The sequence below is a fragment of the Zosterops lateralis genome (assembly GCF_965231275.1).
Source record: "Zosterops lateralis genome assembly, chromosome: Z".
NCBI lineage: Eukaryota > Metazoa > Chordata > Aves > Passeriformes > Zosteropidae > Zosterops > Zosterops lateralis.
In genome coordinates, this window is record NC_139800.1 from 48,900,155 (window position 1) to 49,044,333 (window position 144,179).

Sequence of the window (144,179 nt, forward strand, 5' to 3'; positions counted from 1 at the left end):
CAGAAAAATAAAAGGAATTGTAATAATGGGAAATTTTCTCTGATTTTCCATGAAGCTAATGGGCAGTATTGTTGTGCAACATCATTCTTATGTATACAATGGCTTCCACTCACAATGAGATTTTTTTGACTGCCACTAAAATTTTCCTTTTCTAGAGTCTTCATTCCTTAGGTTCCAATACTTACTCCAAAAGCAGCTGAACTAGTAAACTGCTGTATGATAAAAAGCACTCAATGTTAGGCATTGTTCTCCATGAAAATAACAAACCAAATGAGAGACTCCAGGGAATAAGAATAATTCCCAGAAGTACAGTAAATATGACTGTCTTGGGGTTTGTAACAAAAAAAAAAAAAAAAAAAAAAAAAAAAAAAAAAAAAAAAAAAAAAAAAAATTCTATTCCATCTGTTGAAACCCAGTTGGGGAGGTGTTTTGTTTTTATCTGTGGTAACTCCAGGAGGGAAAGGGTGACTGTCTTTCTGATGACAAGCCAGCTGTTAAAACTGGGTGGGGGGTTGTTCTTATCTCTGCTCACCCTCCCATTACCCCCATGGGAATGTCTTCTATTAATGGACCATTAAAGCTCACCAATTACATGACACATTACATCATCCCATTGTGAGATGCTCTACCCAGGGATGAGGAGCCAAACCATTTCCACCTACATTAAAAGGAGCCACAAGCGTCACCAGACATCCAGTGTTCCCATGGGACTCCCAAAGGAAGACTGGACTCATCTCTGGACCCCTTTTTCTCTACAGGACTATCTCTGCTTCCAACAGGACCCCATCTGCCACTCCAGGAGGGCTGACTTTGGACTGTTTCACTGTTTCCAACACTCTGACCAGCAGGGTGTCAGGTTGTATTCTGACTCTGTCAGTGGTCTTTTGTATTATCGCATTTATTTTATTTTACTTCTCTTTTTTTTTCCTCTTCTTATTAAATTGTATTTCTGACTTGGAGTGTCTCACTGGTTTTGCTTTCAAACCACTACAATGACCTAGAAGGAGAATTTCTTCTTCTTAATTTATTAAAAAAACTCCAATCTCCCCCACAAAAAAAAAAAAAAAAAAAGAAAAAAAAAAAAAAAAGAAAAAAAAAAAGAAAAAAAAAAAAGATAAGTTAGATAAGTTAACTGTTTATAATATGATTGTTTATAATTTACCCTAGACTAGAATAGAATAGGTTGTATTCGAATAGTTTGCTCTGGTGCCTATTTCATGACAAATAGCTATTTTCATTAAATTCTCTTTTGTTTGGTGAAATCTTAATTTTATATTAGACATAGCACTTAACAGGAATGCTTCCATAGGAAATTGTCTATAAACACTTCTTCATTAGCATGAAGCAGTGAGTATATGATGCTGTCAGAATGTGCTGTCAAAAAGCAATGGTGTCATGGGGTGATATTAGTGCTGTACTAGAAACCCCATTTGTTTTGAAATAATTGAATTCTCTTGTCCTGTGCTTCAAGTCCACTGCAGATAATTAGATACAAAGAACCATAATTTAAATAACTCCTTTAATTTATGTGCTGTGCCTGCTTTTTATTTGCTTGGTAACCTTACTATTAGAGCTTTAACTTTCTCTAGCAGTTTGATTTTTTTTAGACTTGAGATGTTAGATCGTTGTAATTAATATTCAATCATCTATATAGCAAAAACTTCAGGTAAAATGGGATTGAATCATAAGTCAAGTGATGAAATAAGGTTAATAGTTCTGAAGCACAAAGCAAGATCTGTGGGTTCACTTCTACTAAAGCAGTAAGAATGTGGGAGACAGAAATCACTTTATCTGTCAAAGGACAGAGATGATCTGACTGAGAGAAATGTTTATGAATGGGTAAAAAAACTATGCACTATTCAGGGCATTACTGACCTCAGGCACATGCACATTGCCTTGAATAAATGTTCTTCTTGATACATGTGGTGCAACTTGATATGTGAAGCAAAAATATTGTATTAAAATGTCTCATTAGGAGCAATAAAACATTTGCTATCATAAGGCATTTTCTAGACATTTTCAAACAACAAAGGCTGTTGACATCTGCTCTGACTTTGTCAGTCTCATTTCTAGAGAAAATCAGACCCATTTTTCTCTGTGTAAGGTTGCTCTTTTTCCTGAAAACTAAAAATTTACTCCTTTCATTAATGAGAATTTTCATAAAAGTTTTCCACCAATCTTTCTCTATCCATCTTTTTGCACTGCACTTCTATTTATTATTGGAGTGCAAATAGTTGTAATAACTTTTCTATAAGGCTTTTGATAATTTCTTCTGAGGTTCTGTTGATAGTAAAAATGTGAAACTTTGAAAAAAAAACCCACCACAGGATGCTTTTCTAATCTCCAGTCTTCATTCCCAGTATTTCAATCTGCTCTGGGCAGTTGTCTTCTACAATGTCAAACATAAACATCATAGCTGTAATCTGCTAGCTTAAATAAAGTACACTAAAAATGAAGTATTTTCTGTTTAATGTTCAAGACTATTTGTATTTCCTATATTTTTATTTTAAAAAGAGTTATTTTTTCCTTAATATGATTACTACCATTCAGTTTTCATACATACATGGCCTGTGGACATTTTACAAAAACTGTAACTTCATGCTGCATAGGCAAGTGAAGAGGATGTATTTGTTAAGATTAATGTGGATCAGATGAGACCAGATGCTGCTTAGAGAACACAAAGTTGTTGTGAGTCTTTGAAATTCTCATTGACTGGATTTAGAAAAAAACAGCTTTTTTTTTTTTTTTTTTTTTTTTTTTTTACAACAAGAGCAGCTGGATGCTGAAAAATCTGGTCTTTCATTTGTAGGCTTTAGGCCTTTTTCTAAACAGAGAATTTACTCTGGCTTTGTTAAAGTAACCTCAGGGCTTATCTACATGGGTATGTTTGTGAGACATAAGCTAGGATATGAATTTTTAAGTATCACAGCTGGTTCCCATAGAGGGGATACTTTGGGATGTAAGTGCGTTGCTGTAGTTAAGGTTCATCTACCAGGAGAACCAGTTCTCTCTGCTTTATGCAGCTATATGGTCAATTACTCCTCAAAAGTTCCTATTCTTAGAGATTACTAATTAATTAATTAATTAATTACTCGGCTATTGAAATTGGTTTATATCTCTCCTGACAAACTCTCTTTCATTATTGTCTAGAATATTTCAGGTGCAACTACATGCTAGGACAGGATTATACCAAGTTGATTTTGACTTCTGAGGCAGCTTGTGTGCTTCTGCATTTATGTGTTCTGTTAAAAAACCCAAGGATTTAAGTCTTATTTCTGCAAGATGTGATAAAGGGCTTACTAACTTGAATCTGAAGCTCTTTCAAATTTGATTTTTTGAACATATCCACTCGCTTTGTAGTAGCAAGAACCCTTGAATTAAAGAAAGTATCACTGAGGACACTGATTTCATGATTTCCATAAAAACTGTGACTTTTATAATTGTCGATGAGCTTCTAAGCTTCTTTAGCTGGGACATAGTCTTTTTTGGGTTTTTTTATATGGAAACAGATGTCAGCTTCCTGTATTTTCACTCTCAATTTGCTAATTGGAGAGAGATGAAGGTGTAGTAAGTAATTTATGGAAATTTTATCAGTATGTTAACTATTTGTTTTTGTTATTCCCCTCATCTCTTTATTCTAGAAATAAGCAACCTCTCAATATTTCTCTCCTGATTCAGTGGGTAGGTTTGCAAACCATAAAAAAAAATACTAGACTTGCTCCATAATAAAAATATTTACTTTGTGTGACAGGGAGAACCCTTATTTTCATCATTTTCACAACTTTATAAGATTTTTTGACTCCCTGTGTGAACTTTTACATATAGTTCTGCAGATGCACGGTTTTTGGATAATGCGAGGGAGAAGACAGAAGTTCTCCATGTGGTCTTAGATCACTGGGATTGGGAGAAAACTGTACTTCTGTGGCAGCATGATGACAACTCCAGCTAAAAAAAAGCATCAGACTTGGTTGGTATAAAGGTCCTCTTTTGATTTATTGGTTTTGCTTTATTTGCCATCATACCTTCAAGTGATGGAAACAAAGCAAAACAATACTCTGTGCTAACAAGGAAAAAAAACCAAAAAGAAAGGACAGGTGCTTACTTGATCAAAAAGAGAAGTATTTAAAACCAAATACCCATCTGCACTTAGAACCTGTAAAGTGGTCATTTATATATTTGCAAAGACTGTATTGGAAGACTGCCTTGCCTGCCCTTTATCCCCAGTCTCAAAACAAAGGTAGACTTTTTATGTCTATTCTGCCTTCACATTTAGGCTGTAATAACTGATATTATTCATAGTAATTTAGCTTAAGAGAAGTTCTATCATATGATAGATATGATAGGTAAAGGCTAGAGCTGACAGAGAAAAGGGGGGTTATGAGTGCTAAGGATATACTTTGAAGAATTACAGAAGCAAAATAAATTAATTTTTCACATAGTGAAAAAATTTGTGAAAGAATGAAGTAAATCAGTACTTTTTCCCTTCTTAGGAGGAAGCTGGAGGTGTATGTGGGAGGAGAATTCCTGTTCCTTAGAGGTTATCTGGACAAAGCCCCTTTTAAATGCAACAATGGATAATAAGAAGGAGGAAGAAGGAAAAAAAATATGTAGAGACACAGACAGGGGACATGTGTGCTTGCTTGTCAAGCAACCTGGCAATCTGCTATGGACCTGTGCTACCATTTGAGCCTACAACCAGTAAAACAGCAGCCCATGTCCCTGGGACACTGGGCTGGACTCCAACATCTGGTAAGGGAGCCCCCAGGTTGGAGCAGCTGAAGCAGCTGAAGCAGGTGGCCCAGCTCCTAACACACTAAAGCAGTATCTTGATAATTTCTCCTTCTTTTGAAATTGCATAACTACACAGAAATTGTATGTCATTCCCTTGTTTATTTGGAACAAAATTTTTTTACCAATGTGGCTTTAATTGCACTAGGAGCTGTGGTAAGCAGTTCAAAGCTGCTGTTATCCATGATGTGGTTTAATTCCAGCTGGCAATGGCACACCACACAGCCACTCACTTGTGCCCCACCAGCAGGACTGGAGGGAGACTTGAAAAGTAAAAGTGAAAAATCTCATGGGCTGAAATAAAGACAACTTAATAGGTAAACACCTCACACACAAGCAAAGCAAAGCAAAGAATTAATTTGCTGCTGCCAGTGGGCAGGCAGGTGTTCAACCTGCCTCAATCCCCAGAAGAGCATGGTTCCACCACACTTAATGGTGACTTGGGCAGACAAATGCCATCACTCCAAATGTCCAGCACTCCTTCTTATCCTCCCAGCTTTATATTCTGAGCATGATGCTGTACAGTGTGAGATGCCCCTTCGGTGAGCTCCAGCTTGGTCCCTGCCTGGCTCCTGGAGCAGCTCCAGCCTCTCCACTGGCAGGGCAGCAGGATAAACAGCAAAGGCCTTGATGGTGGGTATGTGAAGCTCAGCAGTAACATAAATATCTCTGTATTATCCACACCTTTCTCAGCACAACTGCAAACATAGCTCTATACTAGCTACTATAGGAGAAATTAAATGTACCCCAGCCCAAACCAGAAAAATGATAATACAAATATTTTTTCTGAAAGCTTACCTGAACAGGTGGCTGATGAAGAAAATTCCAATTCATGTTCCTTTGTGGTAAATTCATTATGATGGCTAATTCAAAGACTGATTCCCTCTGGTAGCTACCACCTATTTGAATTAGTTACTGCTAAATTACATCTGTTTTACAGTTACTCTAAAAAATGAAAAACTGAAAAACTATGCCCGAAGGATCTTTCGTGCTATTATGCACAGGGCAGGTTTTTCTCAGCTATTTTGTTAACTGAATACAATTAGGGCACTATTGGTTAAGGGGCATAGGTAAAAGTTTCAATGTTCAAGACTAGTACATTTTGTTTTCAGTTAGGGAAGATCAATCTGAAAAAGCACAACAAGCCCTACCCTTGTTGTGCCATGATGAAAGGGGGCTTTTGCAGTCTAAGTTTGTAATTCAGAAGATATTTTTTGTCAACTCAGATATTTGAACAATCAAAGAATTCATTATTTCCATTATTCAGTCCCTCAGTAGAGAGACATTACTCCCCTTTCATTCTCAGAGCTTAATTTGTTTAGAATTTCATCCTTGCTCTTTTCCACAAATATGGGAACAGTCAGCTCCTTTTGCTGTTTCATCTACCAAGCTGTAAGTATGCTTTCAGAGCTTAGCAAATAGTACACTTGTGCTGCTGCTTTTACTCTGCTGCATTTTTGGTTTTTACGACTGTGAATGTGCTGGGCACAGTAATGACAGCCTGGAGAGCTCCAGTCATTTATAGCAAGGCTGCTTCTTTTCAAGGCTTGTGAACACCCACAGAGACTCCTCCGTCTGCAGAAACAAGAGGCTGATCACATGTCTGCGAACCACACAGGTGCCAGAAAGCTCTGCTAGTGCTGGGCAACTGCTGAGGTAGATTTCTGCCAAGAAACAGAGTGAGACTTCCATTTTTTTTTATCACAGAGAGCTTTGATTGACTTGCTATCAGCAGTTACCCTTCTGGAATAGCTTTGGAGCAGCACTCAATGCACAAGAGATTATAATGGCTCTCTGGACAACTAAGCTTTTGCAATTCATCTCACCTTATTAGCTTTAAAAATGCATTCCCAATCACTAGATAGCACATGGCTAATTTTGCTAGCAAGCCCAAAGGTTTAATCAAAACTGAGCAATTCAACAACAGAAAAACAAACTGCAGTTTCTATGGCTTCACTCTGAAAGTGCTGCCTGTACTTCCTGTTGGAGAGACAAAAAAACCAAACCCAAACCAAATTTTCACTTATTTTAGACGCGAATGATGCATCATTTTGAATATGGTACACCTCTTAGGTTATGGGATAAAAGCTTTTTGCACACCTACAGTGGAGCATAACAGCTACCAGTAAGACAAAATATGAACTAAGAGGAAAGAAAAGACTTTCTGGGCATCAACCCCATTTCAGCCCCCAGTTTCAGCCCCATTATTCAGGCCTGAGGTCTTTTAAGACTAAGGTCAAGGGGTTGCTTACTCACAATATCTGAGTCCAGCTGCTGGGTGGATCCACTCATGTTTAGAAAGTATTAAAAAAGGCTTGAGGGTCATCTGTTTGAGGCCTTCCAGTACTTGAATGGAGCCTACAAGAAAGATGGAGAGAAGTTTTTTGAAAGGGCAGATAGTGACTGGACAAGCGAGAATGTCTCCAAACTGAAAGGCAGTAGGTTTAGATTAGATATTAGGAAGAATTTCTTTACTGTGAGGATGGTGAGGCCCTGTCACAGAGTGCCCAGAGAACTTGTGGATACCCCATCCCTGGAGGTTGGCCAGGTTGGATGGAGCTCTGAGGAACTTGATGTAGTAGAAGGTGTCTCTGCCCTTGGCAGGAAGGTTGGAGTTGGATGTTCTATAAGATCCCTTCAAATATGTAATTTTCTACAATTGTATAAGTCTGTGTTTATGGTCCCTTCCAAATCAAATCATTCTACAATTCTATGAACTTTCCTACAGTATCTCCATCACAATTTTCAAATTAAACTTCCTGGCACTTTACAGAAGGTTCACATGGCATATAGTCCCTGAAACATTTTTTGCCTTCCTTTTACTCCTTGCAAACTAACTTTCCCAAGGACAGTTTTGAAGAAGAGTTGACTTTTTTCACTGAAGACTGGTCCAAACTCTACACTGAGCTGCTAAGGGAAAACTACTTTGATGTGCTGGTGGGGTGATGAGGTGTAGAACTTTGAGGTTACAATGATTCCTTGACTGACTTTTGCTTTCTTAGGTTCTGACCTTTGCTCCCCAGGTCCTAAAGGGCACATTTTATCTTACATTAGCCCAATCTGTTGCCTCGAGGGTATTTAAAACAGGGTGAAATAGCCTAGACAGACATTACTATAACTGGAAACGTGGACCGCACACTTTAAAAGTCTTTCTCAAAGAAAATGCTTTTCAGATACAATTAATGCAAAACTGTGTTTCAGGCCTGCCCATGGCATTTTTTCCCACTTTTTCCCTTTGCTCCTTCCACTGAACCAAAATGCTCTCTACTCAAGTCTCTTCTTTCAGATCTTTACCTCTGGGATCTCTTGGGCACTGTCACCTCACACTTATATTTTCCTTTATGCGTTTATCACTAAGTTGTACTAGTCTAATTTACTATTTATAGTCAAATGATGCTATTTTAGGTAAATTAGGAAGATATTTCTCATATTTTTTCCTCTTCTATTAAAAAGACTCATAGTCTTAATAGAGCAATTCTGTAGTGCATGCAGAGCACGATCACACAACAGACACTGTGTATCTACAGGTGTGAAAATGCAAACTGCTGTCTAACTCTTTCAAACAAATGGATGAACTACTTGATCAATGAAGCATCACAGATTTCAAGCATTTATTATCATCTTCAGCTCCTCCACCATTTCTTGCTTAGTTTTGATGTATCATGTTACATTAAGAAGGGTTGTAATTTCTTCAAACCCAAATTCATTTTGCTTCTGTGCTTCTGTGATGTTGCATAATAGAAGCTTCAGTTGTTCCACTTACTGTCATTCAAATCATATTGACAAGATAAAAGCATCTGTGTCCAGGCATAAAATGTAGTTTTTAGTTCTTTATAAGGAAGCTAGATTTTGTGTTCTCTTGTGTAAGTAAGAGTTTGCACCATTTTGGTAAGACTAGTTTTAACTGGCTGGTCCAAGACTCAATGTAAACATGCAGTTTTAAAAATGCTGTTTCTACTTCAAGTCCTTTCCAAATCTGGAGAAAAAATATATATATTCAAGCTTTTATTTTTATACTATAGTGAAAGATAATTTCATCTAACACAATGGAACGCAAAGTAAAATATATTCACTGTACACTCCCATAACTGTCATTCTTTCCAGAACTGGAGAGATAAGCTGCAACTGAAATTTTTATAATCTCTTTTTTAATCTGTATCTTGTAATTCTACAAAGGTTATTAATTGGTAGCTTGTCATTCAGGGCTTGCCATGTAGAAAAAGAGAATTTGTTTAAAACAGAAACATTTTTTGTACAGAAAAGAGGAAAGACAAGAAACATAAAACTCGTACTTCTCTACAGTTCCTATGTGAACAGCGACCAAGACAGTTTCAGATGAATAGGTTTGGAAATCCAGATTGTCATCCAAATGGCACAGGAATGCCGCAGTAAAATTTGGTCCTAATGGTAATTGGTATTTACAATCCAATGGAAAATATGGGCATGGTTAGAAACCTAAATATTCTATACTGCTATTGTATCCTAAAAATTTTGACACAGAAATAGAGAGCAAGAATTTGTGAGTGAAATAAAATCTTTCCAACCCACAGAATGAAAAAAAAAAAAAAAAAAAATCTTTGTGAAAGAAGTTAAAATGAGACCTGAACTGGTAAGACATCTCTGAAGGAAGATCCGTTTTCCTTGCTGTCTGTTCTGTAAGATGGTTATGACTCTCTGTGAAAGAGACTTGGAAAATGAGCTCTTTTTGCAAAGAGCAGCTGCTGTGCTGGACACTGACCTGGAACCTAATATTCAAACCCACTCCTCAGACTGAACTTACCTTCTCCATTCAAGATTCAAATTCTCTACATCAATGCAATTGTGAAATAATTACATTAAAGTTGATAAAGTATTGGGATATTTTGGACACTGGGATGTATGTTACATGTGATAATTAGGAGACACAGTGCCCCCTTCTCAGTAAGCAGACAGGCTTTGACCTAACTATTGTAACCATGACTCTGTGAGAAACATGTAAATCATGTACAAGATACTGATGTAATTTTTCTCCACACCCTGTGGTCTGACAGATGAGAAATACTCCCATCACTCTAGTATAATACGCTTGCTGGCCCCAAATATCTCTCAGGTCAAGACAGAGGTCTCTAGGACTCAAGAAATTTGTTTGTTTTGCAGAGGTAATCTGTCTGTCAGAAGGAGACTTCATAGGTAGGGCAGAAAAAAGTGTTATACAGAAGGAAAAAAACACATTTTGCATACTTATGTTTACTTCTGGAGCTGTCCTCTGGCCAGCCTGCTCTTCAGATAACCATATAAATGAGTAATTTGTGGGTCCAAACCCCAGACAGAGACGTGATAGATGGCTGGAAGAAGGAGTGGACTCACACTTGGGGATCAAGAAGGTTTTATTCAGGCCCAAAGCCCAGGTGCAAGTGTGGATTCTGGGGCTTACATGCCCTTAAGGTACAGGGGGCATTACCTTTAGGAATGAAGGGAAGTGACTTAGGTACAGGGGGCATTGGCATGGCTGTTTGGGGGCAAAAGGGGAGTGTGGATACCTGAAGCCTGGCTGAGTCACCAGCTTTTACCAGAGCACTCAAACCTTACTTAGGGTGTGGCAATGGGTCTTATCAAGGAAGAATTACAAAGAACTGGGAGAGGCTATTGTAAGGGGAAACGACAGGGATTTGGGAAAGGGGGGTAGTAGGGATGAACCATTACAGAAACTTAATAACAAAAACATACAGATGCAAAATGCACAATGCAACACATACTGTAATTTTTACTTCATAGTAAAGTGTGAGCATGCCAATTGAGAGATCCTTTTTACACAGTCTCTGTGTTATTTGGCTTTGCTGTCACTGTCAGAAAATGATCCCCTCAAAGGAGACTCTGAAAATTATTGTTTTTCATGTGCTAGAGGACATGTGGGCTCAGCACTGATTCGGGGACACTGGGTCTTACTCAGCTGTGTAAGAAGACGGGACCAGTGATCTACAAGTGAGTTTAGGAGGCCAGGAAAGACTTACAAATGCTGATTTAGACACTGTGGGCTCAAAAGAAATCTTTCTATTCAAATATAGTGGTCTTGGCAGTCACTAAACCAAAGCTGTAACCAGTTTTCTCCAGACCAGAGAACTGTATTACTGACTGAATTTGTGGATGATTATTTTGACTGTGCGTTGATGGTTTTAGACAAGAAGTTTGTGTGCATATATATTTTTTTCCAGTTCTATATACTGAAAAGTCAAGGACTATCTAATATGTTTGACTTGTCTGAGGTTACTCAGGAAACTTGCAATACAGGGGAGAAAAAATCTTTGTATTAATTTTAACTGTAAATCTATGCTACGTCCCTATATGCTATGCATAGTCACACCCTGCAAAGTCTTTTCCAAACTACCACCATTCAGGAGTGACTATTGCTGATGATGGGGAATAGCCAAATTCGGGAACATCCTAACTTGTTCAGCTCACATTACTTTTCTGAGAGGCTAATACAGTGTGTTGAACTGGGGAATTTTGACTGTAACTCTGGTTTAAATTATGATACTTCTTAACCTGACAATAAGAAACGCAGCAGAAACAACTTGAAAGGCAAGTGTCTCGATCTCTATCGTGGTAGTATTTTTTATGTGTATGATCCTATTTGTGAGCCCCAGGAATTTAGATGGTAATTAAAAATGCATTCACATATAATGTGAGCTTCACTGTGAATGTAGAAACGCAGCAGATAAGCTCTTGTAGGTAAACCAGCTGTTGAAATGAGAAATGGTTTTGAGTTCCTGTTAAATACACACATTGTATGTCAGTTCTAACACATCCCTTTAAATCTCTGCCTCAGCTACTCCTTTCTCCCAACCCTCCAATATGTGCATTTACATCCCAGGTTCTTGAGGGGAAAGAACAAGACACCATTAAGAGCTGTCCTACTCTATTTTGAGTGGGATTTCTAGTGCTCACTGCATGGTGGAAGTAAAAAGCACCGTGATAAAAACAAAAACAACTGTTCTAGGCAAAACAACTATAAGTAAAAATGTTAAGTAGTGAATGCCGACAGGAAGCAGATTTTAGTGTGTGTTTGCATATCTGAGGCAGAAACCTGAGAGAGCGAGTGAGCTGAGCAACCAGGGTAAAAACTCTGAACTTGTTAGTTCTTAAGAAGCTCCAGTAGACAAATAGCCCAAGGATGCCCTTGAGGACATAAGTTTTGTAAGAAGGAGCAAGGAAAAGACTGAATTACTTTGTCATTGAATTTCTTTCTTTTTTGTCCACAGTTACCACCAAAACCAAGCCAAGACTGCTCCAACCTGACAGTTCCTGCCAGGTAGCAATGGGGTACAAGAGAAAACACAGGAAACCCAAACAGATATGGCATCAAGTCATATGGACTCAGGATAAGTGTATTGAAAAAGAAAAATAAGGATTGATTTACTATGGCTCTCAGGAAATAATCCATCTGAAATCCAAATTAGTCTGGCTGGATGCCTGTTAGATATTAGAGGTCTATGTTTATAGTATTTTGAAGACACTAGCTTGGCACAGTTTCAAGAGAAGCTAGTTAACTACATGGAAACAGAAGTTAGCAACACAAATTCTACTTTGTTGGAACATGTTATGGCTGATCCCCAGTGTTAAAAGTTTGCCAATAATTCAGAACTTACTGCAGGAAGTTAAGGTCACAAAGACATGGAGACTTCATAGTGGTGGCTTTCAGCCAGTTAAGCAGAGTTATTATTGGGCTACGTGACAAACTCTGTGGGCTTCTACTTTCCAAGGTAGCACATGTCTCCCACCCACTGCCACTTCAAATCTCATAAGGATATCATAAACAGCCACCAGAGTTCCTCCATTCAAATTAAATCTCTGAGCTGTATTTAATTTCCATGGAAAGACTGAATAGTCCTTCCTCTCCTAAAGCAATCTGTCTCAATGTTCATGTACATAATAGAGATGTCCATGGGAATGACTTAAAGACAATAAAAGTTGGTATTCTACTAGTTTTAACCATATTGTGTGTGCTTTCTTTCAAGTTTTTTGTGGTGTTGAATGTATTAAAGTATTTTATCATAACACTAAACTCCATGGCTGTACACATAAAATATGGATCATCAACACTGTTCCTAAATAGTGCCCACTATGCTATATTTGGTCCTTTGCAAAAACCAAAATTACCATGACTGACAGCTTCTCCAAGTACAATCCTTCTTCATGTCTCTAGTCAGAGAATCTGAATGCTGACTTAGAGAACTTTTTACAGATTTTCTGTGACTTTGCAAAATAGTTGTGTATGTCTGACAAATCAGACTAGATCTTGTTCAAGTAACCATGCTGGAGAATTTGGATGATGCTGTCACAAGCAGTCAAAAGCAGATCAGGGTAGCTGGAATTGCCAACCAACTGAGATGCCAGTTTGTGGGTTTTCGGAACTTCATCCTGAAGTGTGTGGCGCTTTATATGTGTATTCTGTAATAAGACTTTGGTGATAAATTTCTAAATCAGTAATACATATGTAGTTTTTCATATACTACCCTTTTTGCTTTAATAAGTTATTTAATAAAAAACAACAGGTGAACCATTACTTAAACTGTGAAAAGACAATAAAAATTGTAATATAAATTATTACATACATGCAAAGTAAATAAAAGGTTCTTAGGCCTAAATGGCCTTGTCTTAAATGCAATGAAATAATATCCAGGCTATGCCATCATGTTTGCTTATTTACTCTACAATATTCCACTGTCATTTATCAGATTGCACATCAAGAACTCCCCAACAGGTTTACAACAGCTGATTATTTGACCCTATCACACCATAGGTCAAATTTTATTAGGTATTGGAGATCAGAATGGCATTGTAATCTACTTTTAAAAAGCTGTCTCCCCAAAAACGCTTCAATCAGCTGGATTTCTACACCATGTCTGCTATATATTAGCAGCCAAAGGAAGTATTTCGCAAATTCATAATTCTTAGCAAAGTTATGTTTAATTGAATTTTAAAAATAAGATAATTTTGAGAGTCTGGAAATGCAAAACTAGCTGGAACAAATTATCCTTCCTGGAGGAGTTAGAACATGGTCACTGAGACACTTCATAAGCATAACAGTAAGGCTGCTTTGTGTCTGCAACAGGCTGAAAAAATACACTGGTCTGAAAAAAGCACAGCCAACGTGACTTGTTAATGCTCATGGTGGCATGAACACTCCCTGAGTCAGAGTAGAGACTCTCAGACAATTTTTAAAGCTCATTAAAGCAAATTACAGTGTCTAACAGGCTCCCCAATATTTGCAAGGTCCATTCTCTGTGCTGCAATTGTAATTATCTGTTGGTTGTGTGATGTGACAGGAGTAGAAATGCATTTATGCCAATGTCTGATATACATTATCATCAAGACATCAGTTCTGTACTGCAGACACTTTTCTATTTCTCTCAAAGGCTTCCAACCTCTATCTATACCAAATTAACCAATTTTCAACTTCCAGCTACAACTGTAGATCTAACTTACTTTTACATGGTCTGCCCATCACCCCTTCAGCAATGTGAACATCTACAGTTACACAACTTTTCTAGGGATTAGCAATAAATTCCGGTGCTCTGATGAGTAAACAAAATTTTAAATCATCTTACTAAAATAAAACATCACCAACAAGGATTAAGAACAGTTTCCAGATTCATAGGGGTGGGTAGTATTGCCATTAAAGTAAAATTTCTGGAGGCAATACGATTGTGGCAGGGAGGCAACTGATCCTTGTTAAACATATGTGACAATATCTCACACAACATTGGTATCTTAGGCTACCTTGGAAATATTTTACTGAAGAGGAAGGAAATAACAAAATGCACAGGAGAGAACGCTTTCATCATGTAAGTCCAGAATGGGAAGTAAAAGAAGAAGCAGAGCAATTTGAAAAGCTCTGCTTTTCAAATTATCCTTGAAGAGGATATATAAACTGTACCACCCTCGAGTGATGCTGAAAAGGAAGGTTGGTATTTGAAGTCAGAGTAGGCTTTTGAAGGATGAGAGTTTCACAAGGAGTGCCTGTTTTGTTTCTACCATCCCTTGTAAGCTGAGTTTACATATCTGTCTATGCAGTATCAGAATACTTTCTTTCACACAGTATTGATCTTCTTTCTAGGTCTATTTGTATGTATTGTCTAAGTGATGTGTTTATCCATACTGTGTGAAGTGCGAGCTTCTTGTGAACCTTCCCTGAAGATATTTGAAACCTGCCTGCTGTCCTGAAAAAGACTGTTTTACAATCGGTGATTTGTTAAAATTTTTTTCTGGCTTTAGTGTCAGTGGTGTCTGAGTTGATTATCATGGATCATATGACATAAAGTACAGGGATTAACCTCCTGAAAATCAAGGCACATCTGCCTGTTTTCCTTGGAAACAATGTCATCTTCTGGACAGATGTCTTCACCATGTGCAAAGAAGTCTTTCTTTCAAATGGACATTTCTCAAACTGAGATGTTAAAAAACCCCTCAGATAAGTAAATCCTGTCAACCGCAGTAGCCTCCCTCAGATACCTGCCCTGATCCCAGTCATCACACTTATGGAGAGTTATTTCGCCTTTCTCCGGTTTCAAAAGACAATGAAGAAAACGTAAGACTTCTATGAAGTCCACTTTCTTATAGCCCTAAACCTGTTGGGGTACTGTTGTCCAGGACTTAGTGACACACATATGCAAACTTGAGGTTAGATATTCCAGCACAACTAAGGGCAAAAAAGTCAAACAAGCACTACAGAGTGTTTTTTTTTTTTAATCAGAGAAGAAAAAACACAATTTAAAAAAATATTTGGAAGAGGATTTTATTAATGCTGTAAATTGCATTCATGCAAGTACTCAAGAGCTCTCTAAGCAAAATGGAAAACATTCTTTTTTTCTTTTCTGACAGATTACTTTTAATTTTTTATGATCAGGCCTTGAGATCAATATCAGCAAGCTTTATCTCCTTTGCTTTGCATGTGAAAAAACACAAATACAGGAGATAAACTGCTCCTCTGAAATTGCATTTATGTTGACAGTTTATTTTGTGGTTTTGTAATTTTATTAAAACCACTTATATGCATCCTACATGATTCCAAACACAGTCTGTATAATGAGGTATTTAAGCTGTAGTGGTTTGCTGTGTAAACATATTTATCAGGATTAAGTTGCTAGTCAGTGTGTCTGCTGTAGATGACCTGTTAGGAAAAAAAAGTACACACACACTTTCATATGGCATTTATCCGTATTTTAAAGAGCTTTTAAACTGGTATCATTGTTGAATCAAAAGCTCCACTGTCTTAGTGAAATCCTTGCAGTACCATTATCAAGATTAGGAACAAGCTGCTTTCCTTATACACCAGTTCATAGATGTATAGAAGTACAGACAACCACTGAAGACATCTTCAGGCAGTCACATAGGAGTCAAAGTTCAAAGAAGAAATACATCTAATCCAGAAGTTTTATGCCCTCCTTTTAATTTTCTGTGTTTGGAATTTAAAAAACAAAGCAAAGCAAAAAATCCTTTTACTTTCTGCAGTAAAACAGGATCAGCAGCCTGTAGCCCCTGCAGAGGCTCAGTTCTGGTGTGTAGTCTCCCCATCTAAAAAGGCACGTGGTCATTTCACTCAAATGAGAAGCATAATGATAGGGCAAAAACCAATTAACTCAGGTCATGACATGGGAATTTCCAATAAACTATAAGGAAAAAGCTTTTTTTTAGTGTGAGTCTGGCCAAACAGATAAATAGGTGTCTAGAGTGGCTGTGGAGTCTCCAACTGTAGTGACACTCAAAAATTAAGTCAGGAAGGCCCTGAAACATCTGATATGATAGTACTTGCCATAGCAATGGCTCAGACTAGGAGCCAAAGGTCCCATTTCATATAAATTAATCTCTGAGTCTTTGGTTCTATGATTCAAACTAGGAAACAACAAAGGAAAAAGAGGAAGAAGTGTTCTAGTTTTATATCTATGTATAAAACAAGTAATCTGGAAATTTCATACTGTCCTGTAGCAAAAATAAATTATCCTTTAATGTTGAAGCACCATATTGAGCTTCTATTTTATATCTATTTTGTATCATTCTACGTCATTTTTCAGACTTCTCAGTATATGGCTATTCCCAATCCAACTTTATCTCTTTCTACTTATGTTGTTCTGATTGCCTTTCAGATTTCCCTACAGATGGTGATACATCATCTTCTCCTGATGATTCTGTTTTGATGTCTGCATTCATATGTTTTGGAACAGGGTAATCATTCATGGTGCTCAGGTCAGCAGACTTTAATCTCTCTCTGAAGAATACTGCATTGAGTTGACAAATGTAAGCTAAGGACTCTTCTTTCAGTGAACATGTCTGAGTGTCAATATTTTTCTCTACCACTTAGAAGACTAGCAAGAGCTAGCAGCTCTTCCTTGTGAGGAATCCTCCCGTGCCCATATAGCCAGCTCTTTCTGGAAAGGCACTTAATTTGCAATCACTTTTTTTATGTTCTTGCCTTTCTATCAGAACATAAAACAATCACAGGATGGTAACAGCAGTTATGTTCCCTCAGATTCATCTTCTTCAGAAAACTGTTTTGATTGGGTTGTTTGTGGCATCAGCCTTATTCCAAGATGCTGATAAGTGCTAGGCCTCCAGTTTTCACATTCTTTTGTCCAGGAAAACTCTCCCAATTGTTGGTAAATCCTCTCTCCTCTTTCTTTGTTATTAGAGTCCAAAGAAACTAAGAAACGAAAAATAATGGAAGATTTCCAGTGCAGCGATTGAGACAGAAGAATACTGAGAGAGAAATAAAAAGCAGTAAATTTTTATCAAAGTTCACTAATTGCAGTTAAATACATGTAACATTGCAGATATTCCTCTACTTTTTTTTTTTTTAATAGTATAAATTGTTTTGAATAGTGCTGTAAAAGTGGTCCTAAAATAAGTAGCTTTAAAATTACACTTAGGCTGTTTTTATTCATTCCTTCTGTATCCTAGACCATATTACTCATCTATTATCTCCTACTGGCAAATTGTTGCCTTTCCTGTGTGTAGCCTACATATATCCTGCCTTAGAGGTCTGAATCTGTAGAGCATTTGGTCTGGAAGCGCATACAGCAAAAGTTCCAAAGATACTGGTTTGTTTCTCTCAGGCTCATTGTAAATGGCTCCCTCAAAGTTATTTCAAATGTCCTAACGTTCTTCATGTTCTTCCAATGCTGAAACGTTGGTTGGCGATTTGGTTTTCATTGCTAATTTTTTTTTTTTTTTTTTTTTGGTTGGTTGGTTGGTTGGTTGTTTTTTTCTTTGGTTTTTTAAAAGAAAACAAACCACCAAAAAAAGTAAGTGATGTCTGCATTATTCTAGCAACCTTTAGATTTTAGATAACTACACTCTAAGACACAAGACTGTGAATTTTAACCAAGCATAAACCTGCTTATGGTTTGCATATCAATAGATATCTACATTGGCATGAGTGTGTTTGTTTGTGTGGGTTTCTGTGTGTCTGCATTTTTCATTGCCTATAGGTAGACTCACTGTGCTATCTGGCTTCAGTTAAAAATTTCTTCTATCAGATGAGATCTTTGTTATAAATGAAATTCCAGAAGCAGAGAAGATTGCTTCAAAGCCAATGAGCTCATTAAAAATGAATGGTGTTCCAGCAATATATCAAAACTGCAAAGAAGTGGGGAGATTCTCAAGTGGGCTTTGAACAAACTTCCTGGTTGCAAACAGATAAAAGATTAATATAAGATTTTTCTTTTTTATTTTTAGCAAAGCGCCAGACACACTTTTCCTTTCAGCTTATAAACAGAAAATAGAATACTTTGTTTAGATTTGCAAAAGTTGTCACTGTAAGGGATTTTTAACAAAATTACTTTGTGCTGATCCAAACTAGCATGTTAAATTGGCTTAAAAACCCAAGTGAGTGCTTCTACATCTAGTCAAAAATGTCTAAATCCTTCTTCAGTACACACATCCTAGTCCTTAAAAACAGTATGAAGACTTTGGCTCAGCAAGATGACGACTCATCATTAGTATTTGTAGTGATTGAGCAAGTTTTCTTCTTCTTAGTCTCAATTCTTTCTCTGCATTCTGCAGAATAGGACCTTCTCTTTTAACTACTTTATTTAGAGAGGTATGACACTTGGTACATTTGTGTTTTGAACAATTTATTCACTAGCAGTGGTTTTTTTCATCCCCCTATCTGGGCAATATAAGAGGAGGTTTTCCACATTGCCTTTCAAATCCTTCCCTCTTCTTCTCTGCCATTGTAAGTCTGCTGCTCGTGCCTGCTCACTTCCCCCGCCATTCACCTCAAATTTGTGTGTATGCTCTTTGAAGGCCAGAGTATTTCCAATGCTGTCAGACTTTGGAAGGACTGTCAGACATGTTAAGTGTGGAGGATACAATTTTTTTTTTTTGTAAAAGTTTTTAATTAATCCTGTAGAGAGGGATAGAAGAAAACATAGTTTGTTTGAATATAGGAAACTAACTAATGTTTAATTTACAGCTGAGAATGTCAGGAGAAATATTTTATCATAGTTAATTGCATTGTGAACTTCCCAAACCTCGAGAACACAAAAGGTTATTCCCTACATTGGGGAATAGTTTCAAATTTATTTTCTCCTTTCTTGATATAAATGGGTTTGGTCAATATAATGTCAATTAAGATAGAGAAAAGAAAAAATTATGCATAGGCAGATAGTTATTGCAAAATACGGCTTTGCAACTGAGAATTCCCATGTGAGGATATGTTAAATAACATCTGCAAATAATATTTGTCATTCTAACATAGAAAGTACCTAATAGAAATAAATAATTTAAAAAATGTAGGAAAAGTAATGAAAATCAGTAGAGGGGAAAAATTGGAGCTTTTATTCCATGATGCTTTATAAAGAATAGTTTTATGTTGGACTGAAGTGAAAGGTCATATAAATGTGACCTCCATCAAATGAAATACTGGGAGTGAGAATTCTGTCATGATTTTCTTATTATGCTTGGCATGCCTTCTGGAGAGCTTCCAATTATTTCTCTGTTCATGCTAATATAGCCCATGCTGCCTTCTTGGAAAGACTCATCTGTTTTCATATGGGCATTTATATTTAGCTTTCTACCTTTTTAAAATAGAAAATATTTCTTATCTCTGAGTTTCTTGTACACCTTAAGCTCAAGGAAAGTGTGAACTACTTGGTCTACAAAGGTTTTAATTGTCAATTGTGGTGGTGCTTGAATTCAATTCCAATTGGGTTTTTACTGCTTCAGTTTGGTTTTATAATTTGTGTTTTATAATTTTGTAATTATTACTATTGTTTAAGATGGCCTCTCCTTCCCTCTCCTTCTCTCCTTCCCTCAGATTTTCCCGCCAAAACCTTGGTTGTCCTGGTAACCCTATCCCATAATAGTTGTTTACCAGTTTTCTGTTAAATGTCAATCTTTAAGTTATATAACTTCCCCACCCCCTCATCATGTATTCCTCCTCCCCAAGTTACTTATTATTGGTTCAAAAATTGTGCATTCCCTCATTATACGTTGGCAAAAGGTCATGATTGGTCCCACTCAATCCCACCCCTGTAACCCACTCAATAAAGAGCCGTGCCATCCCGAGGCCAGTGTCTCTCTCGGAGCACTGCCTTGGGGAACACGCATCCCCTTGGTTGCACATCCTGAGAGTCCCGCCTTTCTATTCTGCGCACTATCCGCACCGTGGTCGGGTTTGCTCACGCCTCTGGCAAAGTGGCCCCCTGGTTGTAGTGGCGGCAGGGCTGGCCGGAGCTGCACCCATTGGAAAAGCCGAACCACTGCAGTCAATGAACATATATTTCATCATATTTTGCTGATATTCCCCATGGCTTAAAATATTCTAGTTTTTTTTAGGACAACTGGAATTTATGTTCATTTTTGAAATACAAAACCTCATCACCTAGGAGTGCATAAACTGGCCTTTATGTACTTTTATTAAAGTTTCTCTTTCTTGAACTACATAAGTTGCACTATGAACAAGCAAATAAATTTAATTTCTTGGCAGGATTGTTATAATATCTCAGTGCATTTCTCTGGTGAAGAATACCTTGGTGCAAGAGATCCTAATCTTAATTGATTTTTCCAAGACCTCCTATACTGGAAATTCTAATGTCTCAGAACCAGTATCTTCAGTAAGCTAAGTCCTACTTTAGGAGAAAAGAAATTGACTCTGCATCCAGAAACTCATTAGTCATCTTAAAAGAAGCAGTTTAGAATTACTAAAAGATCAGATTCTTTCTAGGTATCTAATGCTCAAAAATCCAGTTTTGATATCCGTGAAGCAATCTTTGATGGCTTTGAATGGAAGGATGTTTGCACAGATTATTAAAAATTAGTGATTCACAAACTTTAGTTGGGTATCTACATAGTGCTTGAACTCATGTGGATGGCAACAAACAGATGACATCTGTGGAAGTTTATACTTGTGCACGTTTCTTCCAAAAGCAGGTATTGATATGCTTTAGAATGAAAGGTTTGATATGGCTGTATGCATGCAGCACAGCCTTTGGCCTTGGAGTCACTAAGCCTTTTTTCTACTGCAAAGAAATGAAGCTCATAATAGATGGGGTTTGAAATCCTGCAAACAAAAATAATCTTGAAGTCTTTAGTGAGATTTCCCACAGGAATTCTGAAATCTCCAGGAGTATTACAGGGGAAGAATCCTTCCTGTTCTGCTTCCCTCTGAATTCTAACTGAGCCTGACAACAATTGAAGTTTTACATTTGGTTTTAAAGCATCTCATCAAATACCCAGTTTTCCTCACCACTATTTTTAAGTGAGATGTAAATTAATTTGGTTAAGATTGCTTAAAATGAGTAAAACTTGAAAGTCCATATTTATCCAAGCACATGATTTCTCAAAGCTATTGGAAAAATATTTTATTGAATAGTTGAGTCACTTGTTTCCAAGTTTTGACAGACTTGATGCCAGTTCGGCAATTACATCAAGTTCCCTCATCTTCAGTCTAATAAAGGTTTCTTTATCTCCATTACTGTGTATCATTCTCACCTACGTCAGGAAAAAACCCTAGATTAACTGTAGCATTTCAAGTTTTCTTTTAGTATAAAAGCCACTCTCAATCACAGCACCTTTCATTTCACTACTTGTGGTTGGATTTATAGGTCCACTATAATAAAGCACTTGAAATCTTTTGTGAGTTGAGCGAATGAAAACCAGCTAGCAATAGCCTTGTTTAAATAATTACTGACTTGGGAGGAAATTTTAATAAAAAAAATAAACATATATTGATATCATGTCCTCTCACTTTGCTATTAGTATGCTAGTGTCCAATATCTGTGCAATTTTATCACGGTTGTTCATAATAAATGGCCATGAAAACATCATACTAGAGAGATTACTTCTGTGGGGATGCAGACATTTTATATTTATTTATTTTTAATGTGGTTTTTCTTCCAAGCGTATTTTCAAGAAAACCACAAATCACAGAAATGAAGTTTCAGGCAGCTAAGGCCTTGAGGTAGATGAATCACCTAAGGTGTGATAGATATGCTAAAACATCTGTGCTAGCAGATTGAGGTAAATGAGTCATCCCCTCAGCAAACAAACCATGTCCCTGATGAGCTCTGTCTCCTGACTCTAGCTCACCAATGAGCAGTGCTGTTGCACTGACATCAGTTTGGGTCTGTGTTTGCATGGACCTTGAATGGATCAAGGAAAATGGAAGAGGGACAATCCAAGAGCTTCTAGGAATTTCCCCAATCCCAGGTCACATTTCAGATACCTGCTGAAATCTTTATTCCAGTGGAAAAAACTCAAGTTAACCACTCACCAGCTTCAACTCAGAATCCCATCTTCTTGAAAAAAAAATGGCACTAGTGACTTTGACTTAGCACTTGGTGTTTTTTTTTTGATTTTTTTTTTTTTTTTTTTTTAGTTACTTGGACATCAACTAACTGGGCTTTAAGACTATTGTTTTTCCATGCTGAAGAACTGACCAGTGTGCTATTTGCTAAACAGAAGCTTACATCTTGGTGCTTGATAACCTCATTTTGCTGAAAGCTTGCCTGTGCAATAAAGTTCAAGTACACATCCTAACCTAGTCTAACCTAACCTAACCTAATCTAACCTAACCTAACCTAATGTAATTTAAAAAAATTTTCAGGCATAGACTGAAATGGTTTTCTACAGAGATACTTTTCCTAGTCCTTTACCAGGGTGTGGCAGGGCCTAGGGTCTTCTGAGGACTGGACGCATAAGGAGGTCACCATGGAATGGTAGGTGGGGACCTGGCAGCCAGGACTGTCCCACTGTTCCACAAGGTATCAGAGAACCTAAGGGGCCAGCTAGGGCAATCCCAGTCCCAGGAAACTGGTGTCTTCCTAAGGACAGGGACAGACTGAGCTCAGGCTAGGATGAGCCTGTGAGTGGTATTAAGATCAGGTTTAGTGAGGGGACCCAGGGTCGGATACAGCCCCAGGATGGAGTGAGGGAGGGAGGAAGGAAGGAGGGAAAAGAATTGCCCAGGAAAGAAAAAGGGTCCTATAAAACTCCACTGAAAACATGGAAATCTGAAAATCAACATGAAACTTGAACCTCAGAATTGGCAAGGTTGGCCTTAGCCTGAACTTCTGCTGTAATCACCAGCTCTGAAGTATTGCCCAGGAGCACTCAGCCTGTCTTTGATTTCAATTGAGGAGTAAGCTGTTGAAAGCAGAATGGGTTATGGAGACAGACTAGGGGAAGCAGTGACAGGCTTGGTCTGTCTTCTACAGAACTCTCTTGCCCCACTCATCCTTTGAGAGAGGTCCCTGTGCCTGAGGGAGAGGCTCTGTCAGCTAAAGCATCTGACTCAGAGGCAGAGGATCCTGGAGACCTCTCCTCTCAGCAGTGCCTTCTTTGGAGCTTTCAGTGGGAAAAATGGAGCTGTCTGCAATGCTCAGGACACACCTTTTGCTATGACTCGGCCTGAAGCACTGCTCTGATCTGGAGGTCATACACCAAGATGATCCTTAACCAGCATGCTGCCCTCCTCTTCCTCTACCTCTCACATTACAGAAAGAAACCATGCCTCTCCATTTCCAGAGCACTCTTTGCACAGAATTTGCACAGTAATTTGCAGAGCTGGGGCACACATGCACTGGAAATGGAGGGTTTTCTGCCACTCTTCCTGTAGAAAAAAATGGTGTTAGGAAGCAAAGATCAGGGTAGACCCTTACTCAAGTCTCACAATTCTCTCAATAGGCCCTGGGTTGCACATGAAATGTCCAGGACTGGTTTGTGACAGAGCTGCACTCTGAAGTTATTCCTGCCTCGTCATCCTCCAAGACTCTCTGGTTAACAGAGGCACAGAAAAACATTGCCACAGGGATGCTTTAGTGAGCCCTGGCTATGGAAGTGCTCTTAACTGTGCCTGCTTGCTAAATAAACTGCAGTTCAAAAGGCTATCCATTCTTCCCCTTCCCCTTCCCTCCCAAATCATTGTCATGGGATAACTCCAGTGCAAAAACTGGCTGCTGGGCTGCAGCCCCATGTCCCATGTGAAAAGGATCACGGCTCCCGTGTTCACCATTCACCACCCCCTAGAGGGTACCTCTCCCTTGCCTTTGGTGTTGCTGGAAACACAAGCTGGTGCATTTTTGAGAGCTGAGTGGTTTTGGTGTCATCAGCAGCAGGATTATTTGAAATTGAATTCTCTGGGGTGGTAAATGTCTGGCTCTGTCCCCTGCAGGGATGTGCACACATAAAAGTCAAGGAAAGGATGCATCTTCCTTGCTGACTGTATTGCGGCCCAGAAGGATTTTCATTGATGTTTCTGTACCTGATTTCTGAATTCTTTGTTGTGCCAATGGAAAGCCTCCCATGCAGCTACCTTTCTTTGCAACAATGAGTGCACAATATTGCATTTACTCAGAAACCTTGACTAATGTAAAGTCCATACCCCATCAGAGAAGAATCCGAAACATGCAGGTTAGTTTTGATTTGCATGTCCCATGCACAGGAAAATTGCACTGGTACTCACCTGATATGATGTGAACAGTATGCATAAAAATAGCCTTTTGTAGAAGTGAGACAATTTCTAGTAATACCTTAGAAAGATGACCTCCTGATTTCATTGCAGTAGCAAGTTTAAAAAACAAACCAGAAAGAATGGTGCAGCACTGGGCCTTATCCCCATAGCCTTTCATCAGAGAACAAGTGGGAGCAAAGAAGAAGGTGCAAAAGCAGGAACTCTTTGCCCTGTGGAGAGCATAGTGAAGGAGACTCTCTGTCTGTGGAGACTTCAGGGCTGTATCACACCTCACTTTCCCTGACCACTAGCACTGTACTTGGTCACAGAGCCTTAGCTTAGAGCACCTGTTAGAGTCAGTGCTACAAAGGATCTGTTAATTCTCTGAGGATGGCCATAAGCAGCACTTCATGCTGTGGCATGGGAGCCAGCGGATGGTATGGCAACAATCTCAAGTCCTTGCTCATGAGTTTGGACCAATTTATCCCTCTCAACCTATGGTTTCTCTGGGTCTTGGGCTGTGGAGGTTCATGGCTAGTCAATGGATGATAATTGTGATCCCTCTACATCAGAGTTATTACCAGGATCAAAAAGACCTGCACCTGGTATCACAGCGACCACCACAAGGAAGAAAAAATTAGTTATAGTATAGGTGATTCCCTTCTAAAAGGTACAAATGATTCAATATGCTGGACAGACCATCTTTTAAGGGAGGTTTTTTGCTTTTCTGGGGCCTGTATTACAGACAACACTAGGAAAATTCCTAGTCTGATATAGCCCATGGCTTACTCTCATTACTGCTCTTTCATGTGCATGACATTGAAGTCGCAATATGTAATTTAAGGATGATGAAAGAGTGTTTAGGACCTTGGGATAAATGTACTTGGTTATTGTCTTGTCTATCCTTCCTGTTCTGGGCAGTGACATTGGAAGAAACAGATGCTCCCAGTCAATTAAATTGGGGAGTTTTTGATAATGGGATGACCCATAGTCTTTCTGGCATCAGACTGGATTCACCTTTCCCAAGAGGGGAAGAGGATCATTATTCATGATCTGGTGACTTGTTGACCTTTAAATGTGCCTTTCAGTTCAAGCTATTCTAAGATTCTATGATTTAGTAGGTTTTCAGTCTATCAGCTGAAGAAGAGCCAGCACACAAGGACAACTTCATAGGAGGGAGAGCAAGCTTATCCTCCTATCTCCTTAAGAGCTGAGCAAGGTGACAGGAGGATGAAAAAAAACATGGGCTGTGGCAGAAAGTCTTAATGGGAGAAAGGGACAAGTGTCAAAACGGGCTTTAGCCTGTCTGAAGGACTCATTCATGTCACAGTCCTCCCCAGAGGTGCACTGAGGGGTAACAGAGAGAGGCAGACAAGTTACCAAGGATCTACCTCTGTCCACATCTGTGCTCTGACCTATTTTGAGGACTCAGAAACGCATTTTTACAGACTCACCTCAGTAACAAATTCAAGGGTATAGGTCATCAACTCTGCTTTAAGACAGTTCTGTTTGTCTGCTTGAAAGACATGAGAAAATCAAACAGTAAAAAAGAAGCTCCAGATGGATCCCAAGTTTAGACACAGCTCCAAGAGGAATTTGAGCTTTCCTTAGAAGAAAAGGATGAACTTACTAGTGTCTTGCAAACTCAAGTATCACTGCTGAATAGAGTTTACAGAATCATCATATAGGCACTCAAAAACTTGATCCAAATAACTTCAAACCACAAGATTGAATTCCAACAAAAGAGATCAGTTTCCACAGAAAATTCTGTGGAACCAGGTAGAAATGAGGATTAGTATAAGTTCCAGTATCTGAACACTGGAACAAGACATGAAACTCCACTACAGAGGTTCAACAGATGAGACAGCAAGGCATCTCTCAGCAGGAATGCTCTGATTGACCTGGAAGGATATAGCCAACATTCATCGTGTCTTGTCCTTGTGTTCACCAGCACTTCAAGTGAGAGCTACCTTTGACTAAACTCAGCATATTTGGCCCAATGCAGATGGCAAAATTGCCAGAATTCATCTGCTGGTTAATAAGTTTTGTCTGATATGGTGAAACAGAGAAAGTAATGGCTTGAGGAGTGAGAGATTTGCTCTAGGCAATTGTTAGCCATGTTATGGGAACACAAATGTAATATCTCTCACAAGTGCAATCAATGCAGTGGCTGCTATTTTTTTAATAGAATTTCCATTAACTCAGAGAAATGATACAACTACTAAAAAAAAAAAAAAAAAAAAAAAAAAAAAAAGAAGAAAACCACATGGCCTAGCAGAACATGCCATTCAAAAATCCCCACAGGCAACTCAGTAGGAAGTTAATTTTCAGATCTGACCAACAGGTCAGCTTTGTAGAAGGCCATATGAGTGAGTAGATCAACAACATTAATAAATTCTATAATGTTTCACTGGAGGGTTTCCTAAGGCACTTGAAAGCTTGAGGCTTTATTGTGCAGCTTCCAAAGTATTCTAAGACAGTTTTAAAGTCCCTAAGTCCCTGTTTTTTCAAATCTGAAGCATAGTGTTTCTCATTTCCATGGCTGATCTACAGCAGAATGACTCCATCCATTACGACACTGTAATCTCACGTCCCTTCTTATAAGAGTCATTTCATGAAGCTATCTTAAAGGCCTTGAAGAAGTGTCCTGAATGGAGAAATGCTTTACTATACCACCTTCCTTCAAAATTGAATTGTGCAGCTGCAAGAGCTAACTAATAGAAACAATGGTTTATAAATTAGGCTGTCAATTTGCAGGGGAACTCCAACACTCTAGCAGTCACTCTATAACACTAGAAAATATTGCAAAGCTTACTCTTTCCTAATTTTCCCTGCTTGCCTTCTTCAAAGCCAGCATTCTTTTTTAAAAGAGGACCACTGATAGAATTTTAGAGGGGATGCTTCAGAGGATGTCCTTTGTGAAACTGGGGGTTATGATTCCTCTGGAAATTCATCGGTCTGTCACAGCTTTTCAAACATGAAAGAATGTCTTCACAGATTCATCTGCCAGTTCCCTTGACCTAGATCTCAACAGCATTTGGGAGGCCCATTTACAGGTAGATGCTGCTGTGAACTAATTCTCTAGGTTTTCTTTGGTTCTCCTAGTTAATTCAAAAGTAGTCTTTTCCATCATTTAGGATGACTGAACTGATAGCAGGAAAGGCCTAATGGATGCTTAACTGTTGTCAGGTTTGCCAATGGAAACCACATATGAAGATTTTGATGACCAAAAGCTATCCCTTTGGTCAGGGAATGAAGGACAAAAAATGCACTCCTATACATCTGGCCCGTCTTGTTCCAACTGTCTACAACCAGACAAGCCTCCATCCATGAATCTGTCATCACTTGTGCCATGCTATTCACTCATTGCTTAGGCTTTTCATAAGGCAATTAAAAAGATAGTGTGGGCACATTTTAAAAACTCTTACATCCCTCCTCCTGATGGAGCCTGTCATACACCAGAGAGTACAGTGTGTGACGACCCTGAGATTGCAGGTTGCAAGACCTGGTGGACCCCTGCTCTCTGAGAACATCTTGTCTTGTGCTTGGAGAGGGACGAGGAGCCTGGTGCATGGCTTTATACTGGAGCAACCTGCCTCCACTCACACAGAACCCTGTGGTCCAACATCTTTGTCAGCCTTCTTGGTTTGACAAGAGGATTAGATTTTTATGGGGTTTGAATGGAGAAAAGTACAGAATGTGTTCAGAGACAACATCCAGCAACTCTTATCCAGCAAGTACAGGCTTTGATGACATACTGCAGAGCATAAGTCCCCAAGCAATTTGTGGAGAAGCTTTAGGCAAAAGAGGTAGATCATGCAGGGGACCCAGCAATGGCAGTTCAGCTCCTGGCTTGCTGGTCAGAACTGACCACATTCCAACCACAGTAGCAGTAAGGTCAAGGTTGCCCTAGGGCACGGGGACCATCCCGTCAGTTTGCCTTGGGTAGCATCTTTGGGTGGGTAGCATCTTTGGGTGGGTAGATGGGGAAAACAGGACAGAACTGAAGTGGGGCTGTGGTCTGCAAGGCCCCAACAGCCAATTCTAAAGTGGTCAGTGGAAAACCATTGCATATTCCAAACTGGAGACAGAGATGAGCCGTCAAAATTCATGAGGTAAATTAATTTTAATATATATGAGAAAGGAAGTGACAATATGCAAGCAGTCATGCTCTGCATGATGAATTTCAGTCCTCTCATATGCAGTGCTTGCAGTAATATCCATTTGCAGTGATATATCATATTCTTTATTATTTAATCTCATAGCTTTTAATTAGGACATTGAATTTTATGGTTGTTTCAAGGCTTGTGGGGACATGACTAGAAATTGTGTGTAAAATCCCTGCCCATGTGATGCAAGGAGCCTCAGTTCAGCAAGTTCAAAATTGAAATGCTCTCTGGCTTTACCTTGGATGAATGGTTGATGTCACATCTTACTCTTTAAATGTGTTTTTAAAAGACTTTCATAGAGGATGACTTTTCATTTTTTCATGTCAAATTGGCAGTGTTCTGTCTCCCTGAATGCAGAACAGTTTCCTCCTGACTTGCATTGATGAGAGCCTCAAACAGTCTTTAAGGAAACACCTCAAGAGGTTTTTTTACTGTGAGTATTTCTGAAAGAGGAAAAGATTGAAATACATTACAGGTAAGAGCATTTTTAGACACCAGTTTTGCCTCAAATCTTGCTTCTGAATTAAATGAATGTTATAACCCGAAGTTCCAATTATCAGTTGGGATCTCTAATCTCAGAGAATATGAAAACCATTACATTTAAACAGATCTGCTGATATGTTGGATGGCTTATCCTTTAATCAGCTCCACAGAGCACAGTGGTGTTTTCCAAGTTCTTTAATAATATTAAGATCACTTGTAAAATCAGATCAAAACAGATGAGATTATATGGACCAAAGGAGGTAGTTCATGATGTGATTAAAGAAAAAGGCAATCAATGTTCCAGGTGACATATTAGGATAATGAAAATGTGTACAAGAGTAAGGTAAAGACTATTAAAGATTATTAAAATATTCAGAGAAATAAAAAGATCAGAAAATATTGTATTATTATGAAAAGATTCAGTATTATAAAAAATGCAGTTTCAATAGTTAGATGGAGAACAATTGTAAAATGCAGAACTGCTGACTGAGTTTCTTGGAAAACAATTATGAGGGCAGAGCTGAAAAACTGGGATCTCTTTTCTTCCAGCTGGGAAAATATGTTGAAGCATAAAAGCTGCAGATCTGTTAGAATAAAGGTTGGCAGCAACCTACTTCAGTTGAATACCCTAAACTGTGAAGAATAGCTGAGAACACAGGAATTGCTTCAACAAAGATTTGAATTCTCTAAGGGCTGAGAAAGTGCTAGCAGGATGAAATGTGGCTGAGCATAATGATACTTCATTTTTAAGGCATACTTCCATAGCCCCATAGGAAAAGAGGGCTGCAAGCCTTTCCTCAGTTTTGAGGATAACATCTAATTCTTCAATTTCCTTACACACAATTGGAAATGCTGATGCTAAGTGAACATGAAGAGCTCTTGGAGCAGGACTTTTTACAGGCTCCTGTGGTTCTGCTGAGTATTGAGCAAGTGTGTTATCAGGACTCAAGGAGTTAACAAGAACACTGAAACAGTACTTAATTAAATCAGGGAGAGAAGATGGAATTATTGCATCAGAGATGAACAGGTTTCGTATCCCTTTTGGTACCTAATAATTTACAAACACAGCATCCCTATTTTCGGCTACCTACAGACTGGAGTACCTAATTCATTATGTCTTGTGTATCATGTTAATGAGTAATTTGACTTGAGCTTCCAGTACTTCCAGTACTTGAGTTGCAGAAAGAACTGAAGCAGCAAGTTTGAGATCAACTATCTATAAGAAAAATGAGCTAGCTTAAATTCCATGTCATATTATTAGTGGAGAAAAACAACATAGAGGCGACAAACAGTTTTTGTATATGCAGTTACTTTTACAGGTGCTAGAGCTTGTTTTGCAGACTGGAAATCTGATTCCTAAGTGAGGGAATGGAATCATGACTTTGGCAGACATGTAAAGTTTGATCCACTTGACACACCTGAAGGATGCCGTCCAGAGAGATCTAGACAGGCTTGAGAAGTGGGCCTACAAGAATCTTATACAGTTTAACAGAACTGTCACGGATAACCCAACATGCTATTGTATTTCACATCTCTCTGTGCCATAATTGTTTTTGTCTCCTTAAGGCTGAACTCTGTGGCTGGAAACAGGGCCATGGGCTGCCTGGGTTTTTTAAGAAATATGGAAACAGGTTGTGCATGGACTAGTGGTATTTTGATTCATGTGGAGTCTCTATCTCTCTTGTCTTTTGGTTTGCTTTCATGCCCCTTGCCTCATTTGCCTCTTTGCATTATTTGTATTTAAAGAGCTGATGCAGCTTTGGGAATGACTGTGTGCTGCCACACCACAGTCACTCCAGGCTGGCAACAAGGCCTGGATGAAGCGTGAAAAGCACCAAGTCTGAAATTCTTCAGCCAACTCTTCCTGTCACCTCCTGATGGGAGGAAGGCAAAGTCCCACTGCAAGTTCTAGCCCTTTGCCCCAGAAAATACCAGTCAGAGCTCCAGCTGCTGGGGAGATAAGACAGCAAAGGGGGTAAGGGGAAGGCTGAAACCACCTTCCCTTTGTCCTTTGAGCCATGCGCTCAGCTACAGAGTGCCACCTTGGAAGGGGACAGTATCCCACCATTCTAAGTGTTCAACAATTCCTGTGGTGTTACTGAGATTTAGCAATTTTGTACGCAACAGTTATTTATGATTATTTTGTTTACCTGTTGCTATTTATCTTGTATACCCTCACCTTTTCACTTATATCTTCTCATATTCATTTCTTATTGGTGAAAAGGCATTGGTTAAACCTATAGGGGGAAGCAGCTCATTCCATAATGTTTCTTCTTAAGGGTGTCTTAAACCAAGACACAAGATCAAATTCAAGGTGTTGCACCTGGGTCAGGACAATCCTGTGGGAGAATAGATTGTAAGAAATTAGAAATGGGGCCACTGGCTGGCTAAGCTTCATCCCTAATGGGGTGTAGCTGTGTAAAAAGGTGAATCATTCAAGGAAAAGGAGAACAGAATGTTGAAATGCATTGACCAATCCCAAGAGGGTAAAAGGGCACGCAGGTGTTATACATAAGGCAAAACAGTAACAAAAGGTCAATATGGAGACTAATAAAGTACTGATGCTTGAAACCATTCATGATATCAGTTGTGTGATATCAACATAGGTTGGAGGATGAAGAGATCAAGAGCAGCCCTGCTGAGATGAGAAGCTGGCCATGAGCACTCCCAGCCCAGAAAGCCAAACCTGTCCTGGGCTGCATCCAAAGCAGCATGGCCAGCAGGGGAGGGAGGGGATTCTGCCCTTCTGCTCTGCTCTGGTGAGGTCCCACCTGGAACCCTGCACCCAGCTCTGGGGTCCCAGCATAGGAAGGACATGGAACTGCTGGAGTGAGTCCAGAGGAGGGACACCAGGATGATCAGAGAGATGGAGCACCTCTCCTAAAGGGAAAAGCTGAGAAAATTGGAATTGCTCAGCCTGGAAACAAGAAGGCTTCAAGATGAACCAATTGTGGCCTTCCAGTACCGAAGGGAACTTATAGGAAAGATGAGGCACAATTATTTACCACAGCATGTAGTGACAGGAGTAGGGAGAATGTGCTCAAATGGAAAAAGAATAGGTTTAGATTTGGTATTAGAAAAAAATTCTTTGCTGTAGGGGCACTGAGACACTGGCACAGGATTCTGAGAGTCTGTGTACGTCTCACCCATGGAGGTGTTCAAGGCCAGTTTGGATAGGGCTCTGAGCAACCTTGTTTGATTGAAAGTTTTCCTGCTCTTGACAGGTAGGCTGGAACTAGGTGTTTTTCAGTGTTCTCTTTCAACTCCAAACTACTTTAAGATTCTATGATGATTCCGTGGTTAGGAAATATATTTTTAAAATTTGTATTTAGGTGGCAAAAAAAAGTTTGAATAAAATAAAAATATTATGATATTGGGTTAGGCAGAATAGAGTTTGTTGTTTTACTGTAGTAAAACAGTTTAGTTTGCTTAGGTGTTAAATTCCAGCTATTCCAGAGCTCTGTGAATGTTAACTTGATTTATTAGTCAAAAAAGTTCATTGTGGTTGGGGAAAAGATAGGGAACATCTTTTTTTTCCAGTCAGCCTTCCAGATGCCAGTGGAAGGCAAAGGAAGTTTGTTTTTTCTGAATTAGCTAATGTGTGGTATTTACTATACAGTTAAATCACATTGCAGAGAGAGATCGTTAACATACAGCATTCACAGCATGAAATAACACACTTTCACTGCTGAGCATCAGATGAAGGCATTGTAGCTGGTAATCAGAAAATTTGTTCTACTGTGCCTTAAAATATGACTTTCAGACTGGATTTCTTATTAATGCATTGATTAAAACATGGGAATTTTAAAATGAAGTGAGATGCTTTAACTCACCTTTTATGTTTCTAAATATAAAAAAGATGCATGAAGCTAATGCTTTTAATTTCCTTAATATGCTAGAGATGCTTAAATAATAGGGAGGATTGGAAAAGGTTATTTTGACAACTTCAATGGCAATGTCTACTTGATGAAATATGGAAAGGAGTCTATAAAAGGGCTCCTTATACCTATATTAATAATCTGCTATATGGACACTTCATCTCATGTTTATACACAAGGCAGAAATGGATTTGTGACTTTGACTCTGGATTTGAAATGAAAAAATGTGCTTGTGGGCAGATAATCCTGATTTTTTGACTCTCGAGAATCTACTTAAAGTAGTGATTTAAATTTAAATAGCCTTTCTGCAATTTTTTCTTATGATTTCTCAACATTCCAAATTCCTCATATATTTAAGGATAGCATCCTTCCAGCCTCATGATGTGTAACTGTGGCATTTGAATTCCTTCATGGTTGTGGTTTTTGTGGGGAACCTAATATGCAAATTCAGCTCTTCATTTCTGGGAAAGAAAGTAGTAGTCAAATAACATATAACCATTTTGTTTCATTCTACCTGGTGTGCAATCAACACAAGCAGAGGTTTTGACTTTTAGTATTTTACTTACTTCAGGAAAAAGAAGTAAACCAAAGAACCTTGATAATTCAAACAGATGTGCAGTGTGTTGTCACACAATTATATTCTCCATTGCGAAATTGCAGTCCAAGGATAGATAGGAGAGGAAGTCAATCAATATTAGGAAGGATAATAAACAAACTAAAAAGCATGTTTTAATGTTATATCTTTGCTGTTGTCTCTGAACATGGACTGAGCCTTGACAGCTTTTCTGTGAGTCAAGAATAAATCTATCATTTTTATCATTCCGCACAGGGCTAGTGCTAGTGAACATACTTTTTTTCCCTCAGTCAGTTAATATGGTCTTTAACAAGCTGTGGACAGAATTTTGATTTTACCAAAACAATTCCAGTGCTCCTGGAACAGCACTTACTGTATGGTTTAACATTTTTTGATTTAACACTTCTAAATGTCTGTGGCCTATGAAATATCCAGCATCATTCCTGGTTTTAGATTATGGATTTTTTTATGACAAACATTATAGTTTACAAAAATGAAGCAGTATTCAGCATCAAAACTAGAAAAAGAGTGCACCTTTAGGGTTGTAGTTTTCAGGAGCTAAATCTTGAGGTGGTTTTGTTTCATTCTTTTCCTGGACAATAAAATTGTCTCTTGTTCAGATACTTCTTCCTCTAGTGTCTGATTTTTTTTTTTTTTTCATATTCAGTTATTGAACTTTGAGTCATTGCTTCTACTGTATCACCAGTTAGCAGGTCACTGGCTTTTGTGGTACCCTTGACAAACCTGACCAAAATACTTTTGGTTGGGAATTTTAGAGACAGCTTAGGTTGGCTGCAAGTCAAAAAAACCCAGACAATGTTAATCTCCAAAGATGTGGATGAAAATAATTCAGATAACTAGAAATACCTATCTTGGAGACCTTACTGTCTCTTTTTTTCCCTCTGTGCAAGTGTCCGAGGTGTGTTTCTTTATTCCTTATTTAGGCTTACTGTTGCAAAGTATTGTGCAGACTTAACCAAGGTCATTCATTAAAATGTGGAACAGGAGATGCAGTGACAAGCAGTAGTGACAGCAGGTTCTTCTCCATGACAATGTGTTCTTGACAGTGTTGTATTTATATGAAGAATACATATAAGGAGGTGAAATACTTCTAGATATCCTTCAGTTGCAAGGGCTGAACATTCTCAAGTTCTGAAGACTTGTGTGTACCACAATTATATTGTCTGATTGCAGTAGGTTATCTCATAAGCAGAGAAATATCCTCACATTTCCTTTGTCTTAATAAGTCTTGTGTAGGCCTTTGTCAGGAGGTTAAGTTTTTTTGATTGAAATTGATTCTCAGTTAGCCAAATAGAAAAGAAGGAGCAGGAACAAAGAGAGCATAAATCATGTCTTGGAGTGAGGCAGTTTGTTTGCCTGAGTTTAGATCGATTTATCTGAATACTTCAATATTTTTCAGGTTCATATTGGCTGGAGTACAGTAAAAGAAGTATTTTTGTTTTCTTCTATCGAAAAATTTGAGAAACCTAGAGAAAACATCCTCAGTGTACATTTGTGTTTTTTCACTGTTCCCTGCTATCTGATTTTCTGTTTCCCAGCACTAAGTACAACGCTGACAAAGGTCAATCTCCTTGTCCTTTTGCAAAAAGGGGTACTTTGTCCTGTCATTATATGGAGAAGCCCATGCAAGATGCTTTGTGATTGTCAAGACATGGTTCTACATGTAAGGAATTCTTCAGATTAGGTTATATTGTAGGCCTGAGAAAGTGGCAGGAGGAAAAATGCTTGTTAATATGTAGTTTTGTCCCTTCAAGAGCAGAGACTTGCAGAAGGGCAAGGCTGTTCAAGTTGGGAGGGGAGTACAGAATCAACCTTATTAACAAGGAGGATAATCCTATTCTGGATCTACCCAGTGGTTTTACATGGCAAGATTTTGAGGCAGGGGGCTACAGGGGTGGCTTCCGTGCCAAGCTTCTAGAAGCTTCACTCTTGTCAGATGAAGCCAGTTCCAGCCAGCTCCAAGAAATTCCTCTGACCAAGGTACAGCCCATGTGTGAGAGAGACATCTCTGAGAGCAGTAGCATCTTCTGGGATAACCTATTGAAGAAGGGGGAAAACTGCTATGCAAAACAGCCTGCAGAGAAGTGCATATGAGACACCAAGGTCAGTCAAGAAGGAGAGAGAGGAGATGGTCCAGGCACTGGACCAGAGATTCCCCTGGAGAAGACCATTGTGAGGTAGAATGCTCCCCCTTAATCCATGAAGGTCCAAGGTGGAGTGGATATCCACCTCCAGCCCATGGAGGACCCCTTTGTGGAGTAAATTACATGAAGGAGGCTGTGACTGTGTGAGATCACACACTGGAGCAGGCTCCTGGCAGAACGTGTGGTTCTGTGGAGAGAGGAGCCTATGCTGGGGCAGTTTTTCTGGCAGGATTTGTGACCTCATGGGAAGTCCATGCTGGAGCAGGGAATTCCTGAGGGTTGAACCATGCTGCAAGGCACTCATGCTGGATCATCATAAAGAACTGCAGTGCCTGGTAAGGACCAACATATGAAAAGCTTGTGAAGGAAAAGCTTGTCCCTTCTCATGGGAGGGACCATGCACTTCATCTGGAAAAGAATGTGAGGGGTCCCACCTCCGAGGAGGATGGAGCATAAGAGAAAATATGTGATGAATTGACTATAGCCACCATTCCCCACAGCCCTGCACTCTGTGGAGAGAGAGAATCTGGAGGTGAAGTTTTTTCAGGAAAAAGAAAAGACAAGAGGATGTTTTAAGATTTGAGTTTATTTCCTATTATTCCACTGAAGTAGTTTCCCTGAGTTAAGTCTGTTTTGCATGTGACAGTGAGGATAATGGTAATTGGTAAGGGATCTCTCTCTGTCCTTAACTTGACCTCCTTTCCTTGTATTTTCTCTCCCCTGTGCAGCTGAGGAGGAGAAGAGTGATAGAGCAAGTTTGGTGGGCACTTAGGACCTCCCCAGGGTCAACATACCACGTTTTCCCTTACCATCACAGATGAGGGAAGATAATTTATTTTATTTTATTTATTTAAAAGAAATGTATAGGGCAAAGGACTAGGAACTGTCAAAGTTTGCAACGGCTTAAGGTCTGTCTGATTTCCTGGTAATTTCATAAATAAAACAGTGATTTCTTTTTCCTGCTGGAAACCTGATGTAATTGAAATATTTATTTGCTTTAAACACTGCCACTAAGGTTATTGTCATCTCTGATGTGAGCTATGTGTTACCAAGTAAAAAAAATCCATTTTTCCTCTGCCTTTCCTGCTCTTTCGAAGACACCATATCTGTCCTTTAATAAATACATAAATACCTACCTCTGGGTTCTCTTAGAGATGTAGCTGGAGCAGTTACCTATGGTTCTTGCACTTATTTTTCAAGAGGTTTTGTGGGGCCTTCCTCATCAGACCTAGCTAGCTCAGCTAGCCCAGAGCCATTCCTGCTATCTTCTGACCCAGTGGTGTCTAGCAGATTCAGAAACCCAGGAGGTATGAACAGAGAGATTTCTTGGGCCTTGGCCCTTTGAGTTTGTTTAATTTTACTGATAGCCAGTAGGATCCAGTGACTTGGAAAGCCTTCTTTCTTGATTTTTTCGTACATAGAAATTGCAGCATGATTGATCACCTCTCTTGCTCCTTGCTGCACCCCCTCTGCCCTCTAGGAAATCAGGGTTTGCTTGAATAAGCCCATGTGGAAGCAGCATCAAATTTTTCCTTTCTGCAGAGAAGCAAAAGCTCTGTACTTTATGCCTGTCTCCTAGCTGTAACTGTGTGAGATCAACAGTAGCAACAGTAATAGAAAATAAAATAAATAAATAAATAAATAAAAACTAATCTAATAGGGTTTAACTCTGCTTTTGGAGGAGGCATCTCTAGGTGGCAGCTCAGCATTGCTCCAGGGAAATAATTATCTGAATTTCATTTAGAGGAGGTCTAGAAAGAAAACTTGTGAATGAATGATTGCTTCCATTTCAGAATGTGACAGCAATCTTTTGACTGGATTCTGTGAAGACTCAAATTCTCCTTAATCCTGCAGAATATTAGACAGCAGAACATTCTTCAAACTTGACCCTTTTTAATAGCAGCTTTTCCTGTTTCTATAACTGCTTCTGCTGCATTGCCAAATCTTGCTTTGTACCCTCCATATTTGAAATATTCATCCATTTTGTCAGTTCTCAGGATCACATAAATGCAGGAGTGTTTGACAACTGAAAGAAGGTAACAAACAATCATTTTCAATGTATAGCAGTTTTTCCAAACTGTTGTCTTTTAAAGACGTCTCCTTAATGTTAATCTTTCTGAAATTGGCTGCTGATTTTCTAGAATGCAACAGTGCTTCCAATAAAGAGGATACATATTGCTACGGGAAACTGATGTTAATGCAATGAAACAGTTATGAGCATCTGTATATTCTTCAAGTTGCTGCTTTTTGGTATCAGGTAGCTAATGTCTGTCACAGGAAGGGAAAATGAGAGAGATTTTCTGAGAGGGTAAAAAAAGAAAATCAGGAAGGAGACAAAAGCATTCTCATTAAATATTCTCTCAACAAAACTTGACATGATTTTTTTGAGGTTTTTGTTTAGTATATATCTCCTACTTAGCGCAGTGTGCTCATGTTTGAGATTCCTGGATGCTGCCATAATATATGTGCCTGTAAATGTTTTGAAGGGTCCAGCAAGTGTGGCACCACTTTTTAGAAAATGAGACTTGGCACCTAGATTCCTACTTACACACTGGTTTTAATGCTGAGAGGTACTTCTGATTTTGGGGTGGAATGCATTGAGCATGATGAAACTCTGTTCCTCCTATTTTATGCTGATCCTTCATTCATGGTGGCATAGGATGCTATCCTGCTTAGCACCCACAGCCCAACAACCTCAGACCTACCTTTTTTCTATCGTTTTGTAGGCAGGTCCTGTCCAGTCAGGGGAAAAAGCTTGTTGTAAGACAGTAAGAAAAGGAATGGTGGGTTAAGCTTACAGAAGAAATTCGAGAGTGATATAAAAATTCCATGAAAGCCCTAAAATAGTAACAAGATGGAACAAGAAGCAAATGAAAATCATGAATTCATACTGATAACATAGTGCCCTCGTGCCTCGCCTCACCTCCCCTTCCCTTCTCCTCCCCCTTCTCAATTACACAGAGGAAACTAAATTATTGAGACTTAATTAGGCAGAGTGCTGCATGGGGACAGCAATGAAAGAGCTCCCATCCCCAAAATGCTGCTGAACTAGGAAATACAATTTATTTATAAGTGTTTCCATCTGTTCAGTAAAGCTAGGGAGGCTAGCAAAAGTTTCAGAATAAAGATTAATTTTTTTTCTGGAGTAGTGAAGGGGTGTGTGTAGAAATATTTTCGCTAAAGGACAGCAATGTTTGAAGAAAAAACGTATTGTGTGACATCATGTTTACCTGTGGATACCTAAGTGTCTTCTGAAAGAAGTAAAGTTAAAAAAAGGATGAGGAGGTCCAGAACTAAACACTGTACTTCTAACATGTTGCTGTGCAAATACCAAAGTCCAGAAATGGAATACTGAATCCAGTTAGTGGTGGATGTGCTCTGTTTCTATCATTCTGCTGACATCATCTCTGGAGCCAGGAATCAGGCAAGCACCAGCCAATACAATGTGCAAAGTTGGGCCCTGTAGGATTGTGATCCTAATTGGAGCACAAGCTAAGACCCAGTCAGCTGGAAAATCTCAGGATTGAGGAAACACTTACAATTTGTTCTGTCCAATGTACACACTGGAATTTCAGTTCTTTCCATCTGTTGCCTAACTTGTTAAGGTATTTACCTAGCAAATAAGCACTTTTTATTCTGCTCCCACTTTCAGGAATAAATCTGTATTCTTAATTCATAGAAAATACTATGAGGGTTTCATTGTGGCTGTAATGGCATATTTCATCAGAATTTTCAGCTTTAAGCTGAATATAGAATTGTGTCACATGATGAATAAATTAATGTGCTTTTCTCATAATTTTCATGTTTCATCAGAGGCTGAAAAATCAGACTGCTTCTGCATTTCACTGAATTAACCTTTTACATACCACAACACGATACATAGAGAAAAAAATTTCCCCTTTCATGTATGCATTACTATAGTAACACCAAGTTTAAATTGTCCTTGTTACGGCTTTTGGTAATTCTGCAGTGTATCTCTAGCACGTTCTACAGGAGCTAATTTAACAAAACTCCTATGCCCAAAGGATGGGAGACAAACCTCCCAACAGACTGTGATAGCAAGTGCTAGATGCATAAGGGTGATTAAAGTACATTATAACTGATGCATAACAAACCGTATAAGATTGATTTTCTGATACAGAAAACTCATTTAAGAGGTGTAAGTAAGAAACAGGTGAACTAAGCACAAACCTGTTCTGATTCAGAATGCGTTGAGCACAACTGATTCTGACATCAGTGTCTTTCTCTCATAGACTTTCAGAAATGGTTTGTCTTGGGGAGGAAACTGAAAGACATAACGTAAATGGCTTCAGAAAAAATATGAGACCAAATGACACACATAAACTCACTGCTGCTTTATGCCCATTTCTTTAAAAACATCTTGGCAAAACCAAACAAACAAATTACCCACCCACCCATCCCCTCCTTCAAAAAATCAACCAACCAACCAAACAAAAAAACACATCAAAAAACTTATACCTTGTACCAAATAATTTTACAGTAATAACTTTTCTTATGCGAAATACATTTTACAGTATAATTTCAGATTATTAGTTTAGGTTTCTGTGTAATACACAAAACAGATGTTTCCATCTTTACAGCATATATGAGCTAAAATGGTTTGTCATTTGAATAACCGGAATAAAAAGTTCCAAGTGTACCAATGAACCTTGCCTAAATAAGTGTATTTACTATTGACCTATTAATAAAATGTGTATTTTAAAATAAATTTATGGTATTTTCTATTTCATACCCCTGGGGAAGCTGTGAAAAATATTCCTCAACAAACCACAAATAAGGTATTGTTGAAAAGGAAACAAACTGATATTCATATGAGGATAGTGCTACCACTTCCTACTTTATGATTTAAAGTATGAACAAATTGCTTCACGTGTAGCTCATAAAGATTGATCTCCTAATGATCTCAATTCTTTATGTGTTCCGTACACCAGTTGCCTTCTTCCTGCTTTCAGCACTGATGTACTCCTTTTCTTCCTCTCTGATGCCAAAATAACCCTATCATTTTTGTGCAAGTGGCTCCAAACCATCTCTTATAGTCCCTTAAATTTCTTTTCCCCCCTTTGTTGCTGGCTGACTAGGAAAGTGTATGAATGGCCAAGCTGATTAGCTAACAGACGTATTAAACAGAATCGCGCTAGTATTAAAGTCATACTCTTCTCTGCTTCAATGTATAAATTAGGGCCTTCTTAGGTATGAATTTCTAGAAATTTCATACCTTTCAGACTTCAGCATCTATCAGATTTTCTTAAAAGATTTGAACAAGATATTCAAAACTTTTTGAGGATAAATGCAGTCAGTTTCAATCAATATTGTGGCTATGTAAACAAAGCTTATGGAAGGAAAGATGCAAATCTTTAATGTACTATGTGAAAAAAGTATTGATCAACAGATTTTGCTGTGTGTCATATAGCCATAGTCCAGATTAGTTGATGAACTTGTTTTGTCTGTTGGAGTCTTTTTGATCCAGTCTAAATCCAAGTCATTACCATCTATCGAAGTCTAAACTTTAATGTGATTTTCTTCCAAATAAAAATATTGTAGCTTATTCCAGCTTTGTAAAATGACTGTATATGTTACTTCATTTATGTTTTTTTGACTCTTAATTTTAGTATTGTTCAGGTATTACTTCCTTTCTAAAAAGTCATCAGTACAAAATTTTATTTAACTCTCGTGATCTGAGTGCAAGCCATTATTTTTATAGTTGTTGACATAACAATAAGGTACAAATAATATAATTCAAATGTTAATAATCTGTGGAATTCCTTTAAAAACTTTATCATTCTTTCAGTCAACACAAAACCCAATGCAGAGATCTGCAGTATGAAACTACAGAAGACAAAAACCAAGGCCTGAAATCTCTACATTATCATCTGCCAATCAAAACAACAGAATGTATTGCTTCATGAGAAAAAAATGTGCAGTCTTAGATTTCTTTTCAGACTCACAAGAATCTGATCAGTCTCTAACTGTAGTAAGAAATAGAGTCTGCGCAGGAATTGTTGTAACTGAGATAATGAGAAATCTCTACTCTTTTATGTCTAGAAGCCTTTTCTTCAAAATAAGTGAGTGTCTTTTTCTTACTTAAGAATTGTTACTTTCTTGCACATCTAACCAAGTTAGGAATAATTATAAACACCAGTAATTTAGGATTGAGTTTGTCAAGTGCAAGTTTATGCACTTGTAGTTTTACATGAATGCCCAATATTTCGTTTGCCATTGACTTTTTTCATCTCATACATTTTACCACATCAAAGAAGATTAAGTAAAATGCTCAGTAATTCCTTAGAAATAGTAAGGGCTTTTATAACTTTAACCTGTTTCTCTTATCGGAAGTGAAAAGTGGAATCTGAAAACAGATTTTGTTTAAGCTAAATCTTCTTTCTGAAGAAGTAGCGCAGGTCATGGGCACAAATTAGTGAAAATTAGAATGCATGTTTTGTAGTTTCATCAACTGGAAATCACGTTGTGCACTAAAATAGTTTAGCTTGAAGTGTATATTTTCTGCTGGACTAGAGTTAAGCAATTTCTCAATCTTCGCTATAGAACAGGCTCTGAATTCTTCATCTCCGCAAATGAACTAATGTCTTCAGTACTATTTCAGCTGGTGTTTGCCCTTTTTTCCCCCAAGGAGATATTTCAGTTTGGTAGCAGCAAAACATATGATTCATATGGAAATGATTAGAAGCATATATGTTTATTTGGAATTGTTTACTCTTCCCCTCTTTCACCTTTTGTGTGTATCTTTTTTTTTTTCCCCTGGGAAATAATGTTCTAAGAAATTGATCTACATTTCAGAAAAGCATCTGCTTCCTCTCAAATTCTGCAGTTCAGCAAATGCAGTAAAAAAATGCAGTAATATAAATAACCTGCCACTATGCAAAACTGAATAAGGTAAGAATTTGGGCAAGAGTCCATGAGTGTTTCTGTGATAATGCCTTCTTTCAGTCTAATACTTTCAGTTTCATTTAGTGATAACTGAATCCAATAATTTGAGTCAGTAGATCTCATTAACAGTCTTTTATAATCCTTTGATGGCGGACTTATAATGGCAGACTTATACTGGCAGTAATTAATACTGGTAACCTGAGTATTAACATTTGGTTTGCAATGATGGACAAATCATGTTCAGATACACTTAGAAGGTAAATGGTGACACTTCTGGGGAGTTTCCTAATATTCATGTGCTTATCAGAGCATTTTTCTGAAGAAGCTGCTTTTTTCAGCTCTGCAAAAATATTTAGAAATTTGGTACCAAACTTAGAAATATTTCCAGTATTTCTTATAGCTATGCAGTTCTTCAAATCTTCAGGACGAAGTAAATCTATGAATAAGGATGAAAATAATATCAGACAAATTCATAGGATTGGTTAAAAAAATGTATACATTTTTATTGACTTTTTATTAAGAATTTGAGGAAATCTTCCTAAGTTGGAAAATATTCTCAATTCTCTGAAAAAAGACATTGTTAAAGAAATTTGTTTTGTTGAGTTATAGAGCTGATTTCAGAACCTAACAGAGTAGCCTATTGCAAGGACAAGTATGATGGCATAAGAAGGATTGCATGAGCTACCAGTGTCAAACTGCACAGTGACTTTCTCTGCATAGGAAACTGGTCCCTTGAATCTTTTAATTTTCTTATCCTACTTTTCTACTCTGGTTACACCCACACTATTACCTCAGACCCCCCGAGGTGCTAAATATCTCCACAGTTTTCTAAGGACAGCAGGAGAAACAAATACTCCTTTGATAAACAATCCAGCTACAACAGCTACCTACAGCAATTGTGAAATATTTGTTTGGCTTCTCTCTGTCCTGGCTCGAGGGCAGACTAGCTCTTCTGTGATTTGCCTAAGAAGCCTGTCCAGCCTTATGGCGATAGAAGCAATGGATTTCTCTCAAATGGTATTACAGCTGGTGACTAGATTAATTTCCCCAAACTTTTAACCCTGACTGTTGGAGTCTAATATGCAAAGGACAGTCCTGAAGAAGTATATGTTTCACTGGGTTGTTTAGAGCTCTACCTGGAATATATGCTGGTGTATAATAAAACTTTATTTCTGTGATAATTCAGTCCCAGCAAAAAATAGCATGTGACAACTGACAATGTCCTTTCTTCTTGCCTACTAGTGACTGTATGTCAAGATAACGGAGCATGCAGTGTGTGTAGAGAACAGAATAAGCATTACTGGGAATCTGCTACAAATGGGCCATATAACAGTTCTGCTCTAAAATCCTTAATGCATTTCTCTCACCACATCAGTCTGCTCTTCTGGGTGTGCTTGAAAAATTTCGGCTTGTGATGCATTATGGATGATGTGTAAATGCATATCTGTCAAATTGCTGAGTAAGTGCTGGAGGTGGAGGGAGTGGAAAGAAAGCTTGCTTGCAACAAACACTGAGCTAAAAAATTGAGCCTTTATAATTTTTAATTAACTTCCTGATCATTGATCAGCCAACAGATGTATTAAACAGAATTGCACTGGTATTAAAATCATACTCTTCTCTGCTTCAATGTATAAATTAGGGCCTTCTTAGGTATGAATTTCTAGAAATTTCTAGAATACTTTTCAGACTTTAGGATTTATCAGATTTTCTTAAAAGATTTGAACAAGATGTGTTTATGATTCTGAGGGAATTTACCCTGTTTCAGAGGTGTTTATTCTTAATCTTCCCGTCATGTGAGAGGCTGTACTCAGAACTGTCAGAGAGTGTCCTCATGCCATACAAGTGTATGGATCACAGATGTACCTGAAGTCAGCTCAAAGAAAAAAAAAAAAAAAAAAGCTATTGTGGAGCTAATTTGCCTTGGAGAAAGGATGTGCTTGGAAGATAAGGTACAGCCCTGACCTGACACTGCATTGTACTTCAGAGGGCCTGGGCCAGCATTTCCATCAGCACAGTGCTGCACTGCTCCACGGGAGCACAAATTTGGAATACTGCTTGCCTTTTTCTGCCATACAAGATAGACCTGGTCCAAGTCATAGCTCATCCTGGCAAACCATTCCAGCCACCAGCATAGGCTGACTGCAGCCCTTTGTTAGTAAACCACTGGTCATTTCCTATGCAGAGAACATTGTTTCATGCTTTTTAAACTTCTTTTTCCTCACAGCCACCTACATTGGAGGGAAAGGGATACATTTACATAAGTTGAATATATGATATGTCAAATAAGGATAAAAGGTAAGAATTGTCAGCACTCATTGTTCAAAATGTACACCAAATGTCAGAGAGAGATGAATTTTTAACTCTACATTTTGTATTCTAGAAATGTCACTTTGTCTTCAGTCCATTTTGAAAGGCTGAAATACTGCTGAAGACACTGAAGTTGCTGCTAGTTGAAAAATGATGAAAGTAGAAACTGGTGTTTCATGTTTCCCAGAGGTAGAAAGGCATCTACTTTTTGTAAAATAAATGGTATTAAGAGTTTAACACAAACATTGTTCCATATTAATGGCAATCCATAGATGAGTGTGATGATTTTAGGCAGGAGATGTGGGAAGAAACACGAGAATGATTCTAGAGTAATACAGAATTCCACTTGCTGTCTTGTCTGCTGAGACTTTTTTGTTAAATACTTCCAACTATAATGGAAACATGAAAGTGTTAATCCTAACACCCAGTCTTGGAAAAGTATAGATTGCGATGGGTTTGTACTTCTGGTACATAATGCTTTGAAGGTTAGTTAGAAGTGAGGAGATGTGCTTCTCTCTTTTTAAGGATAATTTCTGTTCAACTGTACTGCATTTCTATTCACTTGATCTGGTTTTGTTCCTATTTAAATAGTAATGGTTGCAGAACACTGGGAAACTAACTGGTCTGATTTTACTGTCTATGTTTACTGAATGCAGTGATAAATGATTTGTATAAATAGTTAAAAGAGTATCCTAGGTGTTCTACACTTTTTAAACTTGATTTAATTACTTATGAATAGAATTTTTCAAGAGTATGGGATTTTGGAATTCTCACCTTTAAGGAGAACAACATAACTGATGAAAAAATGATTATTTAAATATTTATTAATTTAATTTCTCAAATTATTTTTCTTCTTCTTGGCAAAAGGCATTAATGAGAATAGTTCTGTCCATTTACAAGTGTAGACAACATGCCCTAGAGAAGCACCTATCTTGAATACCCATTTTTAGAAAAATTCAACAACCTTAGAGCAGCTCTCTTGAGGAAGATTGCTCAATGAAGAAGATGCTTGAAGAGTAGGCTTACAGTGTAAGACTCATTGATTCAGTGCAATTCTGCAGGGTTAAGAAGAAATTTGTTATCTCACAAGGGATCTGATAAAATTTCTCAATTATTTGCAGTTTCTGTTTGAAATCACTGTTTCTCGGTTGAAATATTGTCTTTGCTTTCTTGATCTGACTCTGTTCTTTCATACAAGAAACCATTAACTGTATTCATATAACTCCAGCTGAGTTAGATCCATTGGAAATAAACCAGTACAGATTTATTTTCCCCCAGCATTCATTTCACAGTATTCCAGAAGGCTGCCTAGTTTGTTCACTTCTTCTGGTGTGCTGCAGAAAATCTGTTTCATCTGTCCTTGGATGGTCACAGCTGGTAGATCATCACTTGAAGGGTTTTGAGCAGGTTGGTGAGGCTTCTCCTTGAAGATCAGGGCTTAACCTTCTTCATTTGAAGCCAAGTGAAGAACATCTTTCCATGCAAATGAAATACAGGTGTTGGTCCAAACCACATTTTATTTGCACATATTGACAGCTAATTTTCACTTTTTACTTTGAACTACAGAGGTGTAATCATAAGGAAAAAATGTAAACAATACAGCCTTGTAATAGGAGCAATGACTTTTTCCACTACTGAATCCAAATCTGAAAGGTGATTTGTGTGAGGAAAAATATGGTTCTTATAAAATGTGAGAGAAATGGGGTAAGAACTCAGGTTGTGTGGGGGGAAATCTATTGTTCCTTGCTGGAGTCAAAGGTAAATGTCTATGGAACTGTGGTAAGGTTATGATTTTCTCTTGTCCTCCCCTTCCAGTATTCTGTAATCAGAACAGCTATTGTCTTTCCACTTTATTTTCTACCATGTGACACGACAACTAAGTTCCTAAAAGGCAAATTATAAACATTGATATTAATTTATCCCTTTCAGTAGAGCTGGACTAATTTGTACTCTCTGGATGGATGATGTTTGGTACATGGATACATCACATCTTGCAAAATTTTTTCACTGGCTTTTTGGTTCCTGTAACAAATGAGCATCTTAGAAGTGACCTTTTTCATGAAGCAAAATTCCAAGTATCACCATCAGAATATCTCATTTTCTTTTGAAAATAATATATACAACAACATAACAAATCATGAAGTTATTAAATGTTAAAAACAAAAAAGGAAGAAAAAAGAAATTTCATATGACAAAACTGTTTAAAGGGAAACATAAGTTTATAAATATCTTCTACGTACATGCAGGTATTTTCATTGAAAGCACCTTCCCCCTTACTTCCAGTTCTCTAGAAAATCATAGTACATTTTCTGTATCCACACAAGAACAATGGATGTAATTTTTGTTTACCAATCTAAATTGCTTCAGTTCTTCACTGTGTAAAAACATGTATTATTTATATTTACTTGAGGTTATTATATGTAACTTCTCACTCAGCTATGTATACAGGAATCTAGACAAGTTAGAATGCACTCTGAACTAGTTTTTCCTAAAGGCATACCATAAACTTGACATGATATTAGTAAGCTTCTGATTCTGTATTTTAGGTATGTGGATTTTAAGAACACTTGTGTCTTTGAAAGGAGTATTTCAATGGATTTTCAATCTGGACCTAGAGGAGTTCAGGTGAGCTTCACAGGGTTCTTTTTTTTCTTCCCTTTTTTGCAAATCATTATGTACAAAATCCAGTTAAATTCAGTGGGGTTGAACACAGTAAGCGAGAAGGTGGTTTCACAGATCCTGATTTTATGCATATATAACAATGGCTATAAACTTCCTGTGCACCAATGGATAGTACAGGCTGTTACCTCAGATTTTTTGGAAATTCTGAATAGGATCAGAACCTTTTCTTCCAGTATCTTTCACTATTTTACCTTTTTCCTACTCATGCTTATTGCCAGGAAAGAAATCCCTTTTGAAGAATCATCAGATCATTAAGGTTGGAAGAGACCTCTAGGATCAGCAGATCAACAATTAACCGAGAGCTATCATAGAGAAGTGAATGATTCTGAAGTTAAAACAAAGTTAAAAGTTAAAACAAAATGCTATTACATTTATTGAAAAACATGAAATATTTGATTTCACCAATTTAGGTCACTTTATTTTATTATTTAAGGTGGAAGATTCATGTTTTGCTGTGTCTTAAAATACAAGACATTAACATTCAGGACAGGACTGGGGCACAACAGCTCTATACATTACTATGCAGCTAGAGCAAGGACTCCAAAAAAAAGCCATGAGTGATTAAATGGGGTTCTGAATCAACAAGACAGACTTAATTTAAAAATTCTGTTGTCTGTTAAAATTATAAAAATACCTGTACAGAAAAGGACCTCTATTACCCACTCTCCTGTCATCTGTCTAATAAGCTTTACCATAAGACCTGAGCACCCCATTATATTTCAAAAATTTTCATGGAAAAAGAAAAAAATAATCCATAGCTCTTCAAGCTTTGGTAAATTCATTCAGTTCTGGAGAATCTGTGTATTTTTTCAATTTATTTTTATGGGTTATGAATATTGTAAGGGCAAACAGTCACTTGCTAACATATCTATACAAATAAATAAGCATGTAGTTCTTTCCTTCTCTTTACTGGATTCCATATTTATAGTGCATTGTATTGCACAGAGCAAACTCTAACTACTTCCGTTGGGCAGATCTGAAGAGACTGGCTGGGAATTGAGAGAAATGCTCTCCACATCCCCAGGCATGCCTGGTCCTATCACTAGGCCCATGCAAAGAGGAAAGGTATTGAACCTTTTATCTACATTTTCACAGTCTGTATGCTCTGGGACTGAGATGACAAACAAATGTTTATCAGCAGCCTACTTCATGTTCTGTATGTGTGTGCGTAGTCTGTCTGTGCTGTTGCACTTTGCCTGTGTGCAAAGTGAAAAAAGTACATAAATCAGTGCAATGGGCCTGCATCAGTCCAGAGTATAAATCAGTGATCTCAGAACTATAGAATTGTTTTGATCAGAAAAGACCTGTAAGATCAGGAAGTCCAACTGTACACAACATTGATGTATTGTACAAGATTCAGCTTTAGCTGAGGGACAGTCATTAAAGATAATAGGGACTCTGAACTCACTTTTGGGCCAGGGAGGTTTCAGGACTGTTTATAATCTCATGTTGATGCCTTTGTGGTTTTGCTGAGCATCACATGGATGATAATTATGCAGATGGAAAGGGAATATAACCCTGGACTAGGCCCTAGTATCTTTTCTCGGTTTTTCCTCTATAATACTAGCTCCTTCAGAGGCAAAGACAAGAATGTAAAGGTGGGGTAAGTTGTCTCCAGATAAATTTGATATTTCTGAAATCTGGTGATTGAATTGGTGTGAAAGAATTATATATGCTGAAGCAATACACTTTTGCTATTCTTATAAGGTTTTTGTGACAATTTTCCTTCCTTGGAGTTACAGCTCGTTTTTAATAGACCTTCATTGCATGGTAAGATAATTTATTTTCTGATGTTTGGTTCTTCTGTTCTATCATGTATTTATTCAGAATTTTAAAACATGCATGCTGATTGACTTGATGGGTATCCAGATCCAAAAGAAGACACATTTAATTCTGAAGAAATTTCATGTCTGATGCTGTGGAAAGCCAAGAGTATGCTCTGCTGAACTGAGTTTATCAATGTCTGATTATGCCAGTTTAACTCAGCCAGTCTCCTGAGTTGTTTAATCATTAGAGCACCTCTACATCTTCTGGTCATTCAGAGTTTGTGAACACTTCCTTAATACTTCAGGATCTTTTGGTGTAGGAATAACTATGACCACAAGTAGCAGAATCAGATTCTGGGATTTATTGATATTCCTATTTTGTATGGAATGTGATTAAATAATGAGTAAGAGCTCTGATGATGGTTGCATTAGGTCTCTTCTAGTCTCAGTGTGTTATGTCTCATTATCTGAGTTTACATAACTCTGCTGTAAAGATGAAATAGAATCCAAGTTTCCTTCTCAGCAAAGAGACTGTTAATGGTCATAATTTCAGAATCATCAGAAGAAAATTCATCTAAATCTAATAGAAAAACAGCTGGTGTGAGTGTAGACTCTTAAACAGTTACAGCACCACTGATTTCTAATTATTGGGAACTGTACAGTTTTCTGTAATTTTAAAGGCAACATACTAACTGGTTTTAACATCTGTGTTATTAAAGAAAAATATGTATCTTAATGCAAACTGAGAGCATAGAAAGAGGTTCTTTATATTTCATGTGTTTCTCCAGTCTTTTACTTATTGGCAACAAACACTGAACATGAGGATCTTCAACATATATGAGTGGTCACGCCTGGGTCTCTGAACAGGAGCTAGATATGAGGTTGATGTCTTTAAGGAGGACAAGGGAGCATCCTGCTTCATTTTAAGATAACCTGGCAATAGACCAGCTACAAACAGCAAACAGTTTTAAGTTGGTTCATCTTCTCTTTAAAATGAAGATCAACTTTAACAACGAAAAAGAAAAGCTGTTAGCCATTGACAGTAAGTAGGGATTTTGGTTTTGGTTTTTTTTGGTTTTTTGTGTGTGTGAGGGGTTGAGGTAATTCTTGGTTATCAGATACTTTTCTTGTATTTCTGCAAATAATACCCAAACAAAATCTAATGCCAAGAAACTGCAAAAACAACAAAATACCAAGCCCTTAGTGTACTTATTGATTTAACTCCATTTAACAAAGACAGGTCTACATTATTTTGAGATTTATGTATCAACTTTCTTTAATTGCTCATACCAGAATAAGTAGTGAATGAACCATGAGCAGTCTTGTAGATAGGAAGTGGAAAGGGAAGGGAAGGAGAAGAGACTGTGGTAACAGGAAAAATGAACAGACTCCAATGCCTTCTCTAAGAAAGCCTTCCCTCTGCTATGACTCACATGGAGTAAGCTGTGACAAAGATGCCCCATTTTACCTCTCCTTGGTAATGAGAGATATTCAAAGTAAAAGACTTTCCTGGAAAAGCTTACTTCAGGTACTTTCATTTTCTCTAACATCAAGAAACATCAAATTTAAACGTGATCCCATTTGGCAGCAATGAAGTTGAAGGGCAAGCTTCTGTCAGGTAAAAGGAGGACATTCAGAGTGATATGTATCAGTCCTAAACCAGCTGTTTAATTTCTATCTGTAAGTGATAGACAGCCTTGATCTGAATTAGCTTTCTTGTCTGACTTTCTGTCTTTGCTGCTAGGTGGTACACTGGGATGCTGACACTTGGGTTAAGGGCTAATTTCCTTGAGTGTCTGGTCACATCACAGATATTCTCATGGTGTGCTGGCTTTGAGCACGGCTCCTGTAAATTAATATCACTTTATTTTCACTCTTCCCTTTGTCTTTTCTAATGGCGATCTCAAGTGGTTTCTGTCTAATTTCTTATAGAAGCATAAAAAGGTGGCCCTCTTATCTTTTTGGAGATTTTCTTTTTGCTTTGTTTTCTTTGTGGTAAAAATGTACATTTTGCTGTTGCACTGCTTCATAGTACTTTTGGCGGCTTACCACTTGTGATCCTATGAAACCTCCCTTTGCAATTCCAGAGCACGCTTTTTTACTATGTAGTCTTTAATCCACACACCCACAGGACTCTTGGCAATGATTTCAACCTGTTGTTCAGCTTATCTCTTCCCTGGACATTGCTCCTCTGAACCTTGCTGGCTCTTGTTTCTTGCAGATAGTGATTGCCACTAATGTTTAAATCATCCTACTCTTTCCCTGCCTTTTTATCTTTTTTCTTTCAAGATTGTAATTCATAATTTTACACTAAATTTTGTTTACCCTTTGCCTCATAGCTTTTAGTCTGTAAGTTCATATTAGAGAATATAGTGCCTAGTAGGTAGGAGATGGATCATGTCACCTTCCAGTAAATATTAGCTAATAGATGCCCAGCTTATTACATATAAGGTAGACAATATTTAATAATGCTAGTAGCAGCAGTAGTAGTATCATGAGCAGAAACTACCAGTTGGGGTGTTATGTTAATCTGAACGAAAACTGTAATTGTACTAGGAAGGAATCAATAAAGGTTAAATTTATTATTTTCCTCATTCTCACTACCACCTTTAATGGAGAGGGGAATGCTTTTCACAGGATCTCACTGCTAGTTTCTAGGTAGTGGGCCACTGTGTGGAAATCCTGCTTTTTCTGCGCCTTTTCTGTTCTGTTCTGTGTTTGTTTTCTGCTGTTTTCTATTCTGTTTTGGGTTTTTTAATTCCTGAGGTAACTTTGAAGCTGATGTGTGCACCCTCCTAATCTAGTATTTCATCCTGCCCTGTGACAGCTGGCACACCTGTGGAGAGTGGGAACTCACCTGCACAAGTTAATGCTCATTTAGTCAGTTCATTGCACTTACAAAGGCATCATATCAAATTAAAGAAAAAGGACTTTTTAATGTTTCTACTTGGAAAATAATTAAAATTATGTTTTGCTAATATTAAGTTAACACTTAGAAGTCTCAAGACTGCAAAATCTCTGCACACAAGATTCAGATTAAATAATCCTTCAAATTTAAAAATAAATCCTTCTTTGCAATTTTTGAGTTTGAAGTTATTGCAAATAATTGGCAAAGAAAATTGACAACTAAAATGTGCTTTACGCACAAAACATTTTGGACAGGTACACACCTGAAAAAGAAGTATGCAAAAGAACTGTAAAAGATATGCTTGGTTATATTTTTCATTTTGATGTTGAAAGGGTTTGAAGTGACATTAGATGAGGCCTCTGGCAGAAGGGTACTGCCAATTTTCACAGTAGCACTCGAGCACATAGTGACCACCAACAGCCATCTGGTAGGGTGGCAGAAATGAATTCATGCTACATCTTCATCTCCAGACATCAACACCCACAGGCAAGTGTTAGTCCATTCTGCTGGACTTTGGTCTGAATTAACACAGCAATGGAGGGGTAAGCTCAGAGGGTAAAAGGCAGAGCCCCAAAGGGACCTGCCTGCTCATGGGATTCTGCTGCAGCTGGAGACACTAGGGATAAAGACCAAAAAGTTGTGACAAAAGGACACTGGATTTAGAGGTCTGTCAGTTCCTCAATGTGAATTTGCTTTTCACTATTTGCCCTGAAAATATGATTTTAAAATCTCAACCAGTTTTGCACTCACTAGCAAGAAAGTGCTCTGGCAGATCTAATTTCATGTTTGCTGTGGGTGACTGTTAAGTTGGCTTTTTGTTATCTTAATTTTGTTTTCTGGTACAAATAATACAAATGCCTCTTACTGTCAATAAGAGATTTCATCTATTGATTTAAGGAGAAAACTCTGCTGTCCATAATAATTTTTCTCACCTTAAATTACTAGTTTAAATAAAATTGTTGACTTAAAAGAATCCAGTAATACAAGAAGAGAAAAAGAGTGCTACTCTCGCTATTACTATTACAAATTTATTGGTCAGGAATACAATAAGAGCCACTGTGGATTGCTTAAAATCATCCAAAGAGAGGTTAATGCATTAAAATATGAATATTTTATGCAGGTCATTAACCTTGATAATTTACCTTAAAATAACTTTGAACTGGCTTGATTTTGATTAGTTTCTAATGGAGCTTGAATCATCTAGATGTTAATTTTCCCTGTGTAGCTGCCAGGTTGTTGAGGTATTATCAGATGGATAATTATTCTTTCATCACTCTTATAAACTTGAGACATGCTTAAAGGAAGGAATAATTTTGCCCGTGCCACATTTTTTTTCTAGGGTTTTTAGCACTGCTTTTAAAAATATCAAGGACAGGCAAGACTATGATGTCCCCAGGCAACTGACCTTGGAGCTTACCCAACCCTGAGGGCACAGAAGTTTTCCAGATTTCTAATATATCAACTACAAAATTGAATTGAAAAATCTATATGGAAAACACACTGTTTTGGTCCTTTGCATTATTTTATTTTATTTTATTTTATTTTACATAGATTTTTAAGTTTTTTAATACTACGATTGATTTGGGTTTACTTTCCTAACTGTCCTCTGCTCTCTATGTTGAAATTGCTCCTCTCACAGGACAGTCTTTCTCACAAAATCGAGAATCAAAGCCAGTAATTTTAAAGTACTCATTTATGTTTTGGGAATAGAGAAACAGAGGACAGGGGGATTAGCCTTAGTAGACACTGGGAGAAAGGAAAATATGTTGGATGGGAGACTTGCAGTCCTGTACAGAAACATATATGCTCTAAGTTATCAGTTTTCGTTTTCTAGTAAAGAGAACACAGAAAATTCAATGCTCTTAAGGAAGTTTTAAACACATGGGTTGACTTGGGGATATTCTTACAGGGACACAATTCCAGTTTAAAGAAAAAAAAAGCCCTGAATTAGAAGAAACAAAAAAAAAGGTGGAAGAAGCCAGGAGAAAGGCACTGACAAGGTGAGGTCTGATTGACAAAACATCACCAGTCATCACAGATAATCTTGTGTTGGAGACCATTCAGCCTGTGAGGAAAGATTTGTGACATCTTCTGTCCCTGGAAGTGTTTCTTCCTACAGGACTGGAATGTTTAAAATATTAAATTAGGTATGAAGTAATAAAATATGCAATGTATTTGTTTACAAGAGGGAACAGTAAGTAGAGAATACTAGAAGATATAGAATTAGAAAATGGATTTGGATATCAAGTTTTCGGTTAGCAAGAACTCCACATATCTCTTCATGAAATGGTAAATTTTTATAACTAATATCAGAAAAATATATTCTGAATGAAACCCATGATTGCCTATATAACATGTTATGTAATTTTAAAGAATATGGGCAGATCCATTTTCCCACTAAGACTTCAGTTTCAAAGCAGGAAAAAAGGAAGGAGAAATACATTTTTTAAGCAGTTTCTTTTAAAGTACTTCCATTTGATTAGCATGAACTGGATTGATGCATTAGAAGGATTCATTTGATCTGTTGCACAGCTAGGCTGCTCTGGAACTGGAGAAAATTCAGCCTAGGGATTTCGGATCCCAAAAGAGTGAGTTAATTCTATCTCACTTTTAGCCTTCACGAAGTTTTGTCCTTCAGCATTATCTCACTATTGAAAGGTGAAGCAAAAGTTACATTTTCCTAGCAAAGTCCCCCAAAGCTACGTCTGTAGGCTACACTTCACAGTAGTAATTTCTTTTAATCAGCTTCAGTCTAGGAAGCTATTTTTGATTAATTTCTTGTATATTACTCCCTTTCGCAAAAGCCTCTCTTTCACCCCCAGGATGTCTTTTCACAACTCCACAATGTGCTTACCTTTTTTCCCACCATTTTGTTCAGTGAAGAACATTGTACCTTGCCAACACTAGGTGGTATTGGAGTTCTTCTATTCTCATTAGTGCTTTGAAATGTATTGCTATCATCATGTCTCATTCATGTATAACCAATTTAAGAATAGCCGTGTGACCTAAAATTATTTATCATTTCTCTTTGAAGAATACGGTTTTACTCAGTCTAAAGTAGTTTGCCAACTCTCTCACCATGCAACAGCCTCCTTGAAAACCCAACAAACAACTCTAAGACCCCGACAGTCATTTTGGATGTGTGAGCATTGTTAGGATAACAATGAAGACAGAGAAGAAAAGGATGGAAGATTAGATGGAGAGAATGCAAGACTTGAATTTTCCTGTACTTGCAAGTTAATGAGGGGGTAGAGCTACTGAAGGATAAAAGAATAGTTCAAAAATTGTTGCTATTTGATATAAGTGCATTCTCCCTAAATTTTCTACAGATGGTTTCAGAAATATTTCTCCAACTGTTGTTTGAGGGATAAAATACAGGATCAGGCAGGGAAACAATAGGCTAAACGTTCAGAAAGCTGCCTTTGTTTGCTTTTGGTTTTATTTGGCAGGATGCATGGTAAAATGAGATCTTTGAGTGGCTGTTTGATGTTTGGTTTCAATGAAGAAGCAGGTGATCATGACTTACATTAAGAATTGAACATCGTGGGTTACTTCAGTAGGCTATCATGACAAAACTTCAGCATGACTGGCATTCTCATTGTGCTTGAGAGTGATATGTGGGCGGCATCCTGAAACAACTGCTCTTTGTGCTGTTAACATGATACCTTCTAATTGATATATCATTTCTTTCTCCAAAAGCAATCCAAGAAGTGATACAAATTAATAAAAATCTGTTCAGAAGTAGCTGGTATTTTGGAAAACTTTGATTTCTTCCACATAGTGGGATCTAAACAACATATTCCATCTGAATCACTCTTTCTTCAAGCATCGAAAATATCTGAAAAACAGAAGAAAAAAAATCTGTGCAAGAGTTTTTCAGTTACAGGTTAAGTTTCACATTTATAAAAGTGTAAGAGACAATAAAGAGAGTGAAAAGATGTTTTACATCTGAAAATCATTTCTTAATCCTGAGACATTCCCCGTTATCATTGCAGTGATTAGATTTTCTGCGTTAAACTTTCATTTATGGATTTGTAGTACACTGATTTGCATTACAGTGTGTGTTGATAAAACTAGAGAAGTAATACTGAAGTGATCAGCATTCTGTATAAAAGTACAGTGAAAAAATGCTGGAAATTTGCTAAATGTGCATTGCCATTACCTGGCCTTTATTTATCATTGACATCATTTTGTCAATGAAGTTATATTTCCTGTACATGAATTGTCGTATTTGTGACATATTTGAACAGACAATTTTCATGCCCATAAACCTTTCTTGCTTGCAGAGATGCTTATGGACTATTTCTTTCCAACTTTTTTCAATTTTTTCCAACCTAAAATGAGTGACAATTCAAATAAATCTTTTTCCTCCTCTGGCTTTTTGAAAACTCTCCATATCCCACCATGAATAAAGGGGAAACACTATTCTTCTGCTAATGTCCTTGAGAATAATCCTCTTCCTTAAGCTGTTGCTTAACTAAGATATTTCACTAATATTTGACACAAAAAATCAGTGAATGAGCAGCCAAGGATGCATGAGATTATGTGCACACTCTGGAGATAAAAAGCACCTATCACCTCTACAATCCTCAAAGACGTTTCTACATCTTTTCTCATTAATTTAAAGATTTTTTTAAATATTTTTTTTTTTCAAACAAGAACTTTGGCTTCTCTGTTTTTCAGTAAGAATCCCCTTTTATTGTTTTCCACTCTCTGGTTTCTTTGGCAAGTTCTTGTTTTAACTTGAAAAATCTCTAATGTCCCTCTGTGGAAATCTTTGCATGGAACCCACCTTTCCATTCCAGTTCTTTAACACATCAGTTAATCTGTAGCGAAAAATAGATTGGTTTACACCACTGCATTTGGCCCGAGAGTTTTTTGAAATATGGATTTTCCTTTTCTTGTCTTCCCATAAGAAAGGCTTTCTTCTTTCAGTATGAGAGATGTAGAATCATGACAATAATCTAGACTTTTGTTGAAGTGCCACCGTGCAACTGCAATTGATTTGTAGTCTGAGATTTACATTTTTTTTCAGAGAAAATGGTTAAGCTTGTCGTATTGTAACTCTGGATACCTCCATAACCTGATTATTTAAAGCTGCTTTCAAAAACTTAGTTATTGCATCTCCAAAACATGAAGCAGCCATGTGTATCTTGCAGGGACTCTGACAGCAGGGCTGAGGATGTCTGCAGCTCGATCTCAACATTAAACATGGATTTTTTTTTTTTTTTAGGGAACTGTAAAATTGGAGCAGCATGCCAATTTATATTGTGGAAACCCATGTCACCTATTATAATAAATCATCAAGAACTGTCTTGATAAATCAAGAGAGGAGAGGATTCTGAGGGGTGAGAGAGATGTAAGCGTTTAGATACCTCCTTAGGTTTGCATTGGCTATTTTTGCATTTTACAAGATAAGTACACTTATGTGTAAATGAACAGTATCAGGACATTGAAAGTAAGTGGGTATAAATGAATCAGATTGAAAAAACAGATTTAAAAATTCTGCAAGATGTGTCAGGGATTATATGAGTTCCCCCAAAGTTTCTTTTAAAGTACCCTTCCTTTAACTTGAAGGCCTATTAAGATGACCTAGATATTTTTCAGCCATGTGTTTCTCTTTTGTTTTATTCATGGAATTCATAAAAGCTTATGATTCTTGTGTTATAAAAGCTTTTGCTCAAAGAAATTATCTAATCCATGACTGCTTTCTTCCTTGATTTAGCCTCAACAATTTATAATTTTACGTATTCTTCTTTGCAAAGATATATTTTGGTGAAAATTAAAATGTCTTCTCATGTCAAAATCTATATAAAATGTGGAAGTAGAAGTTGAATGGCTCTTCCTTGTTGCACTCTCATATGCCTGATTCTTTTCTTTTCCTACATTTAGATGAAAGTCATGAAACAAGTTCTCATACTAGTGTAACTACTATTCATAGCACAATTTCATTCCAAAGGGTTTTCTTCATTCCAAGAGGACAAAGCAAGGAAACAGAAATGCAGTTTGGAAGAAAAAGTGGAGAAAGCTTAAATTCGGAGGTAGATTTATGTAGTGGGTTTAGTGCTGGCCAAATGTCAGAGCACCTACTAAAAATTATTTACTTATTTCCTGCACATCATGAATTACAGGGGAAAAATGAAGTCTGATATATCAAAAAATACATCTTCACCACAGCCTCACGAAAGAATTTCAGCCCAAGACTAAGGCATTTCCTCAATCCTCTCTCATCTAGAATCTGACTACTTCTTTACTGACCTCAGTGTCCCATGTTGTCTTCTCTGCCTTCTCTGTCTCTTCACCCTTTCCTTTTCCTGACTTGGGAGAGAATTGGTGTTTGTAGGTTCATTTGTTCTCAGATTTTATCAATTGAAACAGTTTTTATAGAGTTCTGCAGCATTGAAAAGGTTGGTCTTGTCCAGGCTCTACAATCGAGGAATCGCTGTGTCTCTCACTGCTGATCATGTGGTCCCCGCTGGCGCCATGCGAGTCGCGCCGGCTGCCGGTGCCATCCTTGCACCTTTCCCTCATGAGGGGTGCCGGAAAAAGAAAAACTGCTACTGCTGCTTTTGTCCTTCTGTCTGCAGCACGGCTGGCTAAAAGTAGCTAAGGAAACAAAGTCCATTGGGAGTATGCTGAGGCAGCCATGGCTGCGCACCATTGTCCCAGTTGCGCTGATTTTCGGCTGCAGAGTACTGGCCACGTGGCCGCTCCTGGACTGAGCTGGTGGAGGCCACTCCTGGCCCCAGCTGCTCCCAGTGACGACCAAAGGGCCACTCCCTACGCTGCTCTTGGAGTAAACAAAGTTCACTTGTGAGCCATGCCAAGATAGCCATGGCCGGATGCTAATTTAGGCCAAGAAATCCTGGCTGCATAGTTGCTCGTGGTGTTGGGCTAGCCCCAGTAGCACAGCCCAGCAGTGGCAGAAATCCCAGCCAAGCTGCGGGACAACCAAGCCTTGGCCCAACCCGGCCATGCGGCCATGTCAGCCAAGTCAAAACCGCATGGATTTTCCACAGAAAACTGTGAGGATTATGACCATTACCAGTGTAATCTAAAAAACCAAGCAATTTTCCCTTATTTTCTTTCTCCCCCAGGAAGATGTAATGTCAAAATATGAAAGTCAGAATTTATACAGCTGTTAGAGAAGAAGGTTTCCTTCTGTGTCTTTTATCTCATGGGTAAAATTTTCTCTTATAAAATTTTGAATTTTTATTTCATGGAAACATGAAATAAAACTTTATTCCTATCATGTATCTGTGTGTCTGTACTTTGTCCTGACCAAAGTGCTTAAAAAAATAAATGTGGGTTGTTTAATAACAACTTTGACAGTTGTTATTAAAATCTAAAAATAAAAGATAGCAAGATTTTTAAAAATAAAATTAGGAAACTTTTTTTTTTAAACTTTACTTTGTAAATAGGAATAAAATTTTACAGGCTAATCTTGATGCATTTTTATGTCAGACTCCATCAAATACAAAATGAATGTATTACTTTTCAGTGTGAGTCCTTCCAGTACACATGTTTTGAAGAATGTCTGTACAGCCCAAGAATAGAAAACATTGCCTGAGGTAGCACATTTCAATATGCATTTCTCAGAGCTTGAAAAGTCCATCGTGGGATTTTTTTTTTGGCATTAACTCATTTTGTCAGAAACATACAATTTATATGTATCCATATGTGACTGTGGAGTGGCTAAAATATTTTTTAAAATTATATATTTCTATATCTAAAATTGAGTATGGAAATTTTTTTGTCATCCTCAGCTTTTAGGTGGGATTTTCATTCACTGAAAATTCTATGCTTGCAGTAAGAAAAGCATGATGTTGACAATGGCCAATACTTTTCAGTTATTAGTGTTGTGAAACGGGTTTTGGGCACCCCTCTCTTTGGTCTATCTTTCTGTCCAGAAACTGAAGTATTCTTTTTCCCAATTTACATATTCATCATGCAGAACCACAGTTAGTGGTCAGGTTCTTAATAGCTGAATCTATATTGTGTCTTTTTTATTAACTGGAGTCTCCAGGTTATACCACTTCTTTTTCATCCAGGCTTTAAAATGTAAAACTTGCCTGTCCTGGATGAAGCTACCAAGAGGCAGAATCTTGCTAAGGAAATCTGTTCCATGACCAGACATACTTCTTTGTCCCTTTTTCCATTTACCCACTGCCTATTTCTGTTCAGCTTAAACTGCTTGTTTTCAATGCTGATATCATACCCCTTTCATTTTAATTTAGACTGTTTAATAAGGCTTCTCTAGTGTCATAATCACTTTAGAAACCACCAATATCACTCAGACATTAACATGGTATATATTAAGATTGGATTAGAAATTCTGTTTCCAATGGAATAATGCAGAGATATTTTGGTATCTATTTTATGGGGAAATACATTACAAATAAACCTTGCAGTCTAATTTATTATTTGTTAATTATTTGCTATAAGTTAATACATTGTATTTTAAAGGTCTGTTTTAAAGGTTGTACCTCAGGAGATCAACGGTTGCAACCCTTTCATCTGTTGTGTGTTTGATTGAAATGCAGTCTCATTGTCCACCCCCCGGATTTTGTGACCTGATCTATATAAAGGGGTCACTGAAGTTAATATTATTGTTAGTCCAGGAACATAGCAAACCTCAACTGAGTGCAACAGTTGGTCCTGCAGACTTGCAATCTCCAAACTCATTTACAACAACTAGATGAGACTGTGTCATACACCACCAGTAACAGTATATAAATCCACGTAGTTAGTATGAAACACACTACTGCTGTATGTATTTTCATAGGTAGTGGCCCTTGTAGGCTTGAGGGAACCAATCCAAGAAAACACATACTTTTCCAGATGGACTATGGGTTCATGATAGGCAAAATTTGACTGATCATACCCTTTGTTACTGGTAATACTTATGTGATGAGTTCTGCACTTTGTTAACTCTTGTAATAATTCTCTTCTTATTTATACTGCTGACACAGCATGGAGGGCAATGGAAGACTTTGTGATTAACCCCTGATCTCATAGGCAGGCTTCTACAAAATGGTCAGGAAATCTCTACCAGCATCACACTTCATTCTTTGTAAGTCCATGAAGCAATAATCACAAATACATATGCACGTTCACATACATAAATACAGAGATCACTGCAGGACTGCAATAGGATGCTTAGTTTTCTGTGTTACCTGAAGAAGACAAGAACACCTGATGATTTTTATTAATTTCCATCATTGTTCCCCATGCATTTTTAGAGGTGCCCACTATACTCAATGACAGTCTTTTTATACTTCAATTGTCAGTTCACTTTCTTCTCTACATTTAACATACTAACTTCCTACTTTAGCTAACATCAGCAGTCATATTTACACAGGGATTTTATCCTCATCGAGCTCTTCTCCCTTCCCCTTCCCCTTCCCCTTCCCCTTCCCCTTCCCCTTCCCTTCCCTTCTCTTCCCTTCCCACTCCCCCTCCCATGTTTTCCTCTCCGTTCCAAACTTTCCACCTTCCTGCTATCTCCCATTATATGCACAACTGTCAAAAACAGTGTGACTGAAAACAACTTTTTTTTTTATAGTTTGGCTGTTACTTTTTGAGGTGGTGATCTTTAAAGGAGTATCCTGTAAAACATGGCAGAAAGACCAACCAAAGCATTCAAATTGTTACAGCCTAGCTTTGAATGCTGATGCCATTAGTTTTTAGCTCCCTCAAGGTCACATACAGCTATAACTTAAGTTCAAAGTATTTCTCTTTATTGATTTTTCTTTCTGTCTAGCTAATGCTACAGAAAAGGCTTTATTTTCTGGGCTATATTTTGCTATTTGGTATTGCAACAAAAAAGCCCCACTCCAACCCATGGCATCAGAGTTCCAGTATAGATATAATGCATTCGTACTGGTGTACAAATGAAAAAGCAATACTAAATTATTCTTTATCCTGTTGAAAATTATGTGTTCTCCACATGCTGCCATTATATTCAATGCAGTCACACAGAGGATGTGGTACACATGCAGTGTGCATTCAGATACATACTATAGAGCTAATTGTATCTCAAATGTATTGTTGCATACAGTGCACAGTCTTCACTTGCTTCACTGGGCTCATGCTCAGAACAGAAACAAACTCAAGTCAGCTGTTTGCGTGGTTTGTCTGCAAGAAATTATTTTCTCATTCTCCAAAATTGTGGTAATGATAGTAAGGTCATTTGAATGTATTTTTTAAAAAATTGAAAAAAATTAGCACCAAATTTCCAAACTAAACCAAAGTAATACTAAGAAAGAATGCATACTTTTTCCTTTAAGGAGTAAGAAAAATATGAAAATATCTGGTGAGAAATATGTCAGTCAAATCTTAAAATGCACTAAGACTGGAGTATATTTGTGTTGTTATTTGAATGATTAATTGAACGCCCTATTGCTTAACTTGGTGTCGCAGCAATCAGAATGCAAAAAGACACAATTAAGAGAACAAAACCTCTTGGCATAACTGACCCTTTCTGGTCATGTCCTCTTTAAATCATGTTTGATAACGAATGCTAGTCAGGAAAGCAAGCAAATAAATTAAATAAGTTTACTACTTTTCATTATTTGCTTTTATTAATAAAATAATTCACAACAATTAAAGGAAGTGTTCCATTTTAAAATTTAGAAAGGAAATACAACAAGATATCCCTGAAAATAATCCCTTAAAAGGATTTATTTCAAAATGTGTGGGCATTCATGTGGATAAGAATCTCCATAATTACAGAATGAAAAAAAGCATAGCTGACAGAGCTTTAGAAGGCAGCAATCCCACAGTCTGCCCCAAAGTCGTCAGAATAATTTTTGTTTGCATTATTCCTGAGAGAGTTTCAGACAACTCTTAATAAATTCTATAGTTCATTCCTTTGACGGGAAGCCATTGATAATTTTTTCTCTAATGTATCTAAACATTTTGTTCCATTAAAAGAACTAAGTTCTGGCTTTATTCAGGTGCATCTGAAGAACCATTTATTCTTGTTTTGCATCCAAAATTGCCGGAAGATATTGGGGCAAGGCCCCAGGTCAATCCTGTGGAGATTGAGACAGCTTTCTTCTCCAGGACAAAAAAGTTAAACACTTAGTTTTTACCAGACTCTAGCAATGCTTCTTTCTACCAAATTATCTTTCAGGTGAGATGAATGATTTGCTTCATTAACATTTCTGGATTTTTTAGCAATCAAATATAAGCAGCCTGACCTATATCTTTCTGGCTTATTTAACTTGTTTCCCTTCCTCTCCCAGCATGAACATCATTAGTCCCATCTAATTAACAAGTTGATTTTTTCCAAGTACTTTCTCATAAACTTTTGGTGGGTGGCCTTTTTTTTTTTTTTTTTTTTTTTTTTTTTTTTTTTTTTTTTTTTCCCATTATTATGGCTGTATAGTCCTCTTACCCTAGCTTTTAGTGTGGCTGGCCACTAATCATTCTGTAGTTGTACTCTTTTGAGAAGGCATGTAGTGAGGGAATGAGCACTCATTTTTTTCCTTAGATAGTCTGTTCATAACCTTCTATGTAGATCACTTTCCATGTATTCCTCCTATGACAAGGCACATAGAGAACAAATTACCATGTACTTTGTTGTACTCCATTAATGTACTCCATTATCACTTAGCTTCTAAGCTCTTCAACTTTGCTTTTACCAAGACTAATGCACCAAACTTCCATGCTTTAGCATGTAAATCAAATGCTGAGAGAAAGAGAGAGAGAAGCAAGCTAATCTCAGACAGGAATAACATAGTAATTCTGTTCACATTCGCTGAAGTGTGTGATACAGTGAAGAAAACTCAGCATAGATGCTGGTGATAACTGGTGCCAAGGTTTCTAATGTACAAGTGTCTGTACATTATCCCTCACTAACCGTCAGCCAAACACAGAGGAAAAAGGTACCTCATCTTCTGCTTTTTAAATGGTTTAATCATGATATTCAATTAAGTTTTCTTTGAGAGACAGAGGCAACAGCATACTTTGACTAATCATGACTAATTGTGGTATCTTTATGGGACAGTATCCATATCCATCTGGAAGTACTATTTTCTGTGTCAGTGTAGGTTGTATAATACATGTATGGGGAATGTTCATTTGTTTCTTTTTCTGTGTTATATGTATGTCCTGTGATTCTTTTTTAAAGCTTTCGGGGAATTCAGCTTAAGTGGAAAGCTTTTAGACTCAGAGTGATTTATAGTCTTCTCTGGAAGACATATAAACTACCTGACATTGTTAAAGTCTGAAGAGAAACAGATAGCAATATATTTCTTGCAAGAAATTTGTTATCATAGCAGTTGTCTTGAAGTACCTTTCTAAAATATGCTCTTTGTTTAAATCTTGTGATTTTTCTAGGATGTCAGAGAACTTCACTGAATGCCCAGATTTAACAGTATTGTTTCAAAAATATCTATCTGGATGTGTTGTTTTCCTTTTGAATGCAGGGAAAACAAAACAAAGTAGTTGACTGCATCAAAGGATTAGGTGTTCTTAAATATGACTTGAGAAATACCTGGATTATTGATAACCAATTTGATATTGAGGTGCATTTATTAATGATTTATTTATAATCATTTATTAATGTTGTTGTTATAAAACATGGGACTGTGAAAGAGTCTGGTGCTCAGTCCTACATTTTAGGAGTGTTTCTGCTCGAATGACATCTCAAATTATATACAGTCATAGAAAGGCTGAGAAGAGAAAAGAAATTATTTATTATGAGCCCCAGACAAGAAGTGGAGAGAAATAAAGAGTAGATAAATAACAACATTAGAATATCTGCATTGCATGAAGTTGCTTGGTATCAATGTATTGCCCAAGGCAATGTCTCAATTTATGATGACAAGGTAAAGAGTTCAAGGGATTAAAAAAACCTCTAAGGAAACATGCAGGTTATTTTGGGAAGGGCTTCAGAATTTTTTAGCCATAGTAAATACACAATAATATCTCAAATAATAATCTTGGGGCTTATTTTTTCTTTTATTTTAGTAATAAAGAAAAAGCATTTTACCATGAGAACATCAACTGCACCAACGTAAGTAAAGAGGTGAGTATAACTTTTTACTTATAGAAGTCTTTGTAACTTTTTTACACATCAGAACGTGTTATTATCGAACAACTAAAAAGAAAAAAAAACCTGTTACTCTCTCACTGAACAGCTGTACATTTCCTATAATTTCTAAAATATTTAAGTTTTGCTATGTTGAAGGTAGTTGAGTTTTCCTGTGTAAAGCCAAGAACTGAATGTTCATTAAAATATACCCTTTTTTGCCACTCTGGATACTGCTGACATATCCTCAGAGCAGATGACACACATGAAAATATATCAGCTACATATATTTAGCTGGAAGGAATAGTTTCAAGGGGAAGGAATACTGCTGAGATCTGAGTTGAATTCCTTATGGAAGTAATGAACCTAGATAGGTCTATGAAGGTAAGAACTAGAATTCTAATTTGTGAAATGTTCAGTCCAAATCTACAGATTTATAGTAATTTATGGATGTAGATTTTGGTTTTCCTGAGTTCTCCTAGCCTTGGGCAGATTTCCACCATGAACGAACATTGCACAGCTTTTATTTGATCTATTGAGGAAAAGGTTTGCATGCATATTTACTCATCTGTGTAGCCTGGTACAGCATGTGATATTTAGAGGTAATTTTATGTAATAAGTACTGTAGATAAAATTCTAATTCTTAATTTAATGTAAGAAAGGACACAGATCAATGAGATTTTGTAGTTCTAAGCCAGTTCAAGATTAAGCTGGTGTCATAAATTGTAAGATAACTCCAGATCTGAGACAGAAATGTAGCTCCTTAGGCTGTATATAGTTTTCTATCTTTTTCCTCCGTTTTTCATAACTAACATAATTTAGATTTGTGAGCTGTTGCAGAAGCTGGATGAGGGGTAAAAGGTCTATGGACTGCAACAGTTACAGAACCTAAGGATGAATGCTGTTGCAGTCCCATATTATACATTTGCTCAACACATCTGTATCTTTTAGTCTCAAATTGAGAAACACAAACATAATGCAGCCTGGGAAAAGTGAAAGAGGAAAGAAATAACCTGAGAAGACTTTAAACCACTGGTATATCATTAGAAAAAAAAATCAAAAGCAGTAACTCATTCAGGGACATTAAGTCTTGTGTTGCAAATATTACTAAGTTCAGATCTATCATCCCATACAATTTATAAGCATGATAATGTAACCATATGGAAGATTTTCAGTGCTTTGTATAAATAATTTTACTGTGCTAAGTAACAAGTTTGAATTTTTTTACAGTTTTCATCGCATTCTCTAAATCTATTAAGAATTGCTAATTTTATATACCAGTAAATTTAGATATTTTTGTCATTCTTAGATATCTTGCAGTTGTGAACAGCGTGGCTGTATTCAAACTGGTAAACTTTTTCTTTATTTTAATTTTTTAAAAATTCATCAAATAAGTTAGTCATTTAAGCCAAGGGTGGAAAATGAAAAGAAATTCTAATCATTCTAACAAAGTGTATTAGAAATTCTAGAAACTACATTGGAAGTCACCCATGTACAGTCTGAATTAATTTTTTGGATGCTGCCTTGGAATACTGCGGAATACACTTTGTGTTCAGAAGAGCTGTTTATGAAGTAAAGTACTTTCAAAATAGCTTAAACCCCCAAAATTTTTATTTGATGAAGAATTCTCTACTCTCTTTCTGATGAATTAATTCTAATATTCTTTTTCCATCCAATCCTTAGTAGTGGATCTCATATTTCTCAACATACGTATCTTCCTTCACAGATGACAAAAAACTTTCCCACCTTCCAGTTTCCTTACAGACTTATAGTGTCAAGTCTCAATAACATAAGAAGGAAATAGAAACTCTTACTTAATCAGGGAGTATTAGTTAGAGAGATGACTTAGGTATCATGACAGCTAAATTCTATTTCAGACACTAATTTGCTAGTCTGGCTAATAGTGGACACTTAGTTGCATGTCATTTTCTCCTAGTGAAACTGCAATAATTTTTGCTCGTTTTTAGGAATCATGCCGAAATCAGGGAAACATTCTTTTTCTGAAGTGAAATGCTAGTTGCTGTCTGATTCTGTTTCTGTCTCTTTTTTCTTTTTCATTTTTTCTTCTTTTCTTAGCCTAGTAAACAGAATCTGTGGTGATCGATGTCATTATAAAACCCTAGAATATCACTGAGTGTTGTTATTCCTCAATACTAAAAGAAACAGAAGATACTAAATCATATATTAAAAATGGAGAGAGGTCAAGGTGGAATAGTATTGCATACCAAGAAGCCATTTTGAGTTGAGGACAATTTTTGCTGGGGGAAAACAAAGCATGATACATACTCATGCTAAAAAAACACTGTAAAGAACAAAAGTTCTTGCTTCATCCTTCTCAGACAGGAACATTCATCTTGATTATATGACATTAGATGACTAAAGATACTGATCCTTAGAAGTAGAAGGCAGCAGTTTATTGTGGAGGTGCGCGCGTGACTCCAGTTCTGTTTTACAGTTGTTATTCTCTTGTTAAAGTTTACAGTTGTTTAAATTCATATTTATTGCATTTGTTCAAGATGGCCTCCTTTCTCCTCAGGTTTTCCCGCCAAATCCTCAGTTGCCAAGTTACCCCCATCCCATAATAGTTGTTTACCACTTTTGTTCACCTGACAATCTTTGAGTTATATAATCTCTCCTCCTCCTAGTTATGTAATCCCCCCTCCCCTTGCTGTATGTTATTGGTTAAAGTTTGATAGATTACTGTCAAGCCACACCCCACCCATTTGCCATTGGTCCTTGCTGATCCTTCCCTTTGTAACCCACCCCTCAATAAAAAGCCGCGCACAAGGAGGATTGGTGTCTCTCTGGAGCACCACCTCAGGAAGCATGCTCCTGTTGTTGGAAGCTCTTGAGAGTCCCGTCTCGTTATTCCCACCTGCGCGGTAGCTAGGCTGTGCCACTCCTCTGGCTAAGTGGCCCCCGGGTTGTGGTGGCGGCAGGGCTGGCCGGTACTCCGCATCCCTTGGGTGAGGGAAGAAGCCGACCACTGCAGTTTATTTTCTCTTGGAAAAAAAAAAAAAGACTTTGGAAAAGCCAGTATAATATTTATTAAGTCTATTAAATATGTCTTTAATAAGCTCATTTGATATAGACTAGTATTTTAGATTACTTTAATTCTGTTTTGATACACATGTCAAGAAGGAGAGAGGCTTTGATTCATCAATGTTTTGCTCATAAGGTTTATATGGCTAGCTATACTCACATAACTATAAAGCTACAAAGCTCATCTGTTTAAGTGTCCCTCTGGTGCCCAGTGATAGGACAAGAGAAAATGGTATGAGATTGTGTCAAGGGACAAAATTTAAGTTGGATATTAGGAAAAAATTCTTCACCCAGAGGTTGGTGAGAAGCTACATCAGGTTCCCCAGGGGTGTGGTCACAAATTGAAGCATGGCAGAGGTCAAGACAAATTCAGACAACAGTTTCAGGCACATGGTGTGATTCTTGAGGTGGTTCTCTGCAAGGGCAGGAGTTGGACTTTAATGATCCTTTTAGGTACCTTCCAACTCAGGATATTCTATGAATCCATGATTCTATAATACTTTAATATCATAATGCAAAATAAAAGGATGGGAAAATTACTATCTTATTTCCACTGAAGCTTTTCATAACATGTTGTCTACTCTTCCCAGATCCTGAATTATGTTCTACTGAGGGTAGCCTGTGTATATTGTGCTATAGATCTTTTGATTGTAAAATAATATTCTGGGTCACACCTACCTGTGATTAGGCTCTATAAACCAGAATAGGGAGATGAGTGCAAGATAATTAGGAGACAACTGTCTGGCTATGAGGTTTGACATAGGTATCCTGGCTGGTGTCCTGCTCTTGACATGGTGCCACAGTGGCTGGGGGCTTGGGGCAGCTGAGGGGTGGGCCAGACATGCTGCCACCCAGGGCATCAGGCACCTCTAGAGGACAGCATCAGTAAAGCCTATTGGTACTCTCAGGTCTCTGAGACACTTGTACCTGATTTTGGTCTTCTCAAATGCACCCTGTTTAATGAGTAAATAAATCAGCATTAATAGTAGTAAGCGCACTTGAAGATGTGAGTGACCTGAAATATTCTGTTACTGGGTGATATGTGCTTGCAGATTCTAATGTTGATATCTCTCTGGGTGCTGAAAGTGGTTAAGTTTTGTATAAACACACAAGAAAGCCAAGGCCAAACTCTATTTTTTGTTATGTTTATTAGTGCGCATTGTGAAACTTGGCTTTTTAGTTCAATTGGGTAGGTTTGTTTCTTTCTAAAAGAAGGAGGTTTGTTCTTAATCTTCTAGGGTAACAAAAAACCAAAAGTCCTTTGGCTCTTTTCTAGGAGGAGGCTTTGCTTTTTTTGTTTGATTTCTCTTTTCCTTCCTGCTTTGTTCCTGAGAAGTAAACTTAGTGGTATCTTCCTCTATATATTCAGCACAAACTTGTGCTGTGTGGTATGAAAAAATTCTTGTAAGGAAACTATTGCAAAAGGGTGGCTGCAAATTCTTGAAGAGGGAAGATGTTTCCTGCTTACCTGCCCATGAAGAGCAGTCTTTTAATTTCATTTCAGTGGCCCATCTCTCAGGTTATTGATTTTTTTTTTTTTTTTTTTTTTCCTTTTGGCCTCTTTTAGGCTTAAGCTGGTGCTGGTTTTGAGACAGCGCTCTTGAAATCTGAGAAGCCATAACAGATGTGGTGCATTGCTAGTAGAAGCATGAAAATCCTCAAGGGTTAAAATTTCTTGGTCATGATTTTCAAAGATCTTTCTAAAAAGAATCCCAGGAGTATTCTTGTAGAAATAGCTTTTCAAGATACGTTGGAGAATCAGTTGACCAGTTGGTTTTCTTGATTTGTCCCATGAAAAGTAAGTTCCAGTTAGTGCTTATCTAAGGTTTGTAAATAGAACTAGCTATCCTGTAAATCCAGATCTCATTTTTCCCTGCAAAATAAAACTTGGTTGTACTTGCGAGTATTCTGAGCAAATTTCTTACTGCAATACTTCTCAGAAATACTAAGTTAACTACTTTCCATTAAAAGAAAAGCAATTCAGGAGATATATAAATAGTCTATAAAAATAATTGAGAGGGTTGGTGTATTGAATTACTGTCTTGTTTAAATACTTCTTGATGCAGACAACTATAAAAGACATGCTTCTTTCTGTAAGTCCCTGTTCTTGGTAGAAACAAGAGTTATATTGATTTATTGCAATTTATTTTCTCCCTGGATTCTGGTTTTGACATTGTGAAAAGATTAATTGGAATTAATAGCATTTGAACAGCTAATTAAAGTCACTCTTCCTTCAGTCAAATGAATTCCTTTTATCAGAGACATAACAAAGTGTTGCTTAGTTCCTGCAGTCTGCATGTAAATGTTCCTTGCTTGAATAAGCATCTCTGCAGTCATTAGTGGTTGAATACAGACACTATTAATGATATCTGGTAATTTCTTCAGCACTTGAAAAGCACAAATAATATACCCATTTATTCTTATAGATAGTGCAACAAAATTGGAATTTTTAAAAATTGAAGTTAATAAAAGACAGAGTGTATTCTTACTCTTGAGAAGGATTCTGTACTCTTACTCTTGAGAAGGAGATGAACATAATAGTATCAAAGAGCGTACTGTCAGTTTTTCATGCACTGTCCTAACAGAAAAAATTGGTATAGCTCAAAGAAATTAATTTCTCTGTATAATCCAATGCAGTCTCTCTAAGCATAGTGCCAAATAGCTTATTAACAAATTGCCATGTAAAAAGGTGTTGCATTGAAAACACAAACTGGGTGGGAAACAGAACAAAGTCAACATGCTGCTATCTGTGTGTGCCTACTGAAAATGGAGGAGGTATACCTTTTCCTACAGAATAAGGCTTTGGAGAAATATTTTTCTTAAACCAATCCATATTGCTAGCATAATGCTTGAGCTGCTATAGACTGTTGGCAAACATGCAGAGCATTACTAACTGCAGTGGCCCTCTGAATTGATGTTGAAGTCTGAACAAGGGACAGCTTCTTTTTTCCCATATAACAGTGGATTTATGTTCTACTTTGGTTTTTGCTTTTATGTGATGTGACATTGATTTGAATCCAAGGACATATTGAAGACATTGTTTGACTCTGGATTTATTACAAAAAGTTACAAATGTTTGCTGAAGTATTTAGTGTGAATCATTTTTTAATGGATATAGAATTTTAATTCATGTAATAAAAAGAGAAAAATTTTTGCAGTTCAGAGATCACGGAATATTTTGAGTTGAAAGGGACTCAACAGAACCATCAAATCCAGCTCTTGAATGAATGGCCCATAGAGGGGTTGAACCCACAATCTTGGTGTTGTTAGCACTATGCTCTAACTGACTGAGCTAATCTCATTTTGTAAGATAATACTTAAACATGTGGCTCTGATTACAAGTTCTGTTTCCTAGACACAGATCTAATTTTCAGACTCAGAATATATTCATTATCTTTGCTTTTATATTAGATGCACTCTGAAAAAATGTGATGAATAACATAATAAAAAAAATTCAAATTAATCTCTCTGGGAAAAAGGTATGACTGGTATTATTCACATAGTCTCTTGTGAATACTGAAGTAAAAGTTCTTGAACATTGACATGAAAACAATGATGTGACTACCTGCAGTGGTAATTGCACTTTGAATTATAATTTTGGAAGATGTTAACTCTTGGATTTCAAGCAGTAAGACAAACTGAAATTTGTTTCTTGTATCTATTGTATGATAGATCAGCCAGCAAGTTACAACTAGAAGATTATGGAGAATCAGGAGAAGGAGGGGAAGAGGAAAAACACTTCTAAACTACATGGAAATCTGTTGTTAAAAATAAATTAGAAGTCAAAACTTTATTAAATTTATGGTTGAATCTTAGCTGCAAAAGTAGACTCTTAAATTCATTGGATATGTTTCTTTTCTTCAAATAAGCCTTCTATAATAAAACCAATTTTTAAAGATAAGTTGTAGTATTTTTTCCTGGTTATTGAGTCAGTGAAATAGAACATACAATTCTGGTCCTATACATACATGCAGAAGAAAAGACGTTTTACAGTGAGAGTAGTACATTATGTCTGCAGAGAGAGCTGCAAGACCTTTTCATCACCATTTTTAAGATAATAATTTCTATTTGAAGTACACTGGTCTTTCCATTGAGGCTGTTGTGTGTGTATGGAACCTTTATATCATATTGCAAGGACTGTAGCATGAAATGTTAGTCAGTTTTAGATGTAAACATTTAAATAATGTACAGTGGGTGCAAAAAGTTTTTTTTCTCATATCCCTGTGTTGATTTTTTGAGGCAACTTGGGGTTGGATTAAAGACAGCCTGGAGAAGAAGAGATGTCTCTGGAGAGACCTTATAGCAGCCTTCCAGTACTTAAAGGGGGCTTACAGGAAAGCCATAGAGGGGCTTTTTCCAAGGGTATGCAATGACAGGTCAAGGGGAAATGGCTTTAGACTGGAATAGAGCAGTTTCATATTAGATGTTGTGAAGAAATTCTTTACTTGTGAGAGTGAGGAAGCACTGGGACAGGTTGCCCAAAAAAGTAATGGATGTCCATTTCCTGACAGAGTTCAAGGCCAGGCTGGATAAAGTTTTGAGCAACCTGTTCTTGTAGGTGCCATGGCAGGGGGGTAGAGCTAGATGATTTTTCATGTCCCTTCCAACCGAAACCATTCTTCTATTCTTCTACAATCCTATGAATTTATATATTCAAAGAAAACTTACAGGGAAAGATGAACCCAAAGTCTCCATGTATGAGAAAAGCCTGTCTTTTAACCCTCACCTGATACTCAAGAAACCAAAGAAAACAATAGGCTTTAAAAGCCCGTGATCTGTTTCTAAACGAGGATATTCTGAGCAAGGAAGGACTCTTGAAGCTCTTCTTCCAATACTTACCTACATAATGCTGGATTCAGTTAACCCTCAAGCAGGACTGCAAATAAATTTTGCTCTGCCATTTCTTCCCAAAACAGCAAGTTTGCACTGCCTAGTATATTTAGTCTGTTCAGGGAATCACTGGATTCATAGGGGATGAAAAAAAAAAAACCAACTTTTTTTCTTGTTTAGACATTTTGATCCTGAAGTGTTTTCAGAGTTATAATTTAAAAAGCCAAGTCCTGAGCCATATGAAATACAGACTTCTATTACAGAGATAGTTTGGTAAGCTAATATGCTTTGGGATGAATGACTTATTAAAAACTTCAAATAATAATCTGGTAGTTGTGTACCAAGAAGGTATTTCTCATTCTTCAATTCACTGCTGAAAACCTTCTGAACTAATACAGACGAAACAGCAAATATCTTTCAGCTGCCATCATCTTAACTCAGAAAATCCCTACAGCTTTTCATACAGCCCTTTGAAAATGTCACTTTTGAGTTATCTGAATTCATAGTGAAAAGAAAAGTTTCTCAACCACATTATTTCAGCTGCATTTTTTAGTGATTTAACCTCAGCTGACAACTAAGACTCACATAGCCACTTGCTCATTCTCACCTTGTAGCATAGGGGATTGATAGGGTGAAAGTGAGAAAACTTGTAGATTGAGACAAAAATATTTTAATAATTGAAGTAAAAAAAATTAAAAATAATGTTAATAAATTGTAGTGGAAAGGAAATCCACAAAGAGAAGAAAAAACTCAAGAGAGATAAGTGAAGCAATGGAATGCTATTGTTCACTACAAATCGACAGATGCTCAACCTAGACCCTCGGCTACACCCCTTCAATTTCCCCCTTCATTTCTTTTGCTGACTGTGATGCCAAATGCTTAGGATATTCCTTGGGTCAGTTGAAGTCAGATGTCCACACTGTTTCCTGTGTCAGCGTCTTTCCTTCCCCCAATGCCTCCCCCCATTCTCCTTGCTGGGGGAAAGAGAAGCAGAAAAAGCCTTTGCCCTGCTCAGCAATAATGAGAACTTCCCTTTGGTATCATCCCTGTTCAGCACAAATCCAGAACACAGACCAATACTAGCCTCTATGAGGAAAATTTACTCTATCCCAAACTGAAAAACAAGACACACTTCAAGTAGCAAATTTTGCTTTTGTCTAGATTTGTCTAGTAGAATACATAGTTGCCTGTTCTATTGATACCATTTAAAATTCTGTCAGATTAGCAGCAGATTCAAGTTCTCAAATAACTTGACAAAATGTAGAGCTTGATGCATTAGTCCTTTCCTGGTAACACTTTGAGAAGTCATCTTTTTTTCCTGTTAAAATGCAAGAGTTTAGAAATCTTTTCAATAGATTTAAATACAATCAGGACTCTGTAAATTCTGAACAGTTTGTAGAAGATTAAATATTTGACTTAGATATCTAGGGCTAAATTCTCCCTTTTTATGAGTTTTAGCACTTTATACATAAAAATCTCTATACCCTATTTTTTTAATTTGCCATGCTGTCCAAATATTATTTAAATAGAATCAAGTAAGTCCCCCCCTTTCAACATATTTTACTCCAATATGTTGTAGAGAGCTTTTAAATGCTGATTTAAAAAATCCTAAGCTTCTAAATAGATTTTTTTCTTCTCTTAGTTGTATTGAAATTTTATATACAAATACATTAAAATGATATAATATGATACACCGAACTTACTAGGATATGATATAACACAATATAATATTACACATATTTTTTGTTTTGAATCATTAAAATGTAATATAATTTTGACAGATTGTATAATGAAAATTATTCAATATTGAGAAATTAAGCTTACCATGTTTCTCAGAGTTACCGAAAGCTATTTTGTCATGTTTTGTTTTATGGATGTTAATTTTGTTTTATGGATCTTCACAGAGAAATGCATTGAAATGCATCTCTTCCCTCATGCATTCTTTACTTTAGAGCAGTTCCTCTGCTTCTTAAAGAGCCTGACTGCTGTATATTGTGTAGAACATTTCTGTCAACATTCTCTGCTGAGCATTGGCCTCCACAGAAGCTCTCTCTCACTCTGTACAGTCAACAGCCTGAATCTCCAGTTACCTGCTGAAGCAGAGTGGTGGAAGAAGTAAATTCGGTCTAACTAGCAAGAATGTTGCTGTCTGAGAAGAAAATTTGGGTGAAACTTGGCTGGAAGAGAGCACAATCAAGGCCCAGGTCTTGTACAGGTGACCCCAAAAATCAGGATGCAGCTCTAATTGTGTGTGCTAAAAAGTCCCACTGTGTAATCCCAGCCTCGTTTTGTAGACACAGGCTCCTGCCTAGCACAAGTAGCAAAATCCAAGCCTTGCAAAAATGGGAGGCTAAATTGTAAATTAGCATAAGAAAGGGGACGTCAGAGAAAATGAACATCAAAATGGTGCAAAAATGTGTTTGGAATGCTGTGGCATACACAATTAATCAGTATGGGAGAGGTCACTCCAGGAGCACTGTCTGAGTTCCTTAAAATTGTAAAATTAGTTTGTTTTTCTTTGCTCAGATTCTCAAGGTAGTGAAGTCCTTATTCCATCTACAAAAGTCCCTTATTAGACAAAAATTAGGAATTCTAGTCAGTGCAAGTGATAGTAAGTCGTTCAGAAGATACAATACACTTCTTCGTCTTGTGTTGAAGAGAGGAAGATATTAAGCTCAACAAAACTGTGGTGAAACTCAGATATGGAAACAATCCTGAGAGAAAGGAGTTGTTGCAAACCTGAACGTTTTCGAAAATTTATATTTGTAAGCTATGTTGTTAAAGTCTGCAGTATTTCAGTAACTTTGCTTTTGTGGTGTGGTTTGTTTATGAATACAGTGAAAGTCAGCTGCTTTGTCACAAAACCCGAACAGAAAGAAGCAGCTGTTGCTGGCTTTTTTTCACTTCCCGTACTGCCAGCTCTTTGATGCAGACATTGAATACAGAAGTAATTGATTTAATTTACTGAGGCTGGGGAGGCCTCCTACTTGAAGTGTGAAAAGGAAGGACATTGTATCCTGTGCTTCTACCTGAGTGTGGAGCAGTTCAAATATCAGACTTGGAGTGTTCTAGTTAGAGGAGTAATTGGCAGTGCCTGGAGAGATATCTAGAAATCACAGGGTGTGGTGGTCACTGATGAATACTCGCACTTTGGAAAATAAATGCAGATAATACATCAAAAGGTACCTGGGCCATTTTTTCCTTTATACATTCTGAATTTTATATCTTGAACAAAGCTTGCAAATAGTGATGATGAGCAGGAGATATGTAATTATTTCACAATTTTTGAAACCATGAGACCCAAACCATGAGAGCTTGCATGTGTTGGTTGATATCATCAGCAGTGAACCAGGCTGCTTTCAACTCAGAACAGAGTTAGAGGGCTGTCTGGATAGTTTCTGGACAAAAAATTCTAAAACTTCATGTGCCTACAAAACAATTGTAAAAACAAGGAATGAATATGAAAATTTAAAATGAAAATTATTTCCTATTTTTTGGGGGGCTGAAAACTGCTTTGGTACCCTTTGGGACATGGCTGTTCTTTCTGTGGGAAAATATTGAACAGTGCTGAAATTTGTAGGAATGTTACTTACTCCAAAAGTAACAAAGAAATTTTCAGTGAATGAAGACATCATGGACAATGGAAAGCTGACTCCTTTTGCCAGTGCTGTCAAAGCAAAAATTATGTAAAGTGCATGATTTAGAAGATGAAATTATGCTGCTGGATGGTATGGTGCAGACTCTACAGGGTTTGTGTTGAGAACAGGGTGATTGTGATGATGCTTGGTGCAGAGGCAAATTTCATTTCAAACAACAGAAAATTACACTTAAATACACCAACTTTACTCAAAGTTCTATAGAAGATAGTTCTATAGATATATCAGGGCCTTCTGCCCAGAACTACTCCCTGTCCTATTGGCATCACTTAAGGGGTCTGACTTCTGGAGATAGAACTGCAGGACTCTGGCCCAAATATCATGTAGGCCCTGATAGCCCCATCCTCACACTGGTCTCAGTTCTTCTGAACAGTGACTCTGCTGTCACAAGCATCAACGGGTCCCCTGCAGTTTGGAATCATCTGTAAACATGACAGGCATGCACACTGTCACCTACCCAGATCATTGATAAGAGGCTCCTGTGGGAGCTCTCTTGTTTCTAGTCAATAATCACTGAATTACCCATCAATCACACCTTTCTGAGTAAAATTATCCAAACTTCTTTTCATTCTCCTGATGGTGCACCCATCCAGAACATAACAACCCAACACAGAAGAATACTATGGGAGATGGTGACAAAAACCGTGCTAGTGTCAAGGTGAAAGACATCCACACTTCTCCACTTAGCCAAAAATACATGTATGTTATCACAGAAGGCAATTGTCTGGGACTGACATAGTTCACCCATGGTCAGTCTATGCTGGCTATTTCGTGCACCCTCAGTTGTGCTCCAACAGGACTTCTTCCATGGTTTTCCCTAGCACTAAATTGTCTGACAAGTCTGTAGTTCCTCAGACCTTGCTATTTTGAAGGTGGGTGCAGTCTTTGTATTTTGGGTTCTTTCCCTGATCACCATAACATACCGATGTTGTTAAAGAGCAACCTCACATGGACACCGTCTGGCTCCCTCAGCCTTCATCCCTGAGTACAGCCTGTCAGCTTTGATCCTGACAACACTTTGCTGTCTTCTGCAAAGGGGTGAGGTGTGCAGTGATGCCTCTCAGTAGGGCAGGTAAACTCCGGAATGCTGCCCTAATGATGCAGATACCTGCAATGATTCCAGAGTAACTGTCACAGCAAATTTGGATATTGCTGTTCCGTGACACATATGCTATGTGTGTATTTTCCTGGTTTCTGTTTTACTGTACAAGGAGCTGCCAGCTTTTGGAAGAAATCCTTTATGAGATTCTGCAGTGCTGTTGTGCTTTTAGTAGGATCAAAATGCGGGACATGGTGACCTCTTTTGCAGAGCTGTGATCAAACTGCTGGCTTAAGAGATCAAATTATGGTGATATTCTTCATTATCCTACTGGCTTTCAGGTTCTTCTAGATTTCAAATAATTGATAATGACATCATTTTCCCTTCCAGTTTAATATTATTTGCCATTATGTTATTTGCCACTGGTGCTCAGAACTGTGTAAAGCAAATAATTTGATCACATAAAATTTTTTATTGCTTTCTGATTGGAAGTAAAGAATATTTACTTTCTGCTTGACTACTTTATTTTTCTTGATTACCTTGTCTTCATTTACATATATTTTTCAATCATGGTTTCTTTTAATCTTTTCACTATCCCAGTGCTTATATTAAATTAAAATAGGATTCAGATGCATACATATCCTCTTCAGTTTCTGAAAATGCTCCAGTTATTAGACTAAGTGAATTTTCGTTATGTTTGCAATTACTTACTTGAGATTTTTGCCTCACCAAAACCACCCTAAATCAAATTAGGAAATACAAGTAATTTCACAATGAATAATTCTGGCTTAATTTACTAATTAAAGCACATCTAGTGAAGAAAAAGAGCTATATCATGTGACCAGTTAAAACTATTCAAGTGTTACCATTTAATAATCTGAGCAAGCAGCTCACAAATGTGTGATAGACAAAGAATTTTCTTTGTCACTCTGGTGAATAGTTTTGAATTACTGATATCTTCAGAGATAACTGCAGTAAAAAAATGTAGACCAACCTGACCTGGAAAATAATTCTTTACAATTTATTTCTTCACCTCTAATTAAAAACAATAAAACCTGATTCATGAATTTTTAATCTCAACAAAAGTCATATCAGTTCCATTACTGTTCTTTGGAAAGGTTTATGTCAAGAAAACATATGATCTCCTATTTTTCTTTTTTTTTTTCCCTTTAAATGAATGAATATTTTAGAGCAAATTAGACTTTTCTTTTCCTGACAGTAAGTTTGGCCTATGCGTTAGTTTCTGCAGAAATAGCGGAGTTCTAAGAGGATACAAAAACCATGAGTATAGACATTTTTACTTCTTATATGGAAGGGAAGAGAGAACAGATTTTCTAACGGCAGGCCAGGAACACCGATCTGAGGATGTATTTATAAGTGTGTTTCAGGTGATGGTATATAATAATCAAACTTTACATATCATTACACCTGATGAATTGCTGAGCTAAAAAGTTGTCTATAATCTTGGTCATTCTCCAGGAAGAGAGACTCATAGAATTATAGAATGGTATGGATTAGTAAGGACCTTTAAAATCATCTAGTTTCAGCACTTCTGCCATGGGCAGAGATACCTTTGTTGTGGTTCGAAAGCAAAATGAAGGAGAGGCTCCAAGTCAGAGATATAATTTAATAAGAAGAAAGGTAAAAAGGTAAAAATAAAATAAAATAAATGCAATAACACAAAGGATCACTGACAGAGTCAGAATACAACCTGAGCAGGATGGTGGAAGCAGTCCAGGTGAGGTGCTCTTCCTGAAGCAGTGATCCTGTAGAAAGGTCTGGTAGCTCTGGTCCTCTGGGAATCCAGTGGGTAAGTGCTACCTGCACTGTCCCACATACCAGCTTATATCCAGGTGAGAATGCTTGGCTCCTACCCCTGGGCAGAGCATCTCACAATGGGATGATGAGTTGTGAAGTGGGTCCTTGATGGCCCATTAAACAGAGATAACTCCTGGAGGGAGTTACCTGTGAGTCATGGGCCAGGCGTTAATGGGCCATTAGCAGAAGACACCCCAAAGGCAGGGGCTTGGGAAAACACCAGCCCACCTGGTTTCAACAGTTCATGAAGATGGTGATAGAATAAATACTTTGTGTATATCCTACACTGCAACCCAGGATAACCTTTCACTCGACCAGGTTGCTCTAAGTCCAAGCTGGCCTTGAACACTTCCAGGGGTGGGGCATCTAGGGATTCTCTGGGTAACGTTTTCCAGTACGTCATCATCCTCATAGTGAGGAATTGTTTCCTAGTATCTAAAGACATAAACCTACTCTCTATCAATTTAAAACCATTGTCTTTTGCCCTGTTGTTATCTGCCCATATAAAACGTTGCTCTCGCTGCTTTTTGCAAACCTCCTTTGGGTACTGGAAGGCCACAAGGAGGTCTCCCTAGAACCTTTTCCAGGCTGAAGAGCCCCAGCTCCCTCAGCCTGCTTTCACAGGAGTGCTCCAGCCCCTTGAGTTCTTTGTGGCCTCCTTGAACCTTCTTTACAGGTCGATATCTTTCTTACATTGAGGATAACACTAGAAAGGATAAACACCTTTATGTTGGGCTTTTGCTGCTTTTGACACATTTATAGTATTTTGCAGCACTTCCTGTATTGGCAACGTAACAAAATTCAGTCTTTCTCTTGAAACCTAATATTTCTACACCTCTTCCTGCTACAGAACTCAAATAAATGATTGAAACATTATTGTCCGGACAGTTGTTTGTAGATGAACCTACAGCAAATTGTAGCAAGGCTAAATTTTGTATAAATTTTGACAGACTAAGTGATATTGACTTGATTTTGACGGCTTTTCAGCAATTAAATGGAATATCAGGCAGAATAGGGATGCTTATAAAGAAGATCAGACAAAAAGTTTGTGAATTTGAAAGTAAAAATTGGAAGATTTTTCTCTGGATACAGAAAACCTCATTTGTTTTCCTTTCATTATGAGATGGACTCATCGAAGAAAAAGGACTTCAAACTAATTGCATGACACATTTGCTACATACCTTACTGCTCTGTACACCAGACAGCACCAAAACAGAAGGTTCTTGAATGTTGTGGTGCTGGATAAGTTCCACTGATATTTACATTCAAATTTATTTGAAATTATTTAATCAAGTAGGACTTGATAGCATTTACTTTTTTAGCAGTCACCATGACCCTGGCATTAATATAAAATATATTATGCATGTTCTAGATGATGAAGAGATTGAAATCAGCCCTGTGGAAATACTTGGGTGTAGTGGTGGTGAAAAATTAGATGTGGCCAGGCCATATACACACAGCCCAGAAAGCCAAACGTGTCCTGGGCTGCATTCAAAGCACCATGGGCAGCAGGGGAGAGAGGGGATTCTACCCCTCTGCTCTGCTCTGCTCTGCTCTGCTCTGCTCTGCTCTGCTCTAGTGAGGCCCTACCTGGAACCCTGCATCCAGCTCTGGGGTCCCAGCACAGGAGGGACATGGAAATGCTGGAGTGAGTCTATAGGAAGGTGCTGAAAATGGCCGGAGACCTGTAGCACTTCTCTTAAGAATAAAGGCTGAGAGGGCTGTGGTTGTTCATCCTTGGAAAAGAGAAGACTCTAGGGAGAATTTACTGCAGTCTTTCAATATTTCATATGTGTATTTGGCTTATAAGAAAGACAAATTTTTACTAAGACTTGCATCAACTGGACAAAGGGTAACAGTTTTAAATGGAAATTTAAATGGAAAGAATATAGCTTATATTGGGCACAAAGAAGAGGTTTTTATGATAGGGGTGGTGAGATGCAGGAAGAATTATCCCAGAGAACAGGATGCTCCACCTGTGGAAGTGTTCAAAGTCATGTGGCATGTGGCTTTGAGCCGACATAGTTAAATAGATGCCACATGTTCTTTAAGGTCTCCCAACCCAAATCATTGTATGATTCGCTATTTCTGATTCTCTTGCTGAAGTAACCTCTCAGTGCTCATTAAACTTTATACTTATTGTGTTTTAGTTCCATTCTTCAATTCGGTTCATATCACGAGTCTCTGAGTTATACACAAAACCTTTTTTCTTTTTTTGTTTCTGTTTTTGCATGTGTTTTGTCATTTTTGTTTCTCTGCTATCAAGTATCATGTTTATATTCATGCCTACAACAAACATAAGAAAAAAATTTTCATGAATCCTTGGAAAATGTGCTCAAATGATAAGACTGGTTTATATTCCCTATACAAATACAGACGCTCCAAAATAATTCTGGGAGGATCCAATACTCAATTATTTTCAGTCTTCTGAGCGTCATCTATAACCTAACAAAAGAGATCCATTTATGTACCCCAGAAAAAAGCATCATGTGCAGTTTTTCAATACTGAATGAAAGCTATCCAGGCATAAAATACTAAATTTTTTAACATGGCTTGTGTTAAGTGAGAACTACTCAGCCTCAGCCCTTATGCTAGTACTAATTAAATCACATTTTCCAAATGATGAAATAATTTGTAAATATATTTAAGATTCAAGTTCAATATATCTTATTCTTTCTCTTCTTATTTTTGTACTTCCCTGACTAATCACAAAATGCTGATTTATACACTTAAGATGGACATCTCCTACAGTTCCTAAAAAAATTAGGTTCCCACATTTGAGCTACCATGTTTTGGAGAACTCCTTTATTATTGTGAAAGTCCTTTTTTTACCTTCAAAAAACTTGATCTGTTTCTTCATACAGCTTTAGGTGCATTTTGAAAACATATAAGATGTTCTGAAATACTGAATAGAACATCTAGAGCTTGAAATGATTATCTGTGTTTTCCCTGTACAACTCCCAAATTGTAATTTAAAGAAGAAAGACATTCTCATGCCATTAGATCTCTGAGTGAAGCAAAGACGGAACTCAAGGGTGTGGAGGCACAGGGAAAATACACCCAACACAATATAAAGCCACAGAGCTGTGTCCAAGTCTGAAGAAACTGATGGAATTTTCCATGCTACATTCTGAACCTGAGCCTCCATGATGATATAACAAAAGGTGAAGAAAACCTAAAACCTAATGATGAGGCATCAGGGAAGCTCAGATGTCTGGTTCTGATGGGGTGGTAAAAAGTGTTAAGAAAGAGCAGTGAAAAAAGGATGCAGCTGACTGGTAAGGGAAGGCTCTGTGCAGAGTAAATATGCTTTGGAGTGTTTTAAATGCAATATGCTGTCCCAGAAGTGTTTTCTTAGAGACCATTTAGGAAAAAAACCTCTTACTTTCTGCACAAGAAATGCTTAATGGCACTGATAACGTTCAGACAATTAAGAACTCACTAGGAAGGCTGGTGTTTTTCCTAATATTCCTTGTAATATTGCAAATTATTGACTTTTTTCACATTCAGAAGTGAAGATCTCATTTGCAGCTAAAAAAGTGTAAATGACATCCTAATAAGACTCTCTCCTTTTTAGACAATGAACTATCCTCTTCTCTCAGTTTGGTGTAAATCTAAAGTAGTTTCATTAAATTAATGTGTTGAGGTTTTTTCTATAGTTGCAAAAGCTAAATAATATAACCTTGTCATTGAAAAATCCAGAGGACAATTCTGCTAATATTCATGTAATTGTTCTGCATACAACATATCATGTTTTTAAAGAAAGCTGATTCTGATTTTCCCTCTGACAACAAGAGATGAAAATTTATCCCTATCTTCCAGTTATCCATATTTTCTACTTGTAATGTAAGTACAATGATCTTTCCATAAATGTTTTCTAGTTTGAAATAAATAAGCATAAAATTTCCTTAAATAAATAGGCACAAGATTATTACAGTTAAAGTGTAGTCTACCTTCAAACTCTACCAAAGCATGCCCTTCCCTTTTTCTTTCCAGAACCCTGCATGGTTATGGTTCCTTGTTCCGCAGAGGCCTTTTTGAAAGAACTATCCAGATATCTATCAGGCCTGATAGAGCCAAGATGTTTTCAGAACAAATGGTTGGACCGAAGCTGTAATTTTAGATTGACCTACTCCCAAAGTGATTTTCGAAACAGGCCACTATCAGTCTGGCTCAGAATAACCCTTTAGCACTGGGGAAAAGACTGATTCTTGTTCTGAATTCTGCAGATTTGATGTGACAAATGGCAAAATGGCATTCCACCAGTAAGGGGCAAATTCTTGCACTTCCTGGCTGGTTTGCTTCTCTGTAAGTTTGGAACTGGCTCTCTGTAACTTTGCTGGCCTTAGATTGATGAGTCTTTCAGATGCCTTATGAAGTGCTTGCCAAAGCTGACAATCTGAACTTCTTAGAGGAATTTTGCTTTCTTTGAAAATGCTTGATAAAACTGCTAAATGTTCTTTAGACTGATAGAGCCTCAATGCAAAGAAAAAAAGTCAAATATGAAAGCCAAAATATTGGTTATATATGAAATTCCAAGACTATATTTCTTGACTGTGTGAAAAAAAAGATTACCAGTTAGCCTTCATACTGACTGAAAAGTTTAAAGGTTAGATTTTGCTTTCATTTGTTCCATTTTTGATTTAATACTAATAGCATATTTTCATATTCTGGTAGTCAAGAAGGTCTCTCTCTGCAAAACTGAGCCTGGTTTTATTCATTATCTATTTCTGATTTTGGGTTTACAGATTTTAATTTTGAATATGTAAAGAAATAATTTGTATTTTATTATCAAAGATGACATTTTAGTATTAGTCTGGCAAATAAAGCCTACATACCACCCAACCAGTGCAGGAAGGAAAAAGGCACAGTGAAAGATCCGGATATATTAAAAGAAAATTAGGTTTTTTATACTAAGTTTTAGTTTTGTTTTATTTAAATCAGCAAATGATCAGAAATATCTCTGCTCAGCTAAACTGTGGTCCACGAACGCATAATGACTCTTATGGTACTTGACAAATCTGATCCATATAAGGCAAATACAGCATCACCATCATTGTCATCATCGTCATCATCTCTATATGCTATTATCCATTTATAGTCACCAGATAGTTTTCTGTTACAAGATAAGTTAAAGTGTGTTAAAGCAAATGTTTTCACAATATTATATAGGCCTTGTAATGACTATCTTAAAGTGTAAATGTACAACTTTCCAGGCCCATTGTGTGTAGTGACATCAAATCCATTTTACCATTATCCTGCAAAATCTGAAGTGCTTCATACATGGGAAAACCCACATTTTGTTCAGATTTTGTTTGTTTGTTGGTTTGTTTTCTTTCTCAGAATGTAATCTAATTTTAACTGGAGTTAATTGTATTGAATTGTATTGATTGCAACAGTGAGGACTGTATTTAATACTTGCATGATAGCCTCAATACAGGAGACACTTGGCATTATAATTTATAGCACTAAAGGGCCACATTTAATTTCACTGTTTTAAATACCAACACAAGGAGAACAACAAAATAAAAGCTATTGTGGTTAAGAATGAGCAAATCAATCATCTTCCTCTTCCCAAGCATATTTGAATCAAATATTTGAAATAAATATCAGTTATAATATACATAATCAATGCAATTACTGTTGTAATTGATTTAAGTTCTCTGCTATGCCTTGTGCTTCATGGTGTTATTATAGAAGATAATGTTAATTTAAGTGGTGTATTCCGAACAAAAAATTGTCTTTATATTTCCTTTCCTATAATGTCATTATATAATGCTGCTTGCCTTATTTCTCAGAAGATTAGAAAACAAAATTGTATTCTGTGGTCTGACTCGTGAAATGGGCTCCTGTACATTTTTTGTCTGAGCTCCTTCCTCACTCTCTACCAGTGGGATTGGAGGAAGAATCAGAACCGTGAAAGTGCAAAAAACTCTAGAGTTGAGGTAAAGACAGTTTAATAGAGAAAAGCTACATGTGCAGGCAAAACAAAAGGAGAAAGTCAGTCACTACTTCCTCTTGGTAAGAAGTTGTTACTCTCCTAGTCCCCACCTTGCTCTCCATTCACTCACAGAGGGAAGAGAGGTTGAAGACTGCAGCAAAAGAAGTTGTTGAGTACCTCAGCTGTCCCCTCAGTCATTGTTACCAGTGTACCAGCACTGTCTATCAGGAAACATCTTCTTTGACATCCCTTTTCTGGCTGACATATATTCCTGATATGTTCCTTTTTGTGTCCCTTGCCAGGTTCAGTTCCAGCTTTGCCTTGCTCTTCCTCACCCCATTCCTACTCAACCCAACTTTGTCTCTATGCTCTTCCCAGGTTATGTGTCCTTGTTTCCATTGCTTCTGCATTTGCTTCTTTGCTTTTAGTTTGACCAGCCATTTTTCCCTACTCAGCCATGTCAGTCTCCTGCGTTCCTTGTTTGATTTCTTGCTCCTGGGGATTGCAAGCTCTTGCTTTCTGGAGATTTGCCAGCTCTGTTCCTCTCCCCTGTCCCTGAGGGGGCTTTCAGGGGATTCTATGGACTATCTCATTGAAGAAGTCAATGAAACTGGAAGTTTGCTTTCTTAGAGCTCAGGGGCCTTTATTTACCTCTTTCCTGACCCATATCCCTGTGGACTGTGAACTCTTCCAATGCATGGTCACAGCCTCCCAGGCTGCCTCCCATCTTGAGATCCTCAATTAGCTCACCTTGGTGACCAGTATTGAATCCTTCTGGTAAGGTTCTGAATTACTCAGGTCAGGAAGTTTTCCTCCATGCATTCCAGGAGTCTCCTGGCAGCTCCACGCTACTTTCCTAGAAGACATGTAGGTGGTTGAGGTCCTCCAGAAGGACAGGAGCCTGCAAATGCAATGCCTCCTGTAGCTGAATCAAGAAACTTCCATGAATAGGCTCCACCTTATCAGAGGGCCAATGTAGACACTGACCACAAGATTCATTTTGTTGCTGTGGTCTCTGATTTTTACCCACAGACTACAAGGTGCTATGAGAGAATGTATTTACCCATGTAAAAAGGTACAGTTTTAATCCTTTTTCTTGTAGTTCTCTCAGTGCTTGTCGAGTGTAGATAAGAGGAGTTTTAAAGGTGTAGATATGAGTATTTTATAAGAGTTGGGAATGTGCTGCTGTTCCAGCAAAAAAACCCAACCAAACAATAATTCCTATAATTTGCTTGTGAATAACTTGGAACTATAAAAGCAGGACAAGAGGGAATGCTAGAAAACTCTGTGGGGTTTCTTTTTTTACTTCTGTAGTGAAGGATGTTTTTTATGTTGCAGTTGAGTATCTTCTCCAGCAAAGGTTTTTGTAAAGAATTTAAATCTATTTTTATGGATTTGTTATGTATTGGAGAATATATAGAAAGTATAGATCTTCTTTTGATCTTCTGTAGTTTCACAACCTTCTTTTCCCTTTTGTGATAAAGTCATTTAAGTAATTCAGACTTGCAACTAGAGGTATGAAAATGTCCTATGTTCTGTCCTCCCCTCATTTCCACAAATTTAGCCATTGGAAAATCCTGAAGCAAGTAAGTGCATTCAAAATACAGTTCTGATACAGATTCTTTATCTTTCTTAAACAAATCTTCTAATCACCTCAATTTTCTTTACCAGTCTTCAGAAGAGGCTCCATGATGGTGTTTGGACATTTTAACAAACATTCCATGATAAAAGTTTGAATCTTTACAAATGGGAAATGGTGCATGGAAAGATGAAAAGGTTTCCCCAGTGTCATCCCACAGTAATAGGTGTGGTCAGGGCCTATTGAGTCCAAAGCCAGTAACACATGAGCAATTTAGTTTTTTTAAAAACACAAGTTGTTGTTTTAGAAAATTCTTGGAATTAGAAAGCATCACAGAATAGCTTTACAGTACAAGAGACATAGGAAAATCAAATCTATTGACTGCGCTGTCTTAGAGATGTCATTGCAGCACACACAAGTTTTAAGAAGAAGGAGTTATGAATGAACGTCAATGCATAAATAATAGGTTAAAACATACGAATTTTGGTGTGTTTCTTTCCTTTAATAATCCCTGAATATTTTATTCCCTTTGATTTCCTTATATTTCAACTAATCACAATTGCCTACTGAAAATGAGTGTGCTGAGAAGCGGGTTTTCCTGATGTTTCCTGATGTTTTCCCAATATTTTAGCTAGACTAAGGAAAACAGGAACAAAATAAGCATGCTGAAGTTTTTTTGAGGTGGTGGTTTATAATGAGTCTGATGCCTTGAGATGCTACCTAGAATAGAGGCTAGACAGTGTTAAAGATATAAAGCAGGTATTTACTAAAAAGGCCTTCAAAGGATACATGTTGGGCAGTACAAGAGCCTGGCTGAGACTATACCCAAGACAGACAATGGGTCACATTTTTTCCACACTTCTATAAGTTTTGATCCATTAACATATTTGGGTTAATTCTCCAATTACAGCTTCAGGTTATGTAGTCCCACCTCCCAGATTGCTCTCCTCAATTTGCTGTTGCTTATACTTTCTGAGCCTGAAGCTGCAAGGGTGTCCGTGGTTCTCAGGCTGGAAAAAGATTGTTTTGTCTAACTAAACTGCGAGGAGAATGTGCTAACACTTTATATGAAGTTCAGAGTTATATACTAATGCAGTACAGAATCTGGAAAATATGAAAGCTAAAACTTAAGGCATCAAGTCAAATGCATGACTTTTTTTCATCTTCCAACAGCCACAGTCTCAGCCATTTGTGTTTATATAAAAAGCAGAAGCCTTCATCTCAGAAGAGAGGCACTAACACCTAATGTAAAATGTCAAGCTAGATAGTCTAGTCTAATCTTACTCTCTAATCTGATAGTTTCTGTCTCTTCAGGTGGCACATGTGCAATATATTTGCTCCTTTTTATTTAATTATTTATTTTAAAATTACTAAATTACTAACTTTTTTACTGCCCCATTCAAAAAATACCCATGCAGAAAGGGATGAAATTCCTTGTTTTCTTATGAATCAAAAGTTGCTATTATCTGTCCAAGGCTTCACTGTGACCTTTTTGCTTACGTCCACATGGATAATGGTGTAACTAGTTGAGATCCCAGTGGCATCAAAAGCAGCACTATGTAATAAACGCATGGGCAGCCACCTTGTCCTGAGCCCCCCACAGCTGCACTTGGACTCTGATCTAGAACTGAAAAAGATGGACCATTCCCTTGGTGTAACTTGGGCTATCAACCCAATCCAATTGCAATTTTACCTTTGAATGAGGGTTGCAAGCATTTAAATTAAGTTGTATTATCAACTCTCTTTGAAAATTGTAGCTCTTAACTTATGAAAAATGAAAAGCTGTAAAATTGTAGCCCATCCATTTCATGATATTGACATAGTATTTGCTTAGGATTCTTTAAAAGTCATGAAAACCTAAATGAACCAACAGCACGCTAAAGGAATGATAAACACCTGTTAGATACACACAGTTAGAAATGATCAGGTTTACAGATTTAACAGCATAGTACATTAAACTGCTTGTCTTCCACCCCATAAGCCTATGGATGACATGTCAAGACCTCTAAATGAAAAACGAATGTATGCTTTCTGAAAGCTTAAAGCATATCCATGAATTGGCGTATGGTGAAAGAAAAATTCCGGTTTTCATTGTATCTCTAGTTTTAGGCAAGATTTTTCTGAGATTCTGCTCACCATTTTGTCTATGTGTCACATGCTTTATTGATAGCCTTCACCTGATAGCCTCCAGATATGAGTATTGTGCATGCTAAATTCTAAGAGAAGTGTACTTCGTGAAGACTTATTTTGTGTGTTTTCACAGGTCCCAGTAGTTTATTTTTCTTCTCTTTAGTAATTTGATAGAATCATAGACACATTTTATTGTATAGACTGAACCTAGATCTAAAATTTCTGCATCATCTTGACAGAGAAAATGTTTTAAGGGTCTTAATGGATCATCATTACTTGCCCCTTCCTTCTTAAAAATCTCACAGTGAAGAGGGTATTGATCCTGGGAATTTGACATTTTCTCTCTATGTCCTTTTCTTTGAAATCTGTGAACACGTGAACATCTTTTGTGTTTATCTTCCAAAAATATGTGCCAACTTGATGGCTATCTTGTGTTTTAATGTATTAACCTTCTTTTACTGACTTAAGCTTCTTCTAAATTTTAATAGTCCCTCCTGTGTTGATCTTTTCCTTAATTCTAATTATCTATACCAACAGGGATATTTGATATGTCCTATCCTACTTTTTTAGTGTTTCAATTTTAAGCCTTAACCACATCTCAAAGCTTTCCAGTTACACTAACAACATAGGTTGTCTTGATTTGTCTGAGAGCTTTGAAAACCCATCTGGCCAGGAGCACATATATATATATATATATATATATATATACTGGATCTACTAGAGTATGTGTAAAAGAGTAGTAACTCTGGCATCTAAGCTGAAAAATAAAGGAAACAGTGGAATAAAGGAACAGAGACAAATTTAAGTACGAAGCCCTAAAAGTATATCTGTATTCCTTGCACTGAAGCTTATGGCTTCAGTAAGACTGTATAAAAATTTATATGTCTCTAAATGAAGTGTAAGGGAGTTTGAGCAGATTGTAAAGACAAAGAATTTGCACAGTTCTTCATAGAAGAATTTTTGGATGCTAACTAATTGGTTGGAAAACGCTTCAGTGAATGTCTGGGTGAATGCCAGGGAGTTCACAAATTTTATTGTGCTAACTTCTTCTCTTTCTCGTGTACCAGGTAGAGACATAAGTTTTAGTTCTTTGATTTCTTCCCATGAAAATACCAGAGCCTTGACACACCTGAATAGCTCTGGTTCCAACTTACAGAAGATTGAGTCTGCAACTGGCTCTGCAAATTCACCCTAGATTTTGTACATTGCTTTCAGGCCAGGCTTTTCAAGGGAAGCCTTGTTGATATTGTTTTGTATTTGAATTACACTTGTAAATAGTATTTTTTTTTTTTTTTGGGGGGGGGGGGGGGGGTGAGGTGGGAAAGGGGTATTTTCCTTAAAGATACTGAATTTTTCCTGTATCTTATATAACTTTTCTTATCCATGGTGTGTGTGGGAGGGACAAGAAAATATAATCTGAAAGTATATTTTAAAAGAAAGCAAAAAACAATTCGAACAAAAGAAGTGTGGAAATTCTGGGTATTGAATGACATTAAACTGTATTTGCTACTGATTTCCTGACTGAATATCTCTGCTTCTCATTTTGGTTGTGGAATTCAGGCATGTGGGGCGTCACTTTTTAAAGATAAGCAACTTTAAAGTAAAGAGTTTTTCATCTTAAGGAACAGAGATGTCTTTTCACTCTTTTCACTGGTAGGGGAGCTTCTTATACAGTTTATTATAAACACTTTTGCTTAAAAATTTACAAATCATCTTTCTAAATGGGTATTTTTCTATGACTTAAAGAACAATTTACTAACAGAGTTCAGTTCTATAGCTCAAATAAGAAAGTCCAGCCAGTAGGCAACTCCTTTATTCTTCTTCTAATTAATTTTTCACTTACTTTCTCCATTTGACTGTTCTGCTTGGTCTTCTCTATGTTCACTCTGTCTTTTTCTTCTCTTTCTGGGAAGAGCTAAGTTTTAAAATCTTCATGTTGGCAGGAAAGAGTTAAAACTTCCCCAGGCCTGCGGTCCGCACATGATCTCTGCTGGGGTGGCAGCCAGGATTTTCAAAAGCCCCGGGAACGGGGGAAAAACACAAGCAGGCGGATCTTGGAGCAGCCCGGCTGACGAAAGGCTCCTTGTCCCCACCCCTCCGTCACCTTCAGGGTGAGCTGGGCTCGGAGCGGCGCAGGCTGCAGACTCCCCTCCCCTGCTGGGGAAAGGGCCCAGGCCACGGGCAGCCTTGGGCAGCTTCCCCCCCGCAGGGGGAGCGCAGGGGGTTTCCAGCTGCCAAAGAACCGAACCGGGCCGGGCCGGGCCGGGGGCACAGCATCCCCTCCCCGGCCGGGGAGTCACCGCGCCCGGGGCCTCCTGAAGGCCGGGCCCCTCCAAAGGAGAGAGCCGGGACCGCTCCACCTCCTGCCAAGGCGGCAGCTAAAGAGAGAGCCCAGGCTTCCTTCTAACTTTTAAGGCTGTGTGTTTCCCAGAGGTGTATCCCTGCATGCAATTGGCTATTTTGGTTGTCAATTCAAAGGAAACCACCAATTGCACCTCACCATCTGTGCTAAACCAACACAGTAGTCAAGAAAATGTGAGAAGTAAAATATGGAAAATTATAGATAGCTTCAAATATAGAATAGATTTTAAACAGAACTTTGACCACATTGGTCTGAACAATTTGGGAGACAGATTCAACTTTCTGGAATAGACTGGATACAGTTAAATGCTGGCAGGATGTGGTCCTTCAACTGGCACAGAATGTACTGCAAGTTTTTGTAAAATATACATTAATGTCAATTCCAATTTACAGTTGTAGTTAGCGTCCAAAATCAGTATGAGAGACAGAAGAGAAAAATCAGCCCCTGAAGATATCGCAGGCTCTATGCCCAGATTCTTGATACAAGTCTTTTACACTTTGGAGAGATACTTTTAAGATATTTCAAAAATGAATGAAGATGTGCCAAAATAGAATGAGGTAGAAATATTAAATACATTCTAAAACTGTAACCATATGCAAACATTGAACTATACAGTGTCTGAATAAATTTAGAACAACAAAGAATGACAGCATTCTTTGTTTTTTTCTGTCCTATTCAAGAAAATGAAGTAAAATAATTTCACTGTTCTTAGCTCTAAAGAGATATTGCACCAAACAGAGGACATTACACTGCTGAGTGCAGAAACAGAGTCTTTGGAGGTCCTTTTGTCTAAAATCCCTTTCTACAGCAGAGAAGCCTAGAGCCATTTGTGTAGACCTGTGTTCAGACAGCTTTTAAATAACTCCAAGGATTTAGACACCATCACCTCCTTGTTTCATTATCCAGAAATGTCCTACATTTTTTTAGTTTAGTACTGGTGAAATAAGTTAGTTTAAACTGTGCGGTCGCTCCCGGCTTCCCTCCTTAGAGGGGTGGCTGTCACCCAAGTGCTCTGGCACAGGACAGCCCTGCCTCCACCGCAACACGGGGGTCTTTTTGCTCGACGAGCAGAGTCACCACTACGACACAGGTGAAAGAAAGGACGGGACCCTTAGAGTTCAACGCAGAGGAGGTTTATTCCAGCTGGTTGAGGCTCCAAAGAGACCCAGACTAGCTCATGCAGGGACTTTTTATCTCAGGGGTGTAACACAGGGGTGGGAGGGAGATGAACCAATCAGGTATAACAAGGGAGTGGTTTTATCAACGTCATTCAACTCAACATCCAATAATACAGAACAGGGAGGGGGAATATATTAAACTCATCCAATCATTGCAGGCTGTGTACAGAACTTTCTGGATGGAGGAAAGGCCTGCAGATGATGGACACAACTTAGAAGTTATATAACACATTGATTGACATTTAACGAAAATCGGGTAAACAACTACTGGGAAATTCCAATATGGGATAGGGAGGGGGAAACAGGAATGGACCAATCAATAATATATTACCTTTAACATTAATAAACTGCATGAACTTAAACAATAAACGTGGGAAGTTACCAGCACACCTCCACATCCCCCCCTTTTTTATTTGTTTGTGAACCATATGTTAACATGGATGGAACTCGGGCTGGGGAGGAAGGTATTCTGAATTCGGCTAGAGATCGCCAAACCATGGTTGGTTGGTCGGCCAGTCTTCAAATGCAGGTGGCCACTGCCCCTCAGCTTCAGGGAGAAAGTCTTCTGAGTTTGGGTCTTCCAAAACCTCTTCTTCTTCCGGTGGGAAGGTTTGCATCTCAATTTCTTCTAGCGGAGGAGTTGTGGTCCACACATTGTTAATGCTAAGGCTGGAGGTGGCATTTGTAACAACTCGGGTGACAAATCGTTTGATAATACTAAAGGCAATTCCCACAATAAATAATACAAATAAAATTAACAACCCAGTTTTAATTGCAGAGTTTGCCCAGCCTTTGAGTCCCCAGTCTCCGAAGAGATTGTCCCACCAGTCCTCGGTTTCTCGCTTCAACTCGTGGACCATATCTTGAATCTTGTGGATGGATTGTCGAACATCCTCAGCCCTGGACATTAGATTGAAGCAGCACAGCCCCTCAAACTCCTCACATGTGTGGTGGTGAAGAAGGAGGAGGTAATCGATGGCGGCCCGATTTTGTAGGGTCGCCTGCCTGGTTGTTTCCTTGTCAGCTAGGGGGTTCGACAAGGCGGCCGAAGTAAGGTTGGCCTGCTTGGCAACCCAGCATTCCAATTTGCCTAATTCACCCATTGCCTTTGCCACTGAAATCCAGGGCAAGAAAACTGTGATTGTGGTGGCTTTGGCCCTGGACCAATGGATAACGTCCGATTCACAGTCCGGGTCGAGGTTTACCAACTCTCTTTTTTGGACTGGTGCATGGGAGGAAGAATTTTGCACAATCCAATCCATGATTTTTGTTTTATTTGGTGTGAGCAAGCCAAGCCTGCCTAGGGTACATGGACCTCCTACCAGGTGAGAGGGGATGCCTGTGAATGCGCAGTCGCCACAAATTAGGAACATGCCCGTGGGGAGAGAGAGAGGGAAATTTTTGCTGGTGCTCGCTGTTCTTACGTGAGCTATCTCACTGCACCATTGGCTGGCCATGTAGGCATTTTTAATTTGTAGCAAATTGGTGTGAGACTTTTCCTGACCTTTAGGGGGTATGAACTTAAAATGAACACAGAAGGGGGCAGGGGATGAGCCCAGGAGTTCTAGCTCCTGCGGCTCAGAGGAAGCACAGGGAAGGGAGGAGGAGGAAACCCAATCTTTCCAAACGGTCAGGGGGTTGACTACTGGGAGGACCACCCATTTCTGGAGCCGAAGCCTTTTCGACGAGCGATCTTCAGGTAAGGGAAGGGAACGTGCTTGGCGGCGTGGCATCTGCTTGTTGAATTCGCGCACCAAGGATAGAAGAGTGGGGGGAAACTCCTCTACCTTGAAAGGGATCCCCACCAGGCAAGACGCAATCGGGTCTTGGGCAGAGCCCTGGGACAGGCAGATGTGGTCCTGTCCCATTGCCATCGCGAGGGTGCGCCAAACGTTCGCTTTGGGCTGAGGAACGATCCATGACGACATGTATCCAAGAAGACCAAGGACGATTAGCAGTTGGAATAGGTGGGCTGGAGACAGGGCTCTGAGCTGACTCATTGTGGGCTGGCAACGGATCTGCAACTTAAGGAGAAAGCGAAACAAATTAATTGAAGAGCCACAAAGGAAGAGGGAAAAAAGGAGGGAACCTCTCGTCTTCCGGATCATTTGGCCTTTTTCTCCTCCTCCAGGATGCTACGGTCACCAATCATTTTCCTTCAGAGGCTTTGGGGACATAGGGTCTCACCCACTTGGCCGGCACCCATCTAACACCAGAGGGTGTCGAGACGCATGCGTATCCGTGTCCCCAAGTGATTAATTCGTGAGGGCCCTCTGTCCTCAAAGTTTCGGGGTCCCTGACAAGGACAGGCGGTCTCTCTCTCTTTTTCAAATTTTTGTTCCCACCGAAGTGCCTGATTATTGGGGGGTTCATAGATTCAAACGAACAATTTAGAAAATTGAGAGTGTACAGGGCCCTGGCAATGCGAATTTGGGGAGTTTCCAGTTTCAGAATTTGACCGTGCTGATTGAGGACTCTTTTAATGTTTTGGTGTGTCCTCTCCACTATGGCCTGGCCTGTTGGGGAGTGGGGGATGCCTGTTTTGTGATCTACTCCCCATTGCTGCAGGAAGTCACGGAGCTCCCTGGAGATGTATCCTGGGCCGTTATCCGTTTTGATGACCTTAGGGATGCCCATGAAGGAAAAGGCTTGGAGCAGGTGTTTGACAACGTCACCAGCCTTTCCTCCTGTGTGGGCAGAAGCAAAAACTGCGCCCGAAAAGGTGTCCACGGACACATGGACGTACTTTAGCTTCCCGAACTGGGAGACGTGGGTCACGTCCATTTGCCACACCTCATTGCTGCTCAGGCCATGGGGATTTACTCCCGCATGCATGGTTGGGACAGCATGCTGCTGGCAGCTGGGACAAGTTGCCACAATAGCTTTGGCCTGGTCACGGGTTATGCGGAACCTTCTGACCAAGCCTGGCGCATTCTGGTGGAACAATTGGTGACTGATCTTAGCTTGCTGAAAAACATCAGGCAAAGGAGCCACTGCAGCAGGGGCAGCAAGAGCATCTGCCCTTCTGTTACCCTCCGCAATGAACCCTGGGAGATCCGTGTGTGATCTCGTATGCATCACATAGAATGGTTGCTCTCAGTGGGAGATAAGCTTAACAAGCTTCAAGAGCAACTCGAACAAGGCTGTGTTGGGCACCTCTTGTAAAATCGAATTCTCTGCTCTTGCAACTATCCCAGCTACGTAAGCCGAATCTGTAACTAAATTGAACGGTTCAGAGAACCTCTCGAATGCCCTGACGACAGCGGCCAACTCAGCAATCTGAGGGGATCCCTCCACCTCAGCAACATCTGACTCCCACTGCTGAGTCTGAGGATCTTTCCAAGTCATCACCGACTTGTGGGATCCTCCGGACGCGTCTGTGAAAATTGTCAGGGCTTCAAGGGGCTTCTTGCTCTGAACGCTCTGCAATGCTAATTGGAATTGAGCGTCCTGGTTGAAAATTTTGTGGGCAGGCCGATGAATTGAAATTTGTCCTGTGTAGTTATCAAGAGCGAATTGAAGCGCTTCATTTTCTTGAAGCAGGTGCTCCAACATTGCCTTTGTAATTTGGCCCGAATTTAGTCTGATTGGGACTTGAATGCATTTGAAATCACATCCAGCCAGTTCTCTAATGCGGACTCTGGCTTTCCGGATAAGATCAGCCATCAATTCATGTGGGCGAGTCATCCTTTTGGACCTATGGTGACTGAGAAAGACCCACTCTATTATCAGAAGAAGATCTCTCCTGTCTCGGTCCTTCCTGGGGATAGATGTTACCTTCTTGTCCCACTGGAAGATCATGCCGTGGAGGTGTGGCAAGTTCCCTAAGATGGTGAACTGGAAGGGCAGATCCGGATCACACTGGTTTGCTTGACGTGTGGACATTAGATGTTGGACCTTTTCAAGTGCCCTTTTTGCCTCTGGGGTGAGTGACCTAGGGGAACTCAGCCCCTCTCCCCCTTTCAACAAATTGAAAAGGGGCGCTAGGTCTTCGGTGGTAAGACCCAGCCAAGGCCTCACCCAATTCAATGCCCCACACAATTGGTGGACATCCGCCAAGGTCTTAATTTTGGTTTTAATTGCCAATCTTTGCGGCACAATGGTCCGCTTTCTAATTTCAAGCCCAAGGTACTTCCAGGGCGGCATCTTTTGAATTTTTGACTCCTGCAACTCGAACCCTGCAGCAACCAGTGAATTCACTGTCAGGTCAAGTGCATGTGTCAGCAGGTTGTCGTTGGGGGTGCACACAAGTACATCATCCATATAATGGTGGATGATGGCATGGTGTGCGGCTGCACGCACAGGGGTCAGCAAGGAGGAAACGTACCACTGGCAGATGGCCGGGCTGTTCTTCATGCCTTGAGGCAACACCTTCCAATGATACCTTCTCCTTGGGGCCTCTCGGTTGATGTTGGGAACTGAGAATGCAAACTGAGGGGCATCGTCTGGGTGTAGGGGAATTTGAAAAAAGCAGTCTTTAATGTCGATTGTCGCCAAATTCCAATTTCGAGGCAGCATGGTCGGGGATGGCATCCCTGGTTGGAGAGACCCCATATCTTCAATCACATTATTAATTTGCCTGAGGTCCTGGAGGAGTCTCCACTTAGATTTGTCGGCCTTCTGGATGACAAACACCGGGGAGTTCCACAGGGACGTGGTCTCCTCAATGTGGCCTTTTTGGAGCTGTTCCTCCACGAGCTCATTCAGCGCCTTCAATTTTTCTTTCGAAAGCGGCCACTGTTCCACCCAAACTGGAGAATCTGTTTTCCAATTCAGTTTTTGGGTGGGGCGCGTCTCAGTGACCGCAGCCCGAAAATTTTGCGGAAGGTCTGGAAAGCCAGTCGTGACCCCCCACTGGGCCATGACATTTCTCCCCCACAGGGGTGCCTTGTAGTTCAAAACAAAAGGACAAACATTCGCCAGTTGTCCTTTTGATCCCTCAATTTGGACCACGCGTTCAGATTTTTTCGCTAATTGGAGCCCTCCTACACCTTCGACTTGCTCCACAACGGTTTGCAGAGGCCAGTGTGATGGCCACATTTGTTTGGGGATGACCGTCACGTCTGCCCCCGTATCCAGGAGACCTCTGATTGTTTTGGTCTCCCCACCCACCTTCAACCTGCACTCTTCCTCAGGTCTATTTTTTGTTATGTGTATGAGTGCGTTTACCTGAGGATCTTCATTGCCGCATTCTCGCTCCGGGAGTGATGGAATTAACTGTGCTATAATTTGGTTCTTTGTCAGGTAGATGGGTGGACACGTGCAGCGAAGCCAGAGGACAATCCACCCGGGGTCTGATGCGGTGGTTTGTGGGACAACCTCCACCTCTGGCGGAGTATACTTACAGTCCCCCATGACTGCCCATTTGGTGTCAATTAGATGCCAGGTACCTCTGTTCCTTGAGACCGTCCCTGTGTGCCAGTCAGCGTCCCGGAGCCACAAAGGTTTCACCAACTTCAGATGAAACGGCACACACTCGCTGGTCGTTGTCAGGAACGACTCTGGAATGGGAAAACGCTGGTGAGGGTTACATCCTTCTGGTTTTGGACTCTGCAATGGAAAGTCCTGTGTCTCGTCTGGGAAATTTTCCTCCGGATTGAGCTCCTGCACTACCTCTGGCAGTCGCCCTGGAGGAGAAAAAGTCAAGTTAGAAGAGTCACATCCGGTGTTTTCCTGTCCTTTGTTCCCTGTTCCCCCCCGCCCCAGGATTGAGCCACCCAATTTGCGTCATCACGCTGGGTGACCCCGCGCTCTCTCCTTAGTTTTTTTCTTTGTGGGGAACATGTCCCCCTTGCGCTCCCCCTTTTCCCCCTTGTTTAACAAACTGCTGAAAGTCCTTTCTCATGGGGCAGGCATGCCACCAATGTCCCTTTTGACCGCACAGCGCACAAGGCCTATCTACGGAGCCTTTGGAGTGCTGCCTGGTTGGCCTAGGCGTGCGTGGTGTTTGCTTGTCAGTTGTTGAAGTAGGAGCCTCTGCTGCCGCGGCGACCGTCCGTTGGTGATTTCTCTTTTCAGGGCGCCCCGGCGTCATCAGTGGAACAACTTCGGTGACTACCTTGACGTAGTCCTGCAGGGTGGGCTTAGGATCCCTGGGTAAAGTCAACATCGCCCTTTTGCACATCTCATTCGCGTGCTTGAATGCGAGTGACTTTACCAGCCGCCCCCGGGCGACCTCGTCCTCTTCCTGTTGCTCCACCGCTGCAGTTAAACGTTCTATGAAATGAAGGTAGTGTTCCTGGGGGCCCTGAAAAATATCTAAATAGGATTGAAGGGGGCCGGACGACCGCATGATTTCAAATGCCTTTCTAGCAAGTCTGGCAACTACTTCTAGAACCTCCTTTGGTATCTCTGCTGCTTGTTTGTGTGGAGTTTCCCAATTCCCCTTGCCCATCAGATGTTTCAAGGTGAATAAATTCCCCTGGTTATGCTGCCCGATCCCCAGAGAAAACACAAACCAACAGAGTGTCAGTTTATGCGGTGCTTTATTTAGGGGCCCCGAGGACCTTGAGGACTCGCGTCTCAAAGTCAGGGTCCCAAGTTGGTTACAAAAGATGCTCATCTTTTATACCTTTGTTACAAGTCTTACTTCATCAGCCTACGTGCAATCTCCTACGTATTTTACTTTAAACATTCACATTCATCTTACAGGTAACCTTTCTAAAGGCTATAAATTTTGCACGCTTGCTCTAGCTAAAATAAAGGTTAATTCTCTAAGCTTAACTCCCACCATAGAAACATTTTATTGGTAACCATGTAATCATATTTCACAAGTAATTTGTATACCTATGTACTATATGCTCTACTAAGTCCTTTAAACGTTGTTCCTTGCATCAGCAGATTCTCAGGCCTCATTTCTCAGGTTTCATTCTCATGGGCCTGCACAGGAACCAACTCCTTAGCCTAACTACTGCTAACAGAGGCCTTATGGCAACAGTTATCCACAGCCGTATCAGGCTCATCCAAAAGACTCGGAAGGGTGTCCTGGAGAAGTCCCTTCCAGGTAGCCTCCCAGAGCTGGTACTCCGTTTTTGAATGGAGGCATCTGTAAAGGAACTTCAGGTCATGTGGGATGACCACTGTTCTGGTAATTTGGCTAGTTAACAAACCCAAAAAGTATGGACTACACTCTTTGAGAGCCTTCATGAGCTCTTTTATTGCGTGCTGGGATAACTGCTGCCAGATGGGTTCTGCAGCATGCCCTCCCCTGGACTTCCAGTAAGTAACCGGAGCTAGGGAAGGGACTCGGGGACTGTCACTTCCGGACCCTGACTCCTCCCCTTTCGAGTCCCAGGCGTGGGAACCGGATGGGGGAGCGTGGGAACCGGAAGTCAGAGGGCGGGGTTTGGGACCATCAGGGGGTGTAACCTGGAGGCGGGGTGACACGCCTCTGGGGGTGTGTTCTCGGGAGGAGTGTCCGGGAGGTGGAGCGTGGAAAAGGGGTGGAGACAGGGACTGACGAGAGGAGGGAGGAGTCGAGGGAGGAGTTGGGGAAAGGAAGGGATTGTTCTTGAAGAACAGGTGTTTCTGGGAAGGGGAAGGGAAAGAGGCGGGAAGAGAGGAAAAAGAAGACGACCGTGCCATGCGGCCGCCGCCATTTTGTCTCCTCAGGGATCAGACGCCATTTTGGAATTCATCTCGCTCCGCGAAACTAAATCGAACTCGGGGTTTATTATCTGGGGAAAACGGGGAAAGGGAAAATTCCTCTGCAGCTTGGCCAGGGCTGCTTTGGCGATCCCAGGCAGACGGCCTTGTCTGACCCGGGCAGGGGGTTTTGGGCTTCCCGAAGGGGCCAGGGCTGGCAGACTGGGGTTTGTCCGCTGCACCCTTGAGGATGCCTTTTGCAGGAGAAGGGGCTCAGGGAGACCTAGAAGGAGAACAGGGGGAACAAAACTCTTCTCTAAGGGACGACCTTTTCTCCATTTCCTTTAGTTTCAACATTGCAGAATAGATCTGCTGAGACCAAAACAAGTAATTTGGAGCTTTCGAATCTCCGGAGGCGGCCAGATCTCTAAATTTTTGAATGATCGGACCTCAATACTGGGTCTTGGTCACAGCCTCCGGAGTCGTGTTGGGGAAATGGAGGAAAAGTCTACAAACAAACTTTTTCAATTCTCCCTTAGAGAACTTAATTTTTGAAACCATCAAAACACTAACGAAACAATGAAAAATGTGCTTTTGTGCTGCGGAAAGCTTTGCACCCATGATTAAAATCCGCAACACCTGCCAAACCGCTGAAAACTAAAACCAAACTGAAAGTCAAACACCAAGCACTTAAAACACAGTCAGACAGATTCAAATGAGGGACTCCCGTGAGCGCCTCTCTGCTTCCGACTCGAGGGTGCTTTCGCAAACTGAAAACTCTGTCACCAAACGTTGACCCAACCCCTGTGGGTGCAACCGACAGAAACACAAAGATGGAAACCAAACTAAAACCAACAGAAAACACGAGGAGCCTTCCGAATGAGAAACCTGAAGAGCAGTCAAAATGAACCGCTCCCCGGGGCCGCGCGGCTCGCCTGCTCGGGACGGTATCTCCCTTGCCAGGTGCCCTTTTGGGGAAGTGAGGGACCCTGTGGGTACTGTACTCAACCCAACCTTGGCTCCTGCGGTGGAAAACCTCAGTGGCAAGGGAACCTGTGCCTGAAGTGGACCTCTTCGGTGCTCAGAGGCTGCCCACTTCGTCCTTCCAGGAGCGCACCCGAAGGCTGCTACAACTGGAAGGCGCAAAGCCAGTGAGAATCCTGAATTTTTCCAACGGACCAGATCCAATCACTGCGCTCCACGTAGGGGCGCAGCATCGAAGGCTTTGCTGCGGTGACTTCAGTCCACTCGTGGCAGCCCCACGTTGGGCACCACTCTGCGGTCCCTCCCAGCTTCCCTCTTTAGAGAGGTGGCTGTCACCCAAGTGCTCCGGCACAGGACAGCCCTGCCTCCACCGCAACACGGGGGTCTTTTTGCTCAACAAGCGGAGTCACCACTACGACACAGGCGAAAGAAAGGACGAGACCCTTCAGAGTTCAACGCAGAGGAGGTTTATTCCAGCTGGTCGAGGCTCTGAAGAGACCCAGACTAGCTCATGCAGGGACTTTTTATCTCAGGGGTGTAACACAGGGGTGGGAGGGAGATGAACCAATCAGGTATAACAAGGGAGTGGTTTTATCAACGTCATTCAACTCAACATCCAATAATACAGAACAGGGAGGGGGAATATATTAAACTCATCCAATCATTGCAGGCTGTGTACAGAACTTTCTGGATGGAGGAAAGGTCTGCAGATGATGGACACAACTTAGAAGTTATATAACACATTGATTGACATTTAACAAAAATCTGGTAAACAACTACTGGGAAATTCCAATATGGGATAGGGAGGGGGAAACAGGAATGGACCAAACAATAATATATTACCTTTAACATTAATAAACTGCATGAACTTAAACAATAAACGTGGGAAGTTACCAGCACACCTCCACAAAACTGATGAGCATTATAACATTTTCAAATTAATATTGTTACCTTTTGAAGCTTGATGGTGTGTCAGCCACAAGACTTCTTTACCTCACTGCTCTGAAACACATAGGAAAGAGGGACCTTAACTTTTCTTCAAGATGAGATTGATATTGTCTTAGAGCTATGTAGATTTGGTGGATGTATTTCTCCTTAGTTTAATTTTCAGTATGTTCCATGAAAGGTTTTTGAAAATATTCCCTTTCAACTATCTGCCATAACTTTTGTCAAAATATTTCACATCTCTATAATAGGAAATTCCTCACTATTTCAGCACTCTTAAAGTCCCTCCTAATTTGAGTTTCATTCTGAAACACAGGAGTTCAATCCTTTTATGATCAGGTAGCCTTCTCAGTGGATAAGGCAAGGACTGTGGATGCCATGTACCTGGAATTCACCACAACATTTGACAGGGCCTTCCATGGCATTCTTCTGGAAAAGCTGGACAGGTACATTCTTCACTGGATTAAAAAAGTAAATGGATGGTGAGTCCCAGAGACTGGAGGTGAATAGTGATGCATCCAGTTGATTGCCAGTCACTAGTTGTGTTCTCCAGTGATCAGTGCTGGGCCAAGTCCTATTTAATATCTATATTTATTGTCTGAAAGATGGGACTGAGTGAACCCCCAGTAAGGTAATGGATAACACCATGTTGGGTGATAGTGTTGACCTGCTGGAGGGCAGGAAGGCTCTGCAGAGGGATCTGGACAGCCTGGATCCATGACCAGCCAAAGACCAGTTGTATGATATTCAGCAAAACCAAGTGTCAGGTCCTGCCCTTGAGTCACTACAACCCTGTGCAGAGCTACAGGTTGGGGCAGAATGGCTGCAAAGCTGCCCAGTGGAAAAACACTTGAATGTTCTGGTCAAAAGCACCTATAAGTGAGCCAGGACTGTGCCCAGGTGGCCAAAAAAACAGTGGCATCCTGGCCTTTATCAGCGATAGTGTGGTCACTTGGACCAGGGCAATGATTGTCCTTGGTGAGGTCACACCTGGAGTTCTGTGTCCAGTTCTGGGCACCTCACTTTAAAAAAGGATATTGAGGTTCTGGACTATATTCAAAAGAGAGCAACAAATCTGGTGAAGAGGATTATTCATATGAGGAGCAGCTGAGGAACATGGGGTTGTTTAGCCAGGAGAAAAGGATGGACCACCTTATCATTCTATACAACTACCTCAAAGGAGGTGTATCCAGGTGAGGGTCAGCCTCTTCTCCAAGGCAACCATTAACAAGACAAGAAGAAATTACCTCAAACTGTACCAGGGGAGGTTCAGGTTGAACATTAGGGATTATTTTCATGGAAAGGGTTGGTTAGCATTGGAGTGGACTGACCACAGAAGTGGTGGAATCACCAGCCATGGAGGTATTCAAGAAAAGACTGTCCATGACACTTAGTTCATGGTCTAGTTGACAGGGCGGTGGCCGATCAAAGTTTGACTCAATCTCAGAGATCTTTTACAGCTTAAATGATTCTGTGATTCTGTAAGAGGCTGAGTATAAAGCACTGAACTGTGAGTAGCACTCAAGATGCTTTTTTTGTTTTGTATTGTGCCTTCTTTCTTTTCACTTGTGTGAGGAAAATGAGAGTATTTGTAAGCCTGGATAAATACATGACTTCTCAAAACATTTTTCTGAAAGGTGTGTAACAGCATTTGCAATTAGGCTCTAACATTGAAGCAGAGTTCAGTTAATGCAGCATACTTCACATACCTCCTCAACTCAGCAACTCAGCAATTCACCTGCTCCCTTGCTGTGTGTTTCTGACATTGCTCTAAAATGTATGCTGTTACACTGTATTATACAAATCGAAATTCAAAAACTTAATTTTTCTGGAAAGATTTTTCTTTGTATTGTTTTTACTTCAAGTAACCTATTTTCTTTCTGCATTTCTCCACTTCCTAGATGGACAACTTTTTCAGGTAAGTTGAAAGAAACTGGAGACTTCCAAAAAATGTGTCCTAGTGATTCAACAAAAAGGAAGTTTCAGGAGGTACACTCCAAAAAAGTGAGTCCAGTATCAGCTGACCTGTGCCATTAGGAACAAGTGTCTAGCATGCCATGCACACATTACCATTTTTTCTTCATGGGATAAAGGAGATCTTTATTTGTATTTTTTCCTTATTTTACGAAAAAAATCAGCTTTCTAAGAGAAAAGAATACCTTGCCCCTTCATCTTCCCTTTTGAGCAGCAACTGTGAACATATTGAAATCACAGTGTAACTCCATTTGCCTCAGTGTGAGGCATTGACAACTCAGCATTCTTATGGTATTGTAATGGTATTGTAAAATTTTATGGGGGAGCTGAGTCAGCTCCTTTTCATTTGCAAAGAAATGCGTTTTGATAAGAGATGAAAAAAATGTGCAGGGAGTAGACGGTATTGGGAAAAAAAAAAATCCCTATCCAAAAAGTGCTTAATGATTCATAATTGCCTTTCATGCAAATAAGCAAGGGATGGCAGAGAAAATATTCATTGCTGTACTGGTTTGTGCTGTGATACAGTTAATTTTGTCCCTTATAGTTAGTATGGAGCTGTGTTTTCAATTTGTGCTGGAAACAGGGTTGATAACATAGAGATGTTTTAGTTCCTGCTGAGCAGGGCTTACACAGAGCATTTGCAGCTCCTCACCCACCTCACCATTGAGAAGGTTGGGGGTGTGCAGGAAGCTTGGAGGGGGCACAGCTGGGACACCTGACCCCACACCACATGGTGTCACAATCAGGTTATAAAGGAAGAAGGAAGGAGGGGACATTTGGAGAGATGGAGTTTGTCTTCTCAAGTCACTGTGAGGCCTAATGAGGCCCTGTTGTCCTGCAGATTGCTGAACATCTACCTGCCCATGGAACTGGTGAATGAATTTCTTGTTTTGCTTTGGTTGTATATGATTTCTGCTTCTCCCTATTAAACTGTCTCTCTCTCACCTCAAAAATTTTCTAGCTTTTTCCCTTCCAATTTTCTCCCTTATCCTACCAGGGGAGAGGCAGTGGGATGTTTAGTTGCTAGGTGACCAGCAACTTAATTGTTAAACCACAACATCTGGCTATTAACAGAATTCACTGTATTCATTGCTGATGGTCTTAGCATATGTCATAAAACACGTGTTCACTTAAAAAAGCTTTTCTGTATTATGCAATTATTCTTCTAATTTTCTTGCCACAAAATGATCTCTGACTTGTGATAGCACTGAATCGTCACAGACTACTACATTGACAACTAACGTACTTTCAAGCTATATAGAGAGGACCATAGATTTTGCACTCATCATATCTACTTCTTTCCCCTTTTTTATTTTCTTTAGTGCTTCTTTCAGCTTGTATTAAGCACCTATACTTTGGATACTTTCGTAATGTATGTTTTGTTCTATTCTTGATGATAGTGTTTCATCTCCCCTTGTATTTTCTATTTTTAACTTCCATGTATGCAATTTGACCTGTGAAAGGTTTACAGTGGTGATTGCAGGTGGAAGCTAAACTTAGCTGGACTATCTAGATTTTATTCTGCTGTAAATATGTATGAAACATAATTAAACATTAGTTGTGTCATTTTTACAAATTTCCGAAGACAGAATTAATGTCTTGAATCATACTACCACTCTTTTCTTGTGTATTTCCTTCTGTATACAACTCATTTAAATGAGCAAGTAAAAAGGTTATGTACACTGGTTGTCATATGCCCATCTCCCACTCTGGACGGTTCAAAGTGGCCTTGTGACCTAGTGCGTGTGGTTTCCAGGTTGCAGAATACAGAGAAGGAATCTGTAAAGATTTTTGCAGCTTGAGTAATGAAGGGTTTGGTTCTTATCTAGGTGACAGTGCATAATGGTCAGCAAAATAGGTTAGGAAAGAAAAAAAAAGGTTCTGCTGAACTATGGTGACCTTTGCATGAAATGTTGTTGATCACACATGCTTTTAAAATTAAGTAAGATCTCTCAGGATGCCCTATCCAGCTGTGACAAAGCAAATAAAGGAAGCAGGCAATATATTTTTCTTCTCTCTTTTGCTAACCATTTTGCATTATAGCAGCTCATTAACATTTTACTTCAAAGAGAAAATGGAAAGTGATGGTAACTGGCATTAGAGTTCAGAAAGTTCAGAAGCACAAAAATGAGGATGAGAAAGAATTAAATTAAAAAGGGATTTTAGGATCCCTCTTTGGCAAATGATCCTCATCAGTGCTGTGAAGGCAATGTAAAGGTGATACAAAGATATTAATATGTTAAAGTGGAGCCCATGTGATGTGGTCTACTGTAGAAGGCCTAGTAGATCTCAAAGAACCTCTTTTCTGTAGCTGGGTATGTATTCCACCTTAATGAAGCAAGAAACTGTTTTCCTGCTCAGCTTGAAATTTCCACCCATCCTTGAAGAGAACAAGAACCCAGTATTGAGTGAATACTAGTTTTATCAGAAAGATGAATTTTCTAGTTAAGCCTAAGAAGGCTGCTGAGCCAGAATTTATATCCATCCTGCTTACCATATGTTACTTTTCTATCTCTGTGGTACTGCAGCAAATTTGTGTTGCTGCCCTCCTTCTTTAGAACTTTAGCTATTTATGGCTACAATTCAGGACTGCTAGAACTGTAGTCATAATAAAAACAGACTCCTGGCTTCTTCTGACTACTCAAAATACTAGTGCAGTGGTTAGTTTCCTAAAATGGAATATCACTCTCCAGCTCTCTGATCTCATTCACCCTGTTGTCAGGACTAAAATAATGGTGTGATGCGAAAGCCTTGTCACAGGTGTTTTGAAGTAAGTGAATTGAATCCTGTGGTTGGATGACCCTTCCTAGACACCAGGTGTCCACCAAACCTGCTCTGTCCCTGTCCACCTTAGCTGGACAGGAGAGAGGAAATATAGTGAAAGATTCATGGATCAAGATATGGAGACATCATTCACTAATTACCATCATGAGCAAAACAGACTCAAGAAATGAATTGAATTTATTACCAATGGAATCAAATCAGAGTAGAATAATGAGAAGTAAATCTAAATCTTATAGATGTTTCCTCCCACCCCTCCCTTCTTCATGGGCTAAACTTCACTCTTTGTTTTCTCTGTCTCTTTCCTCCCAGAATCAGAGGGAGATGGGGAATAGGGGCTGCAGTCTGTTCATCACATGTCCTGCCACTTGTTCCCCCTCAGTGGGACAGGTCCTCACACTGTTCCCCTGCTCCAGCACAGGATCCCTCCCATGGGAGACACTCCTCCATAAATGGCTTCAATATGCAGCCTTCCCAAGGGCTGATCCCTAATGAACTCATCCAGCATGGCTCCCTTCCATAGGGTGAAGTCCTTCAGAAACAGATCACTCCAGCATGGTTCCCCTGTGGGATCTCATGTCCTACCAGCAAACCTGCTCCAATGTGGTCCTCACTCCATGGGGCCATGAGAGCTCCCAGGAGTTTGCTCCAGTGCAGGCTGTGCACAGCACCACAGCCTACATTGGGTGTCCACTTACTCCGGCCTGACATCTGCTGTGGTCCGGTGTGTCTTGGCACCCGTGTCCCATGTCCTGCCTAGCTCTGGCATTGGAGCTGCAGAAAAGGTATGGTTCCGTATCCTGGGATACGTCCCCGATCCTGTGGGTCCTTGCCCCACTGAAGCGTGAACAGAGGTTCACAAGGAAAAAAGGAGGGACTCTTGTGGGGAACTTCAGCTGGGGTTTATTAAGCCCCCATAGGACTTCTTCACACCCAGAGAGTTTGCCCACAAAAGTGGGGTTCCTCTCTGTACATCACCTTATAAACAGGGGAGGAGCGCAGGGTAGAGTACAGCTTGGAACCAATCCAGGGTGTGAAGGGTGTGACTCTGAACATAAATGACAAGTATTATAACAAATCAATAATGCAAGGTGGGGGGACAACCAGGACCCTGTCCAATCACTCAACACCCTTACTGGAACCTTCTAGACTCAGGTTGAGGCCTTGAAGTGATGGATAAAACCTGAGGCTGTATAACTTATGACTGATACATAACTATGACTGGGGTAAAACCAAGAAGGGGTTAACATGGGTGTACATGGGACAAACCATTACAACTTATAAAAAACAGTATAAAGCAAGGAACAAATATACACATAAAACTGATAAAACCAAAACCACACCACTACAGACATCCTCTGTGAGCTGCAGGGGCACAGCTACCCCACCAAGACCTTCATCACAGGCTTAGGATCTCTGTCCTGGTGCCTGGAACACCTGCTCCCACTCCTTCAGTGAGGTCAGTGTCTGCTGGGCTGTTCCTCTCACATGTTCTCACTCCCCTCTCCTCTGTTTGCAGATGTTGCGCCTTAACTTTTCCCTGCTTCTAAAAGCTGTTATCCTAGAGTTACCACCAGTGTTGCTGACTGGCCCAGCCTTGGCTAGTGGCAGGTCTGGCTTGGAGCTAGTTGTCACAGGCTCCATTGAACATAGCAGAAACTTTTAGCAGCTTTCACAGTAACCTCGTCTACTGTGTATGTGTGTGTGTGTGTGTGTGTGTGTGTGTGTGTGTGTGTGTGTGTGTGCACTAATGTGAATGCCACCCTCCCTTGTTTTAGGCTTTAACAGTCTAATTTCTTTACCTTACCTATTGCACTCACAGTTATATAGTCTTATTTAAGGCACTTGCTTTTCACTGCTATTAAATGTGTTTAATAAGTTTCTCAGGGTATAAAAGTGCAGTCATAGATTAAACTAAAACATTAACTTTTTTGGGGTTTTAATGCTTTACAATAATTAAAGCACATTACTAGTGAGTATTGAAAAGTTTTGGTAAAATGAGAAATTCTTTTTTATTAGCTGACATATTTAGCATGGATATTTAAAGTGTTTAGATGTAGATATTACATTGACAGCTGAGTTTTTCATAGGTATAAGACAACCCATCAGGAAATGCAAACAAATCCTTATTCATTGCAGTCTTCAGTCAGATAGAATTTGTGGAGGAAGGAGCAATGTGCAGAAAACCCACCAAAATGAAAATAAACCAAGACCACCTCCCAGGATTTCAGAAGAAATTATTTCAGGAGAAAAATCATGCTTATCAAAAATTTGGATGCTGGAATAAACTTCACCAAAGACAAGTTAGATAGCAGATAACTTGCAAAAAGATAAAGATAGATGTTTGATTAATAAATCCCATCTCTGAACTCCTAATGATAACTCCTCCATGTGTGCAGTATATTAATTGATAATATCTATAAAACACATACACACATGCTCCCTTCCACTGCATACTCGGTCTATTACCATTTCCAAAGCACTTGTCACATCATTGCCTAAAATTTTATGGAATTAAAACACCACCATAAATATTTGAAAAGTTCTAATTAATTATCCTTGTGCCAGACAAAATGATAAGCTTAATTTTATGAAAAAAAATGATTGTTGCATCCCGGCTCTCCTTTTAATAAATGGCTGTTGCTTTATTATACTACTTTATTGCTTTCACTCAGGCCCTTTGGGAAAGCTTGAGTGATGAAGCAGGTCTTCCAAAATAATCTAAAGATTGTAAGGTGATGACTTTTCTTAGATCTGATTCTGGAAGATATTTCAGAGTCTTGGACCTATGCTTAGCTGTTAAGTGCACTCCACTTGTTGATCAGCAATAACAGCCACAGACAAAAGCCTTGAACCTGTGCCAAAGCACTACACTGCAACAACTAGGATCTTCCATCTGTGAGAAAGAAAGCAAAATTCAAATTTTTGGAAAGCCCTTCATATGTTTCACAAATGGTTTCTTTCTCAATGTGTAAAAAAATTATTTATGAAAGCTTGCTTCCTTTCTATCTTTTAAGAAACTCATCCATCAGTATCATCCAAAGAAACATGAAATACTGCTATTCAAAACATGACAGCTTCTTAACTTACTGGAACAATTAGTCTAAGATCATACATTTTTTCAACCAGAATGGTAAATGCAGTTCCTCCAGTTTTCCTTTTTCATTCATTTTTATTTTGGGTCAGATTTTGCCAGTCTTCAGCCAAGAAGCCAATTCTGCTTCTTTTCCTTTACTGTGGAGACCTCAGCAGCAGAGTGTTCAGTACACAGAAAAATGCCTCTCTTGATCCTCTACCTCATTAATTTCAGTTTCACACCTTCCTAATCTGCCAGATGATCCATAGAATAAAAGAATCGCCTGAGTTGGAAGGGACTTTAAAGATCATCTAGGTCCTACTGCCCTTCCATGGACCAGTATGGTTTCTTCTGAGCTCTTCCACTGGCTAGCTTCACTCATTAGGGAATCATAAAATCTGTAGGTCCGAACCTCAGACTGAAACGTGATTAGGCTGGAAGAAGGAGGACTCACACTTGGGAAGGAACAGGCTTTGTTCCAAGCTCATGCCCATGTGTAGACCCTCCCGGGCCTCCAGGCTTCCCCTTTTTCCCCCGGGGCATTCCCCAGGGAGGGGAGAACTCAGGGGCAGGGGGGTGTGACCCAGAACAGGAGGGCCACCTATGGGAAAAGGGGGATGAGGGGGACTTGATGCCTGGCTGAGTCACTCAGCTTTTACCAGGGCATTCAAGTCTTAGGGTGTGACAGTGAATATTATCAGGGAAGGATTACAATGAACTGGGAGTGGGGAGGTGTAAGGATAAACCATTACAGAAATTTAATAACAAAACCATACAGAACTTTAGGAAACCCAAATGCACCACCACAGACCAGGACACCTACCACTAGATGAGGCTGTGCAAAGCCCAACCTGGGCCTGAACACTTGTAGGGATGGGGCATCCTCAATTTCTCTGAGCAACCTGCTCCAGTTCCTCACCACCTTCACAGTAAAGAATTTCTTCCTAATATCTAATCTAAACCTACTCTTTTTCAGTTTGAAGCTATTCCTTCTTGTCCTGTCACTATATGATTTTGCATATAGTCTCTCTCCATCTCCTTTGTAGGCTCCCTTCAGATATCTAATTTACTAATTTTACAGAAAAAACCTCAGTGGTGCTGAATTAAGGTGGGCAAAGCAGAATAACACCATGAAATAGTAAGTTGGGGCACTCCTAATTTAAATGCTTGCAACCTCTAGCATTACACCAAAAGTGCAAAAGCTAATTAATTAACACATTATAGAGTAACTGAAGGGTTAGATTTATGAACACATATTGTAGTCACTATAAAATTTAGCATAAATATATTATATTTTCTGAAAAAAGGTTGTGTGGAACATTAGTCCATGCAATCTTTTGTGATATGCAGTCTGCACTGCTGGTTTCCACTACAAGCTTATTTGTGTTACGACCCACCCAGGGGGTGAGGTTCTTTTTAATGGATCCCTTGAGGCAGATCAGAATCAAACAACACTGAAAACTCCGCACATATATATCTAGATAGATAGATAGATAGACAGATATGTGTATGTGTGTGTGTATATGTAAGTTTTATTTTGTAATAATTTAGTTGTAATGGAAAGGAGGTTAATATTGGCTATTGTTATCTCTATAAGCATAGCACTTAAAATGAGGGAAGGGAAGGGAAGGGAAGGGAAGAGAAGGGAAGGGAAGGGAAGGGAAGGGAAGGGAAGGGAAGGGAAGGGAAGGGAAGGGAAGGGAAGGGAAGGGAAGGGAAGGGAAGGGAAGGGAAGGGAAGGGAAGGGAAGGGAAGGGAAGGGAAGGGGAAAGGAGAAAGGAGAAAGGAGAAAGGAGAAAGGAGAAAGGAGAAAGAAGGGAAAAGGAAAAGGAAAAAGAGAAAGAGAGAGAGAGAGAGAGAGAGAGAGAGAGAGAGAGAAAGAAAGAAAGAAAGAAAGAAAGAAAGAAAGAAAGAAAGAAAGAAAGAAAGAAAGAAAGAAAGAAAGAAAGAAAGAAAGAAAGAAAGAAAGAAAGAAAGAGCCAGCAAGCAAGCAAGAAAGGAAGGCAGGATAAGAGTAGAAAAATATCACCACCCGTGGATCCTGTGACATATTTGATTATTGCAGTTTCCAAGTCCACTGGCTGAAGTGATGGTCACAGTCTTGGTCTGTCAGGAGTGGGAGAAGCCCACAAAACAGAGTTCAATGTGTTAATATGCATTCAAGTTTACGTGGGATGTGGAAATGTCCAGGTACTGCCTTTTGAATGGGTGGGAGTTTACACCACCTGATGGCACATCGTGGATTATGCTTAGCTCCCCAGTGGAAGAAATGAGTCAAAAATGAATCTGGGGCACTCTGGGTGGTCTATGGTCTATGACACCTAAAATGAGACAGCTGCCTCTCATATCAGGGTAGTTGAACCATTTATGCCCCACCAGAGGGGAAGGACATCCTCAGGCCTAAGTGTGAGTGTCCCAATAACTCCTTGAGGAGCTTTACACCTGAGCCAGTTGTATAAGGGAGGACATTGGTATGATAAAAAACACTACTGTACTTCAGCATGATCTGCTTATTTGCTTTCTCCCTTATCTGGATCAAAACCCAGCTTTGTGTCTTCCTGTGGTGGGTGCTCAATTTCTCTGTCTGATGTGGATAAGAGCTTTCACCACCACAAACTCCTCTCCTCCTCCTCCTCTTCTTTTGGGGATAGGGAGTGCAAACCTGGCCTCAGCAAAACATTCACTGCTTTTGCACATTGCCAATTATTTGAGTCATTTAACCATTAATGTTTTAGTTTCTAAAAAAATGTAGTGTTAATTAACTTCAGACCTGCTTCTCTCATTTGGACTCCACAGTTTTTCATGTTGTGAAGCTTCAAATCCTGGTTCTAGATCACTTTGGGCCATGGGCTTCTACTGACTTTCATAAGTCATTCAGCTTACAGAAAAATACATTCATATGCTTATCTTCCTCCAAGGACCCATTGGTAGTTACATCTTAATTCCCATGGGTAATTAATGTCTTTAAACAGCAGAGTGTGAGCCACTCCTCTTATTTTTTTGCAGTATTGCAATATTCAAATGGCATTGAAAGTGTTTTGAAATAGCTCCAAAGAGGGAGCTATATAAGAACTAACACTGTTAGTTACCTGAGAATAGGTTTAAATATTACTTATTTCTAAGGGACAAAACCCTTTCTCTTGTGTGAGACTCTCAATAGATAAGGGCTTTTTCATGCAGAAACTGACTCTTATGGATGCCCACACAATCACACATGATAGCTATCTTCTTTCTGCTAACTCCTGTCTGCTGCAGTGGATTCTAATTTCTGATTGTCCAGATAATTATCTATTTCACAGGGACCATATGAAACACAACAAAATCCTTTTTTGTTTTGGTAAGAAAAACAAGTCCATACAAAGACATTTTATTCTAAAGAAGAAATACAATATTTGAAAGTAGGACAGGGCATGTTCGAAACATATGTAAATCAAAAACATCAACTGGATCATAACAGCACCTTAAGCATTTTTTGTTTGTAGAGTAGGAATCCTGAATCTGAACTGCTCCATTGGGATCATAAAACAACCTGGCAGTATGAAAAATCTGGGTCTGAAGGCCATGATAAGGACAGATAATGATTGCAAAGATACTATCTCGAATCCTATGATGAACAAGTAGTTTTTCATTTGTTCGGTTGCTTGTTTGGGGTTTCTTTTGTTATGTTTTGTTTTTATGTTGACAATTTAGTAGGTTGGCTCAAACCATCAAATTATTTTTCTTTCTGGTGTGAAATCTTAATTTACCCTGTGAGGACTGTCTTGTACCACAATAAGGTGCTATCATCTGACAGCCCCATCTAAGTGGTGGGACTGGGAAAGAGCAGTCTCAGGAGATGTCTTGCCAATGTACATAAATACGGAAGAAATAAAGTGAAGAGAACTGAGTCAGGCTTCTTCCTGAAGCAGTGTGCAGGATCAGAAGAAGAGGAAATAGTAACAGACTGAAACACAGGAGGTTTTCTCTCTAGGAAACCAGGAAACCTTTTGAACTTTGAGGGTGATGGAACACTGGCACCGGGTGATGGAGAGGTAGCAGACTATACAACTTTTGAGATATTCAAAAGTTATCTGGGCAGCTCCTTTGAGTACTTGGATGGGAGGATTGTCCAAGGTAAACTTCAGTGATTGTTTCCAACCTCAAGTATTCAATGATCCTCTGTAATGGAAAGAGAATTAACCCTGGGGTCACTGGGAAGTGAGCAGAGGATACTGCAAGCCAGAGGGTCATATCAGAAAGAAAGCACACTGATAAATCTTTCTTATCTTTCTTTGTTTCTTCTTTGTTTTGTGGGGTTCTTTAGCCCTTTTCTTCAGTTTGGGCATCTTTTGCCAGTCTGTACAGAGCTCACAAAAGGAATAGTTCTGTGTATTTTCATTTCAGAGCTCTAGTTGGTTTTGGGTTTGGTCATCCCCCCAGTTGTAGAAACTTTACATGCCCCATCTTATGCTTAGAAAATGGGACATCCAGTTTCAAATCTGGGGTGAAAAAGAGGATAGTCTTGAAATTACCTCTTTGTGTTTCTCAGATCCCTATTAACTGTAAGCTAAGAATGGCAAATCTTTCCTTTATTAACTAGTGTGAATGATTATGATGCAGTTCATATGCATTTTTGATTTCTTCAGCTTATCTCATTTAATAATGTCAAGAAACAAAAAATAGTTTGCTAGTAGTATTCCTGGAACTCTGAGAGCTGCCAATCTTGCCAGCACTTCCCAAATACTTCCAGAAGTTGATACATTTTTTTTTCTTTCTTATACTCACAAGATGCTCAGTGAATGTAAAGGTAATGATAAGTTTAAGAAGCCTGGATAAAATTAAAAATTTCTCTCAGCCTTACTGTTTGAGAAACCCCAACTGGTTTGGTTGCCTTTAGTTTTATTTCCAATGTCTAAGTATTCCTTGCCTAGTCCAATAATTCATTCACTGATTTCATTAAAATTGGACAGAGATAAGCATATAACAAAGATAAGCAAGTTTTTATGTGAAACTAGGAAGCAAAACTGTGGGGAGTGAACTAAGACACTTCAGTAGCAGGAAGAGCAGTCCTGTGACTTCACACAATTTAAAACCAGGGAAAATATCCAAACACAGCTAATGCTTCAGCCAGAGCCAGAAATGGAATAAGAGACATAAGCTTCATAAGATGAAATCTTTATGGATGTTTTGGTCCGCACGGAATTATTTGTAGAGTACAAGGCTAAGTCAAAATCCATAATTTTGCCCACTTAAAAAAACAAAACAAAACAAAACAAAAACAAACCAAAAACCAAAAACCAAAAAAAAAAAAAAAAACAAAAAAACCAAAAAAACCAAAAAACAACCACCAAAACCAAACAAAAACTAAACAAAAAGCCCAATCTGCTTTAAACTTCCCCCTGCAAAAAAGGCCAAAACAAAGAAACTCCTCCCCCGAAAAAAAGCCCCAAAGCAGAAAAATAAACCTACCAACAATCTGACTCTTTTATTTTGAGTGACTTAAAATATTTTTTGTGTTTTGAACAGAAACTTGGATTTTGACAGTCAGAGCAAGTTCACAGAAATCATTGCAAAACATTTAATAAAGGAATGTATGAAATAACAGGATGAGATCAAGACACAACTGACCTGGGAGGTCAGAAAGCTGGAGAAAGAGGGGCTGATGGGGCAGGAGACTTGTGACAGGAATCTAGGCAGGAAACTTGCTGCTTATAACTGAAGGAATAAGAGAGAGAAGGCTGAAGGAAACCTGGATCAAACAGAACTAGAACATGGGTGAAAGAGCTGTGAAGCTGAACCACTGCTTCTTTCTATTCTGACTTTTCAGATGTTTGATTTGTTCCCATTCCTAATATTTTAAAAGTTAGGTTTGGAGTTCCAGAATGCAAAGAGTAATGGAGAACTAATTGAATGTATGTATACAAATTGGTATGGTTCATCCTATATACAAAAATAGTAGATTCATAAACCAAGATTTTGACTGACACCTAGCTGCCAGAATAAAGTAAAATAGTGTCCTGGGTTGTACTGTAGGATGTCACAAAGTATTTATTCTATCACCATCTTCATGAACTGTTTGAGCCAGGTGGGGCAGTGTTCTTCCCAGGCCCCTCCTGCCTTTGGGCTGTCTTCTGCTAATGGCCCATCAACGCCTTGCCCATGACTCACAGGTAACTCCCTTCAGGAGTTATCTCTGTTTAATGGGCCATCAAGGACCCACTTCACAACTCCTCAACCCATTGTGAGATGCTCCGCCCAGGGGGAGGAGCCAAACAGTCTCACCTGGATATAATATCGAGTTTGGGACAGTAGACGCAGCCCTTACCTACTGGATTCCCAGAGGACCAGAGTTTCCTTACCTTTCTACAGGATCACTGCTTCAGGAAGACCACCTCATCTGGACTGCTTCTACCACCCTAACTAACAGGGTGTCAGGTTGTACTCTGACTCTGTCAGGGGCTTTCTGTACTATTACTTTTAAATATTTTTTTTTATTTTACCTTCTTTCTATTAAATTGTATTTTTGACTTTGAGTCTCTCACTGGTTTTGCTTTCAAACCACTACAAATAGGTATTGTCACGTGGTGCTGTTTCAGGCACAAAAGCTTTTCAGGGACACTCTAATACACTATATGTTTACGTACTGAATTAAAAGATATTTTTATTCTCCTTCCTTATCTTTCTTAAAAATAATAATATTAAAACAATTTTTTAATTTGAAAGAAATCTTCTCTCAAACGACTTTAAAATCTTTAGAATAAAATGGTGCCAAACCAAATTGGTATGCACCAAAATTAAACAATCTGTGTGCCCAAATCAGAATGTATCAGTGTGGACTGAGGATGATACATTGTCACTTGATTCAAGCTTAATTATTGCACTAAATTTTGATGTTTTGGAATGATTCTCATGTAATGCATATAGAATACTATGATTTTACTTTTAGAGCTGGAGACAAGCTTATTTTAACATTGCTTGTGGAACATCCCTCAATAACACAGTTATCCACTCAGCCTACATGGTGCTGGCAGGACAATTTCCTCTGAACTCTTCAAGCACCATGTCTAGTGAAGGCTGCAACACAAAAGGCCTGAGTGCAAGGCAACCATGAGCAAGTCAGGGGTTTCTTTTGCCCATAGGTCAGTTCTTTGTACAGGCACTGTATCAACCAACAAGAATGAAGGACTGTGATATTTTTGCTCCTTGTCAGTGCTGTGAACTGCGGCAGATTCTTGGCTTTTGTACTAACTTTAGATTTCTGTGCTATTAAGGAAAAATGATGTTGGTAAAATCATGAGGGATTTTTTTTTTTAATTTTATTACTACTTTGTTGACTCTGTTCTGCTATTTTTTATGCTATACCCCTCAGGCAATAAATACTAATGCTGTTTTAAACCGTGATAAGAAAATCAATCCATGAGTTATATTTTTGTCTGTTGTTTTGTAGTACCTACTCAAGAAATTAAAACTTGTCCCAGGACTTTACTTTCTGGTGTGATTAACAACAGTGATTAGTGATTAACCAGGTCATTCAAGGAAAAACTCAGCAAGTGATGTGTTATTTATATGCGTCTAGAAATATTTGGCACACAATTTGACCAACAAGCATGTTACATTGCAGGCATCATTTTTATATACAAAATCAAATTATGTCAGTAGTTTCTAACGATTTTTTTTTCTTTCCTGAAAAACTTGCTAATATTTTTCCTGAAGCAAGTTTGATGAGACTTTGTTCAACCTGACCATGAGATGTGTCCCTGCTCATGATAGAGGAGTTTCAAAAAGATGACCTTTAAAATCCCTACCAAACCATTCTATGATGCTGCAACTCTGCATTTCAGTGCTACTGAGTATTATTTAAAATTAATTCAACAAGTTTTGAAAATGCACTTAGGTGAATTCTGACCCTTGAAAACTTATTAATGTATGTTCTGCTCATGGTGCTAATGGTTATGTCATGCTGGCCTGAATAGTTCTCTGGTGTAATGACTGACTGGTAATCCTTTTCACCTCTGAGCCTTTCCCTAAAATGAGGAACTTTGCATGCCACTGTGATAAAACATTTATGTCAATGCTTTTTTATCAGACAGTATGATCTTTGAGATGACTTGGGGAACCTGCCCTGATTTGGTAAGAAGATTTACCCTTTACCCCACCTTACCCTTTCTTAAGAGGCAGAAAATGTAATAGCAAATATCTTTCTACTAAAACACAACATTAAGAAGAATTTGCATAAATTTCCTTTAACATTTCTTCTCTCCAGATTCTTAAGCCCTATAATTTTACAGAGGCAGAATGATCCCTGAAAATAAAGTGAAGTCTATAATACTCTTGAAACCCATTAAACATTTTGCAGTGAGAATATTTTATTTTGACATTTATGTGCAGAATTGTAACAAAGAGAAAATAATAGGTAGGTGCCCATTCCCAATTATGGGGAGCATGTCCCCTTATGGAAATACTGCTTTTACCAGATGAGGAATTTATCTGTACTTTAAGAGTTACACATGTCCTTTGTCTTCCTGTGGAAGTGTACTTCAGAATATGAAACAGAACAGAAAATTGAATTACTTCTCACTGGTAGCAAGATAAAAACTTTGGTGTCTTTTGAGCGTAAGAATTTATGTCCTTTCTCTGAGTACTGCAGGGCTGATGGCTTGGAACTGGTCTTGGTGCTGTGACTCCAAATTAATCAACCCTGTGATTCCTGTCTTGTTTAATCAAGTACTTCATGTGCAGTTTTTTGAGCCCTACTACCTTTCCATATCTTGAATCGATCAAATACTGACTGGCTCTTATGTTAAGCAAATTAAATTCCAGTTTCACACAGCCTTTGCTAGATTATTCCGCCATGGAAAAAATGTTATTATTTACAGAACTTGATTGAAAACACATAGTTGTGTAGCTCTAATAGCTAAAACTTACACAGTGCATAAACTAATCTCCAGGTAGTGTTTCATACATTCAAGTAGTACTTCCTTATATAAAATCATATAGAAGTTTTCAATAATTTAGTTTTTGCCCATCATTGAAAAGTGTGTTCTAAAATATGCTCTGTACATTTTAGTCATAGCTAAATGCCAGTTCATATGGACAAGTAAGGATTTTAGTCTTTAATTTTTTTTCCACTTAATTCACTGTAATCATTCTTTCTTCCTTTTACTTTGTAGGCAAAAATCTGAATAGTCTGGAGAAATAAATTATGGAAAATAGTATGATTTGAATTTATTCAAGCTGTTATCTAATATACAACATGAAATTCTTTTAAATATGTTTTCACTATATCTATTAATCAAAATGTAATTGCTTAAATGCAGATTTTTTTAAACACTAATGCAACTGGTAGAGTAGCTAGAATAAACTCCCTGAGATAGTCCTTCTAGAATTAAAATATATTTTTTATATTTAATCTTTTGGTATCTTGGAAATATTTTTCTGAGACAAATGTTTGAAAATGCAAACTCAATTTACTTTTTTTTTTTTTAAATGAGAATCTTTTAGACTAGAGGAGAAGCTAAAAAAAGAAGTACAGAAAATAAATGGAGTTGTTTATTTTGTAATTGCAAATGGATTTGAAAAATCATAGCAAAGGTGTAATGGGCAAAACATGCACTTATGGTATAATTCTTTAGGTAAGCTTCACAGAGGATTAATAGAAAAATGGTTTTAACTCGTCTGTAGTTGTACTGTTCTATCAAAGTTGTTCTGTTCCCACACTGCAAGGATCTTCTGAAAAAGCAATTCTGCAAGGTCGCTTTGAGCCCAAAATAATGTCTTGAGCCTTCATGAAGCTAAAGGAATTATTATCTATGTAAGGACATTATTGTCTTGTTAGTTTAATTTAAATATATTATTTATGTAGCATGAGTTTAATTAAGTCATTGGCTTTCAGTCAACACGTTTAAACTGTCTGCTCACTCCCCAAAGACCTATGAATTGTCTAAGAACTTAATTTTTCAGAGAGCTAAGCAGATAAATTATTTTTTTTTATTTTTCTGTTTCCAGTTAGCAGTCCTTCCCCTCTGTCTAAAATGATTTAATCAGTACCTGAATTTTGTTGGGTTTCTTAATTTTATTTTTCTTTTTTTCTGATGTAGTAACAGTGGGTACTGAAAAATATCCATTGGAAAGTCAACTCTGACTCAACAGGCTGGCTCTGTTTTGTTCCATCTCCGTCCCTTACTTTTAATAAGGGCATTTTTTAAATCGCTCTCCTGATCATTTTTCATCTGGGAACTTTTCTACTGCTTTCCTCAGAGTCTGGTGGTGTTTTTTAGTATAAGGCTGTTAGCAAAGGAGTTTGAAAGAGAATCTTACTACTTCAAACAGACCAATATCTAGCCTATGAGAATTGTTTTTGGAATAGGCCTCCATCTGGGCTTTATTAGCTTACTTTAAACCATGTTCCACCTGTGGGTAAGTTTAGTGAAATAATGACAACAAAAATATGTTGTACACATATGTTGTACACTTTCTTCCCCTTTCTTTTCATTCCACAAGATGGACTGAACAGGTGGCAATAGAATTCCTGTTGTCACAAAGACATTCAACACCGATACTACATGGCCTTTAACTTTTTGCAACATTGTTGGTATATCTGGGCATAAAACACGAGGTAGTTCAGCATAATAAGAATGCTTCCAGACGTGATGCTTCAAGTCCAGAATCTAATATGAACCTCTGCCATGAGAGCTTACCTTGAATTCCTCTGTTTCTTCCCACAGCAGGGCTTTGTTGCAATTCTCTTCCAAGTATTGAGCAGTATTCCAAGTATTCTAAAATTTACTGATTTTAGAAAAGGTTTAGAAAAGGCACCTGATTGTGCTTCTTCACTTGAGATCCAAAGAGCTGCATTTAAAATTGTAAGTGGCAAACTTAATACAAATTTATTTGTGATATATTTGCTGGGAAAGAAATCAAGTAACACCTTTCTTTATTATCTGTAATTCTTATGACTCACACTCTATCTCTTTTAGTGTCCCCCTCACTCACTTATTTCTCTATATGAGCCATCTAGTGGTTCTGGCTGAAAGACTCTGTTGTTCTACCAGTGTAGTAGGAAGGATGGGCCTAGCAGGGTGCATGGCAGAACTCTAGACCATCTCTGTGTAAAGATAACTACATCAGTAAAATCCTTTACATTTCTTTAGCATTGCAGACTACATTTCATCTTACCTGAAGTTCTTTCTTGAGTGTCTTCATCAGCTGTATTGTGTGTGACATTTCACAAAGAGCCTTTTCTCCTTCAGATAAAGCACACTGAAATATGTAATAGAGAGATAGAAAATGGCTAGATTCAAATGCTCAGCTCAGCATTTGCCTAACACTTGCTACTGCAAAAGGGAGCTGGAATAGAGCCTAAAATTTTATAAAGTTGCACTGGTTTAAATTTCAGTATGAAGAATAAAAAGGCATGTATGACTCATCAGTAGTGAATGCAGTGTGGACTACAACAAATAAGAAACAAAGGACTTTGGTCTTGAAAAAATAGTAGTTAATAAATAAATCAGAATGGGTTTATTACATGTTCTTTCAGCTTTGTTTTAATGGTAATTACACAATTTTCTTTTTTCAACTTGAATTCTAAAAGATATTGGACTGATCACAATTTGCCTCTGAAATTCTAAGGAAGTTATCAGATCTTAATAAATGACAATACATAGTTTTTCTATTCTCAGTTGAGATAATTTAATTTTTTATTTACTCATTTTCAGCAGTCCTATTGATCAGTTTCCTTGACAGATTGTTGCTTCGCGTATCTGTCTCTCAGGTCAGCCCAGCGTTCGGCTGGGCCACCCTGCTAGCTCTGATACGCCCAACAGTACCTTTGCGTGGGTCTTTGGCTCCGCAGTGCTTTTGCCTTGGCTGTCACGGCCAAGGTTCAAAAGAGGGGACACTCTTTAAGGTTCAGGAAGAAGGTTTTATTCGGGAAACACAGGGGCAGTCCCTGGTTCCAGGCCTGTGCCTCTGGAGAGTGACCCCGGGCCTCGTTTGCAGGGAGTTTTTGTTCCCCCAAAATCTCAGGGGTGGGCACAAGTTACAAGACCAATGAAACAAAGCCAGGTGGGTAAGGCCAAAATGCAATACACAACATTAACAAATCAGGTGAATTTGGGATGGGGTCCTGGGAGATCCACCAATCACTGTCAGACACCTCTCCTGAAGGTTTTGGGGTCTGGGGGTATGATGGACATGTGGGGGACAATATACATTGTGATGGGGGAAAATACAATAGGATGACCGAAACTCTGGGCAGAGGATTAGGTTGTCTTGGCAACTCTTATCAACTTCTGATAAGAACAATCCAAGACAAGTGCGGGAGTGGGCTCCTGGAGGAGTCGCACCCGGCAAAGCAGGCAATCCCAAGATCACCGGCCTTAGCAACCCCTCGCCACCCACGATCTGGAGCTCTTGTCCAGGAAGCTTCGCCCAGGGCTTTAGAGTCGGAGAACAGATGAGAGAGGCCTCTCGGAGGTGGAGAACAGAGGAAGTTTATTCCAAGGCTCCCGTCTCGAGAGAGACCAAGAGCAATGTGTGCACCGGCTTAAGAATACAAAGTGGGTGGGTACATGAACCGTCCAATGAACAACAGGGAGGAGCGGTTACACTGACAGCGACCAATGGGGAAAACAAGACATAATGCATACATTAAAACTGAACAAATCACAACTGCATAACTGAGGAATTCTCTGGAACAAGGGGTGGGGTACATTTGATGGATTTAAAGGTCATAGATGATTGACAGAACAGTCCTAACTGAAAAACAACTATTATGGGATAGGTATCACCATAGAAACGTGGATTTGGCGGGAAACTGTGAGGGGAAAACCATATTAATATAAAACCAATAAAACATATTAACTGAACAACCGTGAATCAACTGCGCACTCCCACAGACAAGAACTTTGCCTGGCTAGGGTTAAAGTCCAAATCACATCAAACTTACAACTAAAAAACCTATGAGACAATTTCAGCACCCCCACAACAGATGAATGACAGGCCAATGAGATGAACACTAGAAGTTCAGAAACACAACTCTTCATTTTAATAATTTTAACTGTTCAGAAATTACATGATATATGTGTTTGCTTTAATCTTTTAGATTTTGGTGATTGATATTGCAATATCAGTATGTTGATGTTAAAATAATGGCTTTACTTTTTATGCTCTCCTTGCAAGCCAAGGAAAAGTACTTGAACATCACTCAAATCCTTGAACAAAATTCAAATCCTTCCTAGTGGCACATCTCCTTTTCAGTCTTTCAAGCTTTTTTTGGTTCAGCAGAACAAAGTTTTTGGCTGATATCTAATGTAATCCCTTAAACAAACTGATAAAATACTCTAAGTGATACTGTACACTTGTTTAAGTATCCCTCAGTGCACTTGGTACTAACAATATTGCTTGAATGATAGCTCATAAATGTCACTTCCATATCACCAATAGCATTAAGTCACATTAAGTCATATGCCAACACATATTACCAGTACTGATTATCCAACTCACACACTTAACATTTTAGTGGTTAAGCTAACCCACTTTATAAGTATCACCCTACTCTTGTCCCAGCTTGAGAAGGTTTCAACCCAATCAATTGTTTAACCTAGGGCTAGAGTATTATAATTAACAAAAAGAACTTTTCTAAGTCATGGATATGGTAGTCTTCTGTTTCCCTGGTGTTACCTGGGAACATTGTAAGTCAACTGTTGCTCTTTTGGAAGCCAACTTCCTTTGCATTTGTGGTGTTTCCTTTACCAGAAATTCTGAAATGGTCAAAAGTCATCCTCAGCTGTCCTGATATGAATATGAAACTTCTTGAGAAGATTTTTGTACTGCCTTGAATATTGTTCAGCATTGACATTTGTGTAAACGGAGCACAAAGCATTCCCAAACTGGAAAGACCATTTCACATAAATTTTTCATAGATCTAATAAGGTACTTAGTGGGTAAGAGTTTGGCTGCTGAAAGCTAGCTTGTGTTTGCTTTCAAGGATGTGTTTAATTCCACCATTTACTGTAAAAAATGACTTTTCCTCTCCTTAAAGCTGATGTGGAAGTGTTTGCATTACTGTTGTATGACCTTGTGCTTTGGAGATTCAAATAATTAGTGAGACCAGCCTGCTCATCCATCGCAGACAAAAACTCATCCTGACAAGAACAGGGAGATTCCTTCTGTCTGTTCTGAGCGTTTGATGCCACAGATGAGGCTGACACCTGTTCCCACATCTCTGACTGCCCAATATCTAGCCATTAAGTCAGCGCAAAGCCAATTGACCTGTTGCAGCTTGGAGAAAGGCATTGTGGATAGCTGGGTTTTGCAGCACACCAAGCACATATGTAGGTGTTTAGTTTTCAGAGACTGTAGCAGAGGCTGCAAGCCTTTCAGTTGTGGAAAGGGTGACAAATATGACCCACTTTTACAGATTTTAGCTGTGAGAACTGTAATTGGACTGTTATTAATTGATTATAAGTAAAAAAAAAAAAAGTTTTCAGTGCCTTACTTTCTCAAAGTTTCCATATAGAGTTCTGCCTCTCTTCCTGTTACAGTGCATTTCTGAGGGAAGGAAGGCATTAAGATAAATCTTTAGGAAACTAAATCCATAACATCTTTCTGCTGTAGTCAACAACTATTTTAATTAAAAAAGAACCAATTTCCCAAGTTTTTTTAATGATTTTGGCACTGCAAATCTAATTAGTTAAATACAGATCTGTAAAACCAAGCACAGACACTCTGTGAATTGTGGTATTTATTATGAGATAAAAAGTCTCTGGATTTAAATAAATACTGTGAGTTTCTCTTAAGCTGGCTGTGACAGGAAAAAAAGAAACCCAAAAAAACAATCTCCAAACTTCCTAATGAAAGACACTGTAAGACACTGTAATAGTTTGATAATGTATTTGAAATATCCAGGGGTTCCTACCTCTCTAATATTCATATAAATCCCTTCTTTGGAAAATGCTGATATTTGCTGGAGTAATTCATTCCATGTCTCTGTGCTTGAATAAACAGGTGATATTTGTCCTTCACTGTGATATACATATAAAATGAAGTCCTGCAATAGGACTCATTGCAGAGGAAAGATGATAGGTATAACAACGAAAAACAGTTTTCCTTGCTCATTATTTCTTTCTTGAGGAAGGCAGGCTTTACCTAAACACTAAAAATGTCTTCTTTGCCATTAAGCAAGACAAAGGTCCACATTTCACACCTTCGAGTCTCCTGTGATATATTTTAATATAAAAATATGTCCATAATTCTATTCCTGAGAGCAGCGTCCTTAAAATATATTTTCTGTGGCTTTATCGCTCCTTTTATTTTTTTTTTTTTTTAACACTGAGAAAGTGCATTTATTGCAGAGTTTTCTGAAGCAAGTATAAGGATCAGTTATTTCAAAGAGGTAGATTTTTGTCACTATATTCATTGGAAAGAGACAGTATAATCTAAATGTAATTTAAAACATGCAGAACATAAGCACCTGGTCTCTTTAGAAGGATGATGGTTATAAAACATTTACCATATATGGAAAATAAATTGATTCAAGACAAGAGAGACATCTTTAAATATCTGTATTTTCATCTGACCAGAGAAAAAAAGTTGAAAAACTTACTGGAAACCTGAAAGCACAAATGAAATACACAATAATAAATGGCGGTCCATGTATTTGTTCACATTTATGTTGGGAGCACAAGATCTTTACAGAAATGTTAATAACTCACCAGCCACTAGCTCACATGGACATATTTCCAAAAGTTAGAGTCTTGAGAAGGAGTTATTAGCAACATCTGAGAAGTTGCTTATGACTTAAATTATGGGAAAATGAATTAATCTTAAATATTGTGTATAAATATTAAATAAATAAATATTAAATTAATATTAAATATTAAATATTAAATATTAATTATTTAATTAATATTAAATATTAAATAAATATTAAATATTGTGGGTTGTTGGTATATATGCTACCAAAAAAAAAAAAAATCTATGAAGTTTAAGGCTGAAATGGACATATCATAAGTATTCATTTTACCTGCAATTAGTTTTTTTTTTTTCCATTTTTCACTATTGCTGGGCATTAATAAATAACTCCTCTAGAGTCCTGGACACAAAGGAAAAACTGGTTTTAGAGTATTTTTCCTCTAAAAAATGTAGCCTAAATTAGGAAAAAAAAATAAAAAAAGGTAAGTGAAAATGTTTAAGAGATTTATCTTTTAAAAGAGTAAGCAACCCTATCCCCTCCAGGGAAAACAAAACAAAACAAAACAAAACAAAACAAAACAAAACAAAACAAAACAAAACAAAACAAACCACAAATATCTTAGTTTGATACTTCCCATTTTTTAAGTTCTCAAGAGAATTCAATGCAGGAATCATATAAAACCGTATTTTATGTTGATATAAAAAAATGAAAACTTCATATAGCCTTGGCCGTAGTGGTTTTCTTTTGCCTTTTAGCCATGGAAAATTAGGACTTTTAAGTGTCATTCAGGGCAAATCAGACAGCTGCTGCACCTAACTAGTTCCATGAAACAACATGGTAAGATCCAGCCTACCTTACTCCGACATGAAACATCCTTCTTCAACCTAATTTACATGTTTTCATTTCAATCACTATTGTATCTCTAATTCCTAAGCAATTAAATGTATGTGTTATTGTTTCACCCCATCTGGCATCAAAGCATCACACACAGCCAGTCACTCTCTCTGCCACCAGCAGGACTGGGGAAAGAACTGGGTGGGAAAAAACTAGAAAACTCATAGGTTGAGATAAAGACGGTGTAACATGGAATCCAGAAGCTGAACAAACAAACAAAAAAACAAAGAACAAAACAACCCCAAAAACCCAAAGCCAAAAAACTACAAACAAACCCTCCCCCCCCAAAAAAAACCCCACAAAAAACCCCAAAAAAACCCAAGAACCAAAAAAAACCAAAACAACAACAACAACAAAAACCCCCAGAAAACAAAAAAGAGAGCCCAAAACAAAACAAACAAAAAAACCAAAAAAACCCCCCCAAAAAACACCAAAAAAATCCACCAAACCAAAGAATTCATTCCCAGCTTCCCATTGGCAGGCAGGTGTTTCACATCTTCAGGACAGCACAGCCTCCTCATGCCTCAAGGTGACCTGGGGACACAAACATCATCATTAGAAACATCTCCTCCTTCGTCTTTCTTTTCCCCAGCTTCACATACTGAGCAGGATGTCACGTGGTCTGGAAAATCTCTTTGGCCAGTTTGGGTAAGCAAGTCCTGGCAGTGTCTCCTCCCATCCTTTCAGGCACCCACAACTTCCTCACCAGCTTGGCAGTATAAAAAGCAGAAAAGGTCTTGGCTCTGTGTAAGCCCTGCTAAGCAATAACTAAAACATCACTAATGATCAGCTCTCTATTCAGCACAAACCCAAAACTCATCTCCATACCCAACACTGTGAAGAAAGTTAACTTCACTCCAGCCAAAAATACCACAGCATGCTATGGGATAGAATGGTTACTAAAGTTCTGACTATGAGTAAACAGGGAAGCTAGGAGGTGAGGATAGGAAAGAGGTTTTATGGGTAGAAAAGTGGACTGGACTTCTACTGCATCTACTTCTGTAGATGCACATTATTATTTGAGTCCTAGTATATCTTACCACTTTTTAATTTTACAGATTTAGTTAAATGGGTACAAACTGGGATACTGTTATTTTTCTTGAACAGAAGTGACCAAAAATGTAGTCCATCCTAAGGAAATAGTTACGCTGGTTTTCCATTTTCAAACCTGCTGTAGTTTATTACCAGAGTTAATGAATGGAATTCACCCTGACAGTCTTCCCTTCCAAATGTCTGACAGACCTCACTTAGATGACCCAAAACCTATGCTGCCTATTTCTCCTAGTTTAAACAGAGAACTGGAGTATCTGTATACTCAGTAAATGTCCTTGTGACTATTGTCACTGATACTCATTTCACATCTGCAAAAAAAGCTTGTAGAAGAATGAATCAACAATGGATCTAAAAGCAGAACTAAAAATTAGCTCTAACTTCCCAGCCACTGAGATTTCACCTCTTCCTTGGCACCAGCTTGCTGCAGGTACATGGATATGGATCATAGATCTGTTGTGCAACTGCTCCTGACAGACATCCAAGCAGCATAAGTATGCCTAAAATAAGCCCATCTGCAAATTGCATTGCAAGCCATTCTTCAGTTGATGCTGGAGTCTTTTTACTGTGTCTCTATTTAGCAGCAGTAAGACTGGAGACTGATATTTCCTATACCTTAGCATTTTTAATCATAGTTCACTGTGAACCATGAATAACTTGTGAGTCATTCAGTGCCACAAAACCAAAACATTATTGCATTAAGTGACAACTAATTATTTATTTCAATACATGGATACAGCCTGCATCAGGGGACAATCGGCACATCTCACTTAACATTTGAAAATTGCATAGCAAATAACACAATTACATTTTAAAGATTTTTAAAAATGTTTTTAAATGTTTAATTTCATTTAAAGTACCTACAACCATCAAATTCAGACAGTGGAGGAAGAAAGTTTATGAACCAAATACTAAATTCATTACAACAGAAAATTGTTTCAAATTCTGTGTGACTCAATCATCAAGTTTGGAAGAGACCTATAAGGTTACCCAGTCCAACCCTCCACTCAGCACTGCCACAATAACCCTTAAACCACTGAACCACATCATCCAGAACCAAATCCAGGTGTGTCTTGAACATCTCCAGTGACTCCTTCACCTTCCCAGGCCACCTATTTCAATACCTGACCATCCTGACACGGAAATTTTTTTGTAGTGCCTAATCTGAATATGCCATTGTAGGAAAAGGGATTATATGCGACCTTGACCCTGATGAGTCACAGCTATAGCCAATGAAGATAAGTGTAATACAAGGGGTGGGTTGGTTGGTCATGGGAGGACCTTGAGGAAGAAGAACAATCCTGAGGAAGAAGATACTGAAGGAATGATCCAGAAGGACTGGGCAAAATAGGAGGGAAAATCTCTGCTGTGAGATCAGTCTGGGTCTGCAATTAGAGCCTGTTGCTGGAACCTGCATTCATAGTCTAGTGAGGTAAAAGCCTGCATTCAGAGTCTGCAAACTAATATATGTAGTCACAGTTTAGCAGGAAATAACCAGCACTCAGAGGCTGCAAGGAAAACCTACAGAAGGACCTTGCTGCAGCCAGAGTCAGTGAAGAGTTGGAGTCAAGATGGCTCAGCTGTAAAGAGGAATAAACCAGAACCCTTTCCATGTGATAAACAAGAAGTCTGTGTCTTGGCTCATTTCTGCCATCTGAGAGGGCTGCTGCATCATCCCCTCTCTCAGCTTAGGATCATTTCCTCTTGTCCTCGCACTGTAGAGGAAACTCTAGAGAGTAATCGTACTCTGATACTCCAGGTAACAGATTAAAGGCTTGCATGCTTGAGAGTATGGACCAGGTATTAAAAACAATTAGACTTTAGCCCCCTTTGTTCCTGATCACTCCTCCCAAGAAACCTCAAAAACCAAAATTTATTTTACTATAACATTTTCAAGGTTTTTATAATGTTTTGTATTACCTGAAAGTCAGTTCAAACTTTTGTAGGAAGAATGTAGTTGTCACTATTCAGACACACAAGGAACAAAGCAGGCAGCAGAAAGTCAAGCAAGCAAAGCTCTGTGGTTATTTTCTGACTCCATCTTATATACATTTTGGTCAGAGGGCCAAGGATTGGTTATACAGGTTGCCATCCCTCTGACCTCATTGGTGAACATCACCATCAATCGCATTTTTCTGCCTACAGAAGAAATATGTAAACACACAGATAAATTCTAAAAATATACATAGTTTACATCAAGCTGTAAAGTGTGAGACTCTTCACTGCAAAGATTCAAAGACTCAAAAGCAAGAAAATTCAGGGTGACATGTCGCTACCACTTTCTTTATGAAATGCTTTTCTATGTTGTCAGTTGTATCTAACTTTTTAAGGTAAAAAAGGGATACCTGACTTATTTAGCTCCTGTTTTCTCTTACGGAGTTTCTGAAATTTGCTAGAGAAATGCCTGTGATCTGCACAAGATCCCTTCTCTTCCTTTGTGAAGCATGAAATTTTCTTACTAAGTGTGTAGGAAGCAATATGAAAATCAAATAAGAGTACAAATTCATACAGAACAAGCTAAATTATTGATGTCTTAAATTAATCAATGCCACCTAGAAACAACTGACAACAATTTAATTTGCTTGTAAACCACAGCATTTGCAGATAACCATCCCCTTTTGTTTCGGATTGATTATCCTTGGGATACTTTTTTAATACTTTTGGATATAGCTTACACATTTTTGAACCTATGTGTTCTCAGGAAATCTACATTATATTCAAAGCAGAAATGGAATTAAAATTTTAGTTTTGTTTTATTTTGTTTTCAAGAATCACTCAGACATAATGAAATTAACAAAAAAAAAAAAAAAAAGAAAGATTGTGACACGAAGGACAACAGTGAAGGAGAGATAAACTGGGTGTTTTTTGTCTGTGAATTGAAAAAAATTGCTTCTGTGAATACTAATTTTTTGAGTCTGAACAAAATTAAATCCAGTGAAATAAATTTGATAAGAAAAACCATACATCACAATTTTTAATTTTCTTGTTGCTGGAAAGGTTTAAAGACTTTCTCAACTTACAAAGCTCAATTTCACTATGGTGAGTTCATTTAAGATTAAGATATTGATTGGATTTGTAGCTGCTAGCATTTGTGGATGTAAAGCTACAACATCAGGTAAGAAACTTAACGCCTCCATGCATGTTGTTTAGATGTTAGTGAACATTAGGGGAATTACCTAGAGGAGAATTGCAGTTTGACATATTAGTGCTGAGATGAACTCTTTTCTTGATTTTGCTATTAAAATGATATAGCAACAAATAAAAAAAAACCACCTTAATTTTGCTCTCAGTTAAATTATTAGTTTTTTTTTCCTGTAGACAGTGACTTAAGTTATGAGCCAAACTCCAGGGTAGTTTAAGTTGTTGCAGCTCATCTCAATGAGGTATGGTCTTTTATGTCAGCTGAGAATCTGCTGCTATAGAGAAACAAAAGGATCCAAGATTTGTTAAAAATTATTCTAACCTCAGCTAAAACATTATTTTTGCTTGCAGATTTAAAAAAAAGCATCAGAAGTATATTAATAATCAAATATTTTTGCTGTTGACAGCCCTTAGCAAAAGATCTTTTACAGGTGTTATTGAAAAGGAATCCTTACTGTACAGGAAGAGTAAATGTAATTCCTGAGTTTTAAGGTGTTACAAGGAAATTTCATGATAACGTGGTGAGAGAGGAGTCATGAGCCTCATTCATCATGGCAACAATTTTTACTGTACTGTCCATGCACAGTGGTATAAATGTATTCCCATAACATGCTGTGCAGTACAAAATGATATCTTCCTCTCCTATTCAGCAGGAAAGATATCTCAGAGGGAACTAGGTCTCTGAAGGCCCAGCAGTCCCAGTCAAAGGCTTTGCTTAGACTGTAAGTGTTTCAGCTTCTGCTAGTAAGTCATGTCTTACATCTACTCGGAAAAGGGGTTCCTGAGTCAGCTCACTTTCTTTGGATCAGAGTGAAATCCTGCACAGAACATGGGGGTTGTGCTTTGGGGTTGTGTGAATCACAGCCTTCTGCCCCAGGTCCTCCCTTGCCCTCATGCCAAGTGCTCACTTTCACCTTTCCTTCTTTATAAATGAAACAAGAAAGCTGCTGAGGCATGTCTCAGCAGGTTTCTATGCCTTCTGTTTCTGTGACTCAGGGTCTGGGTGCACTATAACACTTCTCAATCTTCTGCTGGGCAGTTTGCAAACCCAGATATCCAGTTTCTTCCCAAAGCATGAATTTTTTTTATTTTACCTCTTCAGGGATTTACATTAGGCTGACTTCCATCTTCAGCAAAAGAACTGTGCAATATCTCTGTCATCCTGCAGATATTAATTTAACATCTTGTAAATGCAGTAACACTAATGCCTACCAAAGCTGGTAGAATCATCTTTGAATGCTCCATGAAGTGGCTACATCCTGCTTTGACTCAGAATAAGCATTTTACCAAAGTTGTAACTGCCCTTGAAAAAAGTTGAAGCAGAATAATGAAGCATGGATAGTATTAATGGTTTTGAGCCCTTTTCTGGATCCTCACTAAAGAAGGCAAAGTGCTTGATATCTAAAATTCTTTAGCAACCAGCAACTCTGTTTCTCTGCCATATCTATGTTGAATAAGGATGAGTTGACATCTGTTCACCCTCTGTTGGCCAGAAAACACTATAAATATGCTGTCCATCCCAGTGTTATGAGTACCATCCTGTAGACAGTGTGATTTAACAGCTCTGTCAAAAATCAGAACATCGCGTGTGCCGAGACCAAACCTGGGCATGGTAGCATTTGAAAACAGGTAGAACCATCTACGGTTCCTAAAAATACATAAATAAAGGTGGTCAGGATTAACATTAGAAATTACAGAAGTTAATAACACAAATGCTCACATAATCCCTGAAATTAGTTTTTAATAGCTCTTCTGTCTCTTATCATGTGTGTCGAGTTTTCTGATGGGCCAGATTTTCCCTTAAATCCTGGACTTTCCTGAGTCATGCAGACAAAAAGAACTCTTTCTTTGAAGAAATATATTAGTGAGATGCTAGAAGAATTAACACTTTGTACTTTAAAAGGCAGTGTCATGTGAAGAATCATCCTTGAATTCTCTTGTTTTTAGAGTCCATTAAATAATTTCAAAATTCAGTTGCAAATAATATTTCATAAGTATACTGTAATAAGAGACTGCTTCTATGTCTCAGTCTTAAAATGAAAAAAGTTAACATTAATAATAATATGGTGCCTACATAGTTAGACCTACCTTCTGCCTACAGTCACTCAGCAGTCAGTAGATAGACTGAGATGGGTTTGGTGATAGCTGACTGAATTAGCTACCTGGCTGGTTGATTGAGTCCTTGATGGTTTTACCAGGGACTTTTCATTGCTGACATATAGTCTCCCAATGATGCTTCAGTGCAGCAGAATCCCATAATGCTTTAAGTGTTAATCCATGTGCATGTCTCTCTGACTGCAGAATTTCTAAAAGCATCAGGAGAGCACATAAAGACAGAGACACCATATGTAAGGGAAAAAAAATCAACTTTTTCTTGTCAAAATACAGAGAAGGGAAAAAAAGTGGAAAGAAATGGTTTCCTACCAAATGCATCCTAAAACATTTTAAGGTGTTTCCAGGGGCTGTGATTTGAACATTATCACTGTTAGACAGGACCTAGAATGGAATAAGAAAACTAAAAAACTCTCAGCAATAGATGTATTCATTAGAATGAATTTCAAGTCCAGAAAACTGAAAGGTTGAATTCTGTTGATAAATATTTTTAATCTCAATGCTCTGTAAACAGTGATGTCTCTGCACAACTTTTCATGCCATCCACAGAAATGTCTGAAAAAGAGTGTGTTCATTTGCAATTATGCAAATAATGATAAACTGTACTATGTTATTACAGTGAGAAATCATAAAATTTCAAGTAACAAAACGTCTAAGAAAACTGTCTATAATCTTTGTCCTTGAAATTATTTTTCTAGGATGGGATCACAGTTGATCCAAAAAGAGATATCTTTTATGTGTTTTGTCACAGAGGTGGTAGAACCAACTCTGTATATGTGATATTCGTCCTGAGAACTCAGAACTCTGAGTTGTACTAGGAGATATGAAAGAAAGCACAGATTAAACCCACAGTGTTGAACAAAGATCCATAGAAATTGTCTCCTGGCTAGCTCTGCTCTTCAGATACCATATAAACGAGTTTTATCTTTGGGTCTAGATTTCAGACAGAGATGTGATCTTGCTTGGAAGAGAGTGGCTCACACTGCGTGGTAAGGAAGGTGTTTATTCGTGAGTGTGAGTGTGAGTCCCGATTTGGGCTCTTACTTGCCCTTAAGTACAGGGGTGTTACTGATGGAAATGAAGGGGAGTGACTTAGGTACAGAGGGGACTGACATTGCCATTTTGGGGCAAAAGGGGTGAGGGGATACTTGAAGCCTTGGCTGAACCATCTGGCTTTGCCAGGGTACTCAAGTACCAGGGAGTGTCTATTGATAAGGTGCAATACACTGGAACAGGGCTATTGAGGGGATACAATGGGGAGGGAGAGGCCTATTATGTGGATAAGGACAGGGATTAAGGAAAGGGGTGTGGGGATGGATGAACGTTTACAGAAACTCAATTAAAAAATTGTACAGAAATTTAGAAAACCCAAAATGCACGCTGCAACAATCAGGTAGTGTTCTGACAGCAGTGGAGGACACAGAGGCCATGGCCAACCCAGCAAAAGTGCCATCAGAGCCTACATTAAGCACCAGAACCATAAAGAAGGGGTGGGTATTCTGAAGTGAAGACTACAATTAGGAATATGCAAAAGAAAACCAAAGAAATTAAGTTTAGCAACACAAAGGGCACAAAACTAAATCAATCATGTCTTCATGGCTTTTTTAGATGAGTCAGTTCAGAAATGTCTCAGTAAACTTGAAGCTATAGGGGTTAGATTCTATTTTCCAACCTGAGTCAGTATAATCTTGCTTTATTTTTCATTTATTTACACATCTCTATTCCAGGCAGAATTTGTATATCAAATTTCAATCAGCATGAGTTCAGGGAGATTAAATATCCTGCACTGCTTTTTGTGTCTGGTTTTACCTCTGAAAATGTGTTTGGCTTCCTAGGAAAAATGATGTGCATAGCCAACCAAAGAAAATTCTGGGATATATAATGGTATTTTGCAATATTCTTCCTATTGTTGTAGAAGAAAGCAAATTTATGTGGCTCTTCATGGAAAACACTGAGGGGTTAAGCAGAAGTTCTGCTTTTTCACAATTTGTTTCTATTCCCTATCTCCTAGCATACCCACCTGTTCTCTAGACACATTTCTCAAACAGTTTTCCTTCAGCAGAAAATCTGACCTTTCCAGGTAAAAGAGCAGTTTTGAAAATTTGGAGTTCTATATTTTTCTGAACAAAGAGTGCTTTTATTTTAGAAGCTTGTTCTGCATTTTGAAAGTGAGTAAACTTTGTTATTTACAATAATTTGTGTGTATATACATTCTTATATCTGTGTAAATATGTAAATATAGATAAAAGCCTCCATTTTTCTCCTTTTATGCAAATTTGTGAAACAAAAAGAAAAAAATAGGAATGCGAGTTGAGAAAATGAAATATTCTACAGTACGCACCATAAAAATACTACCTTTAAATAATAGTATTCAAACAATACAGTTCATTTCTAAAATAGTGGTAAGTAAAATCAGTGCAACAAGTTGTACATAACAAAGCACCCTCCACAGTAGAGAACTAAGATGTCAGAGTTAATGGGTATCAGAAATGGGAATGGATGTAAGATGCTAGATCCATTAGCACCTGAAAAAGTGGCATAAGCATTTCACTAGGTGCAGGCAGCCTTTACTGACTTTGGATATCTGACTGCAAAAGAAAAGGGCCTAGATAAAAAGCTATAAAAAGCCTTATATTCTCATATTTTGCCCAATGCTGGACAACATATATTAAAGGAATGAAAAAAACTAGCAGTCATCTCATATATGTGTCTCATGGGTTCCAATAGTTATTTGCCTTCTAGAAATTAAATTGCCGGGATACTAAACCTTATGTATGCCCATGATGCTGGAATAGAAACAACAGAATTCCTTTGGCATAGATAGTTACAAATTTAGAGGTACCTTCCAAACTGGCTCATGCATGGCAACTCAGGCTGGGTAAAAGAGAGAGATTTGTTTGTTCATTAAAACATAGGGCAGTTTTTGCATGATGGCTGATTTTGGGCCTGCTGAGATTATTTCACCATTCAAACACTGCCAGTAGCTTTCTATGTGTATAAAGGAAATGGTAGAAAAATAGGTATAAGTGGAAGAGGGCTCAAGGGTGACCTTATCACTCTCTAAAACTGCCAGAAAGGAGGTTGTAGCTGGGTGGGGGTTGGTCTGTTCTCCCAAGTAACAAGTGACAGAATAAGAAGAAATTGCCTCAAGCTTCTACCAGGGGAGGTTGATGTAGGATGGTAGGAAAACTTTTTTCACTGAAAGGATGATCTGGCTACCCAAGGAAGTGGTGAAATCACCACCTCTGAAAGTCTTCAAAAGGCATGTAGATAAGGCACTTGGAGCATGGTTTAGTGGTGAACACCATGGTGCTAGGCTAGCATTTCGATTTGTTGGTCATAAAGGTCTTCTCCTGGATTCTCTATAATTCTCTATGATCTCCTGATCATCCTCAATGATTTAAAGTTGCAAATCCATCCAATGAATAGGATCTATCAGGATTGCTAAGTGTGAAACACTGTGATTTGTATTTTATGTTGCCTCATGGTGATCAGATAGTAGGAAACAAAAGGAGAACAGGAAATTGATAATAGGTACAAAATAAATTCATGTTTGTCTCTGCTATTTGAACACAGACAGTTCCAGAGGAAGTACACAGTGTTTATTTTATGCATTTTTATGTTCACCTTCAATGCAGTCCACAGCTCCATTTTGCAGACTCCATTTAGTACAGGGGTCGTGTTAAGCCTTGGTTCATTAACTCCTGAAAATTATCAAAGTAGGAGGGGAAAATGTGAGTAACAGAGAAACAGGAGGCAGATTTCAATGGCTTATTAAAAGTACTAGACATATGACTCTGTGTAAGAAGACAGCTTTGCCTCGGTGATGAACTTCTCAACTTTCTCCTTTCTCAGCAAGTTCACCTACAGGAAGAACGTAATGGTAGTGGAGCTGAATGACCTCTTATATTTAAACAATCTCATGTTGAGCAGACCTTAAGATGTCTACACTGTACTGTGATACAGTCCATACTTTTCCATTGCTAGTCTGTGGCCATATTAAAGATGAAATAAAATTCCTTCCTCCACAGAGAATTTAAAGAGAATGCGATTCTAATCTACTAAATCTACTAATCTCTTTAATCTAGTCTAAAAAACTTAATCTACTCCTTTCCTTCCACAACTATTCCTTAGATAAGGATTTATATACAGAAATAGTCCTACAATTAGAAATAACATTTAAAGACATGACAAAAGTTTTTTTAGGTTAAAAGTTTTGTTCCATTTTATTAAGAAATGCCAAGAAATGTCTTTTAAAGTCCAGGAGCACAGAGGAATTATTTGGAACAAATTCAGAAACCCTGAATGAATAATTCAATGTGCAAAGCAAAGGAAAAATGTTCCACTTTTCTTTGTGCTGCCTTTGTGAGCTTACTGCTCCTACAGAAGAGAAACAACTATCAAGAGAAAGCAGAAGAGAATATGTGTATGCTGTGTGCGTTTTGTGTATGTTTATATTGGTAGTACGCTGTTGGTACTGCAGTATTGGTCCCTAGTCATTTAAGAAACAATTCATCTAAAGAGGAAATGATAAGCGCTCTTGTCAAAAAATAGTGGTGGACTGTGTACACTCCAGAATGCCAGGAATTTCTGGAAATTTTCAAAGTTTTGTGAGATGAGCATTTAAGTTGGTGTTGGTGATCTCTAGCTAGATGTCAGGTGCCTGCCAAGGTATTTTTTCACTCCCCTTGCCCAAAAGCACAGGCAGGAGAAAATGTTGTGGATCAAGGTAAAAAACAAGACGATCAGTCAGCAATTACTGTCATGAGCAAAATAAGCTTGACTTGGGGAAGCACTTGCAAGTGTCTTGCAAATTAAAGCCAGAATCTGTAATTCTGGTTCTAACTTCTTTGCCCTGTTGCCATGTGCAGGGACACCTTCCACAAGACCAGGTTGCTTATATCTCCATCCAGCCACCCTAACTGCATCCAGGGATGGCACATCCACAGCTTCTCTGAGAAACCTGTTTTAGTAGTAGGTTTTATTCAGGGCAAAGCCTAGTAAAATTTTAAGAAGTCAAGACCATATAGTGAATTTTTATATGAGGAAGGTAGCATTAGATTAAATACTAGCAAAACTTGGATTTATCTCTTTGAGATTTTACTGTCTTCAAAGAGTACCTTTGCTAATAAAGCATTATTCACACTGAGGAGAAGTGGAAGATTGTGGTAATCTCAATGACGAGTATAGTCAGTGGCAATTTATTAAGTGAATGGATTGAAAAATCAGAAGAAAACAAAAAGAAAATAAAAAGAAGAATATTCTTTTTAAGAGTCCCTCAAGTATATGATGACATCTTTTCAAGATGGAAAGATTTTATGGTAATAATATTATCCTTTTATCTGTATAATTCTATACAATAAGCTTGATTTTTTTCTATCAGTATAAAGACTCCTGTTTTTAAATTAAATTACTATTTTAATAAAGATTGAAAAATGAAAAAATTAGATGAATACTGAAAAATATAAATAAAAAGTGCTCTGTCTCTGAAGTTCACACTTTCAACAGAACAGTAGAAAGTTTTCATGTGAAAACAGTAATCATAATAAATATAACATGGTGTTTCAACATCTGTGTTTAATGGAAAAGTCACTGGTGAGCTTTTTACTGACAGTCTTGAAGAAGCAAAGTAGAAACTCCCCTTAGGTACTTTTATGCTTTCTCTTCTCCTCCAGCAAAATGCATCTCTCTTATGTATCTACTTTATTCTGAACTCCCCACTTTTTTTTTTTTTTTTTTTTTTTTTTTTTTTTTTTTTTTTTTTTCAGTGAATTACCAAAGCAGTTTCTCATTCTCAGAAAAATACGTTTGACATCCTGTGAGTCAAACCACTCGAAACAGAAAAGACCTTTCTCATGGACGACTAACATGGAAGTAGTCATCCTGGGCCAGTATTTCCAGATGATAGTTCAGGTAATGGGAAAAAGTAAAATTCAAGCACTGCTGTTGCCTCTTTAATTGGTCCCTTTGGAACTGAAAGAAGCAGTTGTTGTAGGAGTGTTGCATAATGAAAAAAGCTGTCATTTTGTGTCTAACCTACTTCAGATTTTTAGTGTGTGGGGAGGAAATTTTTTATGGAGAAGGTTTGATAGATGCTTTTAAAAAATTATAATTATTTTCTTTCTGAAAATGTTTCAGGCTTTCTCATGCTCTTGTGTATTTGTCTATCATAGCAACATAGTTCCAAGAAATTATATAAAGCACTAGGTATGGTGCAATTGCATGTTGTCTTATGAAGTAATGCTCTTATTCAGAGTACATTTGGACTAGAGTATGTGAGATTTTCTTTGTTGGTACTCTCCAAGAAAAGATTATTTATCTTCTGTGAGAGTGACTCTTTCTGTGGATGAAGTTTGCAGCATGCTAGGGGAGTCTCAGAATTTATGATACTTCAGAAGATGTCATCTCAATTTCCAGAGCCTCTGAGACACAGTGTAGACAAGAAACATATCTCCTAGCATTTCCAGAACAAATTTGTGCATGCTAAAGATCACTTTCTAGTTTCTTCATTATTCACATTTTTCACACATGGAGCATAGGGAGCAAAAAGGACAAATTCATGGTCTCTACGTGTGTATGCAGGGCCACAATCTCATTGGGATCATGGAAATATAGTGGGTCAACTCATACAACTGGAGTGCTGCTATGGATGGATACAATCTCTTCTGTGTGGGCAGGACAGGAATACTGAGGAGGAAGAGGAAGAATTCCAATTAATGTGAAAACAGCTGGTACGTATGGAGCTCTCTGCCTAGGGATGGATAATGAGACAACTGCTGGTTTATATGTCAGGATGAGAAGGCAGACAAACACACATGATGTTGTAGTGGGAGTCTGCAATGTACTGCCTCATCACAAATGAAAAGCAAATTATGCCATATTCAGACAACTGGAAGAAACATCACATTCACTGTAACGGGGAACTTGAATTATGCTAATGTCTGCTGGAGGGACAAGAAAGCAAGACACAAATAAAATGGGAAATTTCTGGAATGCATGAAAGAAAACTTCTTAACTTTCTGCTGGAGATGCCCATGCTGACAACAGGAGTCCCCTGTGGTGAGGTAGAGGTTCTGGGGATACCCATGGAGCTGTCCTCCTGCCCCTTTGGAATTGGAAGCATCCTTTTCGCTCAAATGCCTCTGCTCCTCTTCACTGCACTGGTGCACAATGACATCTATGGGCCAGTGTGAGAATGTTGCTGTGTGGTCTTGGAGACTGGGCTGCAGCTCCTGGACTATAGCCTCCTTGTTGAGTCCTAGAAGGCACAGACTGATAATGATGAGGGTATTTGCTGTAGCCATTAGCCACGACCATATTCCTTAGATCTCTTGCAACAATTATTGCAGCTGGGGCATCACGAGCTCAAGGGTTTCTGGAACACCTTGGAAAGTGCTTGCCTAGATATCTCATGGGAGGCCACCCACAGCAGCCCTAGGTACTATCTCTGCTGCCTTGAGGCATGGTATCCTTTGGGAAAAAGATAGTGGGTGTCTCGGTGTTCAGACCTGTTTTTGTATAGCTGCTGGCATCAAATAGCTCTGTGGTAGGCATGTTGGTTTCATCTAAAAAGTCATCTTCCACCCACACCAGGAACTTGAGGCACTGGAGGAGGCCCACACAGAGTGGGACAATCTGTTTTCCTACTGTCCACTCTATCATGCAGCCAAAGTAGACCTGGTGTAGACACAGGATCATGAAGGTCAGACTGAGCTTTGCAGGAAGTGGAATATGCCTAGCCTGATGCTGTGGCCATGGTCTTAATGCATTGCAGAAGGCTGGAGAGAGATCAGTGCAGCAGCTGCTTTCCCATGGTAACCAGGGAAGCACAGCCAACAGCTTCAGAGCTGTTGAGGAGAGGCATAGCAAACTGCTGCCAAGAGCCACCAACACACCATTCAGCACCAGCCAGAGCCTTGCTCGACTCTCTAGGCTTATTCAGGCTGGGACAAGCTCTGACAGCTCCTGGGCATGCGTAGTGAGAATCTGTGTCTGTCAAAGTAATGACAGTGGGTTTGGGGAGAGGGTAGAGACCAGCTGCTTCTCTTGTCAGAACTTTGTCTGGTCTGGAAGCTCCTGGGCAGCAATGGTGTCTGTGCCTTTCTGAGACAGGAGAAAAGATGTCTCACCACCCAGTTCCTCCACTGGTGGTTGCTAGTAGGCAGACAGATGGGATAAATGAAGACTGAGGCTGGAGTGTTTATCAAGAGGCAGGGAAATTAATTAATCCAATTTAAATTGTTGTCCATTTGATTGGAGTGGACATCTGTTGTCATTTCATACACACCTAGCAGATCAGGATGTTTGGATCAGAACCTATCATCAATTTGATTTGCCTTTGGTTTTTGTTTTCTGTTTTTGTTTTGGATTTTTTTTGGTTTGTTTGTTTGGGTTTTTGTCTATTTTTTTTCTTTTTAGATTTTATTTTTTGTTTTGTTTGAAATAATTTTCTTAATTAAAGAAAATAGTCATACCACAAGCCTGATGTCTACCCAGACTGTATTTTGCAGAGCTATGAAGGAAGAAAAAGGAACTAGGCATGGTAACAACATCAGGAAATCTATTGTTTTAAGAATAATGAGATAGGCAAGGGCTTGTGAGACTCTGAAGTAACCATTGCTTCTTTTCATGAATTTGGACAAGTACATTTGTCTTCGTAAACCATGATTTCCTCAACAACATTTACACTATGGCTAATTATACTATTTTAAAAGGATTTTGTATCCATACTCAGATTTTGGAGGATGAAAAATTTTTGGAAAATCTTACTACTGACATTTGAATAGGTAAATTTGCATAATATGATATTATGCTTAATTATAGAACTATAGAAATATTTCAGTAAGGGTATTTTCTGTGTGACTAGTTTTTCTATCAACAGAAAATTCCCACTCCCCCTTGCACCCCTTGAAAACGAAATTTGCCATTATCTCAGATATGGACTTGCCTGTTACTCCCCTTGTTCACATTAGTCACATTAGTCAGAAAACTCTACAGCTGAACTGATGTGGCACTTTACTCAAAGTAATTCTGATTTTATGCTTTTAGAGCTATATGGCTTTCAGACCAAAAAATTGGCTGCTTTAGATTGTACGTGCCTTAGCTCACTCAAAGTCATGCACATGGTATTGAAGACCTGGGCTAATTAAGATTACCTAAAAATCCCAACAGTGGCCTAATTTTGTTAGTTTGCAAATTCAAATGTTATATTATAGGAGAAATGAATAATTTTGCCCATATACCAGCAGAAGGTCTGACATAAAGCTGAAAATGAAGCACAGAATCCTTGCTTCCCAAAACATGGCAAAGGCCACAAACCAGTGGTTTTTTGCATTTCTAATTGCGTGCTTTGTGATTTCTTCCACGTTCATGATTTGAAACTCTGAATTTCCACACCATTATTGAAATGAAGCTGATTAGAACAGTGGGGTCTAATTTTTTGGGTTAATATTTTCTTTTTCTTCCAAGGTTTTAAGAGACTCTTCCATAGAGGTTTTAATATGCAGGCAGATAGATACAGCTCTGAGCATGGTCAACATGCATTTGTCTAAGTAAGGCACTGTGAAAGCCTGATCCTAAGTCGTTGTTGACATAAAACACTGAAGTGATTCTGAAGTGATCTCTTGACTTCTTTGCTAGACATGACCAAGGATATGTGATAAATATGTGCAGTCCCTTCACATGTCATCATAATTGTCCAGCACTGTTGGCACATGTGGACAAGCCACATGTAGGCTGGAGCAGCAGTACAAAAAATTATATGGAAATGGTGGTCTGGTGATTGATATAATCAATGTCCTTGCTTTTTACTCTCAGATTTAAGTTGCTATTCTTGTTCTTAAGTCTTCTTACTGCTAACTTGCCTCTGTGGTTTTCCAATCTCTATCTTCCATGGGTCTATACTGTGCACATTTTCATCCTTTCTCCTCACAGTGCAGAAATTTCCTCAGAAATCTCAGCTATGTTTGTCTCTGGGCTGTGTCAAACTTAGGCTTCAGGTTTCAGCTAGGGGTACTTCAAGCAAGACTAGGGGACAAAGCAAGAAACCAGGACATAAAAGGAAAAGAAAAGAGTACATTTGAGTTAATAAACTGGCCAACTTAGCGAAGTGGAAACTGTTGATTATGATCTACTTATTTGATATGTTCTTCATATCTGGGAAAAAAAAAAAGCGAGAAGAGCAAGATGAAAAATTGCAAATGGAATTTGTAGGAAGATAGCTGACCCCTGATAGCATTGTCTATATTGAAAATTCATTCTCCTTTTTAGATGTTACAGAATTTCCCAGAGCGTTCAGCTGAAATCACTGTTATTTATCAGTGAAATCTGATAGGTGAAACTCTGCTTCAGAAAAAGGAAGGACTAAATCAGAGAGTCTATTAAGAGTAAACTTTTATCTTAAACTAACGTTTACAATTATTTTCATCTCAGGATACATGTGTATGATATCCCATTGTCAAATATAACTTTTGGTGGCTTCTAATACCTCTGGGGCTAAAACAAATATTTTCTTAAATTAAAACTCTAGCAAGATCTCTTAGTGCAGCCATTTGTTGCTCTCTCAGCAAAGCCAAGATATGGAGGAATATGTTAGAAACTAAGTGTTTCTTTTAAGCAATGGCTATAGCAGTAGAAAACTGTAATTTGCCTGCTCTTCTGAAAGAGTGCGAGATCATTACACAAAAATATAAGAAAAGACAGAGTTGTACAGATTTCAGTTTTGCAATAGCATGCCTGGATGACTTCTTCCTGTTTCAGGATTACTGCTGGTATAAGTTTGCAGTGTCAGCTGGCTTGC